The 144,179-nt window shown below is 53.4% G+C and overlaps 1 protein-coding gene across 1 annotated transcript; it reads right to left on the reverse strand.

Annotated features, from left to right (window-relative positions):
• Window positions 1-28,642: 28,642 nt before the first annotated feature.
• Window positions 28,643-91,083, reverse strand: LOC142906464 (ethanolamine kinase 1-like). Its single transcript, XM_076054246.1, has 9 exons — window positions 90,760-91,083; window positions 64,720-64,857; window positions 61,194-61,315; window positions 39,460-39,600; window positions 38,100-38,246; window positions 34,024-34,128; window positions 30,910-31,072; window positions 29,998-30,071; window positions 28,643-29,194 (listed from the first exon to the last, which is right to left on the reverse strand). Exons 1-9 carry the CDS (start codon window positions 90,901-90,903, stop codon window positions 29,122-29,124), a joined length of 1,107 nt encoding a protein of 368 aa, XP_075910361.1. The 5' UTR covers window positions 90,904-91,083; the 3' UTR covers window positions 28,643-29,121.
• Window positions 91,084-144,179: the final 53,096 nt, after the last annotated feature.

Raw genomic sequence — 144,179 nt, forward strand, 5'->3', positions numbered from 1 at the left:
GTGTGTGTGACTGTGTGACTGTGTGTGTGTGTAGTGGGGAGCGGTGGTGCAGCGGTTAGCGCTACGCTGCGCTACGAACCCGGCGACCCGGGTTCGATTCCCGCTCACGATTATCTGAACCGGTCACGGGCCTCCCCTAGGTCGACTCCGCCTCAAACGAGTACCTGGTGGCGGTGCGTAGTAAACATCGCCACTGAGGGAGACAAAGGCGGCCGGGCGTGGTGCTGGCCACTCACCCCCCTCGCGTGCCACGGTGCCGGTAGCCTTCATAGGCGCTGCTCGCTAACAGCACTCGCCCCTGCAGTCTGTTACAGGCTACACGTGGGGCGTGGGGGGGGGGGGGGGGGAGTCTTTGTATTTGTGTTGAACTTCAATTCGCACCGCACACGTAGGGCGTCCGCTGCTCATCGGAGGTGCGGGTGTGGAAAGGCACGACGAAGCGGACGCCTGCAAAGGAATTGAGCGCGTCGATTTCATCGATGACGGTTTACAAGTTCCGTCGCTCCCGGTGTCGCTTCCTCGATGCCTGACGGGGGAAGAGCGTTCCGGACGGCCGTCGCCTCCTCGACACGAACACCAGCAGCAGCAGCAGCAACAACCAGATTGTGTTCCGAGACCTCCGCAAGCACCGTTGGGTGTGGTGTTGGCAGCGTTTGCGACGTCGCCCCCGCGCCGTTGAGGTTCTGACGTTGCCGCAGCGCCGGATCCGTTGCCCCCTCCGTCTCGGCCATCCGCCAGGTTGGGGTCTCGCTTCCCCGGCTCCCGCGATGTTTGCCCGCCACCCGCGGCCCAAACCCACACGCTCATTTAGCGCTCTCCATTCTCACCGACCTCCCCCCCCCACCACCACCACCACTCCTCGGTCTCTCGATTAAAGGCCGACCGAAACTGAATTTCTGCTTTCGGCCGAAAGCGAAAGTAAAAAATTTACTTTCGGCCGAACCCGAAAGTTACAAATTTACTTTCGGCCAAAACCGAAAGTTACAAATTTACTTTAGGCCAATACCGAAAGTTTACAAATTGACTTTCGGCCAAAACTGAAAGTTACAAATTAACTTTCGGCCGAAACCGAAAGTTACAAATTTACTTTAGGCCGATACCGAAAGTTAAAAATTTACTTTCGGCCAAAACCGAAAGTTACAAATTTACTTTAGGCCAATACCTAAAGTTACAAATTTACTTTCGGCGGATACCGAAAGTAAAACTGGCTTCGGACAAAACAGAAACGATGCCGAAAGAGGCCATTTGGCAACTTTCTGCGCCGAAACCGAAACGGAATTTCGGTCGGCCTCCACTCTCGACCTCTCTCTCCGGTGCATCTCGCTCGTCTGCACATCTCATCGCTCGTCCACAGCGCGCAAACACCCCGTCTCTAAATTGATCTTACTCGCCTTGGCAATCATCGTCATCATCATCATCATCTCCCATCGTCTTTACTCGGCATGCCACCCACGGCTCTCTCTCGAGTGGTGGGGGGGCACTTTCCCGAGAGCCCCCCGCCACCAACACCACCACCACCCCCCTCTCTCTACTGGGACAAATCCCGGGCCCCACCAAATCAGGTTGGAAGGATTCTAGATTTGAAGCTTTCGTGACTGCCAGGACCCATGCTCTTTGTTTTCTATTCGGTGAAGTCGCGTAGGCATTTTGTTTTACCGACGTGACTTTTACCGAATTGAACCAAAGAGTGTAGGTCGGAAGGATGGAAGATCCGTGCGTTTTGGCCATCACTGGATGGTGCCGGTGTGAATTTAACCTGTGACCTCCCACCCCTCAAACCCCCTCCCCCCCCCCCCCCCACGTGACCCCCAGCGCTATCAGACAAGCACCCCCCCCCCCAGTGAGTGTGAGAACCCCCGGGGGGGGGGGGCATCTGTGAGCTGCATCCCAACCATTGCCATTCTCTCTGTAAAGGGGGGGGAGGGGGAGTCACTCCCCTCACCTCCCCAGACACCTACAAGGTTCGTATAATGACTAGATTTCAATGTACACATTGTTAATAAACAAAAAATTCAATACGTAATTGAAAGTACAATAAAATAATAAAGTATATATAAAACAATAAAAAAAAATTCTCACGACTACACCGTTTTTTAAAATAAATTAATTAATGCGAACCGGCACACCTGATGACGACCGTTTGTGTTATGGTCGAAACGTGAGAATTGTTTTATTGTTTTATATATATATTTTTTATTTTGTTGTTCCCCTTCAACGTGACTTTACCGAAAGAGCTAAGACTATGAATTACTGCAGTCACGAAAGCTTTAAATCGAAAATTAAACCACATTAAGACATTTTTTTACTTGCACTGTAAAGTCACGTGGGTAGAATAATAGATCACAGCGTTTCGATCGCAACACAAGCAACCGTCTTCAGGCGAAGACGGTTGCTTGTGTTGGTTCTTTCGGTAAATTCACGTAGAAGGGAAACAATAAAATAAAATCTATAAAACAATAAAATTCTCACGACGTTTCGACTGCAACACAAGCAATCATCATCAGGTGTGAAAACCACAGCAAGAAAATTTTCAAATTTGAAAATTTTCTTGCTTAAATTCTCACGACGTTTCGACTGCAACACAAGCAATCATCATCAGGTGTGAAAACCACAGCAAAGAAAATTTGACAATTTGAAAACTTTCTTGCTGTTTTTAAATTTTCTTGCTGTGGTTTTCACACCTGATGATGATTGCTTGTGTTGCAGTCGAAACGTCGTGAGAATTTTATTGTTTTATATTTGTATTACTTTGTTGTTTCCCTTCAACGTGACTTTACCGAAAGAACCGAGAATATGAATCCCTGCAGTCACGAAAGCTTTTAATCACAGTTGCTTGTGTTGCGCCAGAAACTTCGAGATCTATTATTTTATTTTCTACCCACGTGACTTTACCGAAAGGACCAAAGAGTAAGGATTCTTGCAGTCACGCAAGCTTCAAATCAAGATTGCACTGTAAAGTAATTTTATTTTTTCATTTGCTATACAGCTGGATAATACGACAAATCGCTAAGCTTAAACACCCGGTCGTTCATAAAAGTTTAGGGAAACCGGGGAGATGGATTAAGCTAAGTGTGGGGCCCTTAGCATTTGTTGTTATAAAGGGGACCTAAATATTAAAAAAACACGTAAATATTAAAACACATCAATTGTTAACTTGCATATAAAAGTAATTGTATTTTTTTATTTGCTATACAGCCCAGAAAATACGACAATTCGCTAACCTTAAACACCCGGTCGTTAATACAATTTGAAGGCAGTATAGTACTATAGTAATAGAGCAAGTGCAGAATCACTGAAACGTGTTATGTAGGAGCTGCTACACGTGTAGTGTAGGAGCTACTACACGTGTAGTATAGTAGCTACAACACGTGTAGTGTAGTAGCTACTACACGTGTAGTGTAGGAGCTGCTACTCGTGTAGTGTAGGAGCTGCTACTCGTGTAGTGTAGGAGCTATCCGTGTTGCTAAAGTTGAGGGTAAGAATCCACCCATTTTTTCGCCATATAGCAGTGATATATAACGACTTATTGTTGGTAGCTTAGCTGATTGGAGAATATATAGTTTATTGATAACATTAAGGTAATTTATATTTTAGTTTTTTTATTGGTTCACTATATAGTATTCATTATATATTGTATTGTATACCCAGTTACTGTGAATAGCTCAGATGTGTAGGCCTTGACTTCAACATAGCCATTTCTGTGACCAGTTACTAGCTAATCACTCAGTTATTTCAATGCTAAATTCGCCTAGTTATTTCAATGCTAAATTCTCCTGTTTGATTTGTACTAGGTGCCTCGGTGACTGTGTATGCTCTGACTTTAACATAGCTATTTCTGTGACCAGTTACAAGCTAATCACTCAGCTATTTCAATGCTAAATTCTATGCTAATTCCTTTGTCAAGGGGTGCCTCTGCGGATGTGTATGCTTTAACTTAGCTATTTCAATGCTAAATTCTATGCTAATTCCTTTGTCAAGGGGTGCCTCTGTGGATGTGTATGCTTTAACTTTAACATAGCCATTTCTGTGACCAGTCACAAGCTAATCACTCAGTCATTTCAATGCTAAATTATATGCTAATTCCTTGGTCAAGGCGCTTTGTTTCTTCTCACACAGCTTAAAGGTCGTGATCTGAGCGTGGCTTTTTCACTCCAGCGCTGTCCTACCAGACAGTCTCGTCCTTTCACCTGATGAAGGCTGCTTGTGTTATGGCCGAAACGTCGTGAGAATATTATTGCGTTATTTTATTTTATCAATTTATTATTTTATTCTCATTCTACGTGACTTTACCGAAAGAACCAAAGAAGATGAATCCTTGCAGTCACGAAAGCTTTAAATCGAAACACGTGTAGTGTAGTAGCTGCTACACTATGTAGTGTAGTAGCTGCTACACTACACGAGTACTAGCTGCTACACGTGTAGTGTAGCAGTTGCTACACGTGTAGTGTAGTAGCTGCTACACGTGTAGTAGCTGCTACACTATGTAGTGTAGTAGCTGCTACACTACACGAGTACTAGCTGCTACACGTGTAGTGTAGTAGCTGCTACACGTGTAGTGTAGTAGCTGCTACACGTGTAGTGTAGTAGCTGCTACACGTGTAGTAGCTGCTGCACTACACGTGTAGTAGTAGTAGCTACTACACGTGTAGTGTAGCAGCTACTACACTACACGTGTAGTAGTAGTAGTAGCTACTACACGTGTAGTGTAGCTACTACTACACTACACGTGTAGTGCTCTTGGGACAAAAATCTTCAGGAGGCTGCGCCGGGTACCCCCCCTCTGCCCCTTTGGCGCACGGGGGCGGCAGAGTCGCTCACTTTGGGACTTCAAGCGCTCCCGCGACCGGCGTGAATCCGTCCGTCTTCCTTGGTTTCGTGTAAAGCCACGTTCGTGAGAAAGTAAAATCTCAAACGACGTTTCGATCGCAAGGCAAGCCGGTGGGCCGCCGTCTCTCCGCGTGATCGTGTCGCGATCGAAACCGTTCGTGAGCTTTCGTGTTTGTGTGTGTGCTTTTTGTTTTTCTCATTAAAAAAAAAATCCATCCACGTGACGTTAGCGAAGAAGAAGAAGAGAGAGAGAGGGAGAAATAAAAATAACAAAGAATCTGTCGCTAGCTTTGTGCGCTCCCGGGACTACAAAACAAAACAACAAAACTGGCAGACGGTCGTGGCTTTGGTGGGTGGTGGTGGTGGTGGGTGGGTGGTGGGGGGGTGGTGGTGGGTGGGTGGTGGTGGGTGGGTGGTGGTGGGTGGTGGAGCATACCGGGGGGGGCGAGGCCACTCCCCATGCATGGATGCAGTTTGCAGTTTTCATTTATTAGGATTTACCCTGCGAGCCATTCGCCTCTCGATTTGGGTTCAATAAAATTACAAGATACACCTGAAATCCATTGTGCACAAATCTTAACATCGCCCACGCACGTAAACGATAGAATCGCAGCCCGTCCCATGCTGCGTACAAAAATTGTCCCAAAAAATGTATATATCCATTTCGATGTTTGATCCCAATAACAATCATAATACAATACAGATCGAAATTGTAAGTATGAATCTATGCTAAATGAAATTAAAAAATCCACTTCGCTCTGCGTTCTCGCTGCCGCCCGTTCAGAGATGACGCCGGGTGATGCATGATGTGAACGCCGTTTCTGCTGTCAAAGACGAGTCGCACTGTCGTCGGTTGTTGGCATTGACGCTTGCTAGAAGCAATAAAAGTCAAAAGTCATCGCTCTCTCTATCATCTCTCTATCTCTCACTATTATTCTTCTCTATCATCTCTCTCTAGCATCTCTCTATCTATCATCTCGCTATCATATCTCTCTATCATCTCTATCTCACTATCATCTCTCTATCTCTCACTATTGTTCCTCTCTATCTCTATATCATCTATATATCTCTCTATCATCTCTATCATCTCTCTATCATGTCTCTCTCAATATCATCTCTCGATCTCTCACTATTATTCCTCTATCTCTCTCTATCATCTATCTCTCTCTATCTCTCTCTATCATCTCTCTATCATCTCTCTCTCACTATCATCTCTCGATCTCTCACTATTATTCCTCTATCTCTCTCTATATTATCTATCATCTCTCTATCATCTCTCGATCTCTCACTATCATTCCTCTCTATCTCTCACTATATCATCTATCATCTCTCTATCATCTCTCTATCATCTCTCTCTCTATCATCTCTCGATCTCTCGCTATTATTTCTCTCTATCTCTCTCTAGCATCTCTCTATCTCTCTCTATATTATCTATCATCTCTCTATCATCTCTCGATCTCTCACTATCATTCCTCTCTATCTCACTATATCATCTCTCTCTCTCTCTATCTTATCTATCATCTCTCTCACTATCATCTCTTGATCTCTCACTATTATTCCTCTATCTCTCTCTATCATCTCTCTATCTATCATCTATCTCGATCATGTCTCTATCTCTATATCTGGACCTCTAACAGAGTCTACAGATATGTTCAGGAAGGGTCCTGCCACGGGTTTGGAGTACAGGTACGATGCTCCTGCGGAGTGTAAGACTCACAACGGAGCGGCGGTGTAGCGGTTAGCGGTGGTGCAGCGGTTAGTCAGCGGTGGTGCAGCAGTTGTGCAGCGGTGGTGCAGCAGTCAGCAGGGGTCAGTCAGCGGTGGTGCAGCAGTCAGTCAGCCGTGCAGCACGTTGAAGAAACCCGGCGATCCGAGGTTCGCTTCCCGCTCACGGCCACCGACACCACCAGTGAAGATTGTCGCAAAGCGGTCCGGGGAGTCCCCTAGGTCCACTCGGCCTCAAATACGTACCTGGGTGCGATGCGTAGTAAACATCGCTGCCACTGGGGAGACAAAGGCGGCCCGGACGTAGTTGCTGGCCGCCGTCACAGGTGCTCCTCGCTAGCAGCACTTGCCCCAACAGCCAGGTCACACGGGGGACTTTTGTCTTTGTCTCACAACAGCGCCCTGAATATGGTGTGTGTGTGTGTGGTGTGTGTATGTGGTGTGTGTGGTGTGTGTGTGTGGTGTGTGTGTGGTGTGTGTGGTGTGTGTGTGGTGTGTGGTGTGTGTGTGGTGTGTGTGTGGTGTGTGTGTGGTGTGTGTGTGGTGTGTGTGGTGTGTGTGTGGTGTGTGGTGTATGTGGTGTGTGTGGTGTGTGTGTGGTGTGTGTGTGGTGTGTGTGTGGTGTGTGTGTGGTGTGTGGTGTGTGTGTGGTGTGTGTGTGGTGTGTGTGTGGTGTGTGTGGTGTGTGTGTGGTGTGTGTGTGGTGTGTGTGGTGTGTGGTGTGTGTGTGGTGTGTGTGTGGTGTGTGTGTGGTGTGTGTGTGGTGTGTGTGTGGTGTGTGTGTGGTGTGTGTGTGGTGTGTGTGTGGTGTGTGTGGTGTGTGTGTGTGGTGTATGTGGTGTGGTGTGTGTGTATGTGGTGTGTGTGGTGTGTGTGTGGTGTGTGTGGTGTGTGTATGTGGTGTGGTGTGTGTGTGGTGTGTATGTGGTGTGTGTATGTGGTGTGTGTGTGGTGTGTGTGTGGTGTGTGTGTGGTGTGTGGTGTGTGTGTGTGGTGTGTGTGTGGTGTGTGTGGTGTGTGTGTGTGGTGTGTGTGGTGTGTGTGGTGTGTGGTGTGTGTGTGGTGTGTGTGTGGTGTGGTGTGGTGTGTGTGTGGTGTGTGTGTGGTGTGTGTGTGGTGTGTGTGGTGTGTGTGTGGTGTGTATGTGGGGTGTGTGTGTGAGTGTGGTGTGTGTGTGTGGTGTGTGTGTGATGTGCGTGGTGTGTGTGTGGTGTGTGTGTGGTGTGTGTAGTGTGTGTGTGGTGTGTGTGTGGTGTGTGTGGTGTGTGTGGTGTGTGTGGTGTGTGTGTGTGGTGTATGTGGTGTGTGTGCTGTGTGTGGTGTGTAGTGTGTGTGGTGTGTGTGGTGTGTGTGTGTGGTTTGTGTGGTGTGTAGTGTGTGTGGTGTGTGTGGTGTGTGTGGTGTGTGTGTGTGGTGTGTGTGTGTGTGGTGTGGTGTGGTGTGGTGTGTGTGGTGTGTGTGGTGTGGTGTGTGTGTGGTGTGTGTGTGTGTGGTGTGTGGTGTGTGTGGTGTGTGTGTGGTGTGTGTGGTGTGTGTGTGGTGTATGTGGTGTGTGTGGTGTGTGTGGTGTGTGTGGTGTGTGTGTGGTGTGTGTGTGGTGTGTGTGTGTGGTGTGTGTGTGGTGTGTGTGGTGTGTGTGGTGTGTGTGTTGTGTGTGTGGTGGATGTGTGTGTGTGGTGGATGTGTGTGTGTGTGTGTGGTGTGTGTGGTGTGTGTGGTATGTGGTGTGTGGTGTGTGTGGTGTGTGTGGTGTGTGTGTGGTGTGTGTGGTGTGTGGTGTGTGTGTGGTGTGTGTGGTTTGTGTGGAATGTGTGGTGTGTGGTGTGTGTGGTGTGTGTGGTGTATGTGGTGTATGTGGTGTGTATGTGTGGTGTGTGTGTGTGGTGTGTGTGTGTGTGGTGTGTGTGTGGTGTGTGTGGTGTGTGTGTGGTGTGTGTGTGTGGTGTGTGTGTGGTGTGTGTGTGTGTGTGTGTTGTGTGTGGTGTGTGTGGTGTGGTGTGTGTGGTGTGTGTGTGTGTGGTGTGTGTGTATGTGGTGTGTGAGGAGTGTGTGTGTGTGGTGTGTAGTGTGTGTGTGTGGTGTGTGTGTGGTGAGTAGTGGGTGGCGGTGAGTGATGGTGAGTAGTGGGTGGTGGTTATTGATGGTGAGTAGTGGGTGGATGGTAGTGATGGTGAGTAGTGGGTGGATGGTAGTGATGGTGAATAGTGGGTGGTGGTTAGTGATGGTGAGTAGTGGGTGGATGGTAGTGATGGTGAGTAGTGGGTGGTGATTATTGATGGTGAGTAGTGGGTGGATGGTAGTGATGGTGAGTAGTGGGTGGATGGTAGTGATGGTGAATAGTGGGTGGTGGTTAGTGATGGTGAGTAGTGGGTTGTGGTGAGTGATGGTGAGTAGTGGGTGGTGGTGAGTGATGGTGAGTAGTGGGTGGTGGTGAGTAGTGGGTGGTGGTGAGTAGTGGGTGGTGATGAGTGGTGGTGAGTAGTGGGTGGTGGTGAGTAGTGGTGAGTAGTGGGTGGTGGTGAGTGGTGGTGAGTAGTGGGTGGCGGTGAGTGATGGTGAGTAGTGGGTGGTGGTGAGTAGTGGGTGGTGGTGGGTGATGGTGAGTAGTGGGTGGTGGTGAGTAGTGGGTGGTGGTGGGTGATGGTGAGTAGTGGGTGGTGGTGAGTAGTGGGTGGTGGTGAGTAGTGGGTGGCGATGAGTGGTGGTGAGTAGTGGGTGGTGGTGAGTGGTGGTGAGTAGTGGGTGGTGGTGGTGAGTGATGGTGAGTAGTGGGTGGTGATGAGTGGTGGTGAGTAGTGGGTGGTGGTGGTGAGTAGTGGGTGGTGGTGAGTGATGGTGAGTAGTGGGTGGTGGTGAGTGATGGTGAGTAGTGGGTGGTGGTGAGTAGTGGGTGATGGTGATGAGTGATGGTGAGTAGTGGGTGGTGATGGTGGTGAGTGATGGTGAGTGGTGGGTGATGGTGGTGAGTGATGGTGAGTAGTGGGTGATGGTGGTGAGTGATGGTGGTGAGTGGGTGATGGTGGTGAGTGATGGTGGTGAGTGGGTGATGGTGGTGAGTGATGGTGAGTAGTGGGTGATGGTGGTGAGTGATGATGAGTAGTGGGTGGTGGTTGGTGAGTGATGGTGAGTGGTGGGTGATGGTGGTGAGTGATGGTGGTGAGTGGGTGATGGTGGTGAGTGATGGTGAGTAGTGGGTGATGGTGGTGAGTGATGATGAGTAGTGGGTGGTGATGGTGGTGAGTGATCGTGAGTAGTGGATGATGGTGGTGAGTGATGGTGAGTAGTGGGTGGGTGTTGCTTGCTCTGCGAGGCAGCTCACAGACCCAGCGGTGTCTCAGGCCACCCCATCGCGAGCCCCGAGGCTCGAAGATGGCCAAGAGACGCCGCCATCGCCCTCGTGTGGCGACACGGAGCCCGTGCAAGCGAAGCCCGCTCGAGGCGAATGCACAATGTCCCTTCTAGAAAGAGTTTAAAGATTCCCTTAGTGCAGGGCCGTGTTATACAGTAAGGCACAGCAGGCACTTTGCCGGGGGACTACTCACCCACTCACCCAGCCACCCACCCACTCACCCACTCACCCAACCACCCACTCACTCACCCACTCACCCAGCCACCCACTCACCCACTCACCCAGCCACCCACTCACCCACTCACCCAGCCACACACTTATTAATCCACTCACCCAGCCACTAACTCACCCACTCACTCACCCACTCACCCAGCCACCCACTCACCCAGCCACCCACTCACTCACCCACTCACCCAGCCACCTACTCACTCACCCACTCACCCAGCCACCCACTTATTCACTCACTCACCCAGCCACTAACTCACCCACTCACTCATTCACCCACTCACTCACCTACTCATTCACTCACTCCCTCACCCAGCCACCCACTAACTCATTCACCCACTCACCCGCCCACTCATTCGCCCACTCACTTATTCACTCACCCAGCCACCCACTCACCCATCCACCAGGGCTATACTATCCAAAAGACCATGGTAGGTGCTGTTTCTAGGGCCTACGAAAACTAAAAGGTCATACGATAAAAAAATAATGGTTGACCACGTGTTTTCGTTGCTACCGATGCAAATGAACGGCGCCCTTAGAAAGCCGCTCCATCCGATGCGCTAATAATCATAGTACGCGACAATAGCTGAAGACACTTTCGCTTGTGATCGTTCGTAGGCTTACCTCGTGTTTTTTTTAAAATATAATCTTTCTTCTCTTATCTCAATAATTTCTAAAACAGGTCCCTGCAGGGTGGGCTGGTAGGACAAGTCTCTGCGCTGTCTATTGCTGATTTTACACACAACAGCACGAGATTTCACTTCGTTAAAGTATTGAAAGGGGACGGACGGACGGACACATTAATCTATTGCAGGCTGGTACACTCAGTTTACAACTTCGCTCCTACCAGTATAAACTTGGCTCCTCTGCGGCATCACGCAGCGCCCACCACCACCACCCCCCATCGAACGAGGGACACGGACTGAGTCAGGATGGACCGCATCGGCAGTGAACGACGACTTATCGAGCGGCTCGGACGGAGTCTCGCGTGAGAAGTGTAGCGGCATTGTTACGCGCGGCAGGTGTAACACTTACCTGTGTAACACTTACCTGTGTAATACTTACCTGTGTAACACTTACCTGCCGCAGGTGTAACACTTACCTGCGGCAGGTGTAACACTTACCTGTGTAACACTTACCTGTGTAATACTTACCTGTGTAACACTTACCTGCCGCAGGTGTAACACTTACCTGCGGCAGGTGTAACACTTACCTGTGTAACACTTACCTGTGTAACACTTACCTGTGTAACACTTACCTGTGTAACACTTACCTGCCGCAGGTGTAACACTTACCTGCGGCAGGTGTAACACTTACCTGCGGCATGTTTAACACTTACCTGCGGCAGGTGTAACACTTACCTGCGGCAGGTGTAACACTTACCTGCGGCAGGTGTAACGCTTACCTGTGTAACACTTACCTGCGGCAGGTGTAATACTTACCTGCGGCAGGTGTAACACTTACCTGCGGCAGGTGTAACACTTACCTGCGGCAGGTGTAACACTTACCTGCGGCAGGTGTAACACTTACCTGCGGCAAGTGTAACACTTACCTGCGGCAGGTGTAACACTTACCTGTGTAACACTTACCTGTGTAACACTTACCTGTGTAACACTTACCTGCCGCAGGTGTAACACTTACCTGCGGCAGGTGTAACACTTACCTGCGGCAGGTGTAACACTTACCTGCGGCAGGTGTAACACTTACCTGCGGCAGGTGTAATACTTACCTGCGGCAGGTGTAACACTTACCTGCGGCAAGTGTAACACTTACCTGCGGCAGGTGTAACACTTACCTGCGGCAAGTGTAACACTTACCTGTGGCAGGTGTAACACTTACCTGTGGCAGGTGTAATACTTACCTGCGGCAGGTGTAACACTTACCTGCGGCAGGTGTAACACTTACCTGCGGCAGGTGTAACACTTACCTGCGGCAGGTGTAACACTTACCTGCGGCAGGTGTAACACTTACCTGCGGCAGGTGTAACACTTACCTGCGGCAAGTGTAACACTTACCTGCGGCAGGTGTAACACTTACCTGTGTAACACTTACCTGTGTAACACTTACCTGTGTAATACTTACCTGTGTAACACTTACCTGCCGCAGGTGTAACACTTACCTGCGGCAGGTGTAACACTTACCTGCGGCAGGTGTAACACTTACCTGCGGCAGGTGTAACACTTACCTGTGTAACACTTACCTGCGGCAGGTGTAATACTTACCTGTGGCAGGTGTAACACTTACCTGCGGCAGGTGTAACACTTACCTGCGGCAGGTGTAACACTTACCTGCGGCAAGTGTAACACTTACCTGCGGCAGGTGTAACACTTACCTGCGGCAAGTGTAACACTTACCTGTGGCAGGTGTAACACTTACCTGTGGCAGGTGTAATACTTACCTGCGGCAGGTGTAACACTTACCTGCGGCAGGTGTAACACTTACCTGCGGCAGGTGTAACACTTACCTGTGGCAGGTGTAACACTTACCTGCGGCAGGTGTAAGACTTACCTGCGGCAGGTGTAACACTTACCTGTGGCAGGTGTAACACTTACCTGCGGCAGGTGTAACACTTACCTGCGGCAGGTGTAACACTTACCTGCGGCAGGTGTAACACTTACCTGCGGCAAGTGTAACACTTACCTGCGGCAGGTGTAACACTTACCTGCGGCAAGTGTAACACTTACCTGTGGCAGGTGTAACACTTACCTGTGGCAGGTGTAATACTTACCTGCGGCAGGTGTAACACTTACCTGTGGCAGGTGTAACACTTACCTGCGGCAGGTGTAACACTTACCTGTGGCAGGTGTAACACTTACCTGTGGCAGGTGTAATACTTACCTGCGGCAGGTGTAACACTTACCTGCGGCAGGTGTAACACTTACCTGTGGCAGGTGTAACACTTACCTGCGGCATGTTTAACACTTACCTGTGTAACACCTGCTGCAGGTGTAACACTTACCTGTGGCAGGTGTAACACTTACCTGCGGCATGTGTAACACTTACCTGCGGCAGGTGTAACACTTACCTGCGGCATGTGTAATACTTACCTGCGGCAGGTGTAACACTTACCTGTGTAACACTTACCTGTGTAATACTTACCTGCGCAGGTGTAACACTTACCTGCGGCATGTGTAACACTTACCTGCGGCAGGTGTAACACTTACCTGCGGCATGTGTAACACTTACCTGCGGCAGGTGTAACACTTACCTGTGTAACACCTGCGGCAGGTGTAACACTTACCTGTGGCAGGTGTAACACTTACCTGTGGCAGGTGTAACACTTACCTGCGGCAGGTGTAACACTTACCTGCGGCAGGTGTAACACTTACCTGCGGCACGTGTAACACTTACCTGTGTAACACTTACCTGCGGCAGGTGTAATACTTACCTGCGGCAGGTGTAACACTTACCTGCGGCAGGTGTAACACTTACCTGTGTAACACTTACCTGCGGCAGGTGTAACACTTACCTGCGCCAGGTGTAACACTTACCTGCGGCATGAGTAATACTTACCTGCGGCAGGTGTAACACTTACCTGCGGCAGGTGTAACACTTACCTGTGTAACACTTACCTGCTGCGTAGCAGTATTGTGTGAGTCACTGAGGGAGGGGGGCTAGGGGGGGGGGCAATGGTTGGACCCAGATCCTCTCGAGACCGGACGCTTGGGAGAGGAAGGATATCCAGGGCCAAGGCTGGCACGGCCCGGTTTTATTCATTCAGGTTCTAATCGGGATTTTTTTTTAAATAAAAAAAACCGGAGCACCTGGATCCTGCCCAAATCCGGTTTTCAGTAAAGTTCAGTCGGGATTTCAGTCGCTCGTCTTCATCGAGTCGAACCTCAACGTGTTCCACGACTACCTGACGCCCGACGACAACAACACCGAGTCCAGCGACGACGAAGACGACGAAGACGACGAGGAGGAGGAGGATGAGGAGGAGCATGATCGAAGTAGCGCGCGACACGCCGGTAAATAAAAACCAGGTTTTTAAATCGTCAAAATCGGGTTTAATTCCATCAAAACCAACAACCCAATCGGGTTTTTTTTCCCCCCACCCACCCTTGCAAAGGGCAGCAGCAGCAGCTGCAGTAGCTCTCCCAGCGTGAGTTCGGTCCGCAACTCACCTCGAGACTCAAGGCATCGAGATAGTTGCCTCCTGGGTGACTTCCGACATACGGCCCTTGGCAGTGCCAGGTCCGAACGTGCACAAGTGGCCGGTTACGCGTTAAGCAAAGTAGCACGCCAAGAGCGAGGACGTCTCGTCCCTCTAGGCTATCGGGTGGGAGAGGCCCGTTACCTCTCTCTCTATCTCTCTCACTCTCTCTCTGTGGGTGTGTGTGTGTTAGGGACGTCAGACTTAATGAACAGCGTTGCCTACGAAGGAGGCTGTCCGCCTCCTTTGCCAACACTACAGAAGCAAAGCGGAGTGACGGCGGTGCTGGTGGCTTTGGGGCAGCAGCAGCAGTAGCGGGGCTGTTTAGAAAGTTATCGCTCACAAGTAACGCTAGGGCCTACAAGGACCTGAATCCGCCCGGCCCCCCCCCCCCCTTTGCAGTTTGGGGGGGCTGCATGACCACAATCGCACGACTGTGGCGGGTGTCTTTAATGCATCTCTAAGGGGCCGTACATAAATGACGTCACGCACCTGGGGGGGGGTGGGGGTCAGACATTTGTGACGATGTGTGACGACGGGGGAGGGGGGGAGGGGTGAGAAATGTGACGTCACATCAAAACGCGCAACCTTAAATAAATATAGACAACACGTTCTACTTAAATTTTGAATTAAAGCTTTCGTGACTGCAGTAATTCATATTCTTAGCTCTTTCGGTAAAGTCACGTTGAAGGGAAACAATAAAATATATATAATATATATAAACAATAAAAGATATATAATATATGAAATATATATATTTAATTATTTTATTGTTTCCCTTCAACGTGACTTTACCGAAAGAGCTAAGAATACGTTCTACTTAATTAAAGAGACTGTAATAAATGGTTTTCCCCTACAACAACAGAGTGCAGCAGCGCCACGTTAAATACGCACCTACAATGACAACAATAGTTTAAAGCGATTTCAAGCGTGTTTTATATTCATCTTCTTAAAAATAATAAAATAAAACTATAAAATTCTCACGACGTTTCAACCACAACACAAGCGGCCTTCTTCAGGTGAAGGAACAAAAAAACCGTTTTATATATTTTTTGGGGGGGGGGGGCAGAGCTTTGTGACGTCATATTTGGGGGGGGGGTCTGACTTTTGTGACGCTGTGTGACGAAGAGAAATGTGGGGAAGGGGGGGGGGTCAAAAATTGCCCAAAATCGCGTGACGTCATTTACGGCCATCCCCTAATGGGGCATCTCCCCCAGTTTCCTCCGCGCGTCTCCCTAATGGCTCTCCGCGCCTTCTCCCGTGCGTCTCCCCGCGTCCACGGTGTGGCCCACAGTCCGTTCACCACGACGACGACGACCACCTCGGCTTGTCAAACTTCTCGCCCCCGTACCGAGTAAGCGGTTGCTCGGCGTGGCAAGCGCCCGAAACGCCGGGCGCCCTTTTTTGGAGGCGGCTCGCTGGCTCGCTCGCTGGCTCGCTCGCTGGCTGGCTCGCTGGCTGGCTGGCTCGCTCGCTGGCTCGCTCGCTGGCTCGCTCGCTGGCTCGCTCGCTGGCTCGCTTGCTGGCTCGCTGGCTCGCTTGCTGGCTCGCTTGCTGGCTCGCTGGCTCGCTCGCTGGCTCGCTCGCTGGCTCGCTGGCTCGCTGGCTCGCTGGCTCGCTCGCTGGCTCGCTGGCTCGCTCGCTGGCTCGCTGGCTCGCTGGCTCGCTCGCTCGCTGGCTCGCTCGCTGGCTCGCTCGCTCGCTGGCTCGCTCGCTGGCTCGCTCGCTGGCTCGCTCGCTGGCTCGCTCGCTGGCTCGCTCGCTGGCTCGCTCGCTGGCTCGCTCGCTGGCTCGCTCGCTGGCTCGCTCGCTCGCTCGCTGGCTCGCTCGCTCGCTCGCTGGCTCGCTCGCTGGCTCGCTGGCTCGCTGGCTCGCTCGCTGGCTCGCTGGCTCGCTCGCTCGCTCGCTGGCTCGCTCGCTGGCTCGCTGGCTCGCTCGCTCGCTGGCTCGCTCGCTGGATCGCTCACTCGCTCGCCGGCGTTCCGACGCGGTCGTGTGGCGGTGCCGGCCTCTGAAGGAACGGGGAGGTTGGGTGGGAGGGGGCGGGTGACAATCTCCATCCGGATTGGAAAGTAATCCGTAACCCAAACGCTGTACCGCCACCAAAGCGTGGCAAGTCGAGGTGCCCGCGGGTAGAGAGGCCGTGTGGTGACGAGTGTGCACGTGGTTGGGGTGGTGGTGGTGTGGTGGTGGTGGTGTGGTGGTGGAGCGGGCAGAGCTACGCTGCGCTACGAACCCGGCGACCCGAGTGTAGTGGTGTGTGGTGGTGTTGTGTGTATGGTGGTGTGTGTAGTGGTGTGTGTGTGGTGGTGTGTGTAGTGGTGTGTGTGTAGTGGTGTGTGTAGTGGTGTGTGTGGTGGTGTGTGTGTGTGTGTGAGATGCTGTGTGTGTGATACTGTGTGTGTGTTGCTTTGTGTGTGTGATGCTGTGTTTGATGCTGTGTGTGATGTTGTGTGTGGTCGTGGTGTGTGGTCGTGCTGTGTGTGTGATGCTGTGTGTAGTGGTGTGTGATGGTGTTGTCCGTGCAGGGGGGTGTTTGTGAAGGGGAGCGGTAGTGTAGTGGTTAGCGCTATGCTGCGCTACGAACCCGGCGACCCGAGTTCGGTTCCCGCTCACGGGCTAACACCGGTGACGATTATCAGAACCGGTCCCGGACCTTTCGTAGGTCGATTCAGTGTCAAATGAGTACCTGGTTCGGTGTGAAAACATCGCCAATGGGGAGACAAAGGCGGCCGGGCGTGTTGCTGGCCACCCACCTCCTCTCGCGTGCCGTTCTGGCCTTCATTTGGTGCTAACAGCACTTGCCCCGTGACAGCCTTATCAGGCTATACGGGGGATCTTTGTTTGTATGTCTGTCTGCCTTGGTACGTACCCAGCCAGCCCAGCTGGGTCATGTAGTCCGCATGCATAAACAGTTTTTGTTTGGACGGATAGAGTGGGATAAACGGGCACGGCACGCGCTAACTTAGAGATGGAGTGATGTGGGAACAGGAGGACGTGGAGCTGAGTGGACTTGCCGATGAGCGGTACCAGCGGTGTCAAGATCGGCCTCTGTGGAGGAGGCTCGTGAAGGACGCTGCTGGATAGTTGGAGGCAGTCGCCCTCCAACAACGGAGGGCGGAGGAGCGACGCTCACAACAACGAGCGGAGCGCCGGGTGGCTAAATCACAGCAGGTTGGCACAGTAGGGGGCATAGGTGGTGCATCGGCCAGTCATCTCAGTCAGTCGACTCATGGGACCTGCCCCGTGACCTCCTGCCAGCGGGCGTTCGACACTTCACGTGGCCTCAACGTGCACCTAGCCTGGCACAAGCGTCGTGGTGACGTCCCCGCCACTCAGTGGTAAATGTCGGTTGTTGTTTGCATGTGTGTGTGTGTGTCTTTGTATCTTTGTTTGTGTGGTGCAGCGTCTCACCATGCAAAAAAGGGACTCCCCACCGCCACTTCTTTCACAGCTTGGGAAATTTATTTATTATTAATCTGCCATATCATCTACGTAACTAAATAGAAGAATGTTCCATCACTTCTCCATGACAAAAAGCCAGATTCAAGCCACAAGCATTGGTCTATATACACAATGATGATTTTCTGCAGTTATAAATAGCGACTCGTTCCGTCTCCTCCGCGAGCCTCATTACAGTATATTACACTAGAATCGCATTGATCTCGCTTAAAATAGCCACTATGCGCGTTACTTCAGGTTATACATTAAAGCATAGCGATTGGCTTTTTTTTACGGATTAAACCTTGGCCGAGCTTTGTTGTTTTAATCGTTCACTTCCAGTTGACTTGGTTTCTCAATGTCCGCCCAACAAACAAACAATTTAAGAAACGGAACAGAAACATGTTCACATTCAGGCGATCGTTTTGTTTTCCCTCGCCTCATCACACCACCACCACCAAGTCACACGTCGTGAACGTTGGACCAACGTTGGACCAACGCATTGGGCGAACGTTGGACCAACGTTGGACCAACGCGTTGGGCGAATGTCGGACCAACGCGTTGAGCGAACGTTGGATCAACGCAGGACCAACGTTGGACCAACGCATTGGGCGAACGTTGGACCAACGTTGGACCAACGCATTGGGCGAACGTTGGACCAACGTTGGCCCAACGTTGTCCCCATGAGCGGCGACGTTGAGCCGGCATCGTCGCCTCTCACAGGTGGGCAGTCAGAACGTCCGGCGGTCTCTGAACCACGTGGGGAGGGGCAGCCGCCACCACCACCACCACCGCCACCACCGCCACCACCACCACCGCCACCACCACCGCCACTTCACAGTTCTCCACCGTCCGCTGTCGGCACCGACAACCCTGGCGCTCCCGACTGGTGACACCGAATGTCTCGCAGAGACCAGCAGTCTGTGTGTGTGTGTATATACACATACACATACACCACTACGTCTCACACATAACGTGTGTGTGTATACACACACACACCACTACGTCTCACACATAACGTGTGTGTGTACACACACCAGCACGTCTACCACCGAACGTGTGTGTATACACACCTCACCACGTTTCACACAGAACGTGTGTGTGTACACACACCATCACGTGTGTGTGTGTGTGTACACCACCACGTGTGTGTGTGTGTACACCACCACGTGTGTGTGTGTGTACACACACCAGCACGTCTAACACCGAATGTGTGTGTATACACACCTCACCACGTTTCACACAGAACGTGTGCGTGTGTACACACACCATCACGTGTGTGTGTGTGTACACACACCCCTACCACGTCTCACACAGAGAACCAATCCGTGTGTGTGTGTCTGTGTGTTTAAACACACAGACACACACACACACGGCGACGTTTCGCTGCGTCCATCTGTGAAGGAACACGCACTTGACATAAAAAATATATCACTGTGTCCCGCATGCCACGGTTAGCGCTAAAAAAAACACAGACTCCATCTGTAAACAGTCTTCATTTGCGTCTTCACGAGGAGGGCGTGGGATGTTAAAATATCGCTTTGTAAATGACATCAATCAGGTTCAACACGAAGGTGGTGAACAACACGTGCACACAGCGCCACGTGCCTGCCTGCCGTTTGTGGGGAGCGGTAGCGTAGCGGTTAACCCACGAGCCTCAACAGATTGTTGGTGGGGGGGGGGGGGCACGAGCCTCAACAGATTGTTGGTGGGGGGGGGGGGGGGCACTAGCCGCAGACACCACAGGCTCCCCCAAAACCCCCCCACAGACAGACACGCGCAGTCACGTGTCATCTCCTTAAGACGGATCAAGCGGCATGGCCGGTGGTCCCGCGACACGAGGCACACTCGTGGTGGTGCCACCACCACCACCCCCACCACCTCCGCCCCAGCCGGACACACTGGCTCCTGGGGGGGTCACTCACGCGCCCGCTTGGCGCGCGTTACAATTTTGTTGTTGTTGTTGTTGTCGAACCGCGCGGTCCTGCAGACGCGTCAAAGTAGCACGGGTGGTGGTGGTGATGGTGGTGTTGTTGTTCGGTGGGTTTTTAAAAATATTTTTTTTGGTTGGCTTTCAAAGTGATGTCCCCTCTTCCCTAGTGCAAAGACGCGTTTGTTCAACCACACCCCCTCCCCTCCCCCCCTTACACAGAGTGGCTCAGCCCCATCACGATTCACCCCCCCCCCCCCCCCACTGTATTCTCGTACAGGGGAATTCGAGTTTTTCACGTCCATACGGCGCACAGCCGTTTTCAATACGCCCCCCCCCCCCCCAAAATGTTTTAATTGTATTTGTCTATCTGTCTGTGTCTCTCGCCTTGTGGTTGGGACTATGAACGTTGAGATTTATAAGGGGGCACGGGGTGACACAAGCAGGTCTGAATTGGTCTGTAATACGGTAGGCACTGATAAGGGGGCTCACAGGTATGTTATACACGACACTATACATTACACTATACACTACATTATACACTACACCATACCTGTCAACCCACCATACGGTTCAACCCGTAATCTTATACAGGGAAATTGAGTTTCCAGGGCCATTCGGCGTACAGCAGTTTCAACACGGGCAAAAAACAATATATTTTTGCCTGTTTGTTCGCGTTTCTCCCCTTGTGATGGTGACTTTGTAGGATGAACGTTGAGATTTGTAAGGGGCACGGGGAGACCATTACGGTCTGAATTAGTCTGTAACAAGGTAGGGCACTACATATCCTTAGTTCTTTCGGTAAAGTCACGTTGAAGGGAAACAACAAAATAGTAAAATATATATAAAACAATAAAAAATTCTCACGACGTTTCGACCATAACACAAACGGTCGTCTTCAGGTGTGTTGGTTTGCATAAATATAGATGGACTAGTCCTAAATAAACTGCCAAATCGCTGCGCGTGGCGCTAACGTTTTTAAATAAATAAATAAACCGTTTAAAAATAAATTTTATGAAAACCAACACACCTGAAGATGACCGTTTGTGTTATGGTCGAAACGTCGTGAGAATTTGTATTGTTTTATATATATATTATTATTTTGTTGTTTCCCTTCAACGTGACTTTACCGAAAGAACTAAGAATATGAATGACTGCAGTCACGAAAGCTTTAAATCAAAGGTAGGGCACTGATAAGGGGTTCACAGCTGTGCCATACACTACCAAACTGCACTACGCACGACACTGCAACACCGTACCGTGTCAACCCCAACCCCACACGGTTTACCCCGTACTCTTGAACAGGGACATTGAGTTCAGGTGCACACGACGAACAGCCCCGCTTCAAGTCGGGCAATTTATCTTCTTTGGTTCTTTCGGTAAAGTCTCCACGCAGAATGAGAATAAAATAATAAATTGATAAAATAACACAATAATATTCTCACGACGTTTAACAGGCCACAACACAAGCGGCCGAAACGTCGTGAGAATATTATTGTGTTATTTTATTCTATCAATTTATTATTTTATTCTCATTCTACGTGATGACTTTACCGAAAGAACCAAAGAAGATGAATCATTGCAGTCACGAAAGCTTTAAATCGAAATTCGGGCAATTTACTTTTGGTCTATGTTTTTCTGTGTTCCTCTCCCTGCGATGGGACTTTGTAGGATGAACGTTGAGATCTATAAGGGGGGCCACGTGGTCACCAAGCGGCTCTGAATTGATCTGCAACACGGTAGGGCACGGATTAAAAAAAAAATAGGGGTGTTGACAGCTGTGGACTCATCATTGAACTTTTCGCGAGTTAGGGCCGCGCAAAAAACCGTTCAAGTCAAACGTGTCACAGGACCACGCACACACACCCCCACCTCGCTCAGCGCACGGTCTCAAACACATCACAAGGCAAATGTCCTCCCCCCCGCTGTTGAAGCGAGTGGTGAACACCTTTGATCAAGGCTGGCGAGACACACAAGAGGAGTGGTGGTGGGGGGGGGGAGTGGGGCGGGTGGCCAGCACCACGCCCGACCGCCTTTGTCTCCCCCAGTGGCAATGTCTTCACACACACCGCACCAGGATAATCACTTTGAGGCCAAGGCCGACCTCGGGGGGGAGGTGCCCAGAACCAGCTCGGATAATCGTCACTGGTGTTATTGGTGGCCGTGAATGTTTGGTGGGGGGGGCAGAGCTGAGGAATGGGGGGGGGACGAGGAGGGGATTGGGGGGCTCGAACTCAGGTCCCTGCTGGGGGGGAGGGAGGGAGGTTCGTTGCCGCTTGCACCACCGCCAACCATCTGGCGTGCAGCTCAAGCGGCGAGGTTTAAAGGAGGGCGCCCGCCCTCGACACTAATCAGCGGCGATCGAAAAGACGGCAGCAGCATCATCATCATCATCTCGCCCCAAAACGACGACGACGATGATGATTCATTGGCAGAGTTAAACAGACGGACCACACGTAACCCCCCCCCCCCAAATATAATTTTTTCTGCTACTGTGGTTGGGGGGTGGTGGCTGTTACGGACACAACTTTGGAAAGATAAATAGACGAGAAAGAAAAGACTTAAACGACTCAAGTCAAGTGCTGTCGCTAAATCATGCACGCACTTGGAACGCACCAACAGAGACTCGCACTTGGAACGCACCAACAGAGACTCGCACTTGGAACTGCCTCACGCACGGGCGACTCGGTCACACAACCAAAGAGCCCCCCCCTTCCCCGTGTAGCCTCAACAGACTGCTGGGGCAAGTGCCGTTAGCCAGCAGCGCCTATTGAAGGCCGGCACTGTGGCACACGACGGGGTGGGTGGCCAGCACCACGCCCGGCCGCCTTTGTCTCCCCAAGTGGCGATGTTTACTACGCACCGCGCCATGCGCTCATTTGAGACCGAGTTAGACCTCGGGGGAGAATCCCAGGAGCGGTTCGAATAATCGTCGCCGGTGTTGGCCGTGAGCGGGAATCGCAGCGCAGCGTAGCAGCGCTAACCGCTGCACCACCGCTCCCCACCACACAGACACACACACAGACACACACACAGACACGCTTACGCGAACGCACTTCCCCGTGCGGCTAAGTGTCAATAGCAAACGAAAAGTAATTCACAAATCCGTCCGCCCTTCCGAGAGAGTGGTCACAACCCTATCTATAAAATGGTGTCACAATCTCCCCCCGCCCCCCACCTTTTCGTCAGCAGCGAAACTAAATAAATAATCGCTCATCCGATTAATTATTTTTGGGGGTGGAGAAAATAATTATTAATAAACTCGATTTTTTTGTTGTTTTTAGTTTTTAAAGACGAAGCAATCAAGAAACATTTCCCCCCCCCCCAAACCCAGGCATCCCAATCCACTTACAATTTTAAACCGAGCCTTGGGGCAGGGATTTAAGACGACAAAACCACCAGGAGGGTGGGGGGGGGGGCTAAAATCGCTTCACGTAATACCAACACTCGAACTGTTCCAATGAAACCGGCGATTATCGATTGGGAGAGGATGTTGGCGACTGGTACCTGTGTTACGTCTCCAAGAACACGAAGGGCACACGCCAATCCCATTAAAAAAAACAAATTGTTGTTGTTGTTGAATACGGTGCAGAGGGCAGGCTGCCCCAAAAAAACACGATGGAGAGATACACGGGGCACTTCAACTCAACCCATTACAGCACAGTACCACATACAACAACATCGGGGGGTAGGGGGGGGGGTGTAGGGGGGGTGGGGGGCACCTTAAATATCCAGCGAAGGGGGGTCAAGGTTTAAGCGAGGAGGTGAAAGATAACGGGGGTCGAGGGATGGTTCGATGGAGGGACCTCTAGGAACGTTCTCAACGAACCAAGGTGCATCATCATCATCATCGCAGTGATCGCGTTCACAAATAAACAAAATGTGGGCTACGCAAGTTCATTGTTTTTCTTCTCGTGCTGCTGGGTCCACAATATCTGTCCCTCCCCGTTACATTAAAATAAAAATTAACGGATCCTTGGACTGAACTTAAAATCGACGGATAAATTAATCCCTTTTTGCTCGATGACGCTTGTCATGTCTCTCTATATCTCTCTCACACGCGCGCACACTAATGCAAGCTGGTCACCCCACCCCCCTCTCTATATATATACACAAGCATCCCTCCTCCTCCTCACCACACCCACCAAAAAAAAAACGATTAACGTCTCATCCATCCATCCACCCATCGCGTCACGAGCAGCAGCAGCAGCAGCAAACTTTATAAAGCGTCAAAATATTCACAGACTGAGCGCTCACGCACGCGACACGCGGGCACGGCGAGTGCCAAGTGGCCAGGTAGGCAGGAGCGTGGCGGACGAAACCACTTTGGACACACGGGGAGAGAGGGGGGGGGGAGTGACGGCCGAATCCATTTTGACACGCGGGGGGGGGGGGGAAGCAGCTCAAACCATTTTTAACATGGGAGTAGGGGGTGAGCATCACGGTCGAAACCACTTTGACACACGGTGGGGGGGGGGGGGGGTGACGGCTGAAACCATTTTTAACATGGGGGGGGTGATGGTCCAAACCACTTTGGACACACGGTAGGGGATAGGTGGGGGGGGGAGGGGGGGGGTCCGACATCCGACTACAACATGTCATTCAGATGACAAACCACTTGGGAGGGAGGGTGGGTGGGTGGCTGTTACGTGCGCGTTCGTCAACACCGCCGGCGCACGACTAGATGGATGGGGGCGGTCCCCTGGGTTCGATTCGCATTGGGTTTGCCCACCAGGATTCCCCGGTTTTTTTTGTTGTGCCCCCCCCCTCGCCACCTCTCCATAGCCAACACAAAACCCACCCACCCGGTAAACTGGATATTGGCGACAACATTCCCAAAATGCTGAGAAATTACGTCCATACATCACACTCGTTTGGGATTCAGTAGCAGCAGCAACATCATCACACAGCTATCAACCCCGACCAGTGCCATATCTTATTACAGACCAACCGAGGCCTCATTGGTCACCCCGCGCCCCTTAGAAACCTCAACGTGCATCCTACAAAGTCCCATCACGAGGGAGAAACACAAACAAATCGACAAATATACGAAAATGTGTTTTTTTTTTTGCCCGTAGTGAAGGGGCTGTTAAGCCCTACGGACCTAGAAACTCAAATTTCCCTGTACAAGCATAGGGGCGGGCGGGGGGGGGTTAAAGCGTGGTGGGTTTGCCAGGTGTCATCACGCCCCTTCTAATGCGCTAAACTCCTGAGAGTCTCCAGTCGGGAGGCCTTGCCAGCAACGCACCCACCCCGCACACACACACACACACTTTGGGTGAACAAGCGAAACTCAATAAATAATAATGTTAATATTCGGGAAAGCTGGGAAAGCCGGCAAAAAACGCTGCGCCGAAAAATGATGGACGCTTCAGGAACGTTTAAAAAGGACGGCGTTCCGCGAGCGATGATTTCATTATTTCTCTTTGTTGCAAGCGAACCAATTAATTACAACTAAATAATTACAACTAAATAATTACAAACACGTGCGTGGTTTTCATTTCGCCTTCATCAACTGGAATGCTCTCTCAGAACCACCCCCTGCCCCCCCCCCCGCGCTACCAACAGGGCTGCGGAACACTCGCCCCCCCCCCCAAACACCACCTCCACCACCCCCCCCCCCCCCCCAGCACTTACGAAACGTCTTAACGTTTAATTCTCCACATATCCACTGGCTTCCAAAACAACAACAACACCGCCCAATGACCTCACCAATTCACTCGGCCGCTCACCCAGCCACCCCGCCTACTCAGCCACTCACTCGCCCACACAGCCACCCACTCTCGCTGGCTTACTCAGCTACACCACCCACCGGGCACCCTCAGTACTGAACAGCCAGCATCCCCTGAAATAAAATCGCTTTGCGCCTGGCACAGGTGGTGCCGTGTCCCGCTTGGCCATCAGCAGAAAATCCTGGCGCAGTTCCATCCCAAGGGTGGCAATCCCAATAACCAAGGCAGCTCCCACGTCTTGTTTGTGTACCTCGCGCCACCTGTTACACACCGCTGTACCGGTCACTTCTCGTAACACCAAACCCCTCCCCCCAGAGTACACACCCACCCAGGGCAATTCTCATAGCGGGGGGGGGTGGGGGGTGGCGGGATTTACGGGGGCCCCGCAAATCGGAGGGCCCAGGGCAGTCGCCCGGATTCGCCACGTGCCCAAGGGACGGGAGGGGGGGGGGGGCGGGGCTGGTGTCGCTGTTCACAACTGCAGCTATCCCTGCCCCCCCCCCGCCCGCCCCCCACAATGAGAGTCGACGCTGGTGGTGGGGAGGGGGGGGAGGGGGGGGGGCAGACTCGCACCACAACGCACGACCTACGACCGGCGAATCACGTCGGTGGGGCGGGCGAGATCAAGGAGACGCTTTCTGGCAATGCGAAAACAAAATTAAAACACAGGCGAACCCTCACCGGGCTTTGAAACCGGCAGCACCGCCGCGGCGGGAAGGGCGACTCACGAAGGTCGCGAAAACCCAGCGGGCTGGACGGGGCGAGACATCGCGGGACCGAGCCGTCGGGGGAGGAAGGGTGGGGGGGCAAAGGGGAAAAAAATAAAATAATAATAATCCGTGACACGCTCGTTAGCGTCGCCGACGGATCAAAACAAAAAAAAATGGGACGTGGCAGCAGAGCACGATGATTCTTCCTTGGTTCTTTCGGTAAAGTCACCACCACGTAGAGTGAGAATGAATAATACATTGATACAATAAAATAACACAATGAAATTCTCGCGACGTTTCGGGCCACGACACAAGCGCCCTTCGTCAGGTGAGAATTTCATCGCGTTATTTTATTTTATAAATTTATTATTTCATCACTCTCATTCTACGTGGTGGCGACTTTGCCGAAAGAACCAACAGAAGATGAATCCTTGCAGTCCACGAAAGCCTCAAATCGAAAGAGCACAATACTATCAACAGCGTCTTGCAACCTTGCCTTCTACAACACTTGTGTAGGAGACGACAGAGAGAGACAGAGAGAGAGAGAGAGAGACAGATAATCACATTCTTTTTCACCAACCAGATAAATAGTTTCCACCCCCCCCACCCTTCCCTTCCCACCTACGGCTCTCCCGTGCTTTTCCGTAACGACCCCCGCCCCCCCCCCGCCCCCCCCCCGTTTTGGTTACGCCCGCGAAGAAGAATCGGAAAGAAGCAGCAGCAGAAGCAGAAGGAGAAAAAAATAATAATGGCATTCCGTTGGGCTTCGACGACGGCTGACGTTAATTTTTTTTTGTTTTTACACAACACATAAATAACATCGTTAAGGTGCTCACTCCCTCCGTGGGGAAATATCGCGGGATGGTGGGGGGGATGGTGGGGGGGATGGTGGGGGGATGGTGGGGGGATGGTGGGGGGGATGATGAAGGGGATTGTGGGGATGGTGGGGACGATGAAGGGGATGGTGGGGACGGTGATGGTGGGGACGGTGATGGTGGGGGGGATGGTGGGGGGGATGGTGGGGGGGATGGTGGGGGGATGGTGGGGATGGTGGTGGGGATGATGAAGGGGATTGTGGGGATGGTGGGGACGATGAAGGGGATGGTGGGGACGGTGATGGTGGGGGGGATGGTGGGGGGATGGTGGGGGGGATGGTGGTGGGGATGGTGGTGGGGATGATGAAGGGGATTGTGGGGATGGTGGGGATGATGAAGGGGATGGTGGGGGGACGGTGGGGAGGTGGTGATGGTGGGAGGGGATGGTGGGGGGGATGGTGGGGGGGGATGGTGGGGGGATGCAGGGGGGGGGAAACACGAGAGACGAAAAACAACGGAAGGGGCACGGGGGTGTCGCGTGTACGAGGATCTACTGACGGCTCGCGACGTCAAGGACCTGTATTTCGCTTCGACAAATCCTAGCCGCGGACGCACGCACACACACACACACACGCACACACGCACACACACACACACGCACACACGCACACACGCACACACACAACACACGCACACACGCACACACACACACACGCACACACGCGCCGAGGCCCGTGGCCCCTGACATTCAAAACGAGGCGTTTAAAGTACTTTTGAAGGACAAAAAGACTTAAAACAAAATATAGACGCAAAGGCGGGGAAAATTTGGTTTTTTTTGCGTGTCGAGGGGGTAAAGGGGGCCCCCCCCCCCCCGCCCGCCCCCCTCTGCTGGCAGCGGGGGGGGGGAGGGGGGGCGGGGATTGTTGTAACTAAGACGGAGTCACTAAGAGACTTAAGTCACCAGGGTGTGGGAGTTGGTCTCCGCCCCCCAAGAAAACCCCAGCGCTGGCGAGCTGTGACGATGGGGGTTGGGGGAGGGGGGTGTAACGTCTCACGGGGTCACTACACCCCCCCCCCCCACCTCTGGAGTTCACGGGGTGGGGGGGGTGGGTGTGTGTGGGGGGACACGAGCAAAAATTTGGTTTCGTTAAGGGGGGGGGGGGGAGGTGGGTGGTGTAGTGAAAGGGGGGCGGACTAAACCACAACCGCCGGCTAACAACACGGCAACAGCAAGGCTCAGATTGCCACAGCGGGGGGCGGGGGGGGGGGGGCGGGAGCTACCGAGGCACGGGTTGGTCTCAAGAAACGCAAACTCCACGCATCTCCCCCACCCCCATCCCCACCTCCCTCACCAACGCAATGGCACCGTTGGTTGCCGACTGCTGGTCCCCAAAGTGGCGTACTCGCTACGCTTCAATCAGAAAAGTGCTCGGGGAGGGGGGGCAGGAGAGGGGTGGGGGGCGGGTTGAGAGAGGAGGGAGGGGGGGGGCGGGTTGAGAGAGGAGGGGAGGGGGGGGGTTGGGAGAGGAGGGAGGGGGGGGGGGGCCGCATCGCGACGCCCGCGGGGAACCGTCGGCCGGGCCGGCGAACGGCAGGAGCCTGCGCCCAGACCTGTGGTCCGATGACGGAGATCACGGAGGCCTGTCGCTGGGCGCGGGGCAGCGGTGAAAGGGCTGGGGCGGGGGCTGGGGCTGGGGCTGGGGCTGGGGCGGGGGCTGGGGCTGGGGCTGGGGCGGGGGCGGGGGCGGGGGCGGGGGTGTGAAGAAGCCAAGGAGCGGGCGAGTAGTAATGATTAAGCGCGAATGCGCGGTTCTTTTAAAACGACAATAATTCACCTTGCTCCGTGTGCAACCACGGGGCCTGACCCATTTGGGAATGTGTTTTTCGCGACCAGCGATTGCCGTTTTGTGCCGAGGTCGGTTTTCGCGTGTGTGTGCGAGCGAGTGCGTGTGTGAGCGTGTGTCTGTGCGAGCGTGCGCGTGTCTGTGCGAGCGTCGCGTGTCTGTGCGAGCGTGCGTGTGTGTGTGCGAGCGTGCGTGTGTGTGTGTGAGCGTGTGCGTGTGTGTGTCTGTGCGAGCGTGCGTGTGTCTGTGCGAGCGTGCGTGTGTCTGTGTGAGCGTGCGTGTGTCTGTGCGAGCGTGCGTGTGTCTGTGCGAGCGTGCGTGTGTGTGGCTGTCGTGCGTCACGAGGTTTGGAGAGCAGAGGGACAATCTTCTAGAGCGGCGCCTCCAGAGCCATGACGTGAGGCTTCGTCTCCCGGTACTGCGTGAAGCGGACGATGGCGTAGCTGTGGGCACACACACACACATTACCACCACCACCACGCAGGTCCATTACCACCACCACGTGAACATACACAAACACAGACACCACCACCACGTGGGCACATACACACACACCACCACCACGTGGGCACACACACACACACACCACAGACACACCACCACGTGGACACACACACACACAGACACACCACCACGTGGACACACACACACACACACACCACCACGTGGACACACACACACACACAGACCACACCACCACGTGGACACACACACAGACACACCACCACGTGGACACACACACACCACCACGTGGGCACACACACACACACCACCACATGGGCACACACACACACACACCACACATGGGCACACACACATACACACACACCACCATCACCACGTGGGCACACACACACACACACACCACCACGTGGGTACACACACACACCACCACGTGGGTACACACACACACACACACACCACGTGGGTACACACACACACACACAACCACGTGGGTACACACACACACACCACGTGGACACACACACACACACACACCACGTGGGTACACACACACCACCACGTGGGTACACACACACACACACCACGTGGGTACACACACACACACAGACACACCACCACGTGGACACACACACACACACAGACAGACCACGTGGGTACACACACACACACACACACCACGTGGGTACACACACACACACACCACCGGTTCTCTTCACCGACAGAACAGACGAGCGTCGGCGCTTGAAGACAGACTGTCGCGGGCGCCAAGTTGGAAGCTCACCCCAGGAAGTCGAAGTCGATGGTGGAATACTTTGCTTGGATCAAGGACCACAGGCCCCAGAAGTAGTGCGACACCTGCAAGGAGACAAACGGAGACCCGCGGGGTCGAGCGGTCAGGGTCGGTCGTGGAAATTCCTCATTCCTATGGCGAGGAGGGGGGGGGGAAAACTATCCATGGTAGGACATTCCACCCTGCCTCCCCCGTGAGGTTAAAAGACCACCACCACCCCCCACCCCATCTAATAACGCTGTCGGTTTGGGATTTGTAACGCGCAAAGTTTCAGCGTCACGCTCGGTGTGGAGAGGACGGGATCGGAGGCGTGGGGGGTGTACCCGCGTGTGTGTGTCAGGTACGTGTGTGACCACGCCCACCGGGTGTACCCGTGTGTGTGTGTGTCAGGTACGTGTGTGACCACGCCCACCGGGTGTACCCGCGTGTGTGTGTGTCAGGTGCGTGTGTGACCACGCCCACCGGGTGTACCCGCGTGTGTGTGTGTCAGGTACGTGTGTGACCACGCCCCACCGGGTGTGTCCATGTGTGTGTGTGTCAGGTACGTGTGTGACCACGCCCACCGGGTGTGTCCATGTGTGTGTGTGTCAGGTACGTGTGTGACCACGCCCACCGGGTGTGTCCATGTGTGTGTGTGTCAGGTACGTGTGTGACCACGCCCACCGGGTGTACCCACGCGTGTGTCAGGTACGTGTGTGACCACGCCCACCGGGTGTACCCACGTGTGTGTGTGTCAGGTGCGTGTGTGACCACGTCACATCGGGGAGAGAACCGGAAGCCGACGGCGTACGTCCCGACCGCTGTCAACCCGGCCGGACTACGGAACGAATGAGCAGCGTGGGGGGCGTGGGGGTGGGGAGGAGAGGGGGGGGGGAGAGGGGGGGGGGGGGCACCGCCACTCGCCAGGGAGAACTTGCTGACGTGGACGTAGAGCCTCTGGACGTCCGCGTCGGCCACGGAGCGGCCGGGGTTCTTGGTGAACTCCTTGTAGGCCTCCAGGTAGGCCCGCAGCCAGCGGAACTGCAGCTCCTTGTCGGGGTACAGGCTGTAGTCGACGTCGCTCACCCTGGGAACAACGCACACACACACACACACACGCACACACACACGCACACACACACACACGTCGATACACCCATCGCTAAGGATTAGCACGGCCTGGGCGAGAGAGTTCAGCACTGCTACACACGTAGATGTCGCGCACGCCGACAGCGTCCCGTGCCACACGCTCCCCCGTACCGACCGCGACAGGCCGTTGGGGCCAAGTGCCGTTGGCGAGCGGCACCGGCGAAGGCCGGAACGGCACGCCAAAAGGGAGGTGTGCGGGGGGGGGGGGGGGGGGGGGGTGGCCGGCAAGCGTGCCCGGGAGGCCCGTGTCTCCCCCAGTGAGCGACGGGTACTGCGCCACACTCTGCACCGGGTACTCATTCGAGGCCCGAGTCGACCTAGGGGAGGGCCCGGGAGCGGTTCGGATAATCGCCGGCGGTGTCGGTGGCCGTGAGCGCGAGTCGAACCCGGGGGGGGGTTTCGCAAGGGGGTTTTTGTATCGCCGCGCGCCAACCGCTGCCCCACCACTCCCGCACGAAGACGAAGATATCCCCGGTCTCGCCTTAACAGACTGTTGGGGCGAGCGGTGTTCAAGGAGAGCGCCTGCGCAAGGCCGGAACGGCACACCAATGGGGGGTCTCTGGCTGGCCGGTACCCCTCGCCCGCCCGGCCACTTTCGTTTCTCCCCCCAGTGGTGACCGTTCACTCCACACCGCACCAGGCGCTCATTTGAAGCAGAGTCGACCTCGCCCCCCCCCCCACGCCCCACCCCCGCCCGCCCCCCCCGCGCCGTGTAACAAATCCACTGCGTCCTTCGAAGAACTTCACCAAAACATCAAAAAGGTGCAAAAAAAGAAAAGCATCGTCGTCCGTCCCGGCCGGTTCTAGCTGGACGCGACTGTTGAATTAAAATCGGGCAAAAGGGGATTAGGGAGAGAGAGCTTCAGGAAGAGGCGACGGGAGATGGATCACAAAGCGGAGCGGGGCGAGGGAAGAAGCAGGAAGACAAGTGCTGTGAACTGCAGTGCGGTGAGCGGGGTGGGCGAGCGAGTTGGTGAGTGGGTGAGCGAGTTGGTGAGTGGGTGAGCGAGTTGGTGAGTGGGCGAGCGAGTTGGTGAGTGGGCGAGCGAGTTGGTGAGTGGGCGAGCGAGTTGGTGAGTGGGCGAGCGAGTTGGTGAGTGGGCGAGCGAGTTGGTGAGTGGGCGAGCGAGTTGGTGAGTGGGCGAGCGAGTTGGTGAGTGGGCGAGCGAGTTGGTGAGTGGGCGAGCGAGTTGGGTGAGTGGGCGAGCGAGTTGGTGAGTGGGCGAGCGAGTTGGTGAGTGGGCGAGCGAGTTGGTGAGTGGGCGAGCGAGTTGGTGAGTGGGCGAGCGAGTTGGTGAGTGGGCGAGCGAGTTGGTGAGTGGGCGAGCGAGTTGGTGAGTGGGCGAGCGAGTTGCTGAGGAGGCGAGCATGAAGTGCTGTGACCTGCAGTGTGGTGAGTTGGTGAGCGAGTGAGTGGGTGAGCGAGTGAGTTGGTGTGCGAGTGAGTGGGTGAGCGAGCAAGCAGTGCTGTGGCTTGCAGTGTGGTGAGTTGGTGAGCGAGTTGGTGAGGAGGCGAGCAAGTGCAGTGACCTGCAGTGTGGTGAGTTGGTTAGTGAGTGGGTGAGCGAGCAAGCAGTGCTGTGACCTGCAGTGTGGTGAGTTGTTAAGTTGGTGAGTGAGTGAGTGGGTGAGCGAGTTGGTGAGTGGGTGAGTGAGCGGGTGAGCGAGTTGGTGAGTGGGTGAGTGAGCGGGTGAGCGAGTTGGTGAGTGGGCGAGTGAGCGGGTGAGCGAGTTGGTGAGTGGGTGAGCGAGTTGGTGAACGTGTCAGTGAGCGAGCACGACAGTGCCGTGACCTCTAGTGTGGCGAGTGTGAAGAGTAAGCGAGTGGGCGAGCTTCCCGAGTGTTGTTCGTTTCACTCTCCAACACACAACCGGCGGTGCTGTACTAGTAACGCATCGGCACGTTTTGTTTACGTGACAAACCTTTCTAATTGCCGTGTCGACGTGTGGCTGCGGAGGGGGGCGGGTTTAACGGCACGTTGAGACTTAAGCCATCCAACCCAACGTCAACAAAGAAACCCCCCCCATTGCGGACAACCGAGGGTGTAACGCCGCCGTGTTAACCGCATCGCTCCGCGCACTCTAATCGCACCGGTGTTCAGAAACGAGCGTAGCAACGGCACGCATTTTCCGAGTGAGAACCCTCTCTCTCTCTCTCTCTCCCTCGCTCCCTCGCTCCCTCCCCGTTAAAGAGTATTGGCACCCCCGGGTTACGGTATTGGGGGGGGAAGGTGGGGGGGGGGGGGGGTTAGAGGTTCCGCGAACGATCCGTAACCCGAATTTTCCGTGTGTCGGAAAACCGAATACATTTTTCGCCAAAATCAAAAAGGTAAATTCCGTTGACCGTAATCCTCGCGCGGCGTACGGAGGCTCTGCCCCCCCCCCCCCGCCCCCCCCGCCCCCCCGCCCCCCCGCCGCCCCCCCCCACGCCTCCTCGCTACGCGGTATTCATCCGCGAGCCTCACCGCGCCGCACTACTTTGTGCTCGCCTAACTACGAAGGCAAACATTTAATGCGATTTAAAAAGGGAGAATTTCCGGAACGTCGGATTTCCGTAAGGTCGGGTCATTTCGCGACCCGGGATTGTCTGTGTTGGGCTGCTGCTGCTGCTGCTGCTCCTGCTGCTCCTGCTGCTCCTGCTGCTCCTGCTGCTCCACATTTTTCCCCACGCGGTGACGACGACAAAGCCACGACTTCGTTGAGCGAGCAGCCATCGTTCGCGACGTACGGGCGAGCGTTCTGTTCGCGCGACACAAACCTTGCTAATTGGCAGTGTCGGGTGGTGGCAGCGGGTCTTACCCACCCACCCCCCCCCCCACCCCCCCCCCCCCCCCCCCCCCCCACCGGTAAAATTTAAAAAAAGTTTAAGTTTAGCTCACACCGCGTGACGAATCGACCTCCTTCTCACCTGCAAACTCGTTGAAGTGGTTTCCGATGTCGTAGGCCTGGTAGTTGTAGCTTGCGTACTCGTAATCAATGAACCGCACACGGTGCCTGCAGGTACCCACGACAACCGCAACCAAAAACAGACGTGCGGGTTGGAGTCGCACGATCACGGGGAGACGGACGTGCCAACTCCAAATATACAGCAGCAGCGGCGGGCGTCAGGGGTCGGGATCGAACCCACGGACCTCCTGCGTACCCAGGCGAGGTAGTTAACATCTCCTAGCCACCGTGAGATGATAATGATGATGTTAATTCCACATTCCTATGGTGGGGGCAAAGAGGTCTCTCCCTTACGGCCAACAAAAAACACTCTTGGTCTTGCCCACAATTTTTCAGGAGCATGGAGATGTCCATTTTCTAAAATGTGGAGGTGGGGGGGGGAAACCGGAGAACCGGGGAAAACCATGTGAGACCACGAGGGGAGAGAGAGACACCGCAAACTCCAAATATACAGCAGCAGATGTCAGCGTCGGGAATGAACCCACGACCTCCTGCATACCAGGCGAGGTAGTTAACATCTCCTAGCCATTGTGATGATGATGATGAGAGAGAGACACCGCAAATTCCAAATATACAGCTGGTGTCAGCGTCGGGAAAGAACCCACGACCTCCTGTATAGCAGGGCGAGGTAGTTAACATCTCCTAGCCATTGTGATGATGATGATGAGACACTGCAAACTACAAATATACAGCTGGTGTCAGCGTCGGAAATGAAACCACGACCTCCTGTATAGCAGGGCGAGGTAGTTAACATCTCCTGGCCATTGTGATGATGATGATGATGAGAGACACTGCAAACTACAAATATACAGCAGATACCAGCGTTGGGAATGAACCCACGACCTCCTGTAGAGCAGGGCGAGGTAGTTAACATCTCCTGGCCATTGTGATGATGATGATGATGAGAGACACTGCAAACTACAAATATACAGCAGATACCAGCGTTGGGAATGAACCCACGACCTCCTGTATAGCAGGGCGAGGTAGTTAACATCTCCTAGCCATTGTGATGATGATGATCAAGAGAGACACCGCAAACTCCAAATAAACAGCAGGTGTCAGGGTCAAGATTTAACCCACGACCTCCTGCGTACCAGGCGAGGTAGTTAACATCTCCTAGCCACGGTGATGATGATGATGAGAGAGAGACACACAGCAAACTCCAAATACACAGCAGGAGTCAGGGTCGGGATCGAACCCACGACCTCCTGCGTACCAGGGCGAGGTAGTTAACATCTCCTAGCCACGGTGATGATGATGATGAGAGAGAGAGAGACACAGCAAACTCCAAATACACAGCAGCAGTCGTCAGGGTCGGGAAGCAAACCCACGACCCCCTGCGTACCAGGGCGAGGTAGTTAACGATCTCCTAGCGACCGAAATGTTCAGAAGGTCCCGTGGCGAAGGGTTTCACGCCGGGCGAACCGCAAGTCGGAGGAAGCCCTTGAGAGAGAGCGATGCCCTTGAAACCGTGACGGCAGAGCGGAAAGCGCGAGGCGATAAAACCGACGCCGAGTACAAAATTGACAAAGTCAGAAGGGAAATAAACCGACAAATAGACGGCACCGTCGCGTTACGTGGATAGACAACGCCGGCCCCTATAAACCCCCACCGGCTCCCCTGACTCACCACCACCCACCCCCGCCTGCGGAGTCAGTTTATTTATTTCATCCATTGCCAAAGAATCGAGAAATCGCCGGAAGAAGGAACGCGTGTCGCTCTGCAACGGGCGTCGGCACGGCACGGCACGGCACGTTACGGCACGGCACGGCACGTTACGGCACGGCACGTCACGGCACGGCAGGACACGCCGAACTCACGAAGGGCGTGTGGCGGTCGCCACCCGCAGGCAACCAACAACAACAACCACAACAACAACCACAACAACAACAACCACAACAACAACCACAACAACAACAACCACAACAACAACAACAACCACAACCACAACAACAACCACAACAACAACAACAACAACAACCAAAACGCACAATCGGCAACTTGCGCGCTGCACGGCGCCGTTCCGGGGCGACAACGGCTGCCGGATAGCAGGAAGAAGGGCACAAAGTCACCTGCCGGTCCACACACGGCTGCTCTGTTCACCCACAGCCCCCCCCCCCCTCCCCCCACCACCACCACACCCCGGTCCGAGCCGTCGGCTCGTAGGGGGGATACAGGCGGCGAGATACCGGTTCAGACTTGTCGGCAGAGCCTGTAAGCACCGGATTTAAACTAGCACTGTTTATTTAAACTATGAACCATTTTTTTTTGTGTGTGTGTGTTCCCTTCGAGAAGCGACCGGGGGCCACAAGCGTTCGCTCAGCAGCGTTGGGGGGGGGGCTTCGCCGACATCATCGTCATCGCCGCGTGGACATTCACAGCAGCAGCAGCAGCAAATAGTTTAAACGTGTGACGTTGGGGATAGGTGTGTGTGTAAGCTAGGTGTAGTGTGTATGTGTGTGTAAGCTAGGTGTGTGTGTAAGCTAGGGGTGTGTGTGTGTGTAAGCTAGGTGTGTGTAATCTAGGTGTACTGTGTGTGTGTAAGCTAGGTGTAGTGTGTGTGTGTGTAAGCTAGGTGTGTGTAAGCTAGATGTAGTGTGTGTGTAAGCTAGGTGTAGTGTGTGTGTGTATGTGTGTAAGCTAGGTGAAGTGTGTGTGTGTGTAAGCTAGGAGTGTGTGTGTGTATGTGTGTAAGCTAGGAGTGTGTGTGTGTATGTGTGTAAGCTAGGAGTGTGTGTGTGTATGTGTGTAAGCTAGGTGTAGTGTGTATGTGTGTAAGCTAGGGGTGTGTGTGTATGTGTGTAAGCTAGGTGTAGTGTGTGTGTAATCTAGGTGTAGTGTAATCTAGGTGTAGTGTAATCTAGGTGTAGTGTAATCTAGGTGTAGTGTAATCTAGGTGTAGTGTAATCTCGGTGTGTGTGTGTAATCTAGGTGTAGTGTAATCTAGGTGTGTGTGTGTAATCTAGGTGTAGTGTAATCTAGGTGTAGTGTAATCTAGGTGTAGTGTAATCTAGGTGTAGTGTAATCTCGGTGTGTGTGTAATCTCGGTGTGTGTGTAATCTAGGTGTAGTGCGTGTATAATCTAGGTGTAGTGCGTGTATAATCTAGGTGTAGTGCGTGTATAATCTAGGTGTAGTGCGTGTATAATCTAGGTGTAGTGTAATCTAGGTGTAGTGCGTGTATAATCTAGGTGTAGTGCGTGTATAATCTAGGTGTAGTGCGTGTATAATCTAGGTGTAGTGCGTGTATAATCTAGGTGTAGTGCGTGTATAATCTAGGTGTAGTGTGTGTATAATCTAGGTGTAGTGCGTGTGTAATCTAGGTGTAGTGTAATCTAGGTGTAGTGTAATCTAGGTGTAGTGTAATCTAGGTGTAGTGTAATCTCGGTGTGTGTGTAATCTAGGTGTAGTGCGTGTATAATCTAGGTGTAGTGCGTGTATAATCTAGGTGTAGTGCGTGTATAATCTAGGTGTAGTGCGTGTATAATCTAGGTGTAGTGTAATCTAGGTGTAGTGCGTGTATAATCTAGGTGTAGTGCGTGTATAATCTAGGTGTAGTGCGTGTATAATCTAGGTGTAGTGCGTGTATAATCTAGGTGTAGTGTGTGTATAATCTAGGTGTAGTGTGTGTATAATCTAGGTGTAGTGCGTGTGTAATCTAGGTGTAGTGCGTGTATAATCTAGGTGTAGTGTGTGTGTAATCTAGGTGTGTGTGTAATCTAGGTGTAGTGTAATCTAGGTGTAGTGTAATCTAGGTGTAGTGTAATCTAGGTGTAGTGTAATCTAGGTGTGTGTATAATCTAGGTGTAGTGTAATCTAGGTGTAGTGTAATCTAGGTGTGTGTATAATCTAGGTGTAGTGTAATCTAGGTGTGTGTATAATCTAGGTGTAGTGTGTGTATAATCTAGGTGTAGTGTAATCTAGGTGTAGTGTAATCTAGGTGTGTGTATAATCTAGGTGTGTGTATAATCTAGGTGTAGCGCGTGCGTGCCGCGGAGGCACTGCAGCCGGTGCAGCCGCGCACCTTTGTCGGCGTTGTAGATGATGTTTTTGACGAGCAGGTCGTTGTGGCAGAGCACGACGGGAGAGCCCAGGCCGGCGAGCGTCTCCTGCAGGCCGAGCATCTCTCTCTCCAGCTCCGCCCGGCTGGGCACCTCCGAGAGAAACCTACAAATTAGGCGGAAGGGGAGCGGCGCGGGAATGCCGGGACGGGACGAGGGAGGAGCGACGTGGATTACAGCGCCGCGTAGATTTAAACAAAAAGATAATATTTTAAAATGTTTTAATTATCGCTCCTCGCACGAAATCGATTTGTCGCTCGCCGTTTGCGTGCCGTCGTTCTCGTGGCGCGGAGAGGGGTCAGAGAGGGGTCACCGTGACGTCACCACAGCTGGGTGGGGGGGGGGTCACACCGTGACACCGTCACCACGGCTGGGAGGCGGTCCACCAGCTGGGCTATCTTGGGGGAGACCAACCCCCAGGATCGTGAGTGACCACGTCTTGGTTACTACGTCTTGGTTGGTTACTACGTCTTGGTTACTACGTCTTGGTTACTACTTGGCTGGTTACTACGTCTTGGTTACTACTTGGCTGGTTACTACGTCTTGGTTACTACGTCTTGGTGACTACATCTTGGTTACTACGCCTTGGCTGGTTACTACGTCTTGGTTACTACGCCTTGGTTGGTTACTACGTCTTGGTTACTACGCCTTGGTTACTACTTGGCTGGTTACTACGTCTTGGTTACTACGCCTTGGTTGGTTACTACGTCTTGGTTACTACGCCTTGGTTACTACTTGGCTGGTTACTACGTCTTGGTTACTACGCCTTGGTTGGTTACTACGTCTTGGTTACTACGTCTTGGTTACTACGCCTTGGTTGGTTACTACGTCTTGGTGACTACGTCTTGGTTGGTTACTACGTCTTGGTTACTACATCTTAGTGACCACGTCTTAGCTGGTTACTACGTCTTGGTTACTACTTGGCTGGTTACTACATCTTAGTGACCACGTCTTAGCTGGTTACTACGTCTTGGTTACTACTTGGCTGGTTACTACATCTTAATTACAAAAACATTATTATTATTATTATAAAATTTGGACGAGCGTTGCGGGGGGGCGGGTGGGGGCGAGACGGGGGGTAGCTGCAGTTCTGAAGAGCGACGCAGCGTGCTCAGAGCCCCGCCCGTCGTCCCTGGGGTAAGCGGCGGATCCGGGCCACTGCCCCGAATCCGATTCGAACCAGGAGGGGGCGACACCAAAGGGTCGCGAATGAGCACGCTCAAAACCCTGCCCCCCCCCCCACCCACCTCCATTCCTACCCACCCTGCCCCCCCCCCCCCACAACCACCTCCCCCCCCCCCACCACCACCAACCTCTACCTGGCATGGACCTTCGGGTCCGGGAATCCGTCGGCCGCCAGCGAGAAGTACTTCTGCAGCTTCATCCACAGGTTCGGCTTGGGGATGCAGCCGTTGTGCGCGTGGATGGCGTGGATGCGAGCAAGTTCCCTCGCGGTGAGCCTAGGTGGGTGGGGAGGGCGGAGATTGGAGACGCGCGGACACGCACGCACATGCACGCACACACACACACACGGCACGCACACACACACACACACGGCACGCACACGCACGGCACGCACACACACACACACACACGGCACGCACACACACACACAGTTACCAGGCAGCCCGGCACACAAGGCAAGCTGCTCACCACCCCCCCCCCCCCCCCGCAGATTGGGTTGCCAGGCAGGTTCAACGTTCGTCAGCGTTGATGCGGCAAAATAAAAAAATAAATCACAAACTCCCCCCCCCCCTCCCCATCGCCGACGGAGATATTTGAATTATTAAGCGGCGGAATGTACGAGTGGCCAATAACAACGCTCTCCTTCGTTTTAAAACACGTGGCCGTAAGCTTTCGCACGACCAAATATTATCCACAAGAGGTTTCTTTCGTGCGAGATCGCGTACACGTACACACACACACGTGTCGTTAAACCCGCCACCACCCGACACAGCCAATCGGCAAGGTTGTCGTGTAAACAACACGTGACCAATTCGTTACGAGTACAGCATCACACCGGCTGTCGTGTGTGTGTGTGTGTTGGAGAGTAAACCCCACTATAACATTTACAATTCCGAGTACCGTGATGTACCACCAGTAATTACAACAACAACCACCACAACAACAACAACAACAACCAGCATCATCAGGTGACAAAGCCAGAGATGCGGATAAATCTGTTGTTCAGCTCTTACGGATATCCGGCCCCTCTCCACATGAAGCACAAAACACGTTTTGATTGTTTGTCATTGCTCATTTTGCACATCTCATCATCCCCGCACAGCCTTCTGGGAGTGCGCACGTAACATCGGCAGCATTGGTTCAACGCAAGCAAACTCGTCGATGCCGCCAGGTTAAGAAAAAAAAAAAGCTTTATAGCTCATCAGATTCTGTTGGAAGTGGACAACGCAGGACTACTTCCGAAATCCCTTCAAGTCACCTTCCCACCCCCCACCCCACCACCACCTCTGGCCCACAATGCAGTAGGGGGCAGCACCTCCCCGCTGGCCCGTGCCGTATATACGCGGGAGGTTTGGTCGCGCGGCACTTTGAACGCACGCATGCTGAAATGCGCGTACAGTTGATCATCGATTGCCCGGCGGTTCCGGGCGGAATACGGCAAAAAAACCGGCAAAACCGCTCCAAAGACTGCAGAGCCGAGTCCGGCGATGGTCCAGACGCACATCATGGTTGTTGACACCAGAGCGTAGTAGTAGTACCCATGTAACGTCACCCCGTGCAGGGGCCGAGGTTGGAGTGGCAAATGTGGCACGGCAAATACCGTAACCTTCTACTCAAGGATTTTCGTCTCATTTAAGCGATTATATTATTTCTGACAATTTCACCAAGTAAAAAAAAATATATATATATATATTTTTTTAAAACACTCGAAACAAACAGCACCTAAACGCATAACGTTGTGCATGAATGCGCAAAAATAAGCTATTTTTTTTTAAATAATGCAGCGATTACATTTTGATTTGAAGCTTTTCGTGACTGCAGGGATTCATATTCTTGGTTCTTTCAGTAAAGTCACCACCACGTGGAAGGGAAACAATAAAATAATAAAAAATATAAAACAATAAAAAAAAGTTCTTGCCGTGACGACGATAGCTTGTGCTTGCAGTCGAAAACGTCGTGAGACTTTTCATCGTTTTATATTCTTATTATTTTATCGTTTCCCTTCTACGTGGTGACTTTACCGAATGAACCAAGAAAATAATGCAGCGATCATCCGGCGTTTTTGAAAATCCGGCACCCACTCCCCCCTCCTCCCCCCACCCTGAAGTCGCCGGATAATCAACTACCTACTGCATGTATGTTTACCGTATGTATGTTGTACGTCCAACTTCTTTCACACTGTACGTAGCCATCCGTGATTTAAAAACAAACAAAAAAATCGGGAGATGCGGGGCGGGAGGGAAATTCTCAGGAACCGGGAATTTGTTGGCCACGTGTAAAAAAAATAAAAAATAAAACGCCGAACCGAAAGTAAAACGCCGACTCGTCATCTTTCACTTGCGGCCGTCGGCAGAGCGGCCCCCCCCCCAGGACCCCAGGCAGCAGCAAACTCCACCACGCAGCGGAACGGGCAGCCCGGTGGGGTGGGAGGATCCACACAGCGGGAATCCAAACCCCGGGAATCCACACCCCGGGGAATCCACACCCCGGGAATCCAAACCCCGGGAATCCACTCCCCGGGGAATCCACACCCCGGGAATCCAAACCCCGGGAATCCAAACCCCGGGAATCCACACCCCGGGAATCCAAACCCCGGGAATCCAAACCCCGGGAATCCAAACCCCGGGAATCCACACCCCGGGAATCCACACCCCGGGAATCCACACACCGGGGAATCCACACCCCGGGAATCCAAACCCCGGGAATCCAAACCCCGGGAATCCAAACCCCGGGAATCCACACCCCGGGAATCCAAACCCCGGGAATCCACACCCTGGGAATCCAAACCCCGGGAATCCAAACCCCGGGAATCCAAACCCCGGGAATCCACACCCCGGGAATCCAAACCCCGGGAATCCACACCCCGGGAATCCACACACCGGGGAATCCACACCCCGGGAATCCAAACCCCGGGAATCCAAACCCCGGGAATCCAAACCCCGGGAATCCAAACCCCGGGAATCCAAACCCCGGGAATCCACACCCCGGGAATCCACACCCCGGGAATCCAAACCCCGGGAATCCAAACCCCGGGAATCCACACCCCGGGAATCCAAACCCCGGGAATCCAAACCCCGGGAATCCAAACCCCGGGAATCCACACCCCGGGAATCCAAACCCCGGGAATCCAAACCCCGGGAATCCAAACCCCGGGAATCCAAACCCCGGGAATCCAAACCCCGGGAATCCACACACCGGGGAATCCACACCCCGGGAATCCAAACCCCGGGAATCCAAACCCCGGGAATCCAAACCCCGGGAATCCACACCCCTGGGAATCCACACCCCGGGGAATCCACACCCCGGGGAATCCACACCCCGGGAATCCAAACCCCGGGAATCCAAACCCCGGGAATCCACACACCGGGAATCCAAACACCGGGAATCCAAACACCGGGAATCCAAACACCGGGAATCCAAACCCCGGGAATCCACACCCCGGGGAATCCAAACCCCGGGGAATCCACACCCCGGGGAATCCAAACACCGGGAATCCACACACCGGGAATCCAAACCCCGGGGAATCCAAACACCGGGAATCCAAACACCGGGAATCCAAACCCCGGGAATCCACACCCTGGGAATCCACACCCTGGGAATCCACACCCCGGGAATCCAAACCCCGGGAATCCACACACCGGGAATCCAAACCCCGGGGAATCCAAACCCCGGGAATCCAAACCCCGGGGAATCCAAACCCCGGGAATCCAAACCCCGGGGAATCCAAACACCGGGAATCCACACACCGGGAATCCACACACCGGGAATCCAAACCCCGGGGAATCCACACCCCGGGGAATCCAAACACCGGGAATCCACACACCGGGAATCCAAACCCCGGGAATCCACACCCCGGTAATCCACACCCCGGGAATCCAAACCCCGGGAATCCACACCCCGGGGAATCCAAACCCCGGGAATCCAAACCCCGGGAATCCACACCCCGGGAATCCACACCCCGGGAATCCAAACCCTGGGGAATCCAAACCCCGGGAATCCAAACACCGGGAATCCAAACCCCGGGAATCCACACCCCGGGGAATCCACACCCCGGGAATCCACACCCCGGGGAATCCAAACCCCGGGAATCCACACCCCGGGAATCCAAACCCCGGGAATCCAAACACCGGGAATCCACACCCCGGGAATCCAAACCCCGGGAATCCAAACCCCGGGAATCCAAACCCCGGTAATCCACACCCCGGGAATCCAAACCCCGGGAATCCACACCCCGGGGAATCCAAACCCCGGGAATCCAAACCCCGGGAATCCACACCCCGGGAATCCAAACCCCGGGAATCCAAACCCCGGGAATCCACACACCGGGAATCCAAACACCGGGAATCCACACCCCGGTAATCCAAACCCCGGGAATCCACACACCGGGAATCCAAACCCCGGGAATCCACACACCGGGAATCCAAACACCGGGAATCCACACCCCGGGAATCCACACCCCGGGAATCCACACACCGGGAATCCAAACCCCGGGAATCCACACACCGGGAATCCAAACACCGGGAATCCACACACCGGGAATCCACACCCCGGGAATCCACACCCCGGGAATCCACACACCGGGAATCCAAACCCCGGGAATCCACACACCGGGAATCCAAACACCGGGAATCCAAACCCCGGGAATCCAAACCCCGGGAATCCACACCCCGGTAATCCACACCCCGGGAATCCAAACCCCGGGAATCCACACACCGGGAATCCAAACCCTGGGGAATCCAAACCCTGGGGAATCCAAACCCCGGGAATCCAAACACCGGGAATCCAAACCCCGGGAATCCACACCCCGGGGAATCCAAACACCGGGAATCCAAACCCCGGGAATCCAAACCCTGGGAATCCAAACCCTGGGGAATCCAAACCCCGGGAATCCAAACACCGGGAATCCAAACCCCGGGAATCCAAACCCCGGGGAATCCAAACCCTGGGAATCCACACCCCGGGGAATCCACACCCCGGGAATCCACACCCCGGGGAATCCACACCCCGGGAATCCAAACCCCGGGAATCCAAACCCTGGGAATCCAAACCCTGGGGAATCCAAACCCCGGGAATCCAAACCCCGGGAATCCAAACCCTGGGAATCCAAACCCTGGGGAATCCAAACCCCGGGAATCCAAACCCCGGGAATCCACACCCCGGGGAATCCAAACCCCGGGAATCCAAACCCTGGGAATCCAAACCCTGGGGAATCCAAACCCCGGGGAATCCAAACCCCGGGAATCCACACCCCGGGAATCCAAACCCCGGGAATCCACACCCCGGGGAATCCAAACACCGGGAATCCACACCCCGGGAATCCAAACCCCGGGAATCCAAACCCCGGGAATCCAAACCCCGGTAATCCACACCCCGGGAATCCACACCCCGGGAATCCAAACCCCGGGAATCCAAACCCTGGGAATCCACACCCCGGGAATCCAAACCCCGGGAATCCAAACCCCGGGAATCCACACCCTGGGAATCCACACCCCGGGAATCCACACCCCGGGAATCCAAACCCCGGGAATCCAAACCCCGGGAATCCAAACCCCGGGAATCCACACCCTGGGAATCCACACCCCGGGAATCCAAACCCCGGGAATCCAAACCCCGGGAATCCAAACCCTGGGAATCCACACCCTGGGAATCCACACCACGGGAATCCAAACCCTGGGAATCCAAACCCCGGGAATCCAAACCCCGGGAATCCAAACCCCGGGAATCCACACCCCGGGAATCCAAACCCCGGGAATCCACACCCCGGGAATCCAAACACCGGGAATCCACACACCGGGAATCCACACCCCGGGAATCCACACCCCGGGAATCCAAACACCGGGAATCCAAACCCCGGGAATCCACACCCCGGGAATCCAAACCCGGGGAATCCAAACCCCGGGAATCCAAACCCCGGGAATCCAAACCCCGGGAATCCACACCCCGGGAATCCAAACCCTGGGAATCCACACCCTGGGAATCCACACACCGGGAATCCACACCCCGGGAATCCAAACCCCGGGAATCCAAACACCGGGAATCCACACCCCGGTAATCCACACCCCGGGAATCCACACCCCGGTAATCCACACCCCGGGAATCCACACCCCGGGAATCCAAACACCGGGAATCCAAACACCGGGAATCCAAACCCCGGGAATCCAAACCCCGGGAATCCACACCCCGGGAATCCAAACCCCGGGAATCCACACCCCGGGAATCCAAACACCGGGAATCCAAACACCGGGAATCCAAACCCCGGGAATCCAAACCCCGGGAATCCACACCCCGGGAATCCAAACCCCGGGAATCCACACCCCGGTAATCCACACCCCGGGAATCCAAACCCCGGGAATCCAAACCCCGGGAATCCACACCCCGGGAATCCACACCCCGGGAATCCAAACCCCGGGAATCCAAACCCCGGGAATCCACACCCCGGGAATCCAAACCCCGGGAATCCACACCCCGGTAATCCACACCCCGGGAATCCACACCCCGGGAATCCACACCCCGGGAATCCAAACCCCGGGAATCCACACCCCGGTAATCCACACCCCGGGAATCCACACCCCGGGAATCCACACCCCGGGAATCCAAACACCGGGAATCCAAACCCCGGGAATCCAAACCCCGGGAATCCAAACCCTGGGAATCCACACCCCGGGAATCCAAACCCCGGGAATCCAAACCCCGGGAATCCACACCCCGGGAATCCAAACCCCGGGAATCCACACCCCGGGAATCCAAACACCGGGAATCCAAACACCGGGAATCCAAACCCCGGGAATCCAAACCCCGGGAATCCACACCCCGGGAATCCAAACCCCGGGAATCCACACCCTGGGAATCCAAACCCCGGTAATCCACACCCCGGGAATCCAAACCCCGGGAATCCAAACCCCGGGAATCCACACCCCGGGAATCCACACCCCGGGAATCCAAACCCCGGGAATCCAAACCCCGGGAATCCACACCCCGGGAATCCAAACCCCGGGAATCCACACCCCGGGAATCCAAACCCCGGGAATCCACACCCCGGGAATCCAAACCCCGGGAATCCAAACCCCGGGAATCCAAACCCCGGGGATCCACACCCTGGGAATCCAAACCCCGGGGAATCCAAACCCCGGGAATCTAAACCCCGGGAATCTAAACCCCGGGAATCCACACCCCGGGAATCCAAACCCCGGGAATCCAAACCCCGGGAATCCAAACCCCGGGAATCCACACACCGGGGAATCCAAACCCCGGGAATCCACACCCCGGGAATCCACACCCCGGGAATCCAAACCCCGGGAATCCACACCCCTGGGGGGGGGGGGGGGGGGCTCAGCGCACACAGCCAACAAGGCCACCTCCCCACTTCTAACAGAGGTGGTGGGGGGCCGCTGTCCAATTCGTCGTCCGCGTCCCCGCTTTACAGCTTCCCCCGCGAGCCTCCTCCTGCTCTCACACCGCACGACGCCGACCGACGCCGCCGAGGAGGAGGAGGCTGCGAGAGGGACGACGCCGTGGCTACGGGGACGAGTCTGTGTGCGCTCGTACACAGCGAGCGTCAACGGGGGCGAGCTTGCCCTCTCGTGTCATCATCGTCATCATCGTCATCATCGTCATCGTCATCATCGCCGTCCCCAGGCTCCCCTCGATTTAGCCGCGCGTGGGTTTCGCGCGGCTCGCGGATTGAACGCGAGCCGCGCACGATCGTCTAACAACAAAAAAACGGTCTTGCATTGTTATTCTTGGAAACGTTCATCTGATTTTCACGTGGTGCTGAAAGCGAACAAAAAACTTTTAATACCTGTGTGTGTGTGTGTGTGCAATGGCGGAGCCAGGATTTTCAGGTAAGGGGGGCGGGGGGCAACCCCTCCAACATTTAAAAATTGTTAGTAAGTAAGGAGTTGTTAGTAAGTAAAGAGTTGTTAGCAAGTAAGTAGTTGTCAGTAAGTAAGGAGTTGTTAGTAAGTAAGGAGTTGTTAGTAAGTAAGGAGTTGTTAGTAAGGAGTTAGTAAGCAAGGAGTTGTTAGTAAGAAGTTGTTAGTAAGTAAGGAGTTGCTAGTGAGTAAGGAGTTGTTGGTAAGTGAGGAGTTGTTAGTAAGGAGTTGTTAGTAAGTAAGGACTTGTCAGTAAGGAGTTGTTAATAAGTAAGGAGTTGTTAGTAAGTAAGGAGTTAGTAAGTAAGGAGTCGCTAGTGAGGAGTAAGTAAGAAGTTGTTAGTAAGGAGTTAGTAAGTAAGGAGTTGTTAGTAAGTAAGGAGTTGTTAATAAGTAAGGAGTTGTTAGTAAGTAAGGAGTTGGTAAGCAAGGAGTTAGTAAGGAGTTGTTAATAAGTAAGGAGTTGTTAATAAGTAAGGAGTTGTTAGTAAGGAGTTGTTAGTAAGTAAGGAGTTGTTAGTAAGTAAGGAGTTGCTAGTAAGTAAGGAGTTGTTAGTAAGTAAGGAGTCACTAGTGAGGAGTTATTAGTAAGTAAGACGTTGTTAGTAAGGAGTTAGTAAGGAGTTAATAAGTAAGGAGTTAGTAAGTAAGGAGTTGTTAGTAAGTAAGGAGTTGTAAGTAAGAAGTTGTGAGTAATAAGTAAGGACTTGTTAGTAAGTAAGAAGTTGTTAGTAATAAGTAAGGAGTTGTTAGTAAGTAAGGAGTTGTTAGTAAGAAGTTGTGAGTAATAAGTAAGGACTTGTTAGTAAGTAAGAAGTTGTTAGTAATAAGTAAGGAGTTGTTAGTAAGTAAGGAGTTGTTAGTAAGAAGTAAGGAGTTGTTAGTAAGTAAGGAGTTGTTAGTAAGAAGTTGTGAGTAATAAGTAAGGAGTTGTCCCTTGCTTGTTACTCGAGGCGTGTGCGGCAATGGGGCAGCCATCGATCGAGAGTGGAATTGCGAACCGCGTTGTTAGTGATCGGCCTCGCGCTCGCTGAAGGTGTCGATGCCTTCAGGGAAGTCGTGGACTCTGTAGACGCAGCTGCGCACAATTCTGTGAGTCACTTATAACCGCTTTGCCGTTACTTATTGCCAGTTATGGACTCAGACTATTGTCCTGTCATCTCATAGAGTCCCTGGCACGTAATAATCTGCTACACGGTGGCAGTGGGGGTCACTAAATGCCGATTTATTACTAATAAACCCCAATGATCCGATCGAAATTAGAGATTTCGTTTGGATCATTGGGGGGGGGGGGGGGGCACGTGCCACCCCACCCCCCGCCCCCCCACTGGCTCCACCAGTGTGCGTGCGCTCAGGTTTATTGGTCACAGCGACCGAGACTCGTAAGAAGACCCACAGACTCGCACAGCGACTAGAAGCCTCGCACAGAGCTGACGTTGCGATTCACCTGGGTTCACACTCAAGCCAAACATCCGCCGGCGTCATATTCAACTTTTGTTCCGCGCCCAAGTTTTGACCTGAACTTCAGCTCCAGGAATTAAAATTTCGGAGCAATCTCCCCCACCCATCCCATACCACCCCCCCCCCCCACTCGCCCACCCGGGTAAGTAGAGTGGGGTGGCCAAGTGCCGTCTCCTCTAAGTGTGGACTAAGAGGGCACTTGAAGGAACCTCTCAATGTTGCCGGACGCGTGCGTCACGGTGGCTAGGAGATGTTGACTACCTCGCCTGGTACGCAGGAGGTCGTGGGTTCGATCCCGACCCTGACGCCTGCTGTGTATTTGGCGTTTGCTGTGTCTCTCTCTCTCTCATCATCATCACCGTGGCTAGGAGATGTTAACTACCTCGCCTGGTACGCAGGAGGTCGTGGGTTCAATCTTGACCCTGACACCTACTGTATATTTTGGAGTTTGCTGTGTCTCTCTCTCTCTCATCATCACCGTGGCTAGGATATGTTAACTACCTCGCCAGGTACGCAGGAGGTCGTGGGTTCAATCTTGACTCTGACACCTACTGTATATTTTGGAGTTTGCTGTCTCTCTCTCTCATCATCATCACCGTGGCTAGGATATGTTAACTACCTCGCCTGGTACGCAGGAGGTCGTGGGTTCAATCTTGACTCTGACACCTGCTGTATATGAGGTTTGCAGCGTCTCTCATCATCATCATCAGTAGCTAGGAGATGTTAACTACCTCGCCCGGCACGCAGGAGGTCGTGGGTTCAATCTTGACCCTGACACCTACTGTATATTTTGGAGTTTGCTGTGTCTCTCTCTCTCTCCCCTCCCTCCCCCTCCCGCGTGGTCGCGTGGATATTTTCCCCGTGTACTCCTCCCCCCCCACCCACCACATTTTAGAAATGGACATCGCCACGCGTTTAGAGTTAATTGGCTGCTGCTAGAAAGTTCCACGTGACGGCAACTATCCGCGTCGTTGAGCGGCTCTCGTTTGCGATGGCCAGGTACGCTCCTGACAAAGGGAGCTGTACGGAAAAACTCAGCGGGCCCCCCCCCTCCCCCAGAGCCCCCCCCCCCCGAGCCCCCCCGAGCCCCCCCCCTCGAGCCCCCCCCCCCCCCCCGAGCTAGCAAGATCAAAATTGTGGGCAAGACCAACAGTGAAATTTTGATTTAAAGCTTTCGTGACTGCAGTAATTCATATTCTTAGCTCTTTCGGTAAAGTCACGTTGAAGGAAAAACAATAAAATAATAAAATATATATAAAACCATAAAACATTCTCACGACGTGACGACCGTTTGTGTTATGGTCGAAACGTCGTGAGAATTTTTTTTAATTGTTTTATATATATTTTATTATTTTATTGTTTCCCTTCAACGCGACTTTACCGAAAGAGCTAAGAATAAGACCAACAGTGGTTTTTGTTGTCCGTAAAGGAGAGACCTCTTTGCCCCCCCCCCCCCCCCCCACCATAGGAATGTGGAATTTCCACCAAACCCGGCTCTTGCAGGGCTTGTAAACGGGGGGGGGGGGGGGGGGGGGGGGAGGGGGTGGAAAGGCAGCAGCGCTACAATGCAGAAAATTTTCTGCCACTTTGGAGACTTGGGGGGGGCTCCTTTTACTGTCAGGAGGGCCGAGCAGACAGCGCGTGTGTTCAAAGCAATGTGAACGCTTCCCGGGAAATGTTCAACTTCGCCACGAGATCCCAGCGATGCGTTGACAACGAAGGCGAAAACAAGTGGATGCTTTTTGAAGCTATTCATAAAGAGAGTTGTTGTTATCATGTCACGCAGTGTGGCATCAACCGTTCTTTAGCCATGAAAAAAACGATGGTCCCGTATGAGCGTTAAAAAATTGTTTGGGGAGGCAACCTGTATATGTATACGTTGTGTAAAAAAAAAATCGCTTTGACAGTCGTTAAGATATTCTTAGCTCTTTCGGTAAAGTCACGTTGAAGGGAAACAATCCAATAATAAAATATATATATAAAACAATAAAAATCCTCACGACGTTTCGACCATAACGCAAACGGTCATCATCAGGTGTGATGATGATGGTTTGCGTTATTGTTTCATATATATATTTCATTATTTTATTGTTTCCCTTCAACGTGACTTTACCGAAAGAGCTAAGAATACGAATTACTGCAGTCACGAAAGCTTTAAATCAAAATTCAAGTCGTTAAGATGAAAAGTCAGGACCGATAAGCCCCCTAGGAGAAGTTTTCACGCATCTGCCGAAAAAGAAAAGACAATCTGACGAATTTCGATTTAAAGCCTTCGTGACTGCAAGGATTCATCCATCTTCTTTGGTTCTTTCAGTAAAGTCACCACCACGTAAGAATGAGAATAAAATAATAAATTGATAAAATAAAATAACACAAAGAAATAACGCGATAAAATTCTCACCTGTGTCGTGGCCCGAAACGTCGCGAGAATTTCACCGTGTTATTTTATCAAATTAGCTTATTATTTTATTCTCATTCTACGTGACTTTACCGAAAGAACCAAAGAAGAAGCATCTGACGAGAGATCATCAAAATAAGGGGGGGGGGGGGAGGAGGGAGTGGCCAAAAAAAAAAGTCAGCCCCGTGACGCCGGCCCGCTCGTGCCCCCCCTTCCGTTATTAACAAAACAAACACGCGGCCCGACTTTGTAAAGTGGCCTCGAGTATTGTTCAAACAGTCCTCGAGCGCTCCCCCCCACCCCACACCTCCCCCGGGGCTACCAATGCCAACAGCGAAAGGCATCGCCGCAAGAGCCTCGTGCTGCGGCGGGGAGAATTCGAGGGCGGTGCGCGGTGCGGCCCGATCATTGATCCAGCGGTTGGGGGGGGAGGAGGGTCACCCGACCCGAAAGCGCCGCTACCAAGGTTAACGCTAACCCGTGAAGTTGCCTCGCTCGTTCCTCCGGCCCACGTTTTCAGGGCTCCTGTAATACCAGGCGCCGCCGCGTCCTCTCTCATCCTGTACACCGTTGCGCCACCACTGCCCACCACCACCACCACCAGACCATCCCGCCGCCGCCACCACACTGCACCACCACACTGTGTTCAACCGCCACCACCACCACCACACTGCGTTCAACCACCACCACCACCACCACACTGCACCACCACACTGTGTTCAACCGCCACCACCACCACCACACTGCGTTCAACCACCACCACCACCACCACCACCACACTGCACCACCACACTGTGTTCAACCACCACCACCACCACCACCACACTGCACCACCACACTGTGTTCAACCGCCACCACCACAGTGTTCAACCGCCACCACCACCACCACCACACTGCACCACCACCCTGTGTTCAACCGCCACCACCACCACCACCACACTGTGTTCAACCGCCACCACACTGTGTTCAACCGACGCCACCACCACCACACTGTGTTCAACCACCGCCACCACCACCACCACCACACTGTTCAACCGCCACCACCACCACACTGTGTTCAACCGCTGCCACCACCACCACACTGTGTTCAACCGCCACCACCACACTGTGTTCAACCGCCGCCACCACCACCACCACACTGTTCAACCGCCGCCACCACCAGTCACAACAACTCATCCACCTACTCACCTCACCCACCCACCTATCCACCATACACCGCCACACACACCAGACCACAAGACTCCTCTCTCTCTCTCGCTTCTTCCCTTGGCAGCATCCCCCAACATCAGACTTCCCTCCCTACCGCCATCGCCTCTTTCCCCACACCCCGCCCCCCCCCCCCCAACAAACTCCCGTAACGACGACGGACAACCTCCCTCATTTAAAGCCACGGCTCTCCCCGAGCCTCCCAATGCTCCCGATCCCTCGTGCGTAAAAGAGAGCGAGAGAGCGAGAGAGAGCCAAATGGAGTAGGAAGAGAGGGGGGCAGAGAGAGAGGCGGGGGGGGCGGAGAGGGGGGTAGAGAGAGAGGAGAGGCAGAGAGGGGGGTAGAGAGAGAGGGAAGGAGTAAAGAGAGCAGAAATTTTTTTTGTTGTGTCTTTCATTTAAAAGGGGGGGGGGTTACATAAAGCAAAGCATTAAAAAAACTACAAATAAACGAAATGATGAACGGAGCAAAGTGCCGACTACACCGAGCGTCTTCTCGTTTCCTCTCTGATCGTAACAAACAAACAAACAAAAAGGTTAAATTTTGATTTAAAGCTTTCGTGACTGCAGTAATTCTGCAGTCACGAAAGGTTGCTACACACAAAAAAAGAAACCAACCCAAAAGCTCTCTCTCCCCCCCCGCCCCCATCCGACGTACTGCCTCAAAACAGGCTGACGAAGCAATTGCCGCGAGCGAGGAGCGGCGCCCTATGAAGGCCGGCACGGCACACGAAGCGGTCTGGGGGTGGCCGGCAACCACAACCCGGCCTGTGACTTCGTCAACCCCAGCGGCGATGTTCACCACACGCCGCGCCTGGTACTACTTACGCGAGGCCGAATCGACCTAGCGGAGAGAGAGGGGGGGGGGGGGGGGGGGGCACCAGGACCGGTTTGGGATAATCGTCACCGGTGGTGTCGGCGGCCGCGAGCGGGTCGCCGGGTTCGTGGCACGACGCGTTCAATACCGCCACACTCCCGCTCCCTTCCACACACAGACAAAGACAAAGATCCCCCGTGTAGCCTTAACAGACTGTAGGGGCAAGTGCTGTTAGCGAGCACCTATGAAGGCCGGAACGGTACACGAGGGGGTGGGTGGCCAGCACCACGCCCGACCGCCTTTGTCTCCCCAGTGGCAATGTTTACACACCGCACCAGGTACTCATTTGAGGCTGAGTCGACCTAGGGGAGGCCCGGGACCGGTTCAGATAATCGTCACTGGTGTTGGCCGTGAGCGGGAATCGAACCCGGGTCGCCAGGTTCATAGCGCAGCGCGCTAACCGCTACACTATCGCTCCCTTCCACACAGACACACACACGCGTGCACACACACACACAGACACCCCTGTGCCCGTCACGCATTGCATCAACGGGGGAGGTGCGGTAGCGATGAGCAATAACAACAATAACCTCGCAACAGCCAACCGCGTCGGCAACTTTAGCGATTTACGCCTTTGACAACTGCACCGTTTGTTGCCGGCCCTTTCGGGAATTATTGTAAAGAGAGTAGATCTTTGGGCTGTGTATTAAAAAAAAAAGTTGAAAGATTTTTGTTAGCTGTACACAAGAACAAAAGTGCCCCCCTCTCTCCGCTGTAGAACGCACGCGAATATCCCACCAGGCCCCGTGTACCCGAACGCGTCCCGGTTGACGGAGCGGGTTTCGCGGCTGCATCCTAAATGATGCCTTGGTTGCATATTCTTGGTTCTTTCGGTAAAGTCAAGTAGGTAGAAAAAAAAACATTAAAATAAAAAATAATTAAATCAAAAGCAAAAAATAAAACCACGACGTTTTCATCGCAACGCAAGCAAGCGGTCTTCATCAGGCGGAGTTGCACGGCTACTCTCCCTGTGGTCACGTGGATTTCCAGGAGGCACTGACGCCTCCTGTATATTTGGAGTTTGCGAGTCTCTCTCATCATCATCATCATCATGGCAGCTACGAGATGTTAACGACCTCGTCTGATATACAGGAGGTAGCGTGGGTTCAATCCCGACCCCGACGCCTCCTGTATATTTGGAGTTTGCGAGTCTCTTTCATCATCATCATCACGGCAGCTAGGAGATGTTAACGACCTCGCCTGATATACAGGAGGAGGCGTGGGGTCAATCCCGACCCCTCCTGTATATTTGGAGTTTGCGAGTCTCTCTCACTCATCATCATCACGGCAGCTAGGAGATGTTAACGACCTCGCCTGATATACAGGAGGTAGCGTGGGGTCAATCCCGACCCCTCCTGTATATTTGGAGTTTGCGAGTCTCTCTCATCATCATCATCACGGCAGCTATGAGATGTTAACGACCTCGCCTGATATACAGGAGGTAGCGTGGGGTCAATCCCGACCCCTCCTGTATATTTGGAGTTTGCGAGTCTCCCCCCCCGTGGTTGTGTGGATTTTTTCCTCCCGGGTCCTCCGTTTTTTTTTTTCCCCTTCTCCATTTAGAATCAACGGCGGGCGGCGTTCAGAGTATTTTGGCTGCTGCTCTGAATTTCCACGCGACGGGCGAGCGACGGTCATCGGAGCTATCGATTGCACACAGGCCAGGTTCGCTTCTGAACAAACAAAAAAGCTACGTAGCACCTCAGTGGGCGCCCTTAGGGGCCATATATTTAGTACGTACGCATGGAGGGCGGGGGGGGGGTTAACCCAAATGCGTATGGAGGGGGTCTACTGACAATGCACAAGAAACGGGGGGGGGGGGTGGGGGGGTGAAGCCTCGATAATAATTAGTCTACATTGGCCTTCAAATGAGTTAGACAGTCCGGCCGTGGACTGTTTGCTTGAACACGTTAATATTATGAATCCTCGATCGTTTCTGCGTGGATTAAATATCGGCCGTTCAATAGAATTCGGGGGGGGGGGTGCGTCAAGCATACGTACGCAGGTGTGGGTGGGGGTGTGAAAAGTACGCGTGGGTACAGGGAGTGAGGGGAGGTGGTCAAGTCTAGATTTGAAGCTTTCGTGACTTGCAAGGATCCATACTCTTTGGTTCTGTTCGGTTAAAGTCACGTAGTAGGTAAAAAAATAAAACAACAAAAATTAACGACGTTTCGGCCACAACACAAGCGGCCTTCGAGGCAGTCTGGTCCCTTCACCTGATGAAGGCCGCTTGTGTTGTGGCCGAAACGTCGTGATGTTTGTTGTTTTATTTTTTTTACCTACGCGACTTTACCCGAACAGAACCAAAGAGTACGAGGTGGTCAAGCTTTGACAGATTTTTGCGCACGCACTAAAGGGATGGCCCCTTAACCCGGCAAAATAAAAGTTCAGCGGGGTAGTCGCGGGTTAATGAAACGCCCATTGAAGAGCCACGCCACAGCACGTCAGAAACGCCGCCGCCGCCGCTGCCGCTGCTGCTGCTGCATCTGCTTCATGGCGGTGCAGTGCCCCACGCCATTGGCCGAGATGCGGCAACGCCCCACCTCCGCCCTCGGCGATGGTGGGCGAGCCTCCTAAACCAAATAATAATTCTTCCCCCTTTGTGCTCTTTAAAAAAAAAAACAAAACAAAACAAATCAATCGTGCCACCGGTTCACAACAAAACCCCAACGCACCCCCTCCCTCCCCCCGCCGCGCAAACCGTGAACGTTCGGCAAACGTTGGGCCTTTCAAGACGAGTTCCAAAGTCCACGTGCTAGCGCAATTTGACCCCAGCCGACCCCCTCTCCCACCAGCCCGTGCCCAGCCCACCACCGGCACCGCGGCCGCGAGCGCCAGGCCCGCCACGGTCTCGCAACGCCCAGCGGCGAGCGCAGAAGCGCCGGACCGTGCGGCACTGGGAGGAGGGGGGGGGTGGTCGGGTAGCACTGCCAGTCCACCGTCACCCGAGGCGGACAGGCGCAGCGTCAGCAGGGTCACTTGCTCACCCCCGGCCCCCCAGGCCGGTGACAAGCACCCGCCGATACCGGTTAGGTACATAGGGCGGGTCGCCAGCTGTTAGCGCCGACGAGACACAATGTCGAAAGCGGCCCGTGGCCGATAACCATCCGGGCAGTTCACCGGCGGTGGGTTCAACAAGAAAGCCTGACTCTGCCGCTGATGATGATGATGATACACTGGATGTCAAAACCGATCCTTGCCTATAACAATCCGGCAATTCACCAGCACCGAGTTCAAGCAAAGCTTGACTCTGCTGCTGATGAGACACTGAATGTGGAAACCGGTCCTTGCCTATAACCATCTAGAAGTTTACCAACGTTGGGTTCAAGCAAAGCTTGACTCTGCTGCTGATGAGACACTGAATGTGGAAACCGGTCCTTGCCTATAACCATCTGGAAGTTCACCAATATTGCGTTCAAGCAAAGCTTGACTCTGCTGCTGATGAGACACTGAATGTGGAAACCAGTCCTTGCCTATAACCATCCAGAAGTTCACCAGCACTGGGTTCAAGCAAAGCTTGACTCTGCTGCTGATGCAGGGCCAGATTAAGATTCTGTAGGCCCCTGGGCTACAATTACTGTGAGCCCCCCCCCCCAGTAATATTTTCAAAAGGAAAACAAAGTAAAAAAATGTATTTTTACAAAGCGAACAACAAATAAAATTCAGCATTCACAAGTGAAAAAACTATTCACTTCGTCACTGTAGGCCCCCTGGGCTGAAGCCCCTAAAGCCCTCCCCCCTCCACGCCTAGATCCGGCCCTGTGCTGATGAGACACTGAATTTCAAAACCAGTCCTTGCCTATAACCATCTAGAAGTTCACCAGCACTGGGTTCAAGCAAAGCTTGACTCTGCTGCTGATGAGACACTGAATGTGGAAACCGGTCCTTGCCTATAACCATCTAGAAGTTCACCAGCACTGGGTTCAAGCAAAGCTTGACTCTGCTGCTGATGAGACACTGAATGTGGAAACCGGTCCTTGCCTATAACCATCTAGAAGTTTACCAACGTTGGGTTCAAGCAAAGCTTGACTCTGCTGCTGATGAGACACTGAATGTGGAAACCGGTCCTTGCCTATAACCATCTGGAAGTTCACCAATATTGGGTTCAAGCAAAGCTTGACTCTGCTGCTGATGAGACACTGAATGTGGAAACCGGTCCTTGCCGAAAACCATCTAGAAGTTCACCAGCACTGGGTTCAAGCAAAGCTTGACTCTGCTGCTGATGAGACACTGAATGTGGAAACCGGTCCTTGCCTATAACCATCTGGAAGTTCACCAATATTGGGTTCAAGCAAAGCTTGACTCTGCTGCTGATGAGACACTGAATGTGGAAACCGGTCCTTGCCTATAACCATCTGGAAGTTCACCAATATTGGGTTCAAGCAAAGCTTGACTCTGCTGCTGATGAGACACTGAATGTGGAAACCGGTCCTTGCCGAAAACCATCTAGAAGTTCACCAGCACTGGCTTCAAGCAAAGCTTGACTCTGCTGCTGATGAGACACTGAATGTGGAAACCGGTCCTTGCCTATAACCATCTAGAAGTTCACCAGCACTGGGTTCAAGCAAAGCTTGACTCTGCTGCTGATGAGACACTGAATGTGGAAACCGGTCCTTGCCGAAAACCATCTAGAAGTTCACCAGCACTGGCTTCAAGCAAAGCTTGACTCTGCTGCTGATGAGACACTGAATGTGGAAACCGGTCCTTGCCTATAACCATCTAGAAGTTCACCAGCACTGGGTTCAAGCAAAGCTTGACTCTGCTGCTGATGAGACACTGAATGTGGAAACCGGTCCTTGCCGAAAACCATCTGGAAGTTCACCAGCACTGGGTTCAAGCAAACCTTGACTCTGCTGCTGATGAGACACTGAATGTGGAAACCGGTCCTTGCCTATAACCATCTGGAAGTTCACCAATATTGGGTTCAAGCAAAGCTTGACTCTGCTGCTGATGAGACACTGAATGTGGAAACCGGTCCTTGCCTATAACCATCTAGAAGTTCACCAGCACTGGGTTCAAGCAAAGCTTGACTCTGCTGCTGATGAGACACTGAATGTGGAAACCGGTCCTTGCCTATAACCATCTAGAAGTTCACCAGCACTGGGTTCAAGCAAAGCTTGAATCTGCTGCTGATGAGACACTGAATTTCAAAACCAGTCCTTGCCTATAACCATCTAGAAGTTCACCAATATTGGGTTCAAGCAAAGCTTGACTCTGCTGCTGATGAGACACTGAATGTGGAAACCAGTCTTTGCCGAAAACCATCTAGAAGTTCACCAGCACTGGGTTCAAGCAAAGCTTGACTCTGCTGCTGATGAGACACTGAATTTCAAAACCAGTCCTTGCCTATAACCATCTAGAAGTTCACCAATATTGGGTTCAAGCAAAGCTTGACTCTGCTGCTGATGAGACACTGAATGTGGAAACCAGTCCTTGCCGAAAACCATCTAGAAGTTCACCAGCACTGGGTTCAAGCAAAGCTTGACTCTGCTGCTGATGAGACACTGAATTTCAAAACCAGTCCTTGCCTATAACCATCTAGAAGTTCACCGGCACTGTGTTCAAGCAAAGCTTGACTCTGCTGCTGATGAGACACCGAATGTGGAAACCGGTCCTTGCCTATAACCATCTGGAAGTTCACCAATATTGGGTTCAAGCAAAGCTTGACTCTGCTGCTGATGAGACACCGAATGTGGAAACCGGTCCTTGCCTATAACCATCTGGAAGTTCACCAGCACTGGGTTCAAGCAAAGCTTGACTCTGCTGCTGATGAGACACTGAATGTGGAAACCGGTCCTTGCCTATAACCATCTAGAAGTTCACCGGCACTGTGTTCAAGCAAAGCCCGCGTGACTCTGAGTAGTCACCTAAATGTCCAAACCTCTCCGAAGAGCTTTGCTTGAGTTGAAGCTTTTTTTTGCCATCAAGTTCATTGCCCTCCCAGGAGAGCCGTGCGGCCAATGGCCGATATGGGGGCGTTCCCGTTTACCACGTGGAGGGGGACAGATGATATGGGGAAGGAGGCACATTGCCCACTCGTCTGATTTCCATCTATCAGAGAATAGAAATAATTAACAATGACAAACAAAAGGTTTTCCAATTCAAACTTGACCCCCCAGATAAGGTCTAGCAGACCCCCCCCCCCCTCATCCATTTGTGCAGAAAACAGCGAGTAACTGCAAAAAAAATCGCAAACATCCTAATCTAGATAAACACGGGAGAGATAATTAACCACTCGGAAGGTACGGGGGAGGGGGGCGGGGAGAGGAGGCGCGCTCTCGTGAGCAAGCGGAACACGCCACGCAAACACACTTTTTTGTTTGATACATCCCATCAGGCAAAAGCGGCCCCCTTCAGTCTGACAGCGCACAACGACTTTAGCAGTGGCAATGCTTTCACAGGCTCAACATGCGGCCTGGTTTACGCACGTTCATCGTCTGAACTGCCCACGCTTAATTAGGCAGAGACAACTCCCTCCCTCCCCCTCCCTCCTCCCTCCGTCTTCTTCATTCGTATGGATTAATGGCGGCAGATTTTTAGATGCGATTTTTAGACGTCGCTATCCACTCAATCGTCTGTTCAAGAAGCAGAGTGGGGGGGGGGATCTCGTCCGATCCCTCCTTTAGAAGGAGTCGAGGACCGTAGCATCGGCGGCGGCGTGTTTACGATGCGGTCGATGGTTTTTAAGGGGATTCGTCGGACAGCGCGTCTCCCTCTCGGGCCGCCGCATCGGCCATGCCCGGTCCCGATTTCGCTTTGATGGTCGACCCGTGCTCCGTGCTAGACATGGGTCCGAGTTCGACGCTAAACCGTACAACGCATTCAATTTAAAATTTAAAGCTTTCGTGACTGCAAGGATTCATCTTCTTTGGTTCTATTCGGTAAGGTCACGCGGAATGAGAGTAAAATAATAAAATAACACGATAAAAAAATTCTCACGGCCGCTTGCGTTGTGGCCGAAACAACGTCGTGAGAATTTTAATTGTGTTACTTTATTATTTTATTCTCATTCTACGTGACCTTGCCGAAAGAACCAAAGAAGACATACAATGCATTCTTGATTCGAAGCTTTCGTGACTGCAGGAATCCATACTCTATGGGTTCTCTCGGTAGAGTCGTCACGTGGGTAGAAAATAAAATAAAATCGCGACGTTTTGGGCGCAACGCAACAAGCGCCCGTCATCAGGGGGGGGAGAGCGTGGTCTCCGCTGCCGATCCTGACGCTTGCATATTTGGAGTTTGAATGTTCTCCCTTTCCATCCCCGTGGCTGCATCGACTTTTTGCCGGGTCGTCCCGCTTTTCCCCCCCCTCCGCATTTAGAAACATGCGCGCTTAAGAGTATTTGGCTACTATAAAATTTCCACGTAATAATCCACTTCGATGAGCTATCATTTGTGGCCAGGTCACTTCTGAAAAAAGAGCCACATAGCTCATTGGGCCTTATACCGGGTAAAATCAAAATAGAAGATTTAAAAAAAGATATATTTTATATCTATTTGTCCGGATTACTTTGTGATCTGCCTGTACCGACGATGTGTTGAAATGCTTCGGCACCATACGTAGCCAACCCGTGCTAAATCGGAGGGTGCGTGGGAAGGACAATCCGATTCAAACACAAAAAGCAGTTGGGAATTTTTTTGGTTGTTTTATGACCCAAATATCAATTACGAAGCGTGATTTTTATCAGTTGCGATAGAATCCATGCTCGGTCAGTTAACGGGGGCGGGGGGTGTGCAAAATAATCAGGCCTTCCTTCAGAGTGCACACAACCGCAGTAGCACTGGTTTCAACGCAAGCTCAACAACTTGTGGCCTGGTTGCCACATTCAATGTCTGAACTGCCCAGACGCTTAATTGGCAGAGGACCCTCTCGCTCGCTCTCCATCTTCTTCTTCTTCCATAATGGATTAATAGCAGCAGATTACAGCTGTAATTTTAGATGTTGCCATCCACTCGATTGTCTTTGAAAAGGAGTGAAGAAGGAGAGGCGGCGAGACGGAGCGTTTACAATTGCGGTCGACGGCAAACTGCTGGCGCCCGTCCCGCGCCATTCACCTGAAGATGTCCGGCTGCCGAACCAGCGCCGTGTCGAGGACGTGGCCGTGCATGAACTCGTAGCAGAGGCCGTTGAGGAAGGTGCAGTAGAGGCTGGGCGCGCAGCCGTAGGCCTGCAGCACCTGCGGCAAGGTCACGCGTCACCACAGGCGGCAGCGGCAGAGTCAGCGGCAGCACAGGGGTCAGATCCGACTCTCGGGGTGTTCATTTTCGCGAGGCGAGGAAAGGAAATCACCGGCAAGCGGGGCGGGCGGGCGAGCGGGCAGGCGTGTGGGTGGTGCGGGAGAGGGCCGACAGGCAGAAGAGACTGGCAGCAGCGGGCCCCGGCTAACTCACGGCGACATCCGCGCACGAAAATCAGCGTCGCAAGAGCCAAAAAAACGTCGTTTGACGTCTCAATCTCTCTCTCTCGGTTCTCCATTAAAAAAATCAACAGGCTAAAAAAAAAAAGTCCGTGACATAGGTTATCTTGGGTGAGATAGAGTAAATATAAATGCTTCGTTAAGCCCGCCACCAGCCGACATAGTAAGGGTTCGTCACGTTCATATCCATGCGATCCAACCCAAAAAAACCTACACTACGGACGATTTTGATTTAAAGCTTTCGTGACTGCAGTAATTCATATTCTTAGCTCTTTCGGTAAAGTCACGTTGAAGGGAAACAATAAAATAATAAAATATATAAAACAATAAAAAATTCTCACGACGTTTCGATCATAACACAAACGGTCGTCATCAGGTGTGAAAAACCAACGTTGGTGTGAAAAACCAACATCGTGATAATTTTTTATTGTTTTATATATATTTTATTACTTTATTGTTTCCCTTCAACGTGACTTTACCGAAAGAGCTAAGAATACTATGGATGATATTGGTCACGAAAGCCTACGTGTTAAACAGACCAATAAAATATTATCACCGTTCACGCAAAACGCTTTCACGGATGACGTTACGGAAAAAAAAAATAATCGACCGCTGGGGGCGAAGGGGCGGTTATAGGCCACGTAACTATCCACCTGATGACAGACGCTTGTGTTGAGCCCGAAACGTCGCGATTCATTTTCTACCTACGCGACTTTACCGAAAGAACCGAAGAGGATGGATTCTTGCAGTTCACGAAAGCTTCAAATCAAGATTTATCCGGACGAGTTTGTGTGGGGGAATTGTCCCTCTGCCGCCAAACCGACACGGCCAACACGAATTAAACCACACTCTTCGGTTCTATTCGGTAAAGTCACGTAGGTAAAAAAATAAAGCAACAAAAATCACGACGTTTCGGCCACAACACAAGCGGCCTTCATCAGGCGAAGGGACCAGGCTGTCTCGAGGACAGCGCTGGAGTGCCCGTTGTCTGTTAAAAGCTCTAACGGATAGGTGAAAGCCCTCCCCGTGGAGGTTATCAATTCTAGATTTGAAGCTTTCGTGACCGCAAGAATCCATACTCTTTGGTTCTATTCGGTAAAGTCACGTAGCTAAAAAAATACGCGACTTTATACCGAACAGAACCACGGAGTATGGATCCTTGCAGCCACGAAAGCTTCAAATCTAGAAACGAATCAAACCGTCGTCTCGGCACGCCCAGCGGCGAGCCGACCGGGAGAAATCTCGCGGCGCCCTCCCCCTCTCCCCTCGTGTCGCAACCGCCGGGAGTTTGAACGGCGAGGAAACGCTCGCTCGCTCGCTTGCTGCTCCCCTTTTCGAATGTCGATCCAAGAAAAAAATACATTAAAAAAAAACGCAACAACTCCCAGCCCTGAACCCGTTGCACGAAACCTTTCGCCAGCGTCCACGCGGCAGGGGAACCTCGCTCGTTGGGCTGCTTAGCCGTTGCTTCGAGTTACTAAAAAAGTGGAATGAAGAACCAAGCAGGCTAAGCTTCCGTGGTGGGGGGGGGGGGGGGGGGGCGGTCGGGGGGGGGGGGGGGCAGGAGGTGGGGGAGTGGGGGGGGGGGGCTTTGGCAACTGTGCAGCTCCCCCCGAGGCTTTTTGGAACAACGCTTTTTGCCTCTCTGCTCGCGAGACATTGAGTCGTCGTTAATGGCCGTCCCGACTTGAAAATTCACCCCTTTTCAAAATTGACCCTCCCCCCACCTCCCCCCCCGCCGCACCGTCGCCTCGCTCTGCGGCGAACAAGGGTCCCGATCATTTCCTTCGTCCCAAACATGGTGGCGGGCGCGTTGGCGGGCCCGCCGCGGGTGGAATGCGGCACTTAAAATTTGTGTGTTTTTTAAATGATTATTATTCTTCAAGTGAACGAGAGTTCTCCTGCCCGAGCGAGCCGTCAACGGCATCGGTGCTTTTCCCTCCCTTCCTCACCGTCCGCAGCCAGCGCTGGGGAAATGTCCACATTCCTATGGCAGGGAGGGGGGGCAACCCTGAACACAGGGCCATCCACCGCCGACTTCCCCATGAAGCGGTACCCAGTTTACCCACGCCGGAGGTGGACGGGGTGGAGGTGGATGATGGGTCGAGTCAATCTCCCAACCGGGGATTGAACGCTCGACCGGGTGGGTGGGGGGGGGCTTCCTGCCGCTGTGCCTCCAGGCTGTGGTGTCTCAACTAATTGAAATGCTTAATTCAAACCACGCGTGCCACGCACAAAAAGTGAAAGACACCACCCCCCATCATCATCATCATCATAATCATCGGTGCAGGTGGTCACAGACCCCCCCAATGGTGAGAAGTGGCGCGAGTGGCCCTCACGTGCACACCGAAGTCGTCTTATTGGTGGAAGTGGGGCCCCCCCCTCTCCCTCGGAAAATGAGTGAAGAACCAACCACTGTTCCGCACGGACTGCCAGAGCGCCTAAGCACAAACCACCTAAGCACAAACCGCCTGGCCAGACATTAGGAGTAGTGCGCATTATAATAATACGTAACTATAGCAATATTACGAGCTTAGTGCCATTTGGTATATTCGTGCCATGGCAGGCGATGGATGGGTCCAACTGGGTGTATCAAGCGACTGCAACGTGGATCCTTCAACGTCTTCCGCTAAGTAGATGGCGAGCGGTGTAATTTAGTAAACATTTGTACGATTTTTTTTTCAAAAATATAATTTATTCATATATGTTTTTTATTGTTATGTTTCAATACTGTCATTTTTTTCATGTTTAATTTCTTATCGTCATTTTTTTTTTTACAGAATTTTTAAAAAAAAATTTGTTTTAATTGTAATTTTTTTTTTAAAATATAAATTTGACATACATTTTGGTTATTTTTAGATCGTTGAACTTTTTTACTTTTTAACTTTTTACACGAACATTAAACGCGGCAATATCGGTGGAGGCCTGCCAGATTGGAACCGCGAACGTCGGCAGCGGGCGGGTGCTGCCGGGAACCGCCGCCAGATCTTTGATTTGGGAGCGACTTGGGGAGTATCTCGGCAAGAAGAAGAAAAAAAAAACAACCCATTCGTGGCTCATCGGATTCTACCCGCTATTAAATAACAATTCCGATTTTGTATTTCCGGAGTGGCGGGAGGTGCAGTGGGTTTGGCGGTAGCGGTAGCGGTAGCGGCGTCTCTCACTTGGAAGCTCTTCAGCTCGTTGTCCCTGTCGACAAACAGCTCCGTCATGTTGCCGTACACTCGGATGAGCACGACGTCCTCCCTGCTGTCCCCTCGTGAGCAGCCCACCAGCTTGTTCGTGATGCCGTCCGTGAACAGCTGCAGGCACGCACGCACGCACACACACGCACACACGCCACTCCGCGTCAGCCACGACACCCCGCGTCAGCCACCGCTGCTCCGCCCCCTTCCATCTTCGCCGGCGGAAGAGTTCCACCCCCTCCACCCTCCACCCCCCCCCCCCCAGAGCAGCCCCCCACAAGCGGCCGTGCAGCGGGAGGTGGGGGGGGGGGTGAGAAGCTCCCGCGTTTGAAGCGTGCGTGAAATTGCACAAGGCAGGCTTTTATTTTTGTTTGTTCCCGCCCGACAAGAAATTCAAACGGAATGATTTGGGCGTTCGAGGCGTGAGGCTGTCGCGTGGCCAAGGAGGGGGGGGGGGGGTGTCCGGAACCCCGAGCCTGAAGCAAGCGGTCGGGGTTAGCCCCCACCCCTACCCCCACCCACCGGGTACCATCGTTGATGTTTGCTACGCGGGCGTGCAATACCCAATTAGAGGGGGTGCCCCCCCCCCCTACTCCCCGCCCCCCTCCCCCCTAAAGAACGTCCAGTAACAACAGCGAAGCGTAGGATGTTACAGGTTAGCACGACCCACAGTAATATACCCGGTGGGGGAGGGGGGCGGTGTCTCATTTTGAACACGTGCCCGCACTGGAGCGAGCGCCCATGTCGTTTATTTATATTCATGCCTTGCACCCAGGAGGACGACGATTTGCCCGCCCTCGCACCCCCCCCCCATTCAGATTAGCGTAAACCGCGTCGAAGCGTTGGGGGACGTGGAACCACTGCGCAGAGGGGAACGGGGAGGGGGGAGGGGGGTGTGAGATGCGAGGGAGAGGTCGTGCTGGATGCTGTAGATGCGTGCTTTCGGAAGGAGCACCGGGCACACGGACACCGCGCACACCGCGCACACACCCAAGCATACAGACACACCGCACACACACCACCCGCACGCACTCACACAGCATACAGACACACCGCACACACCCCGCACGTACACACAGCATACCGACACACCACACACACACCACACACCCAAGCATACAGACACACCGCACGCACGCGCACACACACACCACACGCACTCACACAGCGTACAGACACACCGCACGCGCGCACACACACAAACAAACACACCACCCGCACGTGCTCACACAGCGTACAGACACACCGCACGCACAAGTACACAGAGCATACCGACACACCACACACACACCACACAGACCCCGCACACACACAGCATACCGACACACCACACACACACACACACCACACACACACACACACCACACCACACACACACCACACCACACCACACACACCCCGCACGCACACACACAGCATACCGACACACCGCACACACCAACAGTGCACATGAAAACGCAGCACACCGGCCACACTGATATATACAGTGAGGGAAAAAAGTATTTGATCCCCTGCTGATTTTGTACGTTTGCCCACTGACAAAGAAATGATCAGTCTATAATTTTAATGGTAGGTTTATTTGAACAGTGAGAGACAGAATAACAAAAAAATCCTGAAAAACGCATGGCAAAAATGGTATAAATTGATGTGCATTTTAATGAGGGAAATAAGTATTTGACCCATCTGCAAAACATGACTTAGTACTTGGTGGAAAAACCCTTGTTGGCAATCAGAGGTCAGACGTTTCTTGTAGTTGGCCACCAGGTTTGCACGCATCTCAGGAGGGATTTTATCCCACTCCTCTTTGCAGATCTTCTCCAAGTCATTAAGTTTTCGAGGCTGACGTTTGGCAACTCGAGCCTTCAGCTCCCTCCACAGATTTTCTATGGGATTAAGGTCTGGAGATTGGCTAGGTCACTCAAGGACCTTAATATGCTTCTTCTTGAGCCACTCCTTTGTTGCCTTGGCCATGTGTTTTGGGTCATTGTCATGCTGGAATACCCATCCACGACCCATTTTCAATGCCCTGGCTGCGGGAAGGAGGTTCTCACCCAAGATTTGACGGTACATGGCCCCGTCCATCGTCCCTTTGATGCGGTGAAGTTGTCCTGTCCCCTTAGCAGAAAAACACCCCCAAAGCATAATGTTTCCACCTCCATGTTTGACGGTGGGGATGGTGTTCTTGGGGTCATAGGCAGCATTCCTCCTTCTCCAAACAAGTTGAGTTGATGCCAAAGAGCTCAATTTTGGTCTCATCTGACCACAACACTTTCACCCAATTGTCCTCTGAATCATTCAGATGTTCACTGGCAAACTTCAGACGGGCATGCATGTGCTTTCTTGAGCAGGGGGACCTTGCGGGCGCTGCAGGATTCCAGTCCTTCACGGCGTAGTGTGTTACCAATTGTTTTCTTGGCGACTATGGTCCCAGCTGCCTTGAGATCATTGACAAGATCATCCCGTGTAGTTCTGGGCTGATTCCTCACCGTTGTCATGATCATTGCAACTCCACGAGGTGAGATCTTGCATGGGGCCCCAGGCCGAGGGAGATTGACAGTTCTTTTGTGTTTCTTCCATTTGCGAATAATCACACCAACTGTTGTCACCTCCTCACCAAGCTGCTTGGCAATGGTTTTGTAGCTCATTCCAGCCTTGTGTAGGTCTACAATCTTGTCTCTGACATCCTTGGAGAGCTCGTTGGTCTTGGCCATGGTGGAGAGTTTGGAATCTGTTTGATTGATTCTGTGGACAGGTGTCTTTTATACAGATAACAAGCTGAGATTAGGAGCACTCCCTTTAAGAGTGTGCTCCTAATATCAGCTCGTTACCTGTATAAAAGACACCTGGGAGCCAGAAATCTTTCTGATTGAGAGGGGGGTCAAAGACTTATTTCCCTCATTAAAATGCAAATCAATTTAAAACATTTTTGTCATGCGTTTTTCTGGATTGTGTTGTTGTTATTCTGTCTCTCACCGTTCAAATAAACCTACCATTAAAATTATAGACTGATCATTTCTTTGTCAGTCGGCAAACGTACAAAATCAGCAGGGGATCAAATACTTTTTTTTCCACCCCCCTCACTGTACATTGCTCACCGGGCACACACGAGCGAGACACTGCACAGCTGATGCACGCAGGGGGAGGAGGATCTGCAGAGGGGGACGGACGGTTCCCTGGGAACCTGCTTCACTCGTCACCCTTCTCCAATAATTTAGGGAGATATCCTTTCCAATCAGCCGCTCCGGTTGCCGTCCTTTGCTCGCCGGTTAGCCAAAAGCCGCCGGAGCCGCCGCCAGGGTGGCCGGAGTTTGCCCGACGGAGGCTTTAAATACTCCTTGACGATGTCAGCGGAGGCGTCGTGGTTCAATTTGTTGGTGAGGCGACTTGCGTGGGGGACGCGCGTGTGTGTCGAACGCGCCACGCGCCGGGAGCCCAGGGGACATGTCGGCGTGCCGCCTTCTAGCTCTGTACTTCCCGAGCCGGGGCGGTCGAGCAGACGCGAGCCAAAGCTAGGGCCCACGGACAAGCCTATGGCGCTGCGCAGTTTTATCGATTTACGTATCCACATCGCACTCCGCCATTAACCAAAAGACAAAGATCCCCCCCCCCCCCCCGGTACAGCCTTAAAGGACTGTTGGGGGCGAGTGCTGCTTTGAGAGTAACACTACTAACCTATCCGAATCAGAATATGTATTTATCCTGCAGGAATCCGATGAGCTATGAAGGTCTTTTTGCACAGATGTTCAGTAGAAAACGAAGGCCGGCTAAGCACACGATGGGGAGGGGGGGGAGGGGGGATGGGAGGGTGACCAGCACCACACCCTGCCGCCTTCAGTCTACCCAAGCGATAGTTCCAGATTCAACGGATAGCAATGGCAGACCGAGGTTAGTATCCGCGATCAAAAGCCCAGTTCCCAAGCCATGCGCCAATCATCCTCGAGGCCTCAAAAGGAGGGTAAACTTATTTATTTGAGGCCCGAGATGATCCAGAGGAGGACCCCCTGAACCGGCTCGGATAATCGACACCGGTGTGTTGGCGGCGGCCATGAGGAGAACGGTGGGGAGGGGAGGGAATTCCCTCCCCCCCCCCCATCGTCACGTGGTCACTTGGTAACCTCCAGGGAGGTGTGGGGAGGGGGGGGGAATTCCCTCCCCCCCCCATCGTCACGTGGCCACTTGGTAACCTCCAGGGAGGTGTTTGGGGGGGGGGAATTCCCTCCCCCCATCGTCACGTGGCCACTTGGTAACCTCCAGGGAGGTGGGGGGGGGGAATTCCCTCCCCCCCCATCGTCACGTGGCCACTTGGTAACCTCCAGGGAGGTGTTTGGGGGGGGGGGGAATTCCCTCCCCCCCATCGTCACGTGGCCACTTGGTAACCTCCAGGGAGGGGTGGGGAGGAATTCCCTCCCCCCCATCGTCACGTGGCCACTTGGTAACGTCCAGGGAGGGGTGGGGAGGGGGGGAATTCACTCCCCACCCCTCGTCACGTGGCCACTTGGTAACCTCCAGGGAGGTGTGGGGGGGGGGGAATTCCCTCCCCCCCATCGTCACGTGGCCACTTGGTAACCTCCAGGGAGGTGTTTGGGGGGGGGGGGGAATTCCCTCCCCCCATCGTCACGTGGCCACTTGGTAACCTCCAGGGAGGTGTGGGGGGGGGGGAATTCCCTCCTCCCCATCGTCACGTGGCCACTTGGTAACGTCCAGGGAGGTGTGGGGGAGGGGGGAATTCCCTCCCCCCATCGTCACGTGGTCACTTGGTAACCTCCAGGGAGGTGTTTGGGGGGGGGGAATTCCCTCCCCCCATCGTCACGTGGCCACTTGGTAACCTCCAGGGAGGGGTGGGGAGGGGGGGGGAATTCCCTCCTCCCCATCGTCACGTGGCCACTTGGTAACGTCCAGGGAGGGGTGGGGAAAAAAGGGAATTCCCTCCCCCCATCGTCACGTGGCCACTTGGTAACCTCCAGGGAGGGGTGGGGAGGGGGGGGAATTCCCTCCCCCCCATCGTCACGTGGCCACTTGGTAACCTCCAGGGAGGTGTGTGGGGGTGGGGGGGAATTCACTCCCCCCCCATTGTCACGTGGCCACTTGGTAACCTCCAGGGAGGGCTGTGGGTGAGATGAAGATGGATCGCAGTGCGGAAAGGCCGATCCGGAACAGAGGTGGCGGAGGGAGAGGGACAGCTTGCTGAAAACGCGACACGTGCATGTTCGGCCACGGTGACGTCACAGCACCGGCGGCCCCTCCTCCCCCCTCCGCTCCAACCCCCCCACCTTGCCGGAGCCGTAAACGTGGTGATGGAAAGACGAGAAGGGCAGCCAACGCCTCTCGGTGGTCGTGAATCGACGACATGGGCAGCGGAGTGGCGGCACGGCGGTGGTGGCGGCGACGTGGCGGCTTCGCAGCAAGCAGGGCCCTGGGTTTCATTATCGATCCTCGGGCACTTTTGTAACGCTTAGTTCTGGGGAGTGGAGTTTGTGTGATCCCCCCCAATACTACAGAGTGGAGTTTGTATGATCTCTCCCCTGTTCTACAGAGTGAGTGGAGTTTGTGTGATCTCCCCCAATACTACAGAGTGGAGTTTGTGTGATCTCCCCCTGTTCTACAGAGAGAGTGGAGTGTGTGATCTCCTGTTCTACAGAGTGAGTGGAGTTTGTGTTCTCCCCCAATACTACAGAGTGGAGTTTGTGTGATCTCCCCCTGTTCTACAGAGTGAGTGGAGTTTGTGTGATCTCCCCCCCCTGTTCTACAGAGTGAGTGGAGTTTGTATGATCTCCCCCTGTTCTACAGAGTGAGTGGAGTTTGTGGGATCTCCCCCTGTTCTACCGAGTGAGTGGAGTTTGTATGATCTCCCCCTGTTCTACAGAGTGAGTGGAGTTTGTATGATCTCCCCCTGTTCTACAGAGTGAGTGGAGTTTGTGTGATCTCCCCCTGTTCTACAGTGAGTGGAGTTTGTGTGATCTCCCCCTGTTCTACAGAGTGAGTGGAGTTTGTATGATCTCCCCCTGTTCTACAGAGTGAGTGGAGTTTGTGTGATCTCCCCCCTGTTCTACAGAGTGAGTGGAGTTTGTATGATCTCCCCCCTGTTCTACAGAGTGAGTGGAGTTTGTGTGATCTCCCCCTGTTCTACAGAGTGAGTGGAGTTTGTGTGATCTCCCCCTGTTCTACAGAGTGAGTGGAGTTTGTGTGATCTCCCCCTGTTCTACAGAGTGAGTGAGTGGAGTTTGTGTGATCTCCCCCCTGTTCTACAGAGTGAGTGAGTGAAGTTTGTGTGATCTCCCCCTGTTCTACAGAGTGAGTGGAGTTTGTATGATCTCCCCCTGTTCTAAAGAGTGAGTGGAGTTTGTATGATCTCCCCCTGTTCTACAGAGTGAGTGGAGTTTGTATGATCTCCCCCTGTTCTACAGAGTGAGTGGAGTTTGTGGGATCTCCCCCTGTTCTACCGAGTGAGTGGAGTTTGTATGATCTCCCCCTGTTCTACAGAGTGAGTGGAGTTTGTATGATCTCCCCCTGTTCTACAGAGTGAGTGGAGTTTGTGTGATCTCCCCCTGTTCTACAGAGTGAGTGGAGTTTGTGTGATCTCCCCCTGTTCTACAGAGTGAGTGGAGTTTGTATGATCTCCCCCTGTTCTACAGAGTGAGTGGAGTTTGTGTGATCTCCCCCCTGTTCTACAGAGTGAGTGGAGTTTGTATGATCTCCCCCCTGTTCTACAGAGTGAGTGGAGTTTGTGTGATCTCCCCCTGTTCTACAGAGTGAGTGGAGTTTGTGTGATCTCCCCCTGTTCTACAGAGTGAGTGGAGTTTGTGTGATCTCCCCCTGTTCTACAGAGTGAGTGAGTGGAGTTTGTGTGATCTCCCCCCTGTTCTACAGAGTGAGTGAGTGAAGTTTGTGTGATCTCCCCCTGTTCTACAGAGTGAGTGGAGTTTGTATGATCTCCCCCTGTTCTAAAGAGTGAGTGGAGTTTGTATGATCTCCCCCTGTTCTACAGAGTGAGTGGAGTTTGTGTGATCTCCCCCTGTTCTACAGAGTGAGTGGAGTTTGTGTGTTCTCCCGCTGTTCTACAGAGTGAGTGGAGTTTGTATGATCTCCCCCTGTTCTACAGAGTGAGTGGAGTTTGTATGATCTCCCTCTGTTCTACAGAGTGAGTGGAGTTTGTATGATCTCCCCCTGTTCTACAGAGTGAGTGGAGTTTGTGTGATCTCCCCCTGTTCTACAGAGTGAGTGGAGTTTGTGTGATCTCCCCCCTGTTCTACAGAGTGAGTGGAGTTTGTATGATCTCCCCCTGTTCTACAGTGAGAGTGGAGTTTGTATGATCTCCCCCTGTTCTACAGAGAGAGTGGAGTTTGTGTGATCTCCCCCTGTTCTACAGAGTGAGTGGAGTTTGTGTGATCTCCCCCTGTTCTACAGAGTGAGTGGAGTTTGTGTGATCTCCTGTTCTACAGAGTGAGTGTAGTTTGTGTGTTCTCCCCCAATACTACAGAGTGGAGTTTGTGTGATCTCCCCCTGTACTACAGAGTGAGTGGAGTTTGTGTGATCTCCCCCTGTTCTACAGAGTGAGTGGAGTTTGTATGATCTCCCCCTGTTCTACAGAGTGAGTGGAGTTTGTGTGTTCTCCCCCAATACTACAGAGTGGAGTTTGTGTGTTCTACCCCTGTTCTACAGGGGGAGTGGAGTTTGTGTGATCCCCCCCCTGTTCTACAGAGTGAGTGGAGTTTGTGTGATCTCCTGTTCTACAGAGTGAGTGGAGTTTGTGTGATCTCCCCCCTGTTCTACAGAGTGAGTGGAGTTTGTGTGCTCTCCCCCTTGTTCTACAGAGTGAGTGGAGTTTGTGTGTTCTCCTCCTGTTCTACAGAGTGAGTGGAGTTTGTGTGATCTCCCCCCTGTTCTACAGAGTGAGTGGAGTTTGTGTGATCTCCCCCTGTTCTACAGAGTGAGTGGAGTTTGTATGATCTCCCCCTGTTCTACAGAGTGAGTGGAGTTTGTGTGATCTCCCCCCTGTTCTACAGAGTGAGTGGAGTTTGTATGATCTCCCCCCTGTTCTACAGAGTGAGTGGAGTTTGTGTGATCTCCCCCTGTTCTACAGAGTGAGTGGAGTTTGTGTGATCTCCCCCTGTTCTACAGAGTGAGTGGAGTTTGTGTGATCTCCCCCCTGTTCTACAGAGTGAGTGAGTGAAGTTTGTGTGATCTCCCCCTGTTCTACAGAGTGAGTGGAGTTTGTATGATCTCCCCCTGTTCTAAAGAGTGAGTGGAGTTTGTATGATCTCCCCCTGTTCTACAGAGTGAGTGGAGTTTGTGTGATCTCCCCCTGTTCTACAGAGTGAGTGGAGTTTGTGTGTTCTCCCGCTGTTCTACAGAGTGAGTGGAGTTTGTATGATCTCCCCCTGTTCTACAGTGAGAGTGGAGTTTGTATGATCTCCCCCTGTTCTACAGAGAGAGTGGAGTTTGTGTGATCTCCCCCTGTTCTACAGAGTGAGTGGAGTTTGTGTGATCTCCCCCTGTTCTACAGAGTGAGTGGAGTTTGTGTGATCTCCTGTTCTACAGAGTGAGTGTAGTTTGTGTGTTCTCCCCCAATACTACAGAGTGGAGTTTGTGTGATCTCCCCCTGTACTACAGAGTGAGTGGAGTTTGTGTGATCTCCCCCTGTTCTACAGAGTGAGTGGAGTTTGTATGATCTCCCCCTGTTCTACAGAGTGAGTGGAGTTTGTGTGTTCTCCCCCAATACTACAGAGTGGAGTTTGTGTGTTCTACCCCTGTTCTACAGGGGGAGTGGAGTTTGTGTGATCCCCCCCCTGTTCTACAGAGTGAGTGGAGTTTGTGTGATCTCCTGTTCTACAGAGTGAGTGGAGTTTGTGTGATCTCCCCCCTGTTCTACAGAGTGAGTGGAGTTTGTGTGTTCTCCTCCTGTTCTACAGAGTGAGTGGAGTTTGTGTGATCTCCCCCCTGTTCTACAGAGTGAGTGGAGTTTGTGTGATCTCCCCCTTGTTCTACAGAGTGAGTGGAGTTTGTGTGGTCCCCCCTGTTCTACAGAGTGAGTGGAGTTTGTATGATTTCCCCTGTTCTACAGAGTGAGTGGAGTTTGTGTGTTCTCCCCCAATACTACAGAGTGGAGTTTGTGTGTTCTACCCCTGTTCTACAGGGGGAGTGGAGTTTGTGTGATCCCCCCCCTGTTCTACAGAGTGAGTGGAGTTTGTGTGATCTCCTGTTCTACAGAGTGAGTGGAGTTTGTGTGATCTCCCCCCTGTTCTACAGAGTGAGTGGAGTTTGTGTGCTCTCCCCCTTGTTCTACAGAGTGAGTGGAGTTTGTGTGTTCTCCTCCTGTTCTACAGAGTGAGTGGAGTTTGTGTGATCTCCCCCCTGTTCTACAGAGTGAGTGGAGTTTGTGTGATCTCCCCCTTGTTCTACAGAGTGAGTGGAGTTTGTGTGGTCCCCCCTGTTCTACAGAGTGAGTGGAGTTTGTATGATTTCCCCTGTTCTACAGAGTGAGTGGAGTTTGTGTGATCTCCCCTTGTTCTACAGAGTGAGTGGAGTTTGTGTGATCTCCCCTTGTTCTACAGAGTGAGTGGAGTTTGTGTGATCTCCCCTTGTTCTACAGAGTGAGTGGAGTTTGTGTGATCTCCCCCAATACTACAGAGTGGAGTTTGTGTGATCTCCCCCTGTACTACAGAGTGAGTGGAGTTTGTGTGATCTCTCCCTGTTCTACAGAGTGTGTGGAGTTTGTGTGATCTCCTCCTGTTGTACAGGGGGAGTGCAGTTTGTGAGATCTCCCCCGGTTCTACACAATGAGCGCAGTTTGCACAATCTACTCCTGTTCTACAGAGTGAGTAGAGTTCAGTTGTGTGCTTGAGCGAGTGGAATTTGTATTTTTCTCCCCCTGTTCTGCGATTGGTCTCCGCCAGGTTTTATCCCACAGATTAGAAACACTCACACACACACACACCGCGCACACCAATTTTTTACTGGGCCAAACATCCCGACGCTGCGATATTACCTGAAAATTATTCTACTCCGTTAAAACGGCGGCGGACAGCGGCAGGGACCTTCCGAGCGACCCGGTGGAATCATGTAATCGAATTTATAATAAGAGATGGGGGGGGGGGGTGCCAGTGTCCACCACCACCACCCCCCCCCCCTCGTCTCCTGTGCGTGTTCATTTTTTTATGCTCGCTAAGCCGCTGAAAAATGTTGTGGACTCCCTCCCCCCCGCCCCGACACGCACGGCCATCGGGCAAAGTTGGCCGTGGTCATGGGGGGGTGGGGGGGGGGGTGGGGACGGGCTAAGACGGCGGCGGAGCTTCGCTTGGGGGTGCCGACAATTTCAAACTTGGGGAGCCCGGGGAAGTGGCGAGCTTCGCGATGCGCATAAAACACGAAACTTCACACACGTACACACGCGCACACACACACGCACACGACGTACAGGCGTACACAATGCAAGCACACCACACGGCTTTCACAAGCATCGCACACGGCGTGCACATACGACACGCAGACACCACACGCGCACCCCCTCGCTAGTAACCGCGCATGCACACAGACGCACGCAACGCACGCACGCACGCCCTGCACAAGCACTGCACACTCCTCGCACCACGCACGCACACGCACGCAGGCACACACACACGCAGGCACACACACGCAGGCACGCACTCCTCGCACCACGCACGCACACAGGCACACACACGCACACACGCACGCAGGCACACGCAGGCACACACACACACGCAGGCACACACAGGCACACAGGCAGGCACACACACACGCAGGCACACACACACACGCAGGCACACACAGGCACACAGGCAGACACACACGCAGGCACACACAGGCACACAGGCAGGCACACACACACACGCAGGCACACGCAGGCACACACACACACGCAGGCACACACACACGCACACGCAGGCACACGCAGGCACACACACACGCACGCAGGCACACGCACGCACACGCAGGCACACACACACACACGCAGGCACACACACACACACGCAGGCACACACACACGCACGCAGGCACACACACACACACGCAGGCACACACACGCACGCGCAGGCACACGCACGCACACGCAGGCACACACAGGCACACACACACGCACGCAGGCACACACACACACACGCAGGCACACACACACGCACGCAGGCACACACGCAGGCACACGCACACGCACACGCAGGCACACACACACACACACGCAGGCACACACACACACACGCACACAGGCACACACACACGCAGGCACACACACACACACGCACAGGCACACACACGCACGCTCCGCAAGTAAAAGTGCGACGCCGCGGCCTTCGCAGCCTCCCCCGGAGCTTAACCGGCAGAGCGCCATTAGCGTGGAGCAGCACCTGAGTGGGGTCTGTTCGGCACACGAGAGGGGGGGGGGTGGGTGACCAACACCACGCCCGGCCTCCTTTACCTTTTTACACGCACACACACACACAAACACACACACACGCACACACACAAACACAACACGCGCACACACAGGCAACACACGCGGTGCAGGCAGAAATGTTTCCGCGGCGAATTTTGGCGAGCGCGTCAACCGCCGGGCCGAGTAAGAGAGAGGTGGAGAGAGAGAGGGGTGGAGAGAGAGAGAGGTGGAGAGAGAGAGAGGGGTGGAGAGAGAGAGAGAGGTGGAGAGAGAGAGAGAGGGGTGGAGAGAGAGAGAGGTGGAGAGAGAGAGAGAGGGGTGGAGAGAGAGAGAGGTGGAGAGAGAGAGAGAGGGGTGGAGAGAGAGAGAGGTGGAGAGAGAGAGAGAGGGGTGGAGAGAGAGAGAGAGGTGGAGAGAGAGAGAGGGGTGGAGAGAGAGAGGGAGAGATCCATGCGGTTCAGTTTACGGTACGTCTCTGCGGTAGGGTAATTATAGCGCGCCTCCGATTGTCATGTACGGCGCGAAAGAAGTTAAACGTACGTGCGTGTGCAATAACAGTCACCGCGTCCGGGGGTCTCGTAGTGCAAGGGGATACCTACCCAGCCGGCGGGAGGAGCCACGCGTGTGGCTCGCAGACACCGCAGCCACGCGTGTGGCTCAGACACAGCAGCCACGCGTGTGGCTCGCAGACACCGCAGCCACGCGTGTGGCTCGCAGACACCGCAGCCACGCGTGTGGCTCGCAGACACAGCAGCCACGCGTGTGGCTCACAGACACAGCAGCCACACGCGTGGCTCACAGACACAGCAGCCACGCGCGTGGCTCACAGACACAGCAGCCACACGTGTGGCTCGCAGACACCGCAGCCACGCGTGTGGCTCAGACACAGCAGCCACGCGTGTGGCTCACAGACACCGCAGCCACACGCGTGGCTCACAGACACAGCAGCCACACGCGTGGCTCGCAGACACAGCAGCCACACGTGTGGCTCGCAGACACCGCAGCCACGTGTGTGGCTCGCAAACACCGCAGCCACGCGTGTGGCTCGCAGACACCGCAGCCACACGTGTGGCTCGCAGACACAGCAGCCACGCGTGTGGCTCACAGACACCGCGCGTGCGGGGTTGCTCCGCGTGTACACACACACACGCGCCACGTGCATTGGGGTCATTCGCGCGTGCTCTGCGCTCCTTCTGCCGAAGCCCTCTATGTCCGTGGCTTTGAACTCCCGAACCACAACACCGGTAGGAGACCAGAACGCGCGTTTTTGGGTCAGATCGGGTAAATATATAAATGTGTCGTCAGAGCCACCTCCATCCGACACAGCCGATTAGTAAGGTCTGTCATGTGAACAGAACGTGGCCAATTCGTTACTTGTACAGCACACCGGTTTGTGTGTTGGAGAGCAAAGCCACAACATTTACAGTCCAAGTACGACGTTTATCGCCGGTAAATGCAACTGGCTTCAAAATCGGGCGGCAGCCAGATGTGGAGAAATCCTTCCGTTCCGTTCCTTGAATAAAAGGCGCAGATGTGAGGACATCTGACCCCAAAAACAACCTGTATTACAGATGGTATTGGTCGCGAAAGCCCTACGTGTTTAAAAAAAGGGGCAGACAGAGTTCACCAGCAAATTGGATCAAGGGAGCCCCCGCCTCTTTGCCGACGAGACTACGAACACCGAAATCCAGTCCCAGAGTTGGGCTCGCATTGAACCGTTGCCGGCGGAGAATATTCAGGGCACGTGGGCCCCAATGAGATGCGCATATATATTTTTTAAATAATATATTATATTTTTTTTTTCTACGTGGGGAGGGAGAAATTTGGAGGCGGCGTACGGCCCTCGCCAGCTTGCCAATCAAAACCGAGGAGGAGAATGACGAGACCAGCGGAGGAGGAGGACGGTGGGGGGGAGCAGGGAAGGAGTCCGCGAGGCGTTGAGGCGGTACAGTAGACGTATTAGCGAGAGCGTGCGGGAGACTCCGGGGGTGGTGCAAACAAAAAAAAATAACGCACCAGGAAACATGGCCACCACCTCCTCTGGCATTTAAAACAAATCGCCGTTTCCTTTCACACGTTTGTAAGATGACAAAAACAAAAAAACCACACACATACACACACGCGCGCGCGAACAAGCAGACGCCGGAAACACAGTTGGGACAGGTGGACGTTTTTTCACAGGAGAAATGCAGCATTTAAATAACACTCGATTCACCACGCGGACGGCGAACTCACCCGCGCCCATCCCCCCCCCCCACAGACCCCTCTCGCCACGCACGTAGGGATATCTCCGTCAATAACAGGATTCGACAGATTTCTCTCTCTCTCTCTCGTGGGGGGGTGGTGGTGGTGGTGGACCACGTAACGATCCGGGGGGGGGGTCGAACATCTGTGTCGTGACAACCCCGTCCGCCAACCGAAGCAACCGAATGAATTTAAATCGTTACGCGGCGCGCGATCGTCGCGATAATGGCTCATCGTTACGTTTAGAAGAACAATTCAGGGACTCCTCTCCACTTAAGGGCATTCGACTGGCGGACTTTCAGAGATGCGAACAAACCTGGGCCATATGGTCCAGTTGCCCGTTCGGACCAAGAGTCGCAAGTTCAACTGCCGTGCAATAGATGGCGGTGGTGGCATCTACAACTGCAGAACACGAAGAGAACCAGTGGCATCTACATCTGCAGAACACAAAGAGAACAAGTGGCATCTACATCTGCAGAACACAAAGAGAACAAGTGGCATCTACATCTGCAGAACACAAAGAACCAGTGGCATCTACATCTGCAGAACACAAAGAACCAGTGGCATCTACATCTGCAGAACGTGAAGAACCAGTGGCATCTACATCTGCAGAACACAAAGAACTAGAGGCATCTACTTCTGCAGAACATGAAGAACCAGTGGCATTCTACATCTGCAGAACACAAGAAGAACCAGTGGCATTCTACATCTGCAGAACACAAGAAGAACCAGTGGCATCTACATCTGCAGAACGCGAAGAACCAGTGGCATCTACATCTACAGAACACAAAGAGAACCAGTGGCATCTACATCTGCAAACACAAAGAGCCAGTGGCATCTACATCTGCAGAACACAAGAAGAACCAGTGGCATCTACATCTGCAGAACGTGAAGAACCAGTGGCATCTACATCTGCAGAACGTGAAGAACCAGTGGCATCTACATCTGCAGAACACAAAGAACCAGTGGCAATTACATCTGCAGAACATGAAGAACCAGTGGCATCTACATCTGCAGGAGATTATACAACTTTTAAAGCCGTTCCCAGTGTTTTAGTTGTACACACGTGGTACAACACGTTTGGAATCGACAGCAGTAAAAGGTCGACTTGCGAACAAAATAGACTTGTGGGAGAGACCTCTGGGAACTAACTCGCTCACAAGCAGAGGAGTCCCGGTAATTTCTCACGACCGAATAATAGCCATCGGATTAAGCCCAAAGTTTTTATTTATTTATTATTTTCGCTCGCTGGAAACTACGCCGAGTGCGTGTTCAGGAAGTCAGAATAAAATCTGGGGAAGTAAAGTGTAAAAAAACCAAGCGCACACACACACGCGCACACACACACACACGCGTGCACACTTCTGGCCAAAATTGCACGGACGTCAGTGCGCGTGCGCGCGCCCACAAAAAAAAACCCCGTCGCACCGTTAACAATGCCCGCGTCTGTGCCATCGCGGGGCTGCGGTGTTGTAACAACAATGCCCATTGTGAAACGTCACAGGTCACAACAAAGTGCGGGGGGGGTGGTTGGTTGGGTTGGCCCGGAACATGTCGCCGCCGCAATTACCGTGCAACGGGCGATCACACGCGCCGCCCGCTTACTTATCGTGCACGGCTCTTACACACGAGGGATGCGTCACACAGGTTAGCTGGGGGGGGTGGTGGTGGTGGAGGGGGTGGGGGGAGAAGAGCTGCTACGCGTAATCCAAGCTCGTCCGAGTAATTTGCGAGCTTCGTTTTTTTGTTCAGTTATTCCGCAAAGATTTGGGACACGGCCGACAGCAAAAGTGGCGTACACTTGAGCTTCCAAAAGGGGGGGGGAGGGCGACGACGTTAATCATCAATCCCTCCGACAGAGAGAGAGATGAGTAAAATGGCGAGCACTGTACGGTCGCACGCGCCGAGAAGCGTAAAAAAAACAAACCAGGGAAGCCCCTTGCAGATTCCCAACGACGACGATCTGCGGGCGAGGGGCGAACCGCGCCGCGTCACCGCCCATCGTTCACAATCCGGAAGATCTACGGGTCGCCCTTTAACGCAAGGGCTCCCCGAAAGTGCAAAGCGGCAGGGTTGAGAAGTTCAACCCAGTCCCCCGCGGCTGAACCGACGACTCGGATCCGAACACCGCCACCGGCCAAACGCCGCCCGAGTTTGTGTTTTTTTCTTTCTTTCCAGAAGCGGTAAAAAGTTGAACTGCTGCACCGTTTCGTGTTACAAAACGGTCTTCTCTGCGTGCCTGATACCACACAGAGACACATCGCGCGCCTCCCATCACAGCCCGAGGGCAATTTGTAAAAATTCAGCTCAAGTCTGAAAGCAACAACAACAAAAAAAACTCCTACGTCCTGTGCCAGCGGTCTGACACTGCCAGCGATAACTGTACCTTCACGATCATCATCATCATTACTGCTGTCATTTTATATTCGTATTATAATGGTGCGCGTTTACCCAGTAAAGCCTTGGGGGGGAGGAGTCTCTTTGGGAGGGGGGGGGGTCCTGCCAAGTGTTTTGCAGTCAGAGGTGGACATGATGTTGCTGCGTGATTCCCCCCATCTCTTAGAACATTCCGGAGTTCCGATTGTCCGTTCGTCCATCACCTAAGACTCCTAAATCATAAGGAGAGCCTTTCAGGAGGCCTGAATCAAAAAGTTATAAAGGGGGTACACAAAAGTTGATCCAACAGGTTTCCAAAAATTGTCAACCCACCCCCCAACATTTCTTTTCATCCCCCCCCCCCAACCCAACCCCCCTAAAAAAATGCATATATTGTAGGCATATATACTACTTACACACCCTACGTATAATAGTCTGGGCGTTTAAGCATATATGCATATATGCCTGCACACCCTCAATAAACGTCAGTAGTATCTGCACACATTGGGGGAGGGCGGGGGGGGGGGACATCAGTGGGGGCGGACGGGCGAGAAGCCCTTCACAGGAGCTACGGCCGCATACATTCCAATTGAATGCATTTGAAGGAAATTTTTCCAGAATTGAGATGGTTTTTGCTAGATACCAGTTAAGGCTGCGCGATTTTTTTTTCCCCCATCTGTATAGCTACGCGAGGAGTCCCCAGCCGAGTCCCAGCGAGTCCCTGGCGTGTCCAGCGAGAGTCCGAGATAGCCCCCCGAGATTCCGAGCGAGCCTCTGGCGAGACCCCAGCAAGAAACACAAAATTGGGCACGTGGCAGTGGTTGCCAGGGGTTACAGCGCCAAGTTCTTTGGGGATGCCCCCCTGGGCAGCGCTGCTTATGGGGACCAGCTCTGATTTGGCACTTTTTAATCAGTCAGACGGGGCGATCTTTATCATCTGCCGCGTAATGCTGCGAGGAAGCTCTCTGCGCGCGTGTGTGTGTGTGTGCGACCGTGTGTGTGTGTGTGTGTGCGACCGTGTGTGTGTGTGTGTGTGCGACCGTGTGTGTGTGTGTGTGTGCGACCGTGTGTGTGTGTGTGTGTGCGACCGTGTGTGTGTGTGTGTGTGCGACCGTGTGTGTGTGCGACCGTGTGGGTGCGTGGTGTGGCGAGCGGCGGCGGCGTAGCGGTTAGCGCACTGCGCTACGAACCCAGCAACCCGAATTCAATTCCCGACCACGGCCAACAACCACCAGTGACGAATATCTGAACTGGTTCCGGGCCTCTACCTAAGTTGACTCGGCCTCAAAATGAGCAAGCTGGTGCGACGTGTAAACAATGCAAGAGAAAGGTGGCCGGACGTGGTGCTGGCCTTCTCATTAGGGGCTTGCCAACAGCACTCACCCCCCCAAATAAAGTATATTAAGGCTATACAGGGGATCTTTGTCTTGCGTCTATAAGTAACGCAAGTGTGGAAACTGCCTGGCCTCTCCCCGAATACGAAACTCCGGGGGTCTTCCTCGGCCGCAGTTCTACAGCCCTCTCTTACCCTCCCCGCTTGCAACTACACGGACCGCTTAAAGAAAAAAGGAACATCTGCAATGAAACATTGAGGCTGGACTGCCGAAGACCCATCCTGGGGTTGAACCGGACTGGATTGTGCGAGGAGCTCGCAGATTGTTGAAAGATCCGGAACAGTCGCCCCCCCCCCCCCCCCCCCCACCATCAACGAAGCCCTCTCCAGCAGGCGGGGGGCTGCGTTGGCTGGGTCATTGCCGCACACGTGCCCAGCCACCGCATGCCCACCGGTTGTCATAGCGAAGTCCTAGTCACAGGTGGTCATCGCATACCTGTCATACCTGTTCATATATTATTGGTCACCCCGTGCACTTATACATCTCAACGTGCACCTTACAAAGCCCCATCACAAGGGAGAAGCAAAGACAAAAACACGTGCCCGTATTGAAACGGCTGTACGCCGTATGGCCCTGAAAATTAAATTTCCCTGTACAAGAATACGGGTAAACCGTATGGGTCGACAGGCATGTTACTGTGTCAACTAAGGACTAAACTATTTTTTTTTAATACCTGGTAAGGCCGCACCAAGCTGTATGGCTCTTCTTCAGAAGCGACCTGGCCACAAATGATCGCTCAACAAAGTTGGCTCAATCACGTGAAAATTCACAGCAGCCAAATACTCTGCTAGAAATGTATACTGCGATAGGCCACGTCGTCAAGCCAAATACTATTCTTGGTTCTTTCGGCAAAGTCACGTAGAAGGGAAACAATAAAATAGTGTTTCATATTTTTCATTATTTTATTGTTTCCCTTCTACGTGGTGACTTTACCGAAAGAACCAAAGAACATGAATCCCTACAGTCACGAAAGCCTTAAATCAAAATTTAAAGCCGAATAACTCTTTAAAAAAAAAAACGCACGACGCCCTAATGCGGAGGGGGAAAACCGGAGAATCTGGGAGAACAATCCACGCGACCACAGGAAGAACACAAACAAGCACACTCCAAATATTACGGCAGCAGGCGTCAGGCTCGGGATGGAACCCACACGGCCCTCCTGTATACCGGGCGAGGTAGTTAACATCTTACCGCCGTGGCGCTCATCAGCACAGTCAGCGAGGTATGGTGCGAAAAAGCGATTCAACATACGTATTGACCCAATAAAAGTTCGTCAACGGGTTGGCCCCACATTACTTATTGAGATCGTCTACTACCGAGGTCAAGGCTCTGTTGCTGGGGGGGGGGTCATCGGGTTTTTGCACGTGCAGCTCCAAGACTATGGAACGCGTTTGGCCTCCGAGAGATACGACTGACCATGACCTTTAAGAGACATTTTAATCTGCTCCTCAACCTCACCTCCTTAGTTTTGGTCATTTACAGCTGGCTCCCCCAATTATTTTGCCTGCATTCCACACAACGGAGCGCGCACCGAAATCTTCCGACGAAATTGCACCTCGCACGGACGCAAACTGCCGTCATCGACAATTATTACACAACCCCCGTCGCGGACACGTCACCCAATCAGATAGCTGCGAGCAAAACGCCACCCCCCACCCCCCCCGTGCGCGATAAAGGATGGCCGTGACTGACGGCACACCGCGTACGTTGATAACTTCATGTCACAAGCCCGCCTTGGTTGCTTGAGAGTGACAAGAGGGAAGGGAGCCAAGCAATTCAAAAGGCTGACAGCAAAGGTACAGGCTGATAAGCTCAACACCCGCAGACGAAGAATGGCAAATAACCTGAGTGCATAGTAAGAGCAGGATATGAGTCATACCATAGGTACGGGGGGGGGGAGGGCGACGTCACTAGAGCAGTGTAGAAATTCTAGCAGTGTAGAAATGCCAGTGTTGAGCTGGATGGAGTTTGGGTTTATTACCCTATTGCCATTCCAATTGAGTATTTTGCAGGTAAATTCTCCAGCATTGGGATGTTTAGCCAGTACCAGTTAACACTGCGCCTGTGTTCAGCCAAGGGGAACGGTGGTGCAGCGGTTAGCGCTACGAACCCGGCGACCCGAGTTCGATTCCCGCTCACGGCCAACACCGGTGCAGAAAGACACGAACCGGCCACGGGCCTCCCCTAGGTCGACTCGGCCGCAAAACGAGCACCTGCGTGTGGTGCGTAAACATCGCCACTCGGGGAGACAAAGGCGGCCGGGCGTGGTGCTGGCCACCCCACCACCCCTCGTGTGCCGTGCCGGCCTTCACAGGTGCCGCTCGCTAACAGCACTTGCCCCAACAGTCTGTTACAGGCTACACTGGGGGGGGGGATCTTTGTCTTCGTCTCGCTACAATTGGCGCGACGTGTCGCCGGTAATAACATCGGGCACTGGCCTGGGCGACTTGACCAGAATTTAAAACACCTTGTCGTTTTTAGCCCCCCGCTCTGCCCCCCGCTCTGCCCCCCGCTCTGCCCCCCGCTCTGCCCCCTGCTCTGCCCCCTGCTCTCCCCCCCCGCCCTGCCCCCCCGCTCTGCCCCCCCCAAAAAAAGTCGCCCAATGGCCAGGCCGGACGAGTAGCGCCGAGTCGACTCCAGGCGAACCCGCCGCGCGATTTTACTGCAAATTCCGTTCGTCGCCTGGATCTGCAGGAGCAGAGCACGCTGCCCCCCCCAAAAAAAAAAAAAACGCAACTCCCTCGCGTAACCAAGCACGAGAATTTAAGCGCCACCGCCGTGGAGGACGTTAAACAAGATTAATGACAACAATAAGATCTCCTTCCCCCATATTAGTCTCGCCGCATGAAAACCTTTTTTTTACTTTACACAATCCATTATGCCACACACACGCACGCACGCGCAAGTCTTCTGGAAACGGGTCCTTCGCTCCAAAACACCCGGGCGGTTCACGCCAAGCAATGGTTCAAGGGAGCGCGACTCCACTGCTGCTGATGAGACGCCAAATGTCGACACCGGACCTAGCCTATAAAGAGAGCCGGACAAGTTCACAAGCGAGCCCCCCCCCCCCCCGCCCCCCACCCCCGACTCCGCCGATGAGAAACTGCACGCCGAAACCGGTCCCCAGCATCGAGAACCAATCCTGCTGACAAGACGCAGCAGCACCGGCGCTCCTCCGAAGGCCGCGGATGTCAATTTGGTTGCGTAGCGGCGCGCTTTTTTGTGTTGGTTCCCTCAACGCGGAGGATCGGGCGTGGGGGGGGGGGGGGAAGAGGCGGCGGCGGTGGCGGAAGTTGTCCGCTCACCGCTCATTTTGGCCGATGGATGCACGAGAGTGGGTGGGGGCATTTCTTTTTTCAACACCATCTGTGCACAACTCCGGCGTCCACTCGAAGCGATTTCTTTGCTCCGCATCGAATGCAGAGCTCATCTCTCCCCGCGCGCGCGTGTGTGCGTGTGTGTGTGTGCGTGTTGCTAGAATGCGGCGGGGATGGGGGTCTCAATTGGGCCACAACCACAAATTCAAGGAGGCGTTTATTCACCTGCGTGGCCCGCACTGTTGGTCAAGCACAAGGTCAGCCGCGTGCCAATCAAAAGGACGACGAGGCAGCCCAAACGATGATGCTACCCCCCCCCCCACTGGGGAAGAGCTAAGCACCCCGGGGCCCGTGATTCCCCACGTTCAAGCCGTGAGCGTGCGAAATTCCTCGCCATCGCTACGACCGATTAAGCAGCACACCCAGGGGTCGGCCCGAGTCTCGGGATTATATTTTTTTATTCCTTCTTATAGAATTTTTTTTTTTAAGTTTGGGGGGGGGGGGGGAGGGGGGGGGGCATGGTGGGCGATGTTGGCAGGGGCGTTTTCCCCCCGGGTCGAATGAGTTCGAGTTATATTTTTGTTTGTCATTCAAATTGCGATCGTAAAGCCGGCTCACCTGATGTGTGGGGCCTAAAGCGTTCCTCGAACGGCGTCCACGGGATGCTGAGGTTCTACCCTTGGGCGACGCGCGCCAGTTTATGGGCAAGACCGCAGTATTAAACAGGGAGGGCAGCCACATTCTGAGGCCTGAACCTCTGCGGCAAGCAGCGATGGGGGGGGGGGGGGGGGTGGGGGCACGTCAACCCATCCAGGCCTTGATTTGAAGCTTTCGTGACTGCATGCAGGAATCCATACTCTCTGGTTGTTTCGGTAAAGTCATCAAGTAGATAGAAAAAAAATAACGAAAGAAAACACGACGTTTCGGTCACAACACAAACGTCGTGTTTTCGTTTGTTCATTTTTTTCCTATCCACGTGACTTTACCGAAAGAACCAGAGAGTACCCATCCAGGCCGTTCGGCAGAATTGGTGAAGGTTAGCGAAACCGCAGTTTAATTTGACATCACCGGGTGGGGGTGTGGGGGGGTGGCAGTGGTGGCTCATGCCCGGGGGTTGATCGCCTGAAAGATTTCAAAGTAGCTCCGAGCTCGTTGCGAGACTCATCGCCTGGAACGCACGGCCCAGGCGCGACTCTCCCCACGGCGGAGGGGAGGTGAAGAGACGTCCATCGTGATGGAAAGGGCCTCTCAATTCACATGCGTTCGCTGTGCGAATATAAAACATTTCTTTACACGATCGTGAACAACGATCGTGGGGACGTCCAAACGCGGTCTCACGTGAATCGTTACGTATTCATGCACACGGCTGCAATGGTAACAGGTTTCTGCACGAACATAACACCAGCTACGAGAGCCACAACTTTAGGTCAAATTACTTGTAGGATTAAGGGAGATAGTGGAGACAACAGTGGCCGTGCCAGCGGAGACACAGTGGCCGTGCCAGCGGAGACACAGTGGAGACAACAGTGGCCGTGCCAGCGGAGACACAGTGGCCGTGCCAGCGGAGACACAGTGGCCGTGCCAGCGGAGACACAGTGGCCGTGCCAGCGGAGACACAGTAGAGACACAGTGGCCGTGCCAGCGGAGACACAGTGGCCGTGCCAGTGGAGACACAGTGGCCGTGCCAGTGGAGACACAGTGGAGACACAGTGGCCGTGCCAGTGGAGACACAGTGGAGACACAGTGGAGACACAGTGGAGACACAGTGGAGACACAGTGGAGACACAGTGGCCGTGCCAGTGGAGACACAGTGGAGACACAGTGGAGACACAGTGGAGACACAGTAGAGACACAGTGGAGACACAGTGGAGACACAGTGGAGACACAGTGGCCGTGCCAGTGGAGACACAGTGGCCGTGCCAGTGGAGACACAGTGGCCGTGCCAGTGGAGACACAGTGGCCGTGCCAGTGGAGACACAGTGGAGACACAGTGGCCGTGCCAGTGGAGACACTGTGGAGACACAGTGGCCGTGCCAGTGGAGACACAGTGGCCGTGCCAGTGGAGACACAGTGGAGACACTGTGGAGACACAGTGGCCGTGCCAGTGGAGACACAGTGGAGACACAGTGGAGACACAGTGGAGACACAGTGGAGACACAGTGGAGACACAGTGGCCGTGCCAGTGGAGACACAGTGGAGACACAGTGGAGACACAGTGGAGACACAGTAGAGACACAGTAGAGACACAGTAGAGACACAGTGGAGACACAGTGGAGACACAGTGGAGACACAGTGGAGACACAGTGGCCGTGCCAGTGGAGACACAGTGGAGACACAGTGGAGACACAGTGGAGACACAGTGGAGACACAGTGGAGACACAGTGGAGACACAGTAGAGACACAGTAGAGACACAGTAGAGACACAGTGGAGACACAGTAGAGACACAGTAGAGACACAGTGGCCGTGCCAGTGGAGACACAGTGGAGACACAGTGGAGACACAGTGGAGACACAGTGGAGACACAGTGGAGACACAGTGGAGACACAGTGGCTCTGCCAGTGGAGACACAGTGGCTCTGCCAGTGGAGACACAGTGGAGACACAGTGGCTCTGCCAGTGGAGACACAGTGGCTCTGCCAGTGGAGACACAGTGGCTCTGCCAGTGGAGACACAGTGGAGACACAGTGGCTCTGCCAGTGGAGACACAGTGGCTCTGCCAGTGGAGACACAGTGGAGACACAGTGGAGACACAGTGGCTCTGCCAGTGGAGACACAGTGGAGACACAGTGGAGACACAGTGGAGACAGTGGAGACACAGTAGAGACACAGTAGAGACACAGTGGAGACAGTGGAGACACAGTAGAGACACAGTGGAGACACAGTAGAGACACAGTAGAGACACAGTGGAGACACAGTGGAGACACAGTGGAGACACAGTGGAGACACAGTGGAGACACAGTAGAGACACAGTAGAGACACAGTGGCCCTACCAGTGGAGACACAGTGGAGACACAGTGGAGACACAGTGGAGACACAGTGGAGACACAGTGGCCCTACCAGTGGAGACACAGTGGAGACACTGTGGAGACACTGTGGAGACACAGTGGAGACACAGTGGAGACACAGTGGAGACACAGTGGCCCTGCCAGTGGAGACACAGTGGAGACACAGTAGAGACACAGTGGCCGTGCCAGTGGAGACACAGTGGAGACACTGTGGAGACACAGTGGAGACACAGTGGAGACACAGTGGCCCTACCAGTGGAGACACAGTGGCCGTGCCAGTGGAGACACAGTGGAGACACAGTGGAGACACAGTGGAGACACAGTGGAGACACAGTGGCCGTGCCAGTGGAGACACAGTGGAGACACAGTAGAGACACAGTGGAGACACAGTAGAGACACAGTAGAGACACAGTAGAGACACAGTGGAGACACAGTGGAGACACAGTAGAGACACAGTGGCCGTGCCAGTGGAGACACAGTGGAGACACAGTGGAGACACAGTGGCCGTGCCAGTGGAGACACAGTGGAGACACAGTAGAGACACAGTGGAGACACAGTGGAGACACAGTGGAGACACAGTGGAGACACAGTGGAGACACAGTGGAGACACAGTGGCCGTGCCAGTGGAGACACAGTAGAGACACAGTGGCCGTGCCAGTGGAGACACAGTGGAGACACAGTGGAGACACAGTGGAGACACAGTGGAGACACAGTGGCCGTGCCAGTGGAGACACAGTGGAGACACAGTGGAGACACAGTGGAGACACAGTGGAGACACAGTGGCCGTGCCAGTGGAGACACAGTGGAGACACAGTGGAGACACAGTGGAGACACAGTAGAGACACAGTGGCCCTACCAGTGGAGACACAGTGGCCGTGCCAGTGGAGACACAGTGGAGACACAGTGGAGACACAGTGGAGACACAGTGGAGACACAGTGGAGACACAGTGGCCGTGCCAGTGGAGACACAGTGGAGACACAGTAGAGACACAGTGGAGACACAGTAGAGACACAGTAGAGACACAGTAGAGACACAGTGGAGACACAGTGGAGACACAGTAGAGACACAGTGGCCGTGCCAGTGGAGACACAGTAGAGACACAGTAGAGACACAGTGGAGACACAGTGGAGACACAGTGGAGACACAGTGGCCGTGCCAGTGGAGACACAGTGGAGACACAGTGGAGACACAGTGGCCGTGCCAGTGGAGACACAGTGGAGACACTGTGGAGACACAGTAGAGACACAGTGGAGACACAGTGGAGACACAGTGGAGACACAGTGGAGACACAGTGGAGACACAGTGGCCGTGCCAGTGGAGACACAGTGGAGACACAGTGGCCGTGCCAGTGGAGACACAGTGGAGACACAGTGGAGACACAGTGGAGACACAGTGGAGACACAGTAGAGACACAGTAGAGACAATGTTTCCTGTGTGCGTGTGGTGCGAGTGTATGACGTTGCCTGCGAGTGTGTGTTCATATAGATATTGCTATGCACGTACGAGACCGAGTGGGCCGTGCACAATTGTTGCGATGTGTTCCTCCGTTTGGAGGAATCGGCTGGGTCGGGCCCTTACATTTTGTTTTTACGTATTTAGTTTGCGTTTTAGTTTCCAACAAACGTTAAAATGGTTCGCATAGGCCTCAAGTTCAAGTCCGTTCCCCATGGCAACGGACGAGACCTCAGGGGGGGAGAGAGAGAGGGGGCGACGTCACAGTCCCCCCCCGCTCACCCCCCATTGGCCGAGCCGCGATCACGCGGTGGGGTGGGGGGGGAGGGTGATCCGCCCCGCCGCCACGTGACCGACAAAGCCGGTAGATATCGTAACGCGGATAGGGAGAGTTGTGATTGGTGGGTGGGTTGGGGAAAGAGACCGTGGGGTTTGGAATACATCCCCCGCATAGGGCGGGGTGGTTTACGGCGAGGGAGGCCGAGACTCCGGGGGGTGGTGGTGGTGGTTGGTTGGGGGTGGCGCCCGCTCCCTTCCTCCGGCTACCGCGACGCGGGTGTAGCTGGGGTCGCGAGTGGCCACGGGGCGGCGGTGACAGCTACCTCAGGGCGCGTTAATTTTATTTTATTTATTTTGTGTTAAAGACGACGAGCCGCTGCCGCCGCTGCCGCCACGGGCTCCCCCGTGAGGCGACCCGTGACGGGCGGCGGGGGCGGCGGAGTGGGAGAGAAAGAGACGAGAAAGGATTCGGGGAGGAGGGGGGTAGCGCTAGGTTGTAAATCGCGCGTGTGTATGTATATACAACGTACAGTATATAATGTAACTGTATATATCTCTGTACCTTCATGTTCACGTCCGCCGCTTTCCACTCGGGCCGCACGTGCTTGAGGAGCTGCAAGGCGCCCGCCTCCAGGTCGTGCTCGTGCACGAAGACGGGCAGCTTGGGCACGGTGGGCGAGCCGGGAACGTGGATGCGAGTCGCCATTCCGCCCTTGTGGGTGACGCCTCCGACGACGACGACGCCTCCTCCTCCTCCTCCTCTTCTTCTTCTTCTTCTCTTCGCTTCGCTTCTCTTCTCTTCCTTCCTCTTCCTTCCTCGTCCGTCCGTCCGTCCGTCTCGCTCGACTTACCGCCGGCGAGCTGCGCGCGCCTCGCTATTTATTGAGCCTCGGTGACGTCACCGCGGTTCGACGTCACTCGGCTCGAACACGCCCCCACACACACACGCACGCGCGCGCGCGCACACACCCACACTCTGTGCGTCGTGACGTCATCACGCATAGCCTGCCCCTCCCCCCCAACAACAACCGCCCATTCGCCACTAAGTGGCGGTGACGTGAGACCACGACGCTTGTGCCAGGCTAGGTGCACCTTGAGGCCACGTGAAGTGTCGAACGCCCGCCTGGCAGGAGGTCACGGGGCAGACCCAGCAGGTGCCACGGGTCGACTGACTGAGATGACTGGGCAGATGCACCACCCTGTGCCCCCCTACTGTGCCAGGCTAGGTGCACCAGGAGGTCACGGGGCAGACCCAGCAGGTGCCACGGGTCGACTGAGATGACTGGGCGGATGCACCACCCTGTGCCCCCCTACTGTGCCAGGCTAGGTGCACCAGGAGGTCACGGGGCAGACCCAGCAGGTGCCACGGGTCGACTGAGATGACTGGGCAGATGCACCACCCTGTGTCCCCCTACTGTGCCAGGCTAGGTGCACCAGGAGGTCACGGGGCAGACCCAGCAGGTGCCACGGGTCGACTGAGATGACTGGGCAGATGCACCACCCTGTGCCCCCCTACTGTGCCCCTCCCCCCGCACCCCCACACTTCTCTCTCAGACGTCATCGCGCACAGCCCCCACCCACCACTTCCCCCCTTCGGACGTCATCGCGCGCCGTCTGTTCGCGTCTTCGGGTCGTTGCGTCGTGACGCCTTCGCGCGCCCGGCTCGAACCCCTCCCCCCGCCCGTGCGTCGTGACGTCATCAAGCACAGTAGCGCGCGTCTCGTGATACCACGCACAACGTGACCACCTTGGGCGGTGTTCTGACGTCATCACGCACGGTGGCCCGATTCACTTGGGGCGTGGTGACGTCATCGCGCGCGAGCGTAATTGGTCGTCGTGCGTTGCGGTGACGTCACAACACACGCTTCAAAGTGGTCCCGTGTAAAGGTCGGGTGACGTTTTCGTCCCGACCGGAGTCCCGTGCGGCGTGGTGACGTCGCCACGCACCATTTTGATCGGTCCCGTGCGACGTGGTTACGTCACCGCGCACCATTTCAAACGCGCCCGTGGGGCGTGGTGACGTCACCGCACACCACTTGCACCGAGCGTGCGTTGCGCGGTGACGTCACAATTATCAACTGCAACTCTCGCGCGCGCGCCGTTCATTGACACCGCGTGGCGCCCTTCCATCGGGAACTTTGCAGGAATTACACGTCTACCGACGTTTCAGACAATGGCCCTTTGTCAAGAGGAGTGAGATTTGATAAATGTGTGAATATGTGTGCCTGTTCGAAATGTTTAGCATACTTCCCGACATGCAACAAACTTGAAATTTGGCATGTGGGTAGTTTACAGACTGTACACAATGCAAAAAGTATAAAAATAAACTTTTGTATTTTGGGGGGGGGGCGCAATAAGGGCCCCCCACAACGAGAGGGCGACACGAGGCTACCCCATCATCCCTCGATGGTCACGTGGTGCCGTGTCCTCCGCAGCCATGTTGTTCCCCTCACGCGATTTTGGACGATTTTGACCCCCCCCCCCTCGTCACACGGCGTCACAAAAAGTCAGACCCCCCCCTCAAATATGACGTCACAAAGCTCTGCCCCCCCCCCCCCCCCCAGAAAACCATAGTTCCAATTTCAAAATAAAACATGCTTCAAATCGCTTTATACTATTGTCATTTTAGTGCGTATTTAATGTGGCCGCTGCACTCTGATGTTGTAGGTAGAAAAGATTAATTAAAAAGTCTATGTAATTAAGTAGAACGTGTTGTCTATACTTATTTAAAGTTGCGCATTTTGATGTGACGTCACGTTTCTCAAGCCCCACCCCCCACCTCCTCGTCACACAGCGTGACGTAATTTATGGACGGCCCCTAATGGATATATTTTGCAAGGCAAGTGAGCGGTAACGTCACATCTATGATGTCACCCGCATGCGGCAGCGTCACGCAGTGCGCCTGCTGACGTCACGCATCCCCCCCCCACCCTCACCCTCAGTGTAGGCCGTGTAGTTATCCTAGACAAGAATCCAAGTTTCGATTGAAAGCTTTCGTGACTGCAAGGATTCATCTTCTTTGGTTATTTCGGTAAAGTCACCACGTAGAATGAGAATAAAATAATAAATTGATAAAATAACACAATAAAATTCTCACGACGTTTCGGCCACAACACAAGCGGCCTTCATCAGGTGAAGGGGACGAGACTGTCTGGAGGACAGCGCTGGAGTGAGAGACTCACTCCAGCGCTGTCCTCCATTCATTCTACGTGACTTTACCGAAAGAACCAAGGAAGAAGAATCCAAGTGTCGGGCGAAGCCGGGTAGTAAAGCTAGTGCTGTTATAAAAGCCCGGCGTTCCGTTTGTCACCGTCAACTAAGTGACAAGAGAGCCTTTCGGAAGGGCCAAATCAACAAGTTATCGAAAGTTGATCCAACAGGGTTCCAAAAATTGTCGATCCCCGCCACCCAAATAAATGTCACTTACTTCCCACACCTCAAAAAATAAATGCCTTTTGTAGGCATATATACCTACACGTCGTACATACAACAGAGGCGGTAGTATCTACTGCCTCTATTGTAGCATCTACTGACTCTATTGTAGTTTACTGGTAGGAACCTCCTGGTTACACCAGCAGCCCACAGGGGATTATTATTATTGTGTCTGTCCGTCCGTCGTTCATCCAAAAATGGGAGGGGTGGGGCTGGGTGGAGAGGAGAGGGTGGGGAGGGGCTGGGTGGGGAGGGTGGGGAGGGGCTGGGTGGGGAGGGTGGGGCTGGGTGGGGGGTGGGAGGGGTGGGGCTGGGTGGGGAGGGGCTGGTCACCCCGTGGTGCCCTTATAAAACTCAACATTTCACCTACTCACGCCGGCTTGTGCCCGCCCTCACAGTCGGGCAAACTGTGCTGAACACACCACGTGGTGGTGCCGCCATTGTTGTTGACCCTGGCCACTGACCGAGCAACCCAACGTTCCTACCAGCTCCTCCCTCCGCAGGAGGAACGTGTTTTACTGACTTATAGCAGGTACCACCACAGTCAGTATGCACTGCTGTAATCATAGCGGGTACCACCACAGTCAGCATGCACTGCTGTAATCATAGCAGGTACCACCACAGTCAGCATGCACTGCTGTAATCATAGCAGGTACCACCACAGTCAGCATGCACTGCTGTAATCATAGCAGGTACCACCACAGTCAGCATGCACTGCTGTAATCATAGCAGGTACCACCACAGTCAGCATGCACTGCTGTAATCATAGCGGGTACCACCACAGTCAGCATGCACTGCTGTAATCATAGCGGGTACCACCACAGTATGCATTGCTGCAGTGAAAGCAGGTACCACCACAGTATGCACTACTGTAATCATAGCAGGTACCACCACAGTATGCACTTCTGTAATCATCGCAGGTACCACCACAGTCAGTACGCACTTCTGTTACATTTTTAAGAGTACTTTTGAATTATTTTAAGACCCGGGCAACGCGGGTACTTCCCGCTAGTTATCCATTAAACAGGTGTTCGGGTTAGATCACGTAAATATATAAATGCTTCGTTGTACCCGCCACCACCCGACACAGCCGATTAGTAAGGGTCGTGTCACGTGAACAGCCAATTCGTGGCCAATTCGTTACTAGTTTCAGCGCACGCCGGTGGTGTGTTGGAGCGTAAAACCCACGACATGACGTTTCGCAAGGAACGTTTCGCCAGTAATTACAAACGAGCATCATTCAGGCGACAGCTCGTTGTAGTCGAATCGTGACTTGTTGTGGTCTGTTGTACTTCACGCCGATGACTCCGTGACACTGCAGACAGCTGGCGGTCCTCCAGCACTGGTTCCTGTCTTCAGGATGGTCTCGCGGCATGCCTCCCCAGGGCAATGTCCGTCCAGCAAAACCCACCTGGGAGGAGTGCCCAGCCTGGCAGCTCGCCTAACCCGGGACCCCCAGGGCCCCTTCAGATGCTTTGGCGTTTCAAATCGTGAAGTTAATTACCGGCGAATCGTCACGCAACTGGAATGCGTAAATGCTGTTGTGGGTTTGACTCTCCAACGCAACAACATTCCGTGTAGTGCTGAACTAGTCACCAATCGGCACGGCTTTGTATACGTGACAAACCTCTTATTCATTGGCTGTGTCGGGTGGTGGCGGGTTTAATGACACATTTATATCTACGCGATCTAACCCGAAAAGAAACCTCTATTATGGAAGCATGTACAAGAAAGCGGAACGCTGGCAGCTTTGAGCTACATTCTTAGAATTCCAAGGATACTAAATCTAACAAAAAAATTACTGGAGCAGGATTTGGTGATTAGCTACCACAACCCGTTTAAACAAACAAACAAGCAGACCGTGCATCGAATGATCCATGTGCCGCGGTGGTAGGGTCGTTGCCCGAAACGTCACACACACGCATATATATTTTCTCCTTCCAAAGCCCACGGGTGTATTTTACGAATGTGTTGAGATTTGTTGTTGCCACGTGCACACGGGTACTGTATTTACAAAGGCTCAAGGTCCCCCGTGTAGCCTTTAAACTTGCAGGGGTGGGGAACATTTTTTTTTCTGCCAAGGGCCATTTGGATATTTATAACGTCATTCGCGGGCCACGCAAAGTCATCAACTTCAAATGTAGCCCTGTTACATTTGGTCAAACATTGAATGAACTCGTCCCGAATGCGATGGGGCTGGAACTACTTGACCGACGATGCCGCTAACTCGCAACTGCTTTCCCAGGGCTTTTGCTCTCCTAGATTCATTGAATTTCGAGTCCCGCCTGCGGTTGCCTTTGCAGGGCCAGAGACCCAAACGATTTCGCGGGGCCCTCGTACGGCCCGCGGGCCGGACGTGACCCCACCCCTGAGACTGCTGGGACCAAGTGCTGTTCGCGAGCAGGAGCCGCTGTGGAGGTGGGTGACCAGCACCACGAGCGGCCGCCTTTGTCTCCCCACCCCCCCCGACCCTCCCCCCCCCCCCCCCCCCCAGTGGGCGATGTTTAGCGCACACCGCACCAGGTACTCATTTGAGGCTGAGCCGACCTAGGTGAGCCCCAAGAAACCGATGCTGACAATGCGTCACCTGGTGCTGGTGGTCGTGAGCGGGAATCGAACTCGGGTCGAGCGGGTTCGGAGCGCAGCACTCCCGCTCCCAATAGTTAGGCACAGAGACAAAGGCCCCCCGTGTAGCCTGTAACAGACTGTTGGGGCAAGTGCTGTTGGTGAGCAGCGCCTATACAGCAAAGACAAAGATCCCCCGTGTAGCCTGTAACAGACTGTTGGGGCAAGTGCTGTGAGCGAGCAACACCTATACAGCAAAGACAAAGATCCCCCATGTAGCCTGTAACATACTGTGGGGGCAAGTGCTGTTAGCGAGCAGCACCTATACAGCAAAGACAAAGATCCCCCGTGTAGCCTTTAACAGACTGTAGGGGGCAAGTGCTGTTAGCGAGCAGCACCTATACAGCAAAGACAAAGATCACCCGTGTAGCCTGTAACAGACTGTAGGGGACAAGTGCTGTTAGTGAGCACCACCTATACAGCAAAGACAAAGATCCCCCGTGTAGCCTGTAACAGACTGTAGGGGACAAGTGCTGTTAGCGAGCCGCACCTACGAAGGCCGGCACGGCACACGAGGTGGTTAGGGTAGCCAGCACCACGCCCGGCCGCCTTTGTCTCCCCCAGTGGCGGCGATGTTATGACACACCGCACCCACGCACTAATGTAAAGCCGATTCAACCTCGGCGAGACCCGTAGAACCGGCACCAGATAATCGTCGCCGGTGTTGGTGGCCCTGAGCGGGCATCGAACTCGGGACGACGGGTTGCGCTAAGCGCTGCGCCACCGCTCCCCACACGTCACGTGTCCGAGAGATGGGTCACTTGTCACCGGCGTTCGTGGAGTACCAGCGATGCTGCAACCTTGCAACAACAAACTATGGGACCACGCGGTGCATCCACAGGGACTGATTTAGAGATACATAGAGACCCATAGAGACACATAGAGACCCATAGAAATACATAGAGATACGTAGAGACCCATAGAGATACGTAGAGACTCATAGAGATACAGACACCCATAGACAGACGTAGAGACCCATAGAGATACGTAGAGACCCATAGAGATACATAGAAACCCATGGATATACATAGAGACCCATAGATATACATAGAGACCCATAGAGATACATAGAGACCCATAGAGATATGTAGAGACCCATAGAGATACATAGAGACCCATGGAGATACGTAGAGACCCATATACATACATAGAGACCCATAGAGATACATAGAGACCCATAGAGATACATAGAGACCCATAGAGATATGTAGAGACCCATAGAGATACATAGAGACCCATAGAGATACGTAGAGACCCACAGAGATACGTAGAGACCCATGGAGATACGTAGAGACCCATAGAGATACGTAGAGACCCATAAACAGACATAGAGACCCATAGAGCTACATAGAGACTCATAGAGATACGTAGAGACCCATAGGCATACGTAGAGACCCATAGAGATACGTAGAGACCCATCGAGATACGTAGAGACCCATAGGCATACGTAGAGACCCATAGAGATATGTAGAGACCCATAGAGATACATAGAGACCCATAGGCATACGTAGAGACCCATAAAGATACGTAGAGACCCATAGAGATACGTAGAGACCCATAGAGATACGGAGAGACTCATAGAGATACACAGAGACCCATAGACATATATAGAGACACCAATAGTGACCCATAGAGATACATAGATACCCATAGAGATACATAGAGACCCATAGAGATACATAGAGACCCATAGAGATACATAGAGACCCATAGAGACACATAGAGACCCATAGACATACATAGAGACCCATAGAGATACATAGAGGTCCATAGAGATACATAGATACCAATAGAGATACATAGAGACTCACAGAGATACATAGAGACCCATAGAGATACATAGAGGCCCATAGAGATACATAGTAACCCATAGAGATACATAGATACCCATAGAGTTACATAGAGACCATAGAGATACATAGAGACTCACAGAGATAAATAGATACTCATAGAGATACATAGATACTCATAGAGATACATAGAGACCCATAGAGATACATAAAGACCCATAAAGTTACAAAGATACTCATAGAGATACATAGAGACCCATAGAGTTACATAGAGACTCATAGAGATACATAGAGACCCATAGAGTTACATAGAGACCCATAGAGACACCAATAGACTTATAGAGATGCATAGAGACCCATACACAGACGTAGAGACCCATAGAGATACATAGAGACCCATAGAGACACCAATAGACTTATAGAGATGCATAGAGACCCATACACAGACGTAGAGACCCTTAGAGATACATAGAGACCCATAGAGACACCAATAGACTTATAGAGATGCATAGAGACCCATACACAGACGTAGAGACCCTTAGAGATACATAGAGACCCATAGAGACACCAATCGACTTATAGAGATGCATAGAGACCCATACACAGACGTAGAGACCCATAGAGTTACATAGAGACCCATAGAGACACCAATAGAGACCCACAGAGTTACATAGAGACCCATAGAGACACCAATAGACTTATAGAGTTAGAGACCCATAGAGTTACATAGAGACCCATAGAGTTACATAGAGACTCATAGAGATACATAGAGACCCATAGAGTTACATAGAGACCCATAGAGACACCAATCGACTTATAGAGATGCATAGAGACCCATACACAGACGTAGAGACCCATAGAGATACATAGAGACCCATACACAGACGTAGAGACCCATAGAGATACATAGAGACCCATAGAGTTACATAGAGACCCATAGAGACACCAGTAGACTTATAGAGATGCACAGTGGACGCACTTTGGGCTGCGCTCCTTCAAAGGAGGAGGAGGAACATCGACACGACACGAACTCTCTCTCTGATGAAGCCCTCTAGAACTCTGTGTCTCTCTCTGTCTCTGTCTCTCTCTCTGTCTCTCTCTCTGTCTCTCTATGTGTGTGTCTCTCTCTCTGTCTCTCTGTTTCTCTATGTGTGTGTCTCTCTCTGTCTCTCTCTTTCTCTCTGTCTCTCTATGTGTGTGTCTCTCTCTGTCTCCCTCTGTCTCTCTATCTTTATCTGTCTCTGTCTCTCTCTGTCTCTCTCTCTCTCTATGTGTGCGTCTCTCTATGCCTCTCTATCTTCACCTCTGTCTCTGTCTCTCTCTGTCTCTCTCTCTGTATCTCTCTGTCTGCCTCTCTCTCTGTCTCTCTATATGTGTGTCTCTCTATGCCTCTCTCTCTGTCTCTGTGTCTCTTTCTTTCTGTGTCTCTCTCTGTCTGTCTCTCTCTGTCTCTCTATGTGTGTGTTTCTCTGTCTCTCTGTCTCTCTATGTGTGTGTCTCTGTCTGTCTCTCTCTGTCTCTCTATGTGTGTGTCTCTCTATGCCTCTCTCTCTGTCTCTCTGTCTCTCTATGTGTGTGTCTCTCTATGCCTCTCTCTCTGTCTCTCTGTCTCTCTATGTGTGTGTCTCTCTATGCATCTCTCTCTGTCTCTGTGTCTCTTTCTTTCTGTCTCTCTCTATATATATCTTTCTCTCTGTCTTTATCTCTGTCTCTGTCTTTCTCTCTGTCTCTCTCTATATATCTTTCTCTGTCTTTCTCTCTGTCTCTCTCTCTGTCTCTCTCTGTGTTTCTCCCTCTATCTCTCGTGCCCCTGAAGAGTCCCCCGAACAAAGCGCTCCACACGTGGCTGTGTCAAGGCGCTGCGTTCCCGGGACCTGGCCGACCTACCGGACACAAAATGTAGAGACCATCTCTCTCCCCTCCTTGCGACCGCCCCCCAGTGGAAACAAATGTAAAAGTCATTATGAGACCTCCTTTGCCAGTAACAAGATATAGGAATAGGTTTTACCCTTTTAACTGGCACAAAAACTGACACCTTTATTCAAGGCATCATGTTTGCAATAACCACAATACAAGCAGTCAAAATGCAAAACAAAAAAGACAACTCTGATAATAATATTGGCACTGTCCTTGAATTTGATTGGTCCACACCCGATACGGCTTTTCTTAGAGCCCTTTAGTCTCCATTGGTGTTGGACCAGAATACGCCAAAAGGCGTACAAAAAAGAGTTGTCTTTTTTGTTTTGCATTTTGACTGCTTGTATTGTGGTTATTGCAAACATGATGCCTTGAATAAAGGTGTCAGTTTTTGTGCCAGTTAAAAGGGTAAAACCTATTCCTAAATGTACAAAGTCTCCCGTAGCCAAACGCTGCGGTGACCTCCGGTGAAGATTGTCACACTGCACGTTGCCATCGGCCGTGTGGCTCAGCCGAATCTCGCCAGGGGTAACAGACTTGGTGCATCTCCTGCGGTGCCAGGGAGGATCTGCCCCACCGGTACTTACACTGCCAGCGGCTCAAACTCAATGTTCCGTCTCTTGGGGGACATCTTCAGTAAACTGGCGGTGCCCTTCTACAACAGCAGCTTCGTATACGGGTGGTGCCTTACCTGGCTAACAAGCGCCATGACCTCGCCATCTTCGCCTGTGCTCAGGCGAAGTTGGCGGTGTACAGAACGAGGAAGAAGACGCTGCAAGGTGACACTGACGGCTGCTCTGAGCTGCTTCCAGTGTTCAGGTTCCTGCTCAAGGCGCGGCTGGAGCACGCCACGTGACACAGCCACGTGTCGGTGACGTGCAGCGCGTCTTGTTCTAACGCTGGGGAGCCGGACAAGCCCCTCTCTGTACCAGCGTGGACGTCACCCCCCACGTGTTCACCTTCTGTAGCGCTCGCTCGTCACCGTGACGTGTGCGATGACCACCACCACCACGTGACTTTTATTTCGTGTTGTGCGCGGTGCATTTAGCGCCACAGCGCGTGGATGTACAGCGTTTGTTGTTTTTGTGTTGCTGGTGACTTTGTGTATTTGTGTTGCTGGTGACTTTGTTTTTTGTGTTGCTGGTGACTTTGTGTATTTGTGTTGCTGTTGACTTTGTGTATTTGTGTTGCTGGTGACTTTGTGTATTTGTGTTGCTGGTGACTTTGTGTATTTGTGTTGCTGGTGACTTTGTGTATTTGTGTTGCTGGTGACTTTGTGTAATTGTGTTGCTGGTGACTTTGTGTATTTGTGTTGCTGGTGACTTTGTGTATTTGTGTTGCTGGTGACTTTGTGTATTTGTGTTGCTGGTGACTTTGTGTATTTGTGTTGCTGGTGACTTTGTGTATTTGTGTTGCTGTTGACTTTGTGTATTTGTGTTGCTGGTGACTTTGTTTTATTTGTGTTGCTGGTGACTTTGTGTATTTGTGTTGCTGGTGACTTTGTGTTATTTGTGTTGCTGGTGACTTTGTGTTATTTGTGTTGCTGGTGACTTTGTGTATTTGTGTTGCTGGTGACTTTGTGTTATTTGTGTTGCTGGTGACTTTGTGTTATTTGTGTTGCTGGTGACTTTGTGTATTTGTGTTGCTGGTGACTTTGTGTATTTCATATCGGAATCGCTTCCATTGCTGTTGCTGCTGGCGGCAATAAAAGTTGTTTAAAAGTCAAAAGTCTCTCTCTGTCTCTCTCTCTCTGTGTCTTTCTCTCTATCTCTGCCTCTCTCTGTCTGTCTCCCTTTCTGTCGCTCTCTGTGTGTGTGTCTCTCTCCGTCTCTCTCCGTCTCTCTCTCTCTCTTGTCGTGGCAACAGCAGCAGCAGCAGCACGTCGACATTGGCATCGAGATCCTGAACAACAACCACAACGACCACAACAACAACAACAACCACCACCACAACAACTACAACAACTACTCACCTGGTATACAGGAAGTCGTGGGTTCAATCCCGACCCTGACGCCTGCTGCTGTATATTTGGAGTTTGCGTGTCTCTCTCAACTACAACAACAACTACAACAACAACAAACAACCACAACAGCGTTGCTGCATCTGCCATCGTGCGCGAGACTGGAACAGGGAAAGCTTCTTCCTGCTTTCTCTTGGCTGACGATGTCGATGCAGGGCGATGGCTCCGCTCTCGCATTCAGGTGGACAAGCCCAGAATAACGATCGCGTTAAGGGCAGCAGCGGCGGCGGCGGCGGCGGCGGAGTAGTGAATCATCGCCTCCGTATTTGTGCATTTTTGGGGGCATTGCGTCGTTTCACGTTGCTAGGGCGTCCTGTGCTGGATGGCCACAGTCGCCATGCAACTGCTGGAGAGCTGCTTTTGCGCATTTATTTTCCATTCGCGCATCAGGTATCTCCGCAGCCACCGCTGGCCATTGTCTGTGCAGCCGATGCGGTTTAGGGAGGACCGCGAGCAGCGTCGCGGAAGATCCCCAAAAAAAAACAACAACAACAACAACAACGATAACAACGACCCCCGGGGATCATCCGCCTCGGCTCTCTCACGACGCTGTCCGTGTTGCGGTTTGCGCGAACGCCCAACGAGCCCACGTGGGGCGTCCGATGGAGGGCGGCGGCCCGCCCGCCCGCCCGCCCGCGCACGACGGCCTCACGGCCCCCCCGGCGACCGGGCACGCGGCCCCCCCCCCCGGAAATCCTTTCGCTCGGATCCCGATTCATCTCCCCCCTTCGGCGTGCGCCGCGACTCGGCGTGGCGAGGCGCCACGGCGCCACAGCGCCGCTCCACCTCGTGATCCGTCGACCCGCGGGGTGGGCGGGACGCGCGTCCCGGCGACACCGCCCCGGGTGGCGGAGGGGTTTCACGACGCAACGTTGATCCGCATCGCTTCGTGGGCCCGGCCCTGTCCCCGACCGAAAGGCGCCACATTACGAATCGCAGGATGTCGGGAGCAAGAGAATCCGCGCGGCGTTACGACGCCGTTGACGTCACAGCTGAATCAGCAGCGGCAGCGGCGGCAGCAGAAGCAGCAGCAGCAGGAGGAGGCTTTGGCGACCAAATGGATCCCTGATAGAGGTCGTCGGGAGGCGAGGTCGCGTTAACAATACGCAATGCGCGTCGTTAGGCCCGCCACCACCCGGCACAGCCAAAACCAGTGAGAATTCGCCACGTGAACAAGACGAGGCCTACATTCGCGACTCGTTCAGCACTGCACCGGGCGTCGTGTGTTGGAGAGTAAAACCGCTACGGGCATTGTTTTTAACGCATTCCACGAAGCGCGACGTTTCGGCGGTAATTAACTTCACTGATTTGAACGCCCAAAGCCGTGGACGGGTGCCACGGCTTTGGCCTCCCAGGCGGGTTTGCTGTACGGGCCCTGCATTTGGAGAGGGATGTTGCGGGTACATCGTGAAGAGAGGAACCAGGGCTGGAGGGTTGCCAGTCGTTTACAGGCCAGGGAGCCCCTCAGCGTGGTGTGCCGCAGCCCACGCTCTAATGATGAGACGCTGGATGCTGAAACCGATTAAAACCGGGCGAGAACTCAGGAGGGCATTGGTAGTTGTCGGTTGCAAGTGTGAAAGTCAATAGCGTGAAGAGGAAGAAGAAGAAGAGGAAGAAGAAGAGGAGGAAGAAGAAGAAGTAGAAGAAGAAGAAGAGGAAGAGGAGGAAGAAGAAGAGGAAGAGGAGGAAGAAGAAGAAGAGGAAGAAGAAGAGGAAGAGGAGGAAGAAGAAGAAGAGGAAGAAGAAGAAGAAGAAGAGGAGGAGGAAGAAGAAGAAGAGGAAGAGGAGGAAGATGAAGAACAGGAAGAGGGAGAAGAGGAAGAAGAAGAAGTAAAAGAAGAAGAAGAGGAAGAGGAGGAAGAAGAAGATGAAGAAGAAGAGGAAGAGGAAGAAGAGGAAGAAGAAGAGGAAGAGGAGGAAGAAGAAGAAGAAGAGGAAGAGGAAGAAGAGGAAGAGGAGGAAGAAGAAGAGGAAGAGGAGGAAGAAGAAGAGGAAGAGGAAGAGGAGGAAGAAGAAGAGGAAGAAGAAGAAGAAGAAGAGGAAGAGGAAGAAGAAGAAGAGGAAGAGGAGGAAGAAGAAGAGGAAGAGGAAGAAGAGGAAGAAGAAGAAGAAGAGGAGGAGGAAGAAGAAGAGGAAGAGGAAGAAGAGGAAGAAGAAGAAGAGGAAGAAGAAGAAACAAGCACAACAATTGAGCAAATGAAAATCAGAGCAGAGAGAGGCAGATGGAGATCAGATTAGAGACAGACAGATAGAGATCAGAGTAGAGAGAGACAGACAGAGATCAGAGTAGAGACAGTCAGATGGAGATCAGAACAGAGACAGCCAGATAGAGATCAGAGTAGAGACAGACAGATGGAGATCAGATCAGAGACAGTCAGATAGAGATCAGAGCAGAGACAGTCAGATAGAGATCAGAGTAGAGACAGACAGACAGAGATCAGGGCAGAGACAGTCAGATGGAGATCAGAGGAGAGACAGACAGATAGAGATCAGATCAGAGACAGTCAGATAGAGATCAGAGTAGAGACAGATAGACAGAGATCAGGGCAGAGACAGTCAGATGGAGATCGGAGCAGAGAGAGGCAGATGGAGATCAGAGCAGAGACAGACAGATAGAGATCAGAGTAGAGACAGAGACAGACAGAGATCAGAGTAGAGACAGATAGAGATCAGAGCAGAGACAGACAGATAGAGATCAGAGCAGAGACAGACAGATAGAGATCAGAGTAGAGACAGACAGATAGAGATCAGAGCAGAGACAGTCAGATGGAGATCAGAGGAGAGACAGACAGATAGAGATCAGATCAGAGGCAGTCAGATAGAGATCAGAGTAGAGACAGACAGATAGAGATCAGAGCAGAGACAGACAGATGGAGATCAGAGTAGAGACAGTCAGACAGAGATCAGAGTAGAGACAGAGACAGACAGAGATCAGAGTAGAGACAGATAGAGATCAGAGCAGAGACAGACAGATAGAGATCAGAGCAGAGACAACCAGATAGAGATCAGCACAGAGACAGTCAGATAGAGATCAGAGCAGAGACAGACAGATAGAGATCAGAGTAGAGACAGACAGATAGAGATCAGAGTAGAGATAGACAGATAGAGATCAGAGTAGAGATAGACAGATAGAGATCAGAGCAGAGACAGTCAGATAGAGATCAGAGTAGAGACAGACAGATAGAGATCAGAGTAGAGATAGGAGATAGAGATCAGGACAGAGGCAGACAGAGATCAGTGCAGAGACAGTCAGATGGAGATCAGAGCAGAGACAGTCAGATGGAGATCAGAGCAGAGACAGTCAGATGGAGATCAGAGCAGAGACAGACAGATAGAGATCAGGGCAGAGACAGACAGATAGAGATCAGGGCAGAGACAGTCAGATGGAGATCAGATCAGAGACAGACAGATGGAGATCAGATCAGAGACAGCCAGATGGAGATCAGAGTATGGACAGAATAATATAAATCAGAGCAGAGAGACAACCAGATAGAGATCAGAGCGGATAGACGGGCGACGTTTGGTGGTGGTGCCCTCAACCGTGCCGTAGACGCAGGCGTGCGATGCGGCGTGGCGACCGTAGTTGTCCGACGTTCTGAGCCAAAAGCCGCCGCTGCGAGGATGCCGGATTCCGCGTGGCGATGGTTCTGTCCCATACTCGACGGGGATCAGCCGAGGCATTGTGGCCCATTTGTGTTCTCTGCGTGGGACAGAGACGCCCCTGGGGCTGACGCCGGGATGACCACTCGGCTTGTCCGGAAAGTTCCACCGAGGTCCCGTGTCGCCGCTGCCGCTACGCAGAGCCGTCCTTAGGGTACGCGGCGAATCTGGGTGACCACCCCGGGACCCGCACTTTGGGGGGGGGCCCGCGCTTCAAACGTCGTGGTTGAGTTTGAAGGCTTTGGGGGGGGAGGGGGGGAGGTGGTGACCCACACGGTGTGAGCTGTCCCGGGTCCTGCAACGTTCCCACCCCCACCATCGCCCCCCCCCCCCCCACCCTATGGACGGTGCTGCTGCTGTGGGATGGGGTGGAGTTGGTAGCGAGGAGGTGGCGGTGGTGATGGAGGTGGTGGTGGTGGTGGAAGCGGTTTAGTGGAGGTCTCGTGGAAGAGGTGTGATGGAGGAGGAGCTGCGGTGGTGGTGGTGGTGTGTGGGTGAAGGAGGTGAGGTGGAAGATGTGTGATGGAGGAGGTGTGGTGGTGGACGAGGTGTGGTGGTGGACGAGGTGTGGTGGTGGAGGCGGTGTGATCGTCGTGTAAATGCGGTGTAGGTCTGGTTGTAGAGGTGTGGGGGTGAAAGAGGTATGGTGGAGGTGAGGTGGAAGAGATGTGATGGATGAGGTGTGGTAGTGGAGGAGGTGTGGTGGTGGAAGAGGTGTGATGGAGGAGGTGTGGTGGTGGACGAGGTGTGGTGGTGGAGGAGGTGTGGTGGTGGAGGTGGTGTGGTGGTGGAAGAGGTGTGATGGAGGAGGTGTGGTGGTGGAGGTTTGGTGGTGGTGGTGGAGGTGTGGTGGTGGAGGTTTGGTGGTGGTGGTGTGGTGGTGGAGGAGGTGTGGTGGTGGAAGAGGTGTGATGGAGGAGGTGTGGTGGTGAAGGTTTGGTGGTGGTGGTGGAGGTGGTGGTGGAGGTGTAGTGATACACGTGTGGTGATGGTGGACAAAGCGACGTCACCTTAATCTCGCGCGGACGTCGTCTCACGCGGTGTGAGCAAATGCGATTCCATTGTGACGTAGGACCACGTGACCACACCCGCCCCATCCCTCCACCCCACAGCGTTACGAGACGAGTGCAGTGGACACTGTGGCCACGAGAGGGCGACACGAGGCTGCGCCATCATCCCTCGATGGCCACGTGGTGCCGTGTCCTCCGCAGCCATGGATGGAGGGCGCTGTTGTTCCCCTCCCTGCGTGTGGGTCTTCGGAAGCCGGATTAGGGGCCGTCCATAAATGACGTCACGCGATTTTTGGACGATTTTTGACCCCACTCGTCACACCGCGTCACAAAAAGTCAGACCCCCCTCAAATATGACGTCACAAAGCTCTGCCCCTCCCCCCCCCCCCAAAAAAAAAAACATATTTCCATTTTGAAAATAAAACACGCTTCAAATCGCTTTAAACTATTGTCATTGTAGGTGCGTATTTAATGTGGCGCTGCACTCTGATGTTGTAGGTAGAAAACATTTATTATAAAATGTCTATTTAATTAAGTAGAACGCGTTGTGTCTATATTTATTTAAAGTTGCGCATTTTGATATGACGTCACATTTCTCAAACACCCCTCCCCCCCCGTCGTCACACATCGTCACAAATGTCTGACCCCCCCCAGGTTACGTGACGTCATTTATGGACGGCATTGCTTCGAGAGAGGCTGACTCCGGCTGCATCTGATGAGGCACTGAAGGTGGAAACGTGAGTGGGTGGGTTTGTGAGTTTTACTTTGTCGGTGGGTGAGTGTGTAAGTGGGTGAGTAAGTGTGTGGGTGAGTAGGTGAGTGAGTGAGTAAGTGTGTGGGTGAGTAGGTGAGTATGTGGGTGAGTAGGTGAGTGAATATGTGGGTGAGTATTTGCGTGAGTGAGTAGTTGCGTGTGTGAGTAGGTAGTTGAGTGAGCATGTGGGTGAGTAAATAGGTGAGTGAATATGTGGGTGAGTGAGTAGTTGCGTGAGTGAGTAGGTGGGTGAGTGAGTAGGTGGGTGGATGAGTTGGTGGATGGTTGAATATGTGGGTGAGTGAAGAGGTGCGTGAGTAGGTGGATGAGTGAGTAGGTGAGTGAGTATGTGGGTGAGTAGGTGGATGAGTGAGTAGGTGAGTGAGTATGTGAGTGAGTAGGTGGATGAGTGAGTAGGTGAGTGAGTATGTGGGTGAGTAGGTGGGTGAGTAGGTAGGTGAGTGAGTATGTGGGGCGAGTGAGTAGGTGGGCGAGTGAGTAGGTGGGTGAGTGAGTAGGTGGATGAGTGAGTAGGTGGATGAATGAGTAGGTGAGTGAGTATGTGGGTGAGTGAGTAGGTGAGTGACTATGTGGGGGAGTGAGTAGGTGTGTGAGTGAGGTGCGTGAGTGAGTAGGTGCGTGAGTGAGTAGGTGGGTGAGTATGTGCGTGAGTAGGTGAGTATGTGGGTGAGTAGATGAGTGACTATGTGGGTGAGTATTTGCGTGAGTGAGTAGTTGCGTGAGTGAGTAGGTAGGTGAGTGAGTATGTGGGTGAGTGAGTAGGTGAGTGAATATGTGGGTGAGTGAGTAGTTGCGTGAGTGAGTAGGTAGTTGAGTGAGCATGTGGGTGAGTAAATAGGTGAGTGAATATGTGGGTGAGTGAGTAGTTGCGTGAGTGAGTAGGTGGGTGAGTGAGTAGGTGGGTGGATGAGTTGGTGGATGGTTGAATATGTGGGTGAGTGAAGAGGTGCGTGAGTAGGTGGATGAGTGAGTAGGTGAGTGAGTATGTGGGTGAGTAGGTGGATGAGTGAGTAGGTGAGTGAGTATGTGAGTGAGTAGGTGGATGAGTGAGTAGGTGAGTGAGTATGTGGGTGAGTAGGTGGGTGAGTAGGTAGGTGAGTGAGTATGTGGGGCGAGTGAGTAGGTGGGCGAGTGAGTAGGTGGGTGAGTGAGTAGGTGGATGAGTGAGTAGGTGGATGAATGAGTAGGTGAGTGAGTATGTGGGTGAGTGAGTAGGTGAGTGACTATGTGGGGGAGTGAGTAGGTGTGTGAGTGAGGTGCGTGAGTGAGTAGGTGCGTGAGTGAGTAGGTGGGTGAGTATGTGCGTGAGTAGGTGAGTATGTGGGTGAGTAGATGAGTGACTATGTGGGTGAGTATTTGCGTGAGTGAGTAGTTGCGTGAGTGAGTAGGTAGGTGAGTGAGTATGTGGGTGAGTGAGTAGGTGAGTGAGTATGTGGGTGAGTGAGTAGTTGCGTGAGTGAGTAGGTGGATGAGTGAGTAGGTGAGTGAGTATGTGGGTGAGTAGGTAGGTCTGTCTGTCACTCATCTGTATGTCCTGTGGCTAACAAGCACGGACCTCGGGCCGGCATCTCTGACCTCCCATTCTGAAATACATCGGGGGTGGGGGGAGGGGGTGATGGGGAGTGATGGGGGTGTGGTGTAGGGGTGGGTGATGGGGGGGGGGGTTTGGGGGGGGGGGTTGGGGGGGGGCAGCCTTCCGCTGCCTTTGTTTAGCAGCAGCGAAACTAGAATTTCACTCACTCACTCACCCACTCACTCACCCACCCACTCACTCATTCACTCACCCACTCACTCAATAAGCCACTCACTCACTCACCCACTCACTCACTCACCCACCCACTCACTCACTCACTCACCCACTCACCCACTCACCCACTCACACATTCACTCACCCACCCACTCACTCACTCACCCACCCACTCACTCACTCACTCACCCACTCACCCACTCACTCACTCATTCACTCACTCAATAAGCCACTCACTCACCCACCCACCCACTCACTCATTCACTTATTCACCCACTCACTCAATAACCCACCCACTCACTCACCCACCCACCCACCCACTCACTCACTCACCCACTCACTCACTCACTCACCCACCCACTCACTAATTCACTCACCCACTTACTCAATAACCCACTCACTCACCCACTCACTCACTCACCCACCCACCCACTCACTCATTCACTTATTCACCCACTCACTCAATAACCCACTCACTCACTCACCCACCCACTCACTCATTCACTCACCCACTTACTCAATAACTCACTCACTCACCCACTCACTCACTCACCCACCCACCCACTCACTTATTTACTCACCCACTCACTCAATAACCCACTCACTCACTCACCCACCCACTCACTCATTCACTTATTCACCCACTCACTCAATAACCCACTCACTCACCCACCCACTCACTCATTCACTCACCCACTTACTCAATAACCCACTCACTCACCCACTCACTCACTCACCCACCCACCCACCCACTCACTCATTCACTCACCCACTCACTCAATAACCCACTCACTCACTCACCCACCCACTTACTCACTCATCCACTCACTCACTCACTCACCCACTCACTCATTCACTCACCCACTCACTCAATAACCCACTCACTCACTCACCCACCCACTCACTCACCCACTCACTCTCTCACTCACCCACCCACCCACTCACTCATTCACTCACCCACTCACCTAATAACCCACTCACTCACTCACCCACTCACTCACTCACCCACTCACTCATTCACTCACCCACTCACTCACCCACTCACTCACTCACTCACCCACTCACTCATTCACTCACCCACTCACTCAATAACCCACTCACTCACCCTCTCACCCACCCACCCACTCACTCATTCACTCACTCACCCACTCACCCACTCACTCACTCACCCTGCCATCCACTCACCCACTCACTCACCCACTTACTCATTCATCCACTCATTCACCTTCTCACTCACGCACCTCACTCACCCACCTCCTCAGTCACCCACCTCCTCACTCACCCACCTGCTCAGTCAGCCACTTACTCAATCACCTACCTACTCACTCACCAACTCGCTCACTCACCCACCCACCCACCAGAGCCGCATTATCCAATAGTCCCAAGTAGGCGCTGTGTCTAGGATATACCTATTCAAGAAGATAGCTTGGTTACATTTTTTTATCATCATTATCAAACATACAAACAAAAAACAGTAACAAAAAAAAATTCGTAGGCACAGCGGTAGCAAGAAAGTTATCACCGAAGGCCCTACTAAACAGAAGTGCCCCAGGCTCTACGAGAAACTTACTCCGGCCCTACCCCAATTGTCGACAGAACCAACGAAATTAGCACGGCCGTGCTGCTGCTGCTACTGCTGCTGCTACTGCTGCTGCTACTGCTGCTGCTACTGCTGCTGCTACTGCTGCTGCTACTGCTGCTGCTACTGCTGCTGCTACTGCTGCTGCTACTGCTGCTGCTGCTACTGCTGCTGCTACTGCTGCTACTGCTGCTGCTACTGCTGCTACTGCTGCTGCTACTGCTGCTACTGCTGCTGCTACTATTACTATTACGAAGTTGGTGTTTCGGTGTTTTAGCATCTTAACACAAGTGGTCTTTTTTTCCTCTTCTTTCCAGAAAATAGTTCGGCACTGGCAAAGGAGGGTCCCATGATGGAGTTGCTCGCCTCGAGCTCGCAATGTCCCTGATAGTGGCGTTTGTGTGTCTTTGCGCTGTTCGCCTTTAAAGGCGTCCTCTGGTTCTAGATTGAAAGCTTTCGTGACTGCTAGGATCCATACTCTTTGGTTCTATTGGGTAAAGTCACGTAGGTAAAAAATAAAATAACAAAAAAATCACGACGTTTCGGCCACAACACAAGCGGCCTTCATCAGGTGAGCGTGGTTGTGTTTCGCTAAATTCTCCTGTTTGATTTGTACTAGGTGCCTCGGTGAATGTGTATGCTCTGACTTTTACATAGCTATTTCTGTGACCAGTTACAAGCTAATCACTCAGCTATTTCAATGCTAAATTCTATGCTAACTCGTTTGTCAAGGGGTGCCTCTGCGGATGTGTATACTTTAACTTAGCTATTTCAATGAGCCATTTCAATGCTAAATTCAATGCTAATTCCTTTGTCAAGGCGCTTTGTTTCTTCTCACACGGCTTAAAGGTCGCGATCTGAACGTGGCTTTTTTCACTCCAGCGCTGTCCTACCAAACAGTCTCGTCCCCTTCACCTGACGAAGGCCGCTTGTGTTGTGGCCGAAACGTCGCGATTTTTGTTATTTTATTTTTTACCTACGTCACTTTACCCAATAGAACCAAAGAGTATGCGTCCTCTGGTCTCCGACGCCGTTGTGAGACGAGGCTCTGAATAAAGCTGCCTCTGGTGGCGTGGACCAATCTCTTTCAAAGACGACGATGCATCACGCGCGGACAGAGCGTGCCTTGTTTTTTTTGTTGTTTGTGTTTTCACCGCAAGCGTCTGTGGTTAACGCAGCGGCACGATTCCTTGCAACAAACAAAAAAGTTTCAGTTCGGTGTTTTAACATCGATTAGCACAAACTGTTGTGTTGCCACCAAACCCCCCAAAAAAGTGGAAAACCTCTTCTAGATTTGAAGCTTTCGTGACTGCAAGGATCCATACTCTTTGGTTCTATTCGGTAAAGTCACGTGGGTAAAAAATAAAAACACAAAAATTTAACACGTAGGCTTTCGCGACCAATATTATTCATAATAAAGGCGGTGGAGGGTTACGACACATTTATAAATAACGCGATCTAACCCAAAACCTTTATTATGAACAAAAATTGTTTTTTTTTTATTTTTACCAAAAAGTATGGAAAACTTCCGCTCTTATCTTGATCTGAAGCTTTCGTGACTGCAAGAACCCACGTGGGTACGAAGTAAAATAAATCGCGACGTTTCGGGCGCAGCAAAAAGCGTCCGTCATTGAGTTGCGCACCAAAACGTCGTGATTTATTTTATTTTATGCCCACGTGGCTTTACGGAAACAACCAACGGGGTACGAATTCTGATGTTGTAAAGTTGTCACTGTAGGCCCTGCGGAGTGAGAGGTGCCCTAGGGCCTACCTTAACCTTCATCTGGCCTTGACTCCACACCACGGCACGGGGTAAGATGATTCCACTTCAGTTTGAGTTTTCTTTACATCGTGGGGTCGTGGGGGGGGGGGGTGTGGGCAGACTCACGAGGTGCTGATCTGACACCCTGCACCACCACCACCTTCCCCTTACATCACGGACGCAGAGTGAGAGTAATGGGCACGCCGTGTTCGCCGTGGGGGGGGAGGGGTGGGGGTCTGTCTCCCCCCACTCCTGAAGACACTCAGCGAGCTCACGGCTGGGATGACCCGCAGCTATAAATTTTGGGTTTGTTTTGGGCGTTTGGAGCCGACACGGCTGCGTCTACGTGGCTGGGTTAGCGGTGACGGTGGTGGTGATGGTGGTGGTGATGGTGGTGATGGTGGTGGTGATGGTGGTGATGGTGGTGGTGATGGTGGTGGTGGTGGTGATGGTGGTGGTGATGGTGGTGGTGGTGGTGGTGGTGACGGTGGTGGTGATGGTGGTGGTGATGGTGGTGGTGGTGATGGTGGTGGTGATGGTGGTGATGGTGGTGATGGTGGTGGTGATGGTGGTGGTGATGGTGGTGGTGATGATGGTGGTGATGATGGTGATGGTGGTGGTGGTGATGGTGGTGATGGTGGTGATGGTGGTGATGGTGATGGTGGTGGTGATGGTGGTGGTGGTGATGCTGATGGTGGTGATGGTGGTGATGGTGGTGGTGGTGATGGTGGTGGTGGTGATGGTGGTGGTGGTGATGGTGGTGGTGATGGTGGTGGTGATGGTGGTGGTGGTGGTGACGGTGGTGGTGATGGTGGTGGTGATGGTGGTGGTGATGGTGGTGATGGTGATGGTGGTGATGGTGGTGATGGTGGCGGTGGTGATGGTGGTGGTGATGGTGGTGGTGATGATGGTGGTGATGATGGTGATGGTGGTGATGGTGGTGATGGTGGTGATGGTGGTGATGGTGGTGGTGATGGTGGTGGTGATGCTGATGGTGGTGATGGTGGTGGTGGTGGTGATGGTGGTGGTGGTGATGGTGGTGGTGGTGATGGTGGTGGTGGTGGTGATGGTGATGGTGGTGATGGTGGTGATGGTGGTGGTGATGGTGATGGTGGTGATGGTGGTGATGGTGGTGATGGTGGTGATGGTGATGGTGGTGGTGATGGTGGTGGTGGTGATGGTGGTGGTGATGGTGGTGGTGGAGGCTCATGTAGGACGCTTCTGGATCAATTGGGAGGCAGTGGCACCTCCCAACAAGAGGGCAAGGGGGGCGCCGCTCACAACAACGAGCGGAGCGCCGGGAGGATAAAACGCAGCGCGTTTGGCAGATGCATCTGTCAGTTGTTACAAGCGAAACAACCCATGGCACCTGCTGGGTCTCCTCCTGCCAGCAGCGAGAGCCTTCGACACGTCACGTGTTGGCCTCAAAGTGCACGTGGCCTGGCGCAGGTGGCCTGGTGACGTCACCGTCATTTTGTAGGCGAATGGCGTGGGTGATGGTGGTGGTGGGGGAGCGGTGGTGCCGCGATTAGCGCTACGCTGCGCTACGAATCCCGAGTTCCATTCCCGCTCACGGTCAACCCCCGTGGCGATTATGCAAACCGGTCCTGGGGCTCCCCTAGGTCGACTGGGCCTCGAGTGAGTACCTGGTGTGGTGTGTGAGCATCGGCACTGGGGAGACAAAGGCGGCCGGGCGTGGTCGCTGGCCACCCACCCCCTCGTGTGCCGTGCCGGCCTTCATAGGCGCTGCTCGCTGACAACACTTGCCCCTACAGTCTGTTACAGGCTACACGGGGGATCTTTGCTTTTCTTTGAGGGTAACATATTATTACATAAACATTTAACATCATATATGTTAAATAAATAATTGCCAATATATCGTATAAAAAGTATCTCATTAGCATAAAGAAATATACATTTGATTATTGACAATACGTTAAAGGAGAATAATTAATAAACAACAACAACAACACCTTTGTATTACGTACGGAAACATTGTGCATGTTATGTTATATTTCCCGCACCTCCGCTGAGCTCGGTTCGGCTACGTGTGGTGTGAAATATATTCAACATTAAGAATTAAAGCTTTCGCGACCGCATAAAATACTCATTGGTTTTTTTTTTAGGTAAAGTCACGTACGTAGGAATACCGTAAAATTATATTAAATCAAATCAATCACGACGTTTCGACAAAGCGATCTTCATCAGGTGTACAAAAAAAACTAATCACGGAGGTAAATACAACAAGATGATGAGAAACGAGAATTCAACAAAACTCATCTTATTGGTCGAAACGTCGTGATTGATTTGTTTTGATATGATTTTACGGTTTTCCTACACATACGTGACTTTACCGAAAAAAACAATGAGTATGTTCAACATGCATGCATAATACACTACACACACACTACGCCTCACACTACACTACTCACTACAATTCTGTATGTGTACATACGTGTCGTCTATCAATCACCGACGCATCATTAGTTCCACGCACGTGCAATGAACATTATGGCGTATCTCCCTCACGCTCGCCCACACCGCGACTCGCCATCACTCCCTCTCTCTCCCCTCTCTCTCCCCTCTCTCTCCTCCATATCTCTCCTGTCTCTCTCTGATCTCCCCTTTCCTCGCTCTCCTCTCGCTCTCTCTTTTAACGATCAGAGAGAAACAAGAAGACGCTCGGTGTAGTCGGCACTTTGCTCCGTTCATCATTTCGTTGTTTTTAGTTTTTTTATGCTTTGCTTTATGTAACCCCCCCCCCCCTCATTATCTCTCTCTGAGTCGTCCTCTCTCTCTCTGTCTGAGTCGTTTTCTCTCTCTGAGTCGTCCTCTCTCTCTGTCTGAGTCGTTCTCTCTCTGAGTCGTCCTCTCTCTGTCTGAGTCGTCCCCCTCTCTCTCTGAGTCGTCCTCTCTCTCTGTCTGAGTCGTTTTCTCTCTCTGAGTCGTCCTCTCTCTCTCTGTCTGAGTCGTTTTCTCTCTCTGAGTCGTCCTCTCTCTCTGTCTGAGTCGTTTCCTCTCTCTGAGTTGTCCTCTCTCTCTCTGGCTCATTCTCTCTCTCTGAGTCGTCCTCTCTCTCTGAGTCGTGTTGTCTCTCTGAGTCGTCCTCTCTCTCTCTGAGTCGTTTTCTCTCTCTGAGTCGTCCTCTCTCTCTCTCTGTCTGAGTCGTGTTGTCTCTCTGAGTCGTCCTCTCTCTCTCTGTCTGGCTCATTCTCTCTCTCTGAGTCGTCCTCTCTCTGTCTGAGTCGTCCTCTCTCTCTGTCTCTGTCTGAGTCGTGTTGTCTCTCTGAGTTTGCCTCTCTCTCTGGCTCATTCTCTCTCTCTTTTTAACGATCAGAGAGGAAACGAGAAGATGCTCGGTGTACTCGGCACTTTGCTCCGTTCATCATTTCGGTTTTTTAATGCTTTGCTTTATGTAAACCTCCCCCCTTTTAAATGAAAGATTTAACAAAATATTTCTCTCTCTGCTCTCCTTACCCCTTCCCTCTCTCTCTACCCCCTCTCTCTAAACCCTCTTTCTCTCTAAACCCTATCTCTCTCTCTCTACCCCCTCTCTCTAAACCCTCTCTCTCTACTCCCTCTCTCTAAACCCTCTCTCTCTACCCCCTCTCTCTAAACCCTCTCTCTCTCTCTACCCCCTCTCTCTAAACCCTATCTCTCTCTACCCCCTCTCTCTAAACCCTATCTCTCTCTCTCTACCCCCTCTCTCTAAACCCTCTCTCTCTCTACCCCCTCTCTCTAAACCCTCTCTCTCTCTACCCCCTCTCTCTAAACCCTCTCTCTCTCTCTACCCCCTCTCTCTAAACCCTCTCTCTCTCTACCCCCACTCTCTAAACCCTCTCTCTCTCTCTACCCCCTCTCTCTAAACCCTCTCTCTCTCTACCCCCACTCTCTAAACCCTATCTCTCTCTCTCTACCCCCTCTCTCTAAACCCTCTCTCTCTCTACCCCCTCTCTCTAAACCCTCTCTCTCTCTACCCCCTCTCTCTAAACCCTCTATCTCTCTCTCTACCCCCTCTCTCCGTACTCCATGTCTATGTTCCCCCTATATTTTGTGTATGTAATATTTGTAATATTACCATACATTTTAATATATTTTTTTACGGCACGTGCTGCATCTCCACCCAGCTCTTCTCGCTCCTTTCTCTCTCTCTCTCCTCTCCTCCTCTCTCCTCCGTCCTCCTCTCTCTACCGCTCTCCTATCTCCCCTCTGTCTCTCTCTCTCTCTTTTTTTACGACCAGAGGAAACGAGAAGATGCTCGGTGTAGTCGGCACTTTGCTCCGTTCATCATTTCGTTTTTTTTTGTTTTTTTAATGCTTTGCTTTATGTAACCCCCCCCCCCCCCTTTTAAATGAAAGACACAACAAAATTATCATTTATTTTGCTCTCCTTACCTCTTCCCTCTCTCTCTACCCCCCTCTCTGCCTCTCCTCTCTCTCTACCCCCCTCTCCGCCCCCTCCCTCTCTGCCCCCTCTCTTCCTACTCCATTTCGCTCTCTCTCTTTTCTTTATAACTACGACAAGTGCTGCATCTGCACGCAGCCCTTCCCACAGTCCTACGGCCTCCGACGGGCAGCTCAGATCTGCATGCACAGAGCTCTCTACCGTCATCTGCCACCGAGCACACGGCCTCCTCCAGCGCCCACTGCTCCTTGAAGGCCGGCACGGCGTGGGTCAGCCACGCACGGCGGAACTCCGGCCCACTCACCCTGGCTCCGACCAGAGCGCGGAAGATGCCCAGGCTGCTGGCCGGACGTTGCCCCTCCAGGGCCACCTTCCTCGCCCTGTATATGGCGAGCTTGGCGTAGCCGAAGAGCACGTTGACCGGCCCCTGAAGATGTTGGGGTCCGTCGCCCTTCGGGTATCCAAAGATGAGGACCGACGGGGAGAAGTGGAGGCTGAACCTTAGGAGGATATTTCTCAGGACCTTGAACAGCGAGTCCAGGCTCTTGCACTCCACGTATTGGTGCGCCACCGTCTCCACTTTACCGCAGAACCGGCACTCCGGGGACGTGTCGGTGAATCGCGCCAGGGAGGCGGTGACGGTGCCGTGGGCGATGCTCCAACTGAGGTCGCCGATGCGGTTGTACGTCGGGCTGGAGTAGAGTTGCCTCCAGCGAGGCCTCTCCGGAGAGACGCAGGGCAGGGCTCTTCTCCAGGCATGGTCCTTGTGGCTCCATCAGGGTGTCCTGTTGGTGGAACCGGACCGTGTAGGAGTAGAGCACCTTCCTCTTTACATTTGCCAAGGCCACCTCCGGTAGGTCTTCCAGCCGGCACAGGTTGTGATCCGCCTTCGTTTGTCGGCATTGGCGATGCAGTGGCACGACTGAGAGCTCCGGTGGAGGGGGATCGAGAGCGGCCTCGTCATCCCCAACGTCTCCCCCTCACTCCTCCGTCCTCCTCTCTCTACCGCTCTCCTATCATCCCCCCCCCTCTCACTCTCAACTCTCCCCCTACCTCTCTCTTCTCTCGCTCTCCTCTCCCACCTCTCTACCTGGGGGTTTACCTGGGGAACCCCACACGACATCGCTCAGAACAACTGCACCGAGCTGGCCGACACGATCGAGGCTAAGTTACTGACATGGGCGCAACGCCTCGCTCCGCAGATCTCATTCAGGGGCCGAGTGCTCGTCGCTAACGCCCTGGCTGCATCCGCGCTGTGGCACAAGACCCAAGGCCCCTTCCAGCCTCCTGCTCGGCTGCTCACCAGAGGGAACCGCTCACTTTGTGTGGCACGGGAAGCACCGGCTCAGGCTGGGCGTTCTCTGGGCGAGGGCTGGCCAGGGTCCTGTGGACCTCGCCGCCAGGGTCGCGAGCTTCAGGCTCGTGGCAGTCAGGCGGCCGCTGTGTGAACGGGAGGAGCCACCCTGGAAGCCGCCGGCCCTTTAGTCTGCTGAGAGATGCGGGGCGCATGTCGCCTGGGGTACGGACAGGAGCTCTTCCTGACGGACCTGAGCCTGGTCGACTACACGAGGCTGCCAGGTTATCACCGGAGCCTCTTGGACGCGTGGCGGAGCGTCGAGTGGTGGAGCAGAACGCGTCCGCACTACGACCTCGCGCGGTTCCTGAACGAGCCCCTCGTTCTGCAGCGGCCCCTTCCAGGGGATCAGAGGAGAGAGAGAGGATTCCATAGGGCCGTGCGGAGAGTCTTCGACCTCGTGACGGGCCACCAGCTGAGGTCGCCGGCGGCCGCGCCGGCTCCGCCCCACGCTCGCCAGGGACCAGCTGCCGTGGGACGCTGCTCCGAGCCATACAGGGGCAGCGTCCGAAGCTGGAAGCGCCAGCGTCCCTCAAGTGCTCTCCGCTTGCTCTTGCCAGGGCGCTGCACCATTTCAGGACCTTGCCCGACCCGCCGGACATGAACGCAGCCGAGATCACGCTCTTTGGTTCGTTCGGTAAAGTCACGTAGGGCATGAAGTGAGACGGGTTCAATCAGCGACGTTTTCGGGCGCAGCGCAAAGCGAACGCCGTCAAGTGGGACAGCCACAGCGAGAAACAAGTTTTTTGCTGAAGTGGGCAAAAGGGCTGCTGTGGCAAGAGGCCTATATAGGTAAGAGAGAGGGGGGGGGGGAGGAGCTAGGGAGGAGAGATAGAAGGGGGAGGAGCCAGGGAGGAGAGATAGAGAAGGGGGAGGAGCCAGGGAGGAGAGATAAAGAGGGGGGGAGGGGCCAGGGAGGAGAGACAGAAGGGGGAGGAGCCAGGGATGAGAGATAGAGAAGGGGGAGGAGCCAGGGAGGAGAGATAGAGAAGGGGGAGGAGCCAGGGAGGAGAGATAAAGAGGGGGGGAGGAGCCAGGGAGGAGAGACAGAAGGGGGAGGAGCCAGGGAGGAGAGATAGAGAAGAGGGAGGAGCCAGGGAGGAGAGATAGAGAAGGGGGAGGAGCCAGGGAGGAGAGATAGAGAAGGGGGAGGAGCCAGGGAGGAGAGATAGAGAAGGGGGAGGAGCCTGGGAGGAGAGATAGAGAAGGGGGAGGAGCCAGGGAGGAGAGATAGAGAAGGGGGAGGAGCCAGGGAGGAGAGATAAAGAGGGGGGGAGGAGCCAGGGAGGAGAGATAGAGAAGGGGGAGGAGCCATGGAGGAGAGATAAATAGAGGGGGAGGAGCCAGGGAGGAGAGACAGAAGGGGGAGGAGCCATGGAGGAGAGATAAAGAGAGGGGGAGGAGCCAGGGAGGAGAGACAGAAGGGGGAGGAGCCAGGGAGGAGAGATAAAGAGGGGGGGAGGAGCCAGGGAGGAGAGATAGAGAGGGGGAGGAGCCAGGGAGGAGAGATAGAGAAGGAGGAGGAGCCAGGGAGGAGAGATAGAGAGGGGGGTGTGGGTAGGGAGAGTGTGGAGATCACTTCTCCCCACTCATTGAGGCCGCTCCCCCCAGCGTCGCCAGACGTACCACGCCTCCTGTAACCCCCAGCGGCGGTTGGCGTCCTGAATGGTGCCATCGGCCGCGTAGCTTCGCCCGAATCTCTCCAGGGGCACCGGACCCTTGTACGTTTGGTGGTATCAGAGGCTCAACTCTCTCTCTCTCATCTCTCTCCTCTCTCTCTCTCATCTCTCTCCTCTCTCTCTCTCTAATCTCCCTCTTCTCTCTCTCTCTTATCTCTCTCCTCTCTCTCTCATCTATCTCCTCTCTCTCTCTCTCTAATCTCCCTCTTCTCTATCTCTCTCTCTCCTCTCTCTACTCTCTCTCTCATCTCTCCCCTCTCTCTCTCCTTTCTCTCTCTCATCTCTCTCTCTCTCTAATCTCCCTCTCCTCTCTCTAATCTCCCTCTTCTCTATCTCTCCTCTTTCTCCTCTCTCCATCTCTTCTCTCCTTCTCCTATCTCTCTCCTCTCTCTCTCTAATCTCCCTCTCCTTTCTAGCCTCTCTCTATTCGCTCTCCAATCTCCCTCACCTCTCTCTTTCTCCCCTCTCTCTTGGCCCGCATGGAGGGATCGAAATCGGGATTGAAGGGGGCGGGTGGGTAGGGGTCGGTCCGTGCGGTCCACGGGAGTTGTTGTTGTTGTTGTTTGTTTGTGCTGCCCTTCGCCACCCTGGGCGTGCCGCTGTTGATGTTGTTGTTGGTGCTTGTGTGGGTTGGTGGTGATGGTGGTGTTGCTGATGGTGGTGGTAGTGGTGGTTTTGCTGGGGGTGGTGTCGGTGGTGTTGGTGGTGGTGGTTTTTGGTGGTGGTTTTGATGGTGTTGGTGGTGGTGTTGATGGTCGTGGTTTTCGTGTTGGTGGTGATGTTGGTGGTGGTGGTGGTGTTGGTGGTATTGTCGTTGGTGGTAGTGTGGGCTGGTGGTGCTGGTGGTGCTGGTGGTCGTGGTGGTGTTGTTGTTGTTGTTGGCGGTATTATTCGTGTTGGTGGTGATGTTGGTGGTGGTGTTGGTGGTGGTGATGTTGGTGACGGTGTCTTTGTTGCTGTTATTGGCGGTGTTGTCCGCTGGGGGGGGGGGGGGGGCCCTGGGGACGATGTGCAGGGGGTTGTCGTGGGGTTAACGAGAGAGTGGGGGGGTGGGTGGAGGTGGTTGGGAGGACGGCCGCAGTGGGTGCTATGGACAGCGATTTCGCTGGCGGCAAGGAAGTTTTGCGCCGGCAATAACCGTGGCTATGACACGCAGCACGAAACGTTGAACCGCACGGTGTACCCAAAAAACACCCGCAGACGTACCTATGAACCCATAGAGATACATAGAGACCCATAGGGGATACATAGAGACCCATAGGGAATACATAGAGACCCATAGGAGATACATAGAGACCCATAGGAGATACATAGACCCATAGGAGACACATAGAGACCCATAGAGATACATAGAGACCCATAGGAGATACATAGAGACCCATAGAGATACATAGAGACCCATAGGAGATACATAGAGACCCATAGAGATACATAGAGACCCATAGGGGATACATAAACACCCATTGGAGGTACATAGAGAACCATAGGAGATGCATAGATACTCATTGGAGATACAGAGACCCATAGAGATATATAATAAACCAATAGAGAGCCATAGGTGATACATAGAGACCCATAGAGACAAATAGAGACCCATAGGATATAGACACCCTTAGGATATACAAAGAGACCCCTATGAGCTACATATACACCCATAGCAGATATTTAGATACCCATAGGAGATACGTAGAGACCAATAGGAGATCAATAGAGACCCCTAGGAAGTACATAGAGACCCATAGACAAAGATCCCCCTTGTAGCCTCGACAGACTGTTGGGGCAAGTGCTGTCAGCGAGCAGCAGCGCCTACGAAGGCGACATTGCAAAGACAAAGATCCCCCGTGTAGCCTCGACAGACTGTTGGGGCAAGTGCTGTCAGCGAGGAGCAGCACCACCACGAGGTCACGTGTCGCGTCCGCCTGGTCGCCAGCAGACAAGCGGCCAGGCCAGCTTCGCCAGGTGGGCGGGCCACAGAGCAGGTGGCTGACGGCACGGATGCCGTAGTTCGCGTGCCAGGGTGACACAAGCGACACAATGGGTACGTCATTGTGTCACCATCCTGGCCAGCTGTTGTCCCAGCGGATAATTGCGGGGACGGGGGCGATGGTGGCGGCGGTGGTGGCGGTGGTGGCGGTGGTGGTGGCAGTGGTGGTGGCAGTGGATTGAGTCGAGATGAGGATTAAAGGGACCGTGGAAAAAGGGCAGCGCCCAGACTCTACTGGGTGTCCACCACAGCTGGCAACCCCTTATCGGTGCCCTACCTTGTTACCGACTCATTCTAGACCTCAATGGTCACCCCGTGCCCCTTGTAAATCCCAATCGTTAATCCCACAAAGTGCCATCACAAGGGAGAAACGCAAACAGATAGACACAAGACAAAATGTTGCCCGTGCTGAAGCGGCTGCACGCTGAATGGACTCTGCAAACTCAAACACCCTGTATAAGGATACGGGGCGAACCGTGCGGGGTGACACGATTTGGGGTGACACGGTTTAGGGTGACACGGTTAGGGGTGACACGGTATGGGGTGACACGGTATGGGGTGACACGGTATAGGGTGACACGGTTAGGGTGACACGGTTTGGGGTGATACGGTATGGGGTGACACGGTATGGGGTGACACGGTATGGGGTGACACGGTTTAGGGTGACACGGTATAGGGTGACACGGTATTGCTTGACACGGTATTGCTTGACACGGTATGGGGTGACACGGTATGGGGTGACACGGTATGGGGTGACACGGTATGGGGTGACACGGTTTGGGGTGACACGGTATAGGGTGACACGGTTAGGGTGACACGGCATGGGTTGACACGATTTGGGGTGACACGGTTTAGGGTGACACGGTTTGGGGTGACACGGTATGGTATGACACGGTTAGGGTGACACGGTTCGGGTGACACGGTTAGGGTGACACGGTTAGGGTGACACGGTTTGGGGTGACACGGTATGGGGTGACACGGTATGGGGTGACACGGTTTAGGGTGACACGGTATAGGGTGACACGGTATTGCTTGACACGGTATTGCTTGACACGGTATGGGGTGACACGGTATGGGGTGACACGGTATGGGGTGACACGGTATGGGGTGACACGGTTTGGGGTGACACGGTATGGGGTGACACAGAATGGTATCTGCAAGACAAAGACAAAGGTCCCCCGTGTAGCCATAACCGACTATTGGGGCAAGTGCTGTTAGCGAGTAGCACCTGTGAGGGTCGACACGGCGCACGCCACGTGTTGGGGTGGCCAGCGCCACGCCCGGTCGCCTTTGTCTCTCCAGTGGCCGTGTGTACACATCGCCACCACTTGCCCCCCACCCCTGCCCGCCCCCCCCCCCCTCTTCGAGTGGAACCTTCGCTTACAATGCCAGTGAATATTTAATGACCGAGGGATCACCACCCCCAATCCTCACCACCCCCCCTCCCCGGAATAAATAAATCATTCCTAGCAGCAGCAGCAGCAGCTGTAGCTGCCTCTATGTGCTCATCCCTGGCCCGCGAGTGGACATCTCTCATAGCCAGCCATTGATCCAGCCCAAACATACACACACACACACACGTGGTGTGTACCTGTGTGTGTGTGTATATGCATATGTACATACACACGCACACACGTGATGTGTACCTGTGTGTGTGTATACTTGCATATGTATACATACACACACACGTGATGTGTACCTGTGCGTGTATGTATACATGCATATGTATACACACACACACGTGGTGTGTACCTGTGTGTGTATATACATGCATATGTACACACACACACACATGGTGTGTACCTGTGTGTGTGTATATACATGCATATGTACACACACACACACGTGGTGTGTACCTGTGTGTGTGTATACATGCATATGTATACACACACACACACATGGTGTGTACCTGTGTGTGTGTATACATGCATATGTATACACACACACGTGGTGTGTACCTGTGTGTGTGTGTATACATGCATATGTACACACGCACACACGTGATGTGTACCTGTGTGTGTGTGTATACATGCATATGTATACACACACACATGGTGTGTACCTGTGTGTGTGTGTATACATGCATATGTATACACACACACACATGGTGTGTACCTGTGTGTGTGTGTGTGTACATGCATATGTATACACACACACGTGGTGTGTACCTGTGTGTGTATACATGCATATGTACACATACACACACGATGTGTACCTGTGTGTGTATACATGCATATGTACACATACACACACACACGTGGTGTGTACCTGTGTGTGTGTATACATGCATATGTACACACACACGTGGTGTGTACCTGTGTGTGTGTGTGTTTAAATGCATATGTCTACACACACACACGTGATGTGTACCTGTGTGTGTGTGTTTACATGTATATGTAAATAAACGCACACACATGATGTGTACCTGTGTGTGTGCGTGTTTACATGTATATGTATACACACACACGTGGTGTGTACCTGTGTGTATATACATGTATATGTATACATACACACACATGATGTGTACATGTGTGTGTGTTTACATGTATATGTATACACACACACACGATGTGTACCTGTGTGTGTGTGTTTACATGTATATGTATATACACACACACATGATGTGTACCTGTGTGTGTGTGTGTTTACATGTATATGTATACACACACACATGATGTGTACCTGTGTGTGTGTGTTTACATGTATATGTATACACACACACATGATGTGTACCTGTGTGTGTGTGTGTTTACATGTATATGTATACACACACACATGATGTGTACCTGTGTGTGTGTGTGTTTACATGTATATGTAAACACACACACACACGTATGTACGCATGGGGAGTGGTCGTGTAACGGCAGTGTAGCGGCTAGCGCTACGCTGCGCTACGAACACGGCGACCGGAGTTCGATTTCCCGCTCACGGCCAACACCACCGGTGACGATTATCTGAACCGGTCCTGGGCCTCCCCTAGGTCGACTCAGCCTCAAATGAGCACCTGGTGCGGTGTGTCGTAAACATCGCCACTGGGGGGGGGGGGGGGGGGGGTGAGACAAAGGCGGCCGGGCGTGTTGCTGTCCACCCACACCCCCTCGTGCGCCGTACCGGACCTTCACAGGCGCTGTTCGCTAACTGGCACGTGCCCCAGCAGTCTGTTACATACACGAGGAGGAGGAGGAGGAGTCCCCCCTTAGTCTCGCTCCTTGGAAAGAGGTGGGTTAGTAGATGCGATGACGTCACTGACGCGGTCTTCTTGCGCGCAAATGGCTCCGGGCGCCCGTTTTTTGCCGTGTGGGGGCTGTTTGAGCGTCGAGGCGTCGAGGCGTCGAAAGACACCAAAGCAGACAACAACCCCGAACGACCGACCGACCGACGCCCCGACAGCCCCGACCAACATCGCTGACGGGGAAAAGGAGAAGCGAAGTGATGAGACTCCCCGGAGGGATTTGACGACACCGGGGCCGCTCGGCTGGAGGCGTTCGACCGGCAGCGCCGCGGGGGGTGGGTGGGGGGTCACGTGACAATCGCACTCTTTTTGCCGTGACGTCGTGGGGTTTGTCCGCCGCGCCGCGCCCCCCACCCCCCACACCACACACCCCCCAAATCGGGGACGCACTTTTCCGCATTTATTATGCCAAAAAAAACCCCCTTTGGTATAACGGCAAAACGCGCCCAGGTGCTACGCTACGCACGCGCGTTGTAGTGCTACACGCGCCCGTTATAACGCCAAACACGCCCGGCATAATACCAAACACGCCCGTTCTACATGGAGAGACAGAGAGAGAGAGAGACGGAGAGACAGACACACAGAGAGAGAGATAGGAGACAGAGTAAGACAGAGAGAGACAGAGACAGAGAGAGAGACAGACAGAGAGAGAGATGGAAAGACAGACAGAGAGAGAGGAGACAGAGTAAGACAGAGAGAGAGACAGAGACAGACAGAGTAAGACAGAGAGAGAGACAGACGGAGAGACAGACAGAGAGAGAGGAGACAGAGTAAGACAGAGAGAGAGACAGAGACAGACAGAGAGACAGACAGACAGAGAGGAGAGAGACGGAGAGACAGGCAGAGAGAGAGAGAGGAGACAGAGTAAGACAGAGAGAGAGACAGAGACAGACAGAGAGACAGACAGAGAGAAGAGAGAGATGGAGAGACAGACAGAGAGAGGAGACAGAGTAAGACAGAGAGAGAGACAGACAGACAGAGAGACAGACAGACAGAGAGAAGAGAGAGAGACGGAGAGATAGACACAGAGAGAGAGGAGACAGAGTAAGACAGAGAGAGACAGACGGAGAGACAGACACACACAGAGAGAGAGACAGAGTAAGACAGTGAGAGAGAGAGAGAGACTTTTGACTTTTAAACAACTTTTATTGCCGCCAGCAGCAACAGCACTGGAGGCGATTTCGATATGAAACACACAAAGTCACCAGCAACACAAATACACAAAGTCACCAGCAACACAAATACACAAAGTCACCAGCAACACAAATACACAAAGTCACCAGCAACACAAAAACAACAAACGCTGTACATCCACGTGTTGTGGCGCTTAATGCACCGCGCACAACACGAAATCAAAGTCACGTGGTGGTGGTGGTCATCGCGCACGTCACGGTGACGAGCGAGCGCTTCAGAAGGTGAACACGTGGGGGGTGACGTCCACGCTGCTACAGAGAGGGGCTTGTCCGGCTCACCAGCGTTAGAACAAGACGCGCTGCACATCACCGACACGTGAGTGTGTCACGTGGCGTGCTCCAGGCAGAGCCGCGCCTTGAGCAGGAACCTGAACACTGGAAGCAGCACAGAGCAGCCGTCAGTGTCACCTTGCAGCGTCTTCTTCCTCGTTCTGTACACCGCCAACTTCGCCTGAGCACAGGCGAAGTTGGCGAGGTCATGGCGCTTGTTAGCCAGGTAAGGCACCATCTCCCATATACGAAGCTGCTGCTGTAGAAGGGCACCCCCAGTTTACTGAAGATGTCCCCCAAGAGACGGAACATTGAGTTTGAGCCGCTGGCAGTGTAAGTACCGGTGGGGCAGATCCTCCCTGGCACCGCAGGTGATGCACCAAGTCTGTTACCCCTGGCGAGATTCGGCTGAGCCACACGGCCGATGGCAACGTGCAGTGTGCCAATCTCCACCGGAGGTCACCGCAGCGTTTGGCTACGGGAGACTTTGTACATTTGTTTCCACTGGGGGGGCGGCCGCAATGAGGGGAGAGAAATGGTCTCTCCGTTTTGTGCCTTGACACAGCCACGTGTGGAGCGCTGTGTTCGGGGCACTCTTCAGGGGCACGTTCCTGCAGCCTCGGAGCTTCAGTCGCTTGCCGGAGTCGCTGTGGCCGGGGGGCTGCGTGCAGGAGAAGCAGAACTCCGGGAAGGAGGAGGAGGAGGAGGGGAGGGCCGCCACCATCCCCCGGTGCCTCCAGCTTCAGGCGCAGCTCCTTCAGGGAGCGGAGCGAGGTCCCGCAGCAGCATCTCCCCAACGAGCGTGGAGCGGAGTCCCCTAGCGGTGCTGGCGATCTCAGCTGCGGTCTTCCACTCGGGCTGGTGGTGGGCCTGCACGAGGTGGAAGACTGTCCGCAGCCCTGCCGATGTGAGGCGTTGAGCCTCAGGGTCCTCTCTCCTCTGATCCCCTGGAAGAGGCCGCTGCAGAACAAGGGGCTCGTTCAGGAACCGCGCGAGGTCGTAGGACGTGAGCGTTCGGCTCCACTCGAAGCTCCGCCACGCGACCAAGAGGCTCCGGTGATAACCCGGCAGCCTCGTGTAGTCGACCAGGCTCAGGTCCATCAGGAAGAGCTCCTGTCCTTACCCCAGGCACTCCCCTGCATTCATCAGCAGGGCGAGGGCCGGCGACTTCCAGGGTAGCTCCACCCGGTCGTACAGCGGCCGCCTGACCGCCACGAGCCTGAAACTCGTGACCTTGGCGGCGACGTCCACCAGACCCTGGCCGCCCTCGCCCACCGGCAGGCAGAGAACCTCCGGCCTGAGCCGGTGCTTCCCGTGCCAGACGAAGTGAGCGAGTGAGCGGTCGACTCTGGTGAGTAGCCAAGCAGGAGGCTGGAGGGCCTTGGGTCTTGTGCACCAGCACGGATGCAGCCAGGGCGTTAGCGACGAGCACTCGGCCCCTGAATGACATCTGCGGAGTGAGGCGTGGTGCCCATGTCAGTAATTTGGCCTCGATTGTGTCGGCCAGCTCGGTCCAGTTGTTCAGAGCGACGTCACGTGGTTTCCCCCGGTGAACCCCCAGCTACTTGACTCCGTCGGCCTGCCAAACGACTCCTCCTGGGAGGGGCACAGAGCGAACGCCGCCTCGTGACCCCAAACACGCAGAGGGGGCCTCGCACTTGGCCCAGTTGACCCTGGTTGCTGCCAGCAACAAAAGAACCGGAGCCGTTTTCGATACAAAGTCACGTGGAGTACAGCATCACGTGCACACGTCACAAACACTACCTGCGGCGCGTGGTGCTGCACGTGCCACGAGCATCGAGAGACAGAGAGAGAGAGAGAGGAGACAGAGTAAGACAGAGAGAGAGACAGAGAGAGAGACAGACAGAGACACAGACAGAGAGAGATACAGAGAGAAAGGAGAGAGAGAAAGACAGAGACACAAACAGAAAGAGAAAGACAGAGAGAGACGGAGACACAGACAGAGAGAAATATGCAGAAAGAGATAGGAGATATATAAAGGCAGAAAGAAACAGAGAGAGAGGAGACAGAGTAAGACACAGAGAGAGAGAGAGACAGAGACAGACAGAGAGACAGACAGAGAGAGAGGAGAGAGAGAGAGACGGAGAGACAGACACAGAGAGAGGAGACAGAGAGAGACGGAGAGACAGACACAGAGAGAGAAGACAGAGTAAGACAGAGAGAGACAGATACAGACAGAGAGACAGACAGACAGAGAGAAGAGAGAGAGATGGAGAGACAGACACAGAGAGAGAGAGAGGAGACAGAGCAAGACAGACAGAGAGACAGAGACAGACAGAGAGACAGACAGAGAGAGAGGAGAGAGAGACGGAGAGACAGACATAGAGACAGACAGACAGAGAGGAGAGAGAGACATAGAGACAGACACACAGAGAGAGGAGACGGAGTAAGACAGAGAGAGAGAGACAGACAGAGAGACAGACAGACAGAGAGACAGACATAGAGACAGACAGACAGAGAGAGGAGAGAGAGACGGAGAGACAGACACAAAGAGAGAGAGGAGGCAGAGTAAGACAAAGAGAGAGAGACAAAGACAGAGATAGACAGAGACAGACATAGAGACAGGCAGACAGAGAGGAGAGAGAGACGGAGAGGCAGGCACAGAGAGAGAGGAGACAGAGTAAGACAGAGAGAGAGACAGACAGAGAGACAGAGAGACAGACAGACAGAGAGAGAGAGGAGAGAGAGAGAGAGACGGAGAGACAGACACAGAGAGAGAGGAGGCAGAGTAAGACAGAGAGAGAGACAGACAGAGAGACAGACAGACAGAGAGACGGACATAGAGACAGACAGACAGAGAGAGGAGAGAGAGAGAGACGGAGAGACAGATACAGAGAGAGAGGAGGCAGAGTAAGACAGAGAAAGAGACAAAGACAGAGAGAGAGAGACAAAGACAGACAGAGAGACAGAGAGACAGAGACAGACAGAGAGATAGACAAAGAGAGAGGAGAGAGAGAGACGGAGAGACAGACATAGAGACAGACAGACAGACAGAGGAGAGAGAGAGAGACGGAGAGACAGACACAGAGAGAGAGGAGGCAGAGTAAGACAGAGAGAGAGACAGAGAGACATACAGACAGAGAGAGGAGAGAGAGAGAGACGGAGACAGACACAGAGAGAGAGAGGAGGCAGAGTAAGACAGAGAGAGAGAGAGACAAAGACAGAGAGACAAAGACAGACAGAGAGACAGACAAAGAGACAGAGACAGACAGAGAGATAGACAGAGAGAGAGGAGAGAGAGAGAGAGAGACGGAGAGACCGACACAGAGAGAGAGGAGACAGAGTAAGACAGAGAGAGACAGACAGAGAGACAGAGAGACAGACAAACAGAGAGACAGACATAGAGACAGACAGACAGAGAGAGGAGAGAGAGACGGAGAGACAGACACAGAGAGAGAGGAGGCAGAGTAAGACAGAGAGAGACAAAGACAGAGAGAGGCGAAGACAGACAGAGAGACAGACAGAGAGACAGAGACAGACAGAGAGAGGAGAGAGAGACGGAGAGACAGACACAGAGAGAGGAGGCAGAGTAAGACAGAGAGAGACAGACAGAGAGGAGAGAGAGAGAGACGGAGAGACAGACACAGAGAGAAAGGAGACAGAATAAGACAGAGAGAGAGACAGACAGAGAGACAGAGAGACAGACAGACAGAGAGACAGACATAGAGACAGACAGACAGAGAGAGGAGAGAGAGAGAGACGGAGAGACAGACACAGAGGGAGAGGAGGCAGAGTAAGACAGAGAGAGAGAGACAAAGACAGAGAGAGAGACAAAGACAGACAGAGAGACAGACATAGAGACAGAGACAGACAGAGAGACAGACAGAGAGTTGAGAGATAACTCACGGCCCACGTGCGCCCAAGAATTACCTGCGCGAAATCAAAAGGGAGATTTTTGTTAGTAAAAAGCCAACGAGATTTTATTATTATTTGTTTCCACCCCCCCACCACCCCCACCCCCCCACTATAGCCGAGGAGAGTTGTGTAGGCTGCCAGACTTGGAATTATATTGCGGGAGGCACAGCCAGAGGTTGAACCGCTTTCCTGCAGAGGCCAGAGATGGTTCGCCTACAGAATGTCTCTCTCTGTCAACACCAATAAAGGGTGGGGGGGGGTGGGGGTGGGAGGAGTGTGGGGGGCACCCCCCCCCTCCTCCTCCTCTGTGTGTGCGGTGCGGGGAGCGGTGGTGCAGTGGTTAGCGCTACGGACCAGGCGACCCGGGTTCGATTTCCCTCGCTCACCGCTAACGAGCGGTGAGCGAGTATCTGAACCGGCTACTGGGCCTCCCCTGGGTCGGCTCAGCCTCAAATTGATGTGTGTAAAACATCGCCACTGGGGGAGACAAAGGCGGCCGGGCGTGGTGCTGGCCACCCACCCGCTCCTGCGCCGTTCCGGCCTTTGTAGGTGCTGCTCGCTATAACAGCACTTGCCCCGACAGTCTGTTACAGGCTACACGGGGGATCTTTGTCTCTTTTTTGTTGTTGTATACGCACAGATATAGGGGAGCGGTGGTACAAGCGGTTAGCGCTACGCTGCGCTATGAACCCGGCGAACCCGAGTTCGACTCCCGCTCACGGCCAACACCGGTGGCGATTATCTGAATCGGTCGGTCCGGGGCCTCCCCTAGGTCGACTCAGCCTCCTCTAACGAGTTCTTGGGGGGGGGGGGGCGGCGTTGTTAATATCGCCACTGGGGAGACAAAGGCGGCCGGGCGCGGTTTTGGCCAGCACATAGGTGCTTCTCGCTAACGGCACTTGCCCCAACAGGCCGTGGCAGGCTACACGGGGGACCTTTGTCTTTGTGCCACGCTCCAAAGTTGGAGCCGGTTCACGGCGTCATTCCGACTTGAGCTTGCGGCCCTCCCGGCTATCTCAAAAGCCAACAAAAATAAAGTAAATCAAAACGACGAGTAAACTAATAAAATAATAATACAACTAATAAAAAGAATACGAAATATAATAAAAAATAAAGTTTTAAAGAGGGGTCGGTGGTGGCGGGGTGTGGAAAAATCCACTTCAAATTTGGACAAGGATCCCCCAGAAATGAACGAAGCAGAATTTCTTCTGGGGGGGGGGGGGTAGTGGGTGGGTGGTGGGGGGCTGGTGGGTGGGTAGGTGGGTGGGGGGGGGGGGTAATATCACCTTGCCGTGGGATCAGCGGCGAGGGACATTCGGGTAAACAAAAGCTGACTCGGGCTTAAGCATCTTTAGTGGGGGGTTGGGGGTTCTGGGTTAAGCACGGAGGCCCCGGGGTGGTGGGTGGTGGGGGGGTAGTGGGGGGGGGGCGTGGGGGGGGTCACAGGGGGCAGTTGAACCCCCCCCATCTCACTCCTGCCGGATCAAGCGGCGGCCAGCCGACTGAGGAGGGGGGGGGGAAATTGAAGGAGGGATTGAGGGAGACATTGAAGGAGGGATTGAAAGAGACATTGAAGGAGGGATTGAGGGAGACATTGAAGGAGGGATTGAGGGAGACATTGAAGGAGGGATTGAGGGAGAAATTGAAGGAGGGATTGAGGGAGACATTGAAGGAGGGATTGAGGGAGACATTGAAGGAGGGATTGAGGGAGACATTGAAGGAGGGATTGAGGGAGAAATTGAAGGAGGGATTGAGGGAGAAATTGAAGGAGGGATTGAGGGAGACATTGAAGGAGGGATTGAGGGAGACATTGAAGGAGGGATTGAGGGAGACATTGAAGGAGGGATTGAGGGATACATTGAAGGAGGGATTGAGGGAGACATTGAAGGAGGGATTGAGGGAGACATTGAAGGAGGGATTGAGGGAGAAATTGAAGGAGGGATTGAGGGAGAAATTGAAGGAGGGATTGAGGGAGACATTGAAGGAGGGATTGAAAGAGACATTGAAGGAGGGATTGAAAGAGACATTGAAGGAGGGATTGAGGGAGACATTGAAGGAGGGATTGAGGGAGACATTGAAGGAGGGATTGAGGGAGAAATTGAAGGAGGGATTGAGGGAGACATTGAAGAAGGGATTGAGGGAGACATTGAAGGAGGGATTGAGGGAGAAATTGAAGGAGGGATTGAGGGAGAAATTGAAGGAGGGATTGAGGGAGACATTGAAGGAGGGATTGAAAGAGACATTGAAGGAGGGATTGAAAGAGACATTGAAGGAGGGATTGAGGGAGACATTGAAGGAGGGATTGAGGGAGACATTGAAGGAGGGATTGAGGGAGAAATTGAAGGAGGGATTGAGGGAGACATTGAAGAAGGGATTGAGGGAGACATTGAAGGAGGGATTGAGGGAGAAATTGAAGGAGGGATTGAGGGAGAAATTGAAGGAGGGATTGAGGGAGACATTGAAGGAGGGATTGAGGGAGAAATTGAAGGAGGGATTGAGGGAGACATTGAAGGAGGGATTGAGGGAGACATTGAAGGAGGGATTGAGGGTGAAATTGAAGGAGGGATTGAGGGAGACATTGAAGGAGGGATTGAGGGAGAAATTGAAGGAGGGATTGAGGGAGACATTGAAGGAGGGATTGAGGGAGAAATTGAAGGAGGGATTGAGGGAGAAATTGAAGGAGGGATTGAGGGAGACATTGAAGGAGGGATTGAAAGAGACATTGAAGGAGGGATTGAAAGAGACATTGAAGGAGGGATTGAGGGAGACATTGAAGGAGGGATTGAGGGAGACATTGAAGGAGGGATTGAGGGAGAAATTGAAGGAGGGATTGAGGGAGACATTGAAGGAGGGATTGAGGGAGACATTGAAGGAGGGATTGAGGGAGAAATTGAAGGAGGGATTGAGGGAGAAATTGAAGGAGGGATTGAGGGAGACATTGAAGGAGGGATTGAGGGAGAAATTGAAGGAGGGATTGAGGGAGACATTGAAGGAGGGATTGAGGGAGAAATTGAAGGAGGGATTGAGGGAGACATTGAAGGAGGGATTGAGAGAGAAATTGAAGGAGGGATTGAGGGAGAAATTGAAGGAGGGATTGAGGGAGACATTGAAGGAGGGATTGAAAGAGACATTGAAGGAGGGATTGAAAGAGACATTGAAGGAGGGATTGAGGGAGACATTGAAGGAGGGATTGAGGGAGACATTGAAGGAGGGATTGAGGGAGAAATTGAAGGAGGGATTGAGGGAGACATTGAAGGAGGGATTGAGGGAGACATTGAAGGAGGGATTGAGGGAGAAATTGAAGGAGGGATTGAGGGAGAAATTGAAGGAAAGTAATTGGAAGGAGAAATTCAAGGAGACATCGAAGGAGAAATCGAAGGAGAAACTCGAGGATAAATTGAAGGGAAATTTGAAGGAGACATTGAAGGAGAAATCGAGGGAGAAGAAATTGAAGAAGGAATTTTTGAAGTTCAAGGACAATTTGAAGGAGAAATTAAGGACAAATTGAAGGATAAATTGAAGGGGAATTTGAAGGATAAATTGAAGGAAAATTTGAAGGAGAATTCGAAGGAGACATTAAAAGGAGACATTGAAGGATAAATTGAAGGCGAGTGAGTGAGTTGGTGAGTGGGCGGGTGAGTGGGCGAGTGAGTGGGCGAGTGCGTGGGTGAGTGGTTGGGCGAGTAGCTGAGCGAGTGAGTGAGTTGGTGAGTGGGCGGGTGAGTGGGTGAGTGGTTAGGCGAGTAGCTGGGCGAGTGAGTGAGCTGGTGAGTGGGCGCGTGAGTGGGCGAGTGAGTGTGCGAGTGAGTGGGTGAGTGGTTGGGCGAGTAGGTGAGCGAGTGAGTGAGTTGGTGAGTGGGTGGGTGAGTGGGCGGGTGAGTGAACGAGTGAGCGGGTGAGTGGTTGGGCGAGTAGCTGAGCGAGTGAGTGAGCTGGTGAGTGGGCGGGTGATTGGGCGAGTGAGTGGACGAGTGAGTGGGTGAGTGGTTGGGCGAGTAGGTGAGCGAGTGAGTGAGTTGGTGAGTGGGCGGGTGAGTGGGCGGGTGATTGGGCGAGTGAGTGGACGAGTGAGTGGGTGAGTGGTTGGGCGAGTAGGTGAGCGAGTGAGTGAGTTGGTGAGTGGGCGGGTGAGTGGGCGGGTGATTGGGCGAGTGAGTGGGCGAGTGAGTGGGTGAGTGGTTGTGCGAGTAGGTGAGCGAGTGAGCTGGTGAGTGGGCGGGTGAGTGGGCGAGTGAGTGGGCGAGTGAGTGGGTGAGTGGTTGGGCGAGTAGGTGAGCGAGGGAGTGAGTTGGTGAATGGGCAGGTGAGTGGTCTAGCCAGGGGTACGACTCCTCCTTGACACCCACCCAAGGGGAGCGATTTTATTTTTTTATCAGGACACTGGGTTACAGGCAGATACGTAGAGACCCATAGAGATACACAGATATCTATAGAGATGCGTAGTGACCCGTAGAGATACACAGAGTCCCATAGAGATACGTAGCTACTCATAGAGATACGTAGATACTCATAGAAGATACATAGAGACCACGGAGATAGAGAGAAACACGCAAACTCCAACAGGCGAACCCACGACCTCCTGTATACCTAGCGAGGTAGTTAACATCTCCTAGCCACCGTGATAGAGAGAGACACGCAAACTCCAACAGGCATCGTCAGGGTCGGGATCGAACCCACGACCTCCTGTATACCAGGCGAGGTAGTTAACATCTCCTAGCCACCGTAATGATGATGATGATGAGAGAGAGAGACACAGCAAACTCCAAATATACAGCAGCAGCAGGCGTCAGGGTCGGGATCGAACCCACGACCTCCTGCATAGCAGGCGAGGAAGGAAGGTCACTGGACATCTGTGAAAAAGAAAAGAGCTTCATAGCTCATCGGATTCATCCGGCGTAGATAAACATTCCGATGTTTTGATCCCGAGGTAGGAGGAGGCTGCTGCCCCGGTTTGGATCTCCGTGGGCTAAGAGAGCTCCGTGATTTGCGAGGCGTCAAAATGTGTGCTGAGATTATTGTGGTGGTGGTGGGGGGCAGGAGGGTGGGTGGGGGGTGGTGGTGGGGGGTGATGCTGGGTGGGGTGGGAGGTGTTATTGGGGGGGGGGGGGGGGGGTTGACCTCCTGACCCGGGTGCTCAGGCCACCTAAATGAGATTGGCGCAACCATCAACGTGGCTGACCGCAGACGAGTGGATGGACGGAGCTGGCCGGCAAGAATATTTGAATAAATGACGGCAAGGTGTTGGGAGTGAGCGGTGGGCGGGCGGCGGGGGGTTACAAAATAAAATCTTAAGACGACGAAAATAAATAAATAACTACACGCGCCGTCGAAAATTAAATTGAATTTCTCTCCGCTTGGCCGTAGAGCAGTCGGCCAGCGGGTATAAGCGTTGTGCCCTTTAAGGCCCAAGCGAAAGATTTGGTTAAAACATTTGTATTGGTATTTTTTTTTAAACTTAATTTACGGCTTGCTCCGTTCGTTTTTTTTTAGCCCTCCGCAAACTCTCACCCACGCAGATTTGTGGGGGCCGAGAGGTTGTTTCCTTCGCTCTCTCTCTCTCTCTGTGTTTGTCTCTCTCTCTCTGTATCTCTGTCTCTCTCTCTGTCTCTCTCTCTCTCTGACCCACGTGTTCACCTTCTGAAGCGTTCGCTCGTCACCGTGACGTGCGCGATGACCACCACCACCACCACGTGACTTTTATTTCGTGGTGTGCGAGGTGCATTTAGCGCCACAGCGCGTGGATTTGTAGCGTTTGTTGTTTTTGTGTTGCTGGTGACTTTGTGTATTTGTGTTGCTGGTGACTTTGTGTTATTTGTGTTGCTGGTGACTTTGTGTATTTGTGTTGCTGGTGACTTTGTGTTATTTGTGTTGCTGGTGACTTTGTGTATTTGTGTTGCTGGTGACTTTGTGTATTTGTGTTGCTGGTGACTTTGTGTATTTGTGTTGCTGGTGACTTTGTGTATTTGTGTTGCTGGTGACTTTGTGTATTTGTGTTGCTGGTGACTTTGTGTTATTTGTGTTGCTGGTAACTTTGTGTATTTGTGTTGCTGGTGACTTTGTGTGTTTGTGTTGCTGGTGACTTTGTGTGTTTGTGTTGCTGGTGACTTTGTGTGTTTGTGTTGCTGGTGACTTTGTGTATTTGTGTTGCTGGTGACTTTGTGTATTTCATATCGGAATCGCCTCCAGTGCTGTTGCTGCTGGCGGCAAAAAAAGTTGTTATAAAGTCAAAAGTTTATCTGTCTCTCTCTCTCTGTCTGTCTCTCTCTCTCTCTGTCTCTCTCTGTGTCTCTCTGTCTGTCTCTCTGTCTCTCTCTCTGTCTCTCTCGGTCTGCCTCTCTGTCTCTCTCTATGTCTGTATCTGTCCGTCTCTGTCTGTCTCTCTGTCTGTCTCTCTGTCTGTCTGTCTCTCTGTCTGTCTCTCTGTCTCTCTCTCTGTCTGTCTCTCTGTCTGTCTCTGTCTGTCTCTCTGTCTCTCTGACCATCGTCATAGCAGGGTGTCTCTCCCGCACTCCGAGTGCACCATTACCTGCTAGTGAGGGCCTAGTTTTTTCATCAGCATCCTAGCCTCGCCTGAGAGGTTTTTGTGCTTCCCGGTGCCCTCTTTCGCTCTCCGAACTCCATCGAGTGCTCCTGATCTCTCCTCCAGCTCTGTGAGTGTCTCAAACCACGCAGAGTCGTGTTGTCTCCCACCTGTGTATCCCTTTCGACTCTAAACACACTCGCTACTCGGCAGGCCTGCTGGCTTGTTCACAGCACTAGCTCTCACCACAGCCTTCCTAGTTTCTGCTTTATTACAAAATAAAAATCGTTCTTCTCTCCAACAATTCTCCTTCCTTCTCCTGCTCCTTCTCATCCTTGCCTTACATTTCATTTCTGCTGTTTCACTATCCCTGTAGCATTCACCACGCCGCAGGTCGCTCATGAACACAGCTCTCACTACCCCCCCCCTCTCTCTTGACACCACCCTGTGCCTCCCTCTACTCCACTTGCCTTTCCATCCACCTCTTCTGGTCATTTATTCTTTCATCCGTGCAGCTAACGCATATATTAATATATTTAGGTATACATTTTGATTGAAAGCTTTCGTGACTGCAGGGATTCAAATTCTGGGTTCTTTCGGTAAAGTCACCACCACGTAGAAGGGAAAACAATAAAATAATAATATTTCTTTTGTTTTATTGTTTTTATATTTTTATTATTTTATCGTTTCCCTTCTACGCGACTTTACCGAAAGAACCAAGAATATATATTTAGGCATTTTATATATTTATATGAATGACTTATTTATGTACGATGCCACGCCACGCTACGTTCGAGGTTCCTCTCTCTCCGCAACACGGACTGTTCTGCTTCCCGCCACCAGAGATCAAGGTGGACGATGTGATAAACCGCGCCGCGGCAGTGTTTGGGGAAAATGAAGGTAATCGTCGCGGCTCGCGTGAACCGTGGCTACGTGCTCTCCTAACCAACGCGGAGATGGTGGCGCGCGTCATCGCCACGGGGCTCATTGACTGCAATGATTCATCTTCTTTGGTTCTTTCGGCAAAGTCACGTAGAATGAGAATAAAATAATAAATTGATAAAATAAAATAACACAATAATATTCTCACGACGTTTCGGCCACAACACAAGCGGCCTTCATCAGGTGAAGGGACGAGACTGGTAGGACAGCGCTGGAGTGAAAGAGCCACGTTCAGATCACAGCTTAAAGGCCGTGATCTGAACGTGGCTCTTTCACTCCAGCGCTGTCCTACCAGACATTCTCGTCCCTTCACCTGATGAAGGCCGCTTGTGTTGTGGCCGAAACGTCGTGAGAATATTATTGTGCTACAACGAGACCTTGAGCGGTTTGGCAAAAGTTGTGTCCCGCATCGTCACGCTGATCTCGCGCACAAGCGGGACCCAACACTGGCGCATGTCATGTCGTTTCAGCGACACACTTTTATGATTTTCAACGCCAACAACACGGAACTGAACGCGAATTGTAAGTACGCGACGGACGGCTACACCTACACTCTGTAGGCGTCGACCGAGACTGGATCTGCGTGACGTGCGGCGACTACAGCATCCTGTCAAGCGGCAGTACTCCTGGTGCCGCTGCGGCCCTCAAGGCAGGATAGGCCTTGCCAGGCTCGACCGACTGTACGTCAACGCCAGCGGCGTTAACCTGCTCGGGGACAGTAAAATCGTTCCCTCCGGTTTCTCCGATCACCGCCCAGTCTCCGTGCTGCTGCGACTTCCCAGAGCGGAGTAGCGCAGCACCTACTGGAGACTCAACGTGCAGCTGCTTGATGACACCGACTTCAGAGAAGCCTTCAAAGCCTTTTGGGCTCAGTGGCTTCCTGCCAAAGGAAGCTTCAGTTCCGACCAGTAATGGTGGGACAACACAAAGGCGCAGGTCAGGCTCTCTGTCAGCAGTTCATGAGCCAGCACGCCACCGCCAAGAACGAGGTGGCGCACCAACTGCAGAACGAGCTGCTGGCGCTTGAGGCGGAGCTGAGGTCATCCCACGACACACAGCAGGTTGAGACGCTACTGGAGAAGCAGCGGCTTTTCAGGTCCATCACGGACGAGCAGGCGGCACATCGCGCTTTTGTGTGCAAAAAGATGCAGAACCTGTCGCAGATGGACTCTCCCGCTAAGTTTTTATTTCGCTTAAACAAAAAAACCGGCCAACACCACAAAAATGTCCAGTTTGCGAACCCCAGAGGGACAAACAGCAACATCTGAGAGCGAGATCGCCAAGACCGCCAGGGATTTCTACTCGCAACTTTTCGGCGCCGAAACCATACACGACGGGGCTGTCCGGGAGCTACTGGACGGGGGCCCTACCTTAGAAGTCCCCGAGCGGGATCGTCTGGACAGCCCCGTCACCCCGCAGGAGCTCCACACCGCTGTGAAAGGGCTCGCAGCTGGTAAAGCCCCGGGATTGACGGCCTGCAGGTTGAGTTTTATGCGGCCTTTTGGGATGAGCTTGGCCCTCCACTACTACTAATGTTGACGGAGAGCCTGCAGAAGGGGGAACTCCCCACAGAGTTGTAGGAGAGCGGTGGTCTCCCTGCTCCCCAATAAGGAGGACCTGGCGCCTCGTCGTGAACTGGCGATCCGTGTCCCTCTTTGTGCGCTGACTACGAAATATTCTCCAAGGTGCTGCAAACCGTCTCAAGACAGTGCTGGGTCAGCTGATCCTGCCGGTATTGCATCCCCGGACGGTGCATATACGATAACATCGGTACGGTCAGAGACGTAATCTCCCTTGCAGAAGCGCACAACGTGGACTTGGGCCTCCTCTTCTTGGATCAGGAGAAGTCCCTTTGACAGGGCGAGCCACGAGTACCGTGGACAACTCCTTAACGTCGCTCGGCTTCAGCCCGGCCTTCATCTCACACGTGAGGCTCCTGTACACGGGGGCACATCCAGACTCTTGAAGATAAACCAGCGGCTCGGCGCCCCTTTCCCTGTGACGAGGGGGGTCAGACCTGGGATGCCCCCTCTCGGGCTGCTGGTTACCCCCTGTCCAATGAGCCACTGCTACACCACCTGAGACGAAATCTGTCTGGCCACACATTCCCGGGACCTGAGAACGCGGTCGTCAGGCTCTAGGCTTACACAACCACGTGATGCGTCGTGCTCAACGACGCGCCTGACGTCTCCGCGCTCTGCCAGGCGGTTGTGGTGCACGAGAGGGGGGCCTCCTCCGCCAGGGTCAACTGGGCCAAGTGCGAGGCCCCCTCCGTGTGTTTGGGGTCGCGAGGCGCGTTCGCTCTGTGCTCCTCGCAGGAGGAGTCAATTGGCAGGACGACAGAGTCAAGTACCTGGGGGTCTACCTGTGGGAACCACGTGACGTCACTCTGAACAACTGGACCCAGCTGGCCGACACAATGGAGGGCTAAATTACTGACATGGGCGCAACGCCTCGCTCCGTAGATGTCATTCAGGGGCCGAGTGCTCGTCGCTAACGCCCTGGGCTGCATCCGTGCTGTGGCACAAGACCAAGGCCCTCCAGCCTCCTGCTTGGCTACTCACCAGAGTCAACCGCTCACTCGCGCACTTCGTCTGGCACGGGAAACACCGGCTCAGGCCGGGCTTCTCTGCCTGCCGGTGGCCCGAGGGCGGCCAGGGTCTGGTGGACGTCGCCGCCAGGGTCGTGAGCTTCAGGCTCGTGGCAGTCAGGCGGCTGCTGTACGACCGGGAGGAGCTACCCTGGAAGTCGCCGGCCCTCACCCTGCTGAGAATTGTAGAGGGGTACCTGGGGTACGGAAAGGAGCTCTTCCTGATGGACCTGAGCCTGGTCGACTACACGAGGCTGCCAGATTATTACCAGAGCCTTTTGGATGCGTGGCAGCAATAAAAGTTGTTTAAAAGTCAAAGGTCTTTGTTGCTCTCTCTCTGTCGCTCTCTGTTTCGTTATCTCTCTATGCTCGCTCTCTCTCTGTCGCTCTCTCCCTGTCGCTCTCTCTCTGTTGCTCTCTCTCTCTGTCGCTCTCTCTCTATCACTCTCTCTCTCTCTGTCGCTCTCTGTCACTCTCTCTGTCGCTCTCTGTCGCTCTCTCTCTGTCGCTCTCTCTCTGTCGCTCTCTTTTTCGGCTTTCTCTCTTGGTCACTCTCTATTTCGTTCTCTCCCTGTCGCTCTCCCCTTCTCGTTCTCTCTGTCGCTCTCTCTCTCTCTGTGTGGCACAGCAAACACTGGCTGAGGCCAGGGGTCCTCTGCCTGCCAGTGGGTGAGGTCGGCCTGGCCTGGTGGATGTCTCCGCCATGGTGATGAGCTTCAGGCTTCAGGCCGTGAGGCGTCTGCTGTATGAACGGGAGGAGCTGCCCTGGACGTCGCCTGCCCTCAGCCTGCTGAGAGGCGCGGGGGGGGGGGGGGGGGGGGCGGCCTGGTGGTTACGGTGAGGGAGCTCTTCCTGTTGGACCTGGCCCTGGCCGACTACACGAGGCTGCCAGGGTATTATCAAAGCCTCTTGGACGCGTGGCGGAGCCTCGAATGGAGCAGGGCGAGCCCGCACCGCGCCCTCAAACATTTCATGCACGAATCCCTGTTCTGTAATGGCCTCTTCAAAGAACTCGGGGAGGAGAGAAGGCTGGCCCTCCGTTTCACCTCGGCAGGGGTGCGGACGGTCGGCGACCTCGTGAAGAGCCACGGCCGCCACCCCGAGTGGAAGACGGCGGCCGAGATCAGCGGCACCGCGGGGCTCCGCTCGATGCTCGCCGGAGAGAAGCTGTCGTGGGAGGCGCTTGCGGCAATGCGGGAGCCGCGGCTGAAGCTGGAGGCACCTGAAGACAGCGGCGCCGCACGACCTTCACTCCTCCTCCTCCCCGGAGCTGCGCGTCTCCGGGACCCAGCCTCCCGGGCGCTGTGACTCAGGGAAGCTGCTCAAACTCGCGGACTGCAGAGGACGTGGCCCTCGAGAGTGCCCCCCAAAGAGAGCGTTGTACGCGCGCCGCGTCAAGGCGCTCCGTTGTCAAGCCCATGGCGAACCTCCCGGACACGAACTGGAGGGACTTTTTCTCTCCCCTAATGGAGGCCACCCCCAGTGGAAGCACCTGTACAAGCCCCCCCCCCACGGAGCGAAACGCTGCGGGGACCTCCAGTGGAGGTTGGCACGCTGGACGCTACCCTCAGCCGTGTGGCTCAGCAAAATCACCCCAGGGCCATCAGTTCTGTGTTGCGTTCTGCGGTGCGAAGGAGGATCTGGGCCCACCGGTACTCGGGCTGTCCTCGGCTGAACCCAACGTTCCGGCTCTTGGGATCCATTTTCAGTAAACCGGGGGTGCCCTTTCGCAAGAGCTGGTTCATCTACGGGGTGCCTTACCCGGCGAATAAGCGCCACGATCTCGTGAACTTTGCGCCCAAGCAAAGATGGCAGTCTACAAAACCCGGAAGAAGAAGAAGAAGCTGAAGAAGCCGCAAGGCGACGCGGACGATGGCTGCTCAGCGGCGGCGATGTTGAGGGGCCTGCTCAAGGCGCGGCTCCGGCTGGAGCTCGTCTCGTCCCGCTCCTATGCCGGGACCGCCGCGCCGCGCTCCTTGAACGGTGCCGGGCCGGCCGGCCCTCTGCACCGACACAAACGGTGCACCGGCGTTCACGTTTTGACCGGTCGACTGTAAGTTTGCGATGTGCGTGACGACGCGGTGCTCGCGGTGCCCGTGGGGGTGTGGCTCACGTGGCGGTGAGGCGCATGTGGTGGGTGTGGCGCACGTGCTGCGGTTGTGCGATGGCGACGTCGCTGTACTCGAGGGTGGTGACCCCGCGTCGAAAGTGGCGTCCAGGCTGGTGGCTGCTGGCAGCAATAAAATTGGTTTAAAAGTCAAAAAAGTCTGTCGCTCTCTCTCTCTGTCGCTCTCTCTCTCTCTGTCGTTCTCTCTCTCTGTCGTCTCTCTCTCTCTACTCTGTCGCTCTCTCTCTCTGTCGCTCTCTCTGTCGCTCTCTCTCTCTCTGTCGCTCTCTCTCTGTCGCTCTCTCTCTGTCTCTCTCTCTCTCTCTGTCGCCCTCTCTCTCTGTCGCTCTCTCTCTGTCACTCTCTCTCTCTCTGTCGCTCTCTCTCTCTCTGTCACTCTCTCTGTCGCTCTCTCTCTGTCGCTCTCTCTCTCTGTCGCTCTCTCTTTGTCGCTCTTCTCTCTCTCTCTCTCTCTCTCTCTGTCGCTCTCTCTCTGTCGCTCTCTCTCTCTGTCGCTCTCTCTCTGTCGCACTCTCTCTCTGTCACTCTCTCTATCACTCTCTCTCTCTCTGTCGCTCTCTCTCTGTCGCTCTCTCTCTCTCTGTCGCTCTCTCTCTCTCTCTCTCTGTCGCTCTCTCTCTCTCTGTCGCTCTCTCTCTCTGTCGCTCTCTCTCTGTCGCTCTCTCTCTCTGTCACTCTCTCTCTGTCACTCTCTCTGTCACTCTCTCTCTGTCACTCTCTCTGTCACTCTCTCTCTCTCTGTCGCCCTCTCTGTCTCTGTCGCTCTCTCTTGATTCTGTGATGTGCAGCGCGTCTTCTTCGAACACTGGGGAGCCGGACAAGCTCCTCTCTGTACCAGCGTGGACGGCACCCCCCACGTGTTCACCTTCTGAAGCGCTCGCTCGTCACCGTGACGTGCGCGATGACCACCACCACCACGTGACTTTTATTTCGTGTTGTGCGCGGTGCATTTAGCGCCACAGCGCGTGGATTCATATCGTTTATTTTATTTGTGTTGCTGGTGACATTTGTGTATTTGTGTTGCTGGTGACTTTGTGTATTTGTGTTGCTGGTGACTTTGTGTTATTTGTTTGCTGGTGACTTTGTGTTTATTTGTGTTGCTGGTGACTTTGTGCATTTTCATATCGGAATCGCCTCCAGTGCTGTTGCTGCTGGCGGCAATAAAAGTTGTTTAAAAGTCTAAAAGTATCTCGATTTTCTCCCTCTCTCTCGTTGCGTTTGTTCGACGCTGCCACTGAGCAGCCTCGCTCGCTCGCTCGCTCGCCAGTTCGGCAACAGGACCCCGTGGCCTCCCGAGATTCCCCGTGGCAGCCTCGCTCGGCCAGTAGCAGAGGAATCAGGAAAAGGAATATCTACGTATACTGGAGGAGGAATCCGAAGAGAGAGAGAGAGAGGATGACTCAGAGAGAGAGGATGACTCAGAGAGAGAGAGAGAGAGAGGACGACTCAGAGAGAGAGAGGGACGGCTCAGAGAGAGAGGACGACTCAGAGAG

The sequence above is a fragment of the Petromyzon marinus genome, chromosome 65 (genome assembly GCF_048934315.1).
Source record: "Petromyzon marinus isolate PM22_M1 ecotype Great Lakes invasive population chromosome 65, UKy_Petmar_22M1.pri1.0, whole genome shotgun sequence".
Classification (NCBI taxonomy): domain Eukaryota; kingdom Metazoa; phylum Chordata; class Hyperoartia; order Petromyzontiformes; family Petromyzontidae; genus Petromyzon; species Petromyzon marinus.

Coding starts and splice junctions, on each gene's coding strand:
- LOC142906464 (XM_076054246.1), bottom strand. CDS start 90,903: ATGGCGACTCGCATCCACGTTCCCGGCTCGCCCACCGTGCCCAAGCTG. Junction 34,129..38,099: donor TACAACGCCGACAAAGGTGC/GCGGCTGCACCG, acceptor GGGTACCTGCAG/GCACCGTGTGCGGTTCATTG. Junction 31,073..34,023: donor GGTGAGAAGGAGGTCGATTC/GTCACGCGGTGT, acceptor CGTTGTTCCCAG/GGTGAGCGACGTCGACTACA.